General features: G+C 34.3%; 2 protein-coding genes and 1 long non-coding RNA gene across 7 annotated transcripts; 2 read left to right on the forward strand and 1 right to left on the reverse strand.

Annotated features, from left to right (window-relative positions):
* Nucleotides 1–9,352: 9,352 nt before the first annotated feature.
* Nucleotides 9,353–101,639, forward strand: LOC150096422 (uncharacterized). 5 transcript variants are annotated; one of them, XM_090409325.1, is made up of 4 exons: nt 9,353–9,594; nt 66,696–66,795; nt 94,872–94,959; nt 98,695–101,639. In XM_090409325.1, the coding sequence occupies exon 4, from the start codon at nt 99,359–99,361 to the stop codon at nt 100,637–100,639; it is 1,281 nt and encodes a 426-aa protein (XP_090265451.1). In that variant the 5' UTR covers nt 9,353–9,594; nt 66,696–66,795; nt 94,872–94,959; nt 98,695–99,358; the 3' UTR covers nt 100,640–101,639. The 5 variants fall into 5 exon arrangements, with proteins under 5 accessions (XP_090265451.1, XP_090265448.1, XP_090265449.1 ...); XM_090409323.1 differs by lacking the exon at nt 9,353–9,594 and adding an exon at nt 60,602–60,824; XM_090409322.1 differs by lacking the exon at nt 66,696–66,795.
* LOC150096423 (uncharacterized) lies at nt 22,042–23,682 on the forward strand. The gene has a single exon (XM_090409060.1). The coding sequence runs from the start codon at nt 22,042–22,044 to the stop codon at nt 23,548–23,550; it is 1,509 nt and encodes a 502-aa protein (XP_090265186.1). The 3' UTR covers nt 23,551–23,682.
* On the reverse strand, nt 41,256–61,210 carry LOC150096424 (uncharacterized). Its single transcript, XR_016549948.1, has 3 exons — nt 61,104–61,210; nt 55,958–56,177; nt 41,256–41,578 (listed from the first exon to the last, which is right to left on the reverse strand). It is a non-coding gene; the product is annotated as an uncharacterized LOC150096424 (long non-coding RNA).
* Nucleotides 101,640–129,705: the final 28,066 nt, after the last annotated feature.

The following is a 129,705-nucleotide window of genomic DNA, read 5'->3' on the forward strand; positions in this document are numbered from 1 at the left end:
GGGTGGCCAATTTTAAAACTGGGCCTCCTGAGATAACAGATGCCCCTAGATTAAGAAGACCTTCCACTGGATCACAGCAGAAGACATCCATGCAATGCATCTCATGATTCTTGATAACAGACAAATACCAGCCAAAATACAATGAAAAGGCTACGGGAATATCGAGGGGAGGAGTTGAGGTAATTTTCCACCAAAATCTAGACATACCGAAGTCATGTCTAGTTTTTGATAACATCCAATTGATAACATTCAACATCCGTTCACAGGTGTCGCTTCGCTCCACTATGAACAGTCGTGTGATTTTTTTCTACTTGTTAATTTGCAGTTATCCTACGAATGATCAACCGTTTTATTAAATGTCTTTATCGTATTAACTTCGGATAGTAAATTAAGGTAAACCACGTTCAACCTTTTTACAAAAACACTGAGAAATTAACTGAAAACTTGATTTTATGAATATCCTTTGATACTTGTTGTACAATACTCCTTTGTCTCATTGTTCATATAAGGATTAAGAGATTATTTTAATGTTCCTTTTCTTTTTTTTTTTTTTTTGTTGTTGTTTGTTTTTTTATGAACAATAAATTATATTAAACTGCATTACACGGTTTCCGATATTATATCCAAGGATGCACATTACTATAATATCCAGTGCATAATCACTCTAGATACGTTGAAAATATAATATGCTCGATATCGTTACTGATTGATTCAAAATTTATTCTCATTTCGAAGCTTTTCTACTGCTTCCTCCCCTTCTTATCCTCTCCTGGAACTCAATTACATAACTAGTCATCTAAATATGTATTGGTTTGAAAGCTTTCACAACAGTATTCAAAATCTATTCTATTATACACGTATAGTGAAATCTGTCGAGTATTCATAACTAAACATTCACATGTATACCACAGGAATTAAATTTTAATAATATGTAGATATTTCGTCTTAAGTATCTTAAGACATCATCAGTACAGTTATTACAAACAATCTCGGAATTACATTCCAAGGAACAGTTAGTGCGCATGCTTAAATTGGTATCCCTCTATGCATAAATTAGCGTGTTTTAGGACCTTTTAGAACAATAAATATAATATGAATTTTAAAAAATACGGCTGTAATTAATATTAAATTACAATATATGTGATAAATATATTTTATACAACTGAGGATAATAATTTCCCAGACTTGAACGTTTATATAAGGCTACACCCTTATATAAACGCTCAAGTTTATATAAGGGTGTAGCATTTGGCGTTTTTCCATTGGATCCTATGGTTAGGGTTTTCAACTCTCATGTCGTGCGAGGCCAGATTTGTTTAAAAAATAAATGAATACATTTTTTTTAAGAATTGTTCTCTTTATCCCAGTAGAGGCGAAATAATATTACTTATTTTAGAAATAATGTAACTAATTTTATCTTAGTTGTATAGAAAACAAACAATGCGTGCAAAAAAAAAAAGTCATAATAATAATGCATGTGTTAAATTTAGTTATTATAATAAAATCGAAGTACTTAGCAATAAAATCTTCATATAACGATGGGAAAAGAAGTGTACCTATTCTTGAAGATCAAAAAGACTATTATTCTTATTTGTTATTAAAAAAATTATTATTAAAATTATTACAAAATATGACAAAAGAAATAAGGCAATAATATTGTTGTACCGTGAAGTTTCTCATTCTGTACTATTTCTTTCCAATCTAAAATCAGCTGTTCTACTGTCTGTAATTATTTGAAATTTTAGAAACTCTATTCTATATTTTCACCGTGTAAAACTGTTTATAATGCATACCACACAAAAGAAAATTCAGTAATATTATTTTTGTTTCGTTTTCTTAAAAAATCTAAATATTACTACTTTGCTACTGCTGGTTGGTATTTCTGAAATAATCTACTTCTTAGGAATACTTGATAATAATCCTCTTAGCTGGAGGAAAAGCTAAAAGCTCAGATTACTCTCACTGCTATTGAGAAAGAAAAGAGGGAACACTTCTCTATTAGTCACACTAAAGTGCCTCAAGCTGTAGTGCAGAATATATCAAAAATGTCTTGTTGATCCTAACACAGAAACAGTGACATTTCTTTTACATCATGCCAAAATAATTTCTTAATTCATAACGATCACTTTCACTTTTATTATCGAAAATTATAAATCATTTGATACAATTATCTTGAAAAAGAGGATTTAAATTATTTTAAAAGAAAATTAGCATATGCGTTGCAAAATCTTCTTTTTTTTTGGGGGGGGGGGATATAGACCTATTCATTCAACAGATATTTCAGAGAATTTATTTTATAAATCGTTCGCAAGACAACTGTTACAAACGTAAATTACTTGGGTAACATGCCCGTTCATTTTAGTGTAAAATTGTAAGAAACGTGTAGCTACTTCAACGATGCAACGTATCTAAATAGAAGAAAATGTCGTTATATCTGTGATGTCAAAACTCTTACATAAATAATTTTTTCTGACGTGATTTCTCTATTCGTTATAATGTAATCAATTTCCAAATTTTTGCCCTCTTGCATACCCCATGTTATATGCAGCGATTTCTTCTTTGTACTACAAGAAAAAAAAAAAAAATCAAATAACAGAAGAAAAATATATAGTATTTTCTTTTTCATTGTCTGAATTTACAATATTCTTTCTTTGTGTTTTGAAAAGAAAGTGAAATGATTTTTTTCTATTATTTTTGCCATTATAACATCTGATATAATTATAAGAGTGACATTTTACCGTTTTTCTGCCACACCAGAAAGGAGAAATAAGACAATAATATTGCTGGTTCTGTCGAACTTCATTGTAGCAGAAAATTTTATTATAAAATTTGTAATATATACATCTCCCAAACAAGAAATTTGGAACCCATATCACATCAATATTGAGTGTTGGCAAGGTGAAAATGTTCACGTTATTATTTATATATTTTTATTTATTAATTTTATTTTATTATTTTGTGGTGAAATAGTTTATCTGAAATACTCTTACCAATTCAAGAGGGACTGGAAAGAGTATTCCAGTTCCTCTTATATTTTATTCCTTCGAAAATATCATTCTGTGTTATAAAGAGAACTTAAAAATTCGCCTTCAAGATGAACTGGAAACAGTACAATCAGGCATCTCAAATTACATGAATAATTTTTTCTGACATGATTTCTCTATTAGTTATAATATAACCAATTGACAGATTTTTGCCCTCTTGCATTCTCCCATGTTATATGCAGTGATTTCTTCTTTGTACTACAAGAAAGAAAAAATCATATATATATATATATATATATATATATATATATATATATATATATATATATATATATATATATATATATATATATATATATATATATATATATATATATATATATATATATATATATATTTAAAATATATTTTAAAAAAATCATTTTATTTTATTTTATTTATTTATTTATTTATTTATTTTGGTGAACTAGTTTACTTTTCAATTGTAGCATGTGTTTCCGATTTGATAAAAATTGATATTTCATGGAAAACAGAATTTGAATATTATGAGATAACATGAACATATTCTGTTGACGTTTACTCTGCAGGTATTCGGAAAATTGTATGTTCTAATAGTAACCGTTTTTCTTTCTTTCCTATCAGAAATAAAAATTTGGTAATAACAGTAATTAATCTCATTTTATTTGTTCTTCCTAAGTGAATGAGAATAATATGACATCATATTATTGTTGCATAACTATTCTTATTATCATTATTATAGACTTGAGTTTACATTTTGCTAACACAATACGCTTTCTGATATAAATTGATACGTACATTCAAGTTTCTTTATCCCACATTTTGTAAAATATTACTACTACTAATAATAATAGTAATGCCAATTTATTTGTTCTATATTCGGAAAGTAGCCATATTTCTTGTTTTTGAGACTTTCATAGATCATACCGAAAAACTTTGCTCTGTGAAAACTGTCATCGTTAGATTTGTGAAACAATAGAAAAATTATCTCAGTTTCATTCTGTTTTAGAAATTAAGGTTCTTTCCCCATTCAAAACAAACAAATCAGCCACCGAACATGGATTCCCAGGTATTAGATATGTTGTCCATATTATATGCCTCTAAAGCAGTGCTTCCCAAACTTATTGATGTAAAGGCCTCTTTGGAAAAATTAAAAGATCTTACGGCCCCCATCGAAAAAAAAAAAATCGTAATACCGACATATATTATTATAATATTTATTTATGTATTTATATTCAATACAAAACATACATAGCGAATATTACATTTTTAGCATCTAACATACACATTTGACATGGACATTGTCTTATATTTTTATATACATAGATATATTGTTAATTAGATATAATATCTACTTAGTTTTAACCTTTCAAACGGCTAGGACGTCTATAGACGTCCAGCTAAATCTGGATCCAATTCAGACCACCTGTTGAAAGAACACGGATAAGAAGTGCAATTTGACCCTCATTTCCTTAAGAAGGTGTGATAATCCCTCACGGTGAAAAGAATACTTAATCTGATTATCTTATGTGCATATCTGTGTCTCAGTTTCCTACATATAACAAGAAACGTATTTCCTTGTTCTATGCTGAGTAACTGGATCTTAGTTATATTGGATAGACCAAAAATATAGAAATTATTTTTATTTTTGTTTTCTCTTCTTATTATACAAAACAATTTAATTCCTTGACGAAATAAAGATCCTTGCATAGTTTCTTCACTTAAATATTGCCTTACCTTGGAGGACCAATTTAATTTTTAACTTTTTTGCGCTAATTTTACTCGACAAAACATTTTCTTTCTTCTCGAAGACATTAATTCACGATAATTATTTTAAATTTTATTTTTAAAACAAACCGGCTACCGACTTTCCAGATTGTTATTTTTATTTTTGTTCAAAATCATATTTCGAAGAATACATCACAAGTTTCCTGAAGAACGCGTTTAGGCGACTTTGCTTTATAGAGAATAACATGAAATTCTTTAATCATATCACTAAATTTTTTTCTTTACATCGTAATCTACTTTACTTTGCGCTTTCAACTTCTTGGTTTCCCTGTGTAATTGATGATTGCAAAATGAAATTAACGGTTATGGTATAAATTGATATGCATATATTTTCTGCTAGTTCAGATATTATGCTCCAATTTTAAAGTAAATTTAAATGTGAAATTTAATTTCCATATATTTACAATAGAACTGAACTTCATTTCGACTTTGATAGTTTCTCCCCCCCCCTTCAACTCCTGCTGCATCACTATCACACAGGCAAAAACTGTTATAAAACATAGGTGCAGTTTTTATTTAATTCTTTATTTTTCTCTAGCAATTGTTCCACATAACTTTAATTTTTCGATACAGAAACTAGGTGGTGATTATTATAAATTAGCAAATTATAAATCAGAAAAATATATATTATTTCCTGATTATTATAAATCAGGCCAATATTGAACAATCTAATCCACCGCCACTTAGTAAAAAAAAAAGCAGTGACCCTTTGCAGTTGGCTACCCAAGCTCAGTTGTCTCAATTAAGTAAATGATTGAGTAGACTAAGGCCGTGTTTTGTTTTTGATTGGAATTACAGCAGAAGCAACTATGAGGCAAGTATATTGTGTGTTTAATTTCCATTGCTTTTCCAGTTTGTTGAAAAACGCGACTTCCTGTCAGAGAAAAAACATCATCTCAGTATGCGACTGTATAACTTTCAGCTGAAAAGACCTGATGAAGGTTATCATAGAACTACATTAATTTGAAATCCAGGTTTTCTAACCGAAGAAAATTGTTGCAGTGTTTGGATATATGCTTTAGAGCAGCGCTTCCCAAACTAAGGGCCGCGGCCCCCTTGGGGTCCGTTAGTTTTGTTGAGGGGGGGCTTGAAATAATGAAAACAAATTTAAAATGTTTTAATATTACAGTTTATAATAACAATAATAATAATGATAATAATAATAATAATAATAATAAGAGCAATAAAACTTAAGAAGTTCACAGCAAGAATATCATCATGCCGGTTGGATATATTTTCATTCTTTTTCGAGAATGTTGATGTCCGTTCAGCACGTGATGTTTATAACTCCGTGAATTCTAGTTGTTCACTTACATTTAGGCATACACCATTAATTTGCAAAACGATAATAATTCAGTCGACTACTTACCACAGTTCTCGATCAACGCTAGAACAGACTGCACGCAAATTGTACTGCGGGCACTCAAATTATTTTATTAATGAAATTTCTTCGAATGCTGGGATTCATCCTTCTCCCATCACTAAACCTGGTTCCCTTCGCTAGGATATTAAGCTCATCCATGGACTTTGCTCTCCTCTCCCTCAGGCGGTCAAGGATAGAAGTATTCAATAAAGACGAAATTGGTTCATATCGGCACTGTAAATTGCTCAAGATATAAATAACATAACAGGTATCGTTCAAGTACAATGCATCTACAGATGTGAAATATATAATAATACGAATAACTATAATATACGAAAAAAAGGTGGAGTTCAAAACAATGAAGAAAAGAAACGTATAATTCAAAAATAATGTTACTGTACTTAACAATCGTGTTCGCGGATTCCCGTCAGGGTGAAACATTGTCGATGGCAAATCATATTGCTTGACGTTGCACCGTGAAGTTGCAACTGCGCATCTTTTACAACAGATTATCCGCGCAGGCTGAACAAATTCTCCAACGCATCTCATCAAACCATTCCTGCACAGGCATCACATTTTGGGCGGATGCATTGTCGTGTTGATACAGGAAATGTCCTTCACGAATGTTTGCAGAAAGTTACAACACAAAATTGTCTACAATATCCTTATTGACCGCAACGTTGACATTCCCTAATCGCTTGAACTCCACCCTACGCTTCTCGTTGCCCTTGATGTTAAGCTTATGAGCGGCTGCGAGGTAATGAAAATCCATGTTCTTAACCCGACGAACAGTGGTGTTGATAGTTTGCTTGCAGAGGTATTTTGGAACGCAGTAGCTAGTATTTCAACGGCGGATGCATTTACAGACTAGGGAATAACGTGTATCTCTGTGATACAAGAAAAAGCTAAGTTATTCCATAGCTTTTTCGTTATGGAAATTCTTCGCGAGATAAGACATCGCGGAGAAAATTCTTAAATCTATAGAAGCAAACATATGTGTACAGCACATTGCTTTTTACATCACTTAACTCAATATTTTCAACACCAATTAAATCCCTCTTCATATCAGGACCACGTTGCAATTAATAGGTTCTCTTTCACCTTGGCAGTAGTAATTCCTTGGGTGATATCTCTAAATGTCAAAGATTACACCGTCTGTAAATGCATGGGACAAATGTCTTTTATGGTTCACTGATATAATAATCTCGCTAATTTTAATTTAAATTAAATCTCTTCCATCACATAGACCGTGAAATTAGGGTTGACCCATTTGATGCGTCAACACTTTTGACGCATTAATATGGTTTTTGATTAGTACGGAATCATTTATTACACAAGATACACTCGAAGGATCTCCCGTTAGTGTTAATTCTTAAGTCTTTTAAGACTTCCTTAAGAGAACTTGCTGTTGAAAATTTCTGATCACAGATAGTTGTAGCTATATATACTGAATGCTCAAGTATGATTTAAGATTTCGTGGTATTTAAAATTTGATATTATAGTTGGTACACTGGAATGGTTTCTCTTTAGTGTGAATTCTTAAGTGTCTTTTAAAGAGATGTGATAGATAGAAATATTTCTTACAGATTTTGCATGTGCAAGGTCTCTGTTTAGTACGTATTAAAGAGAGACCTTTGGATATTTCACTTATGCCAAACATGCAACACGACATCAATCTGATCATCAATTGGCTAACTGGAAACGACATATCGTTTCCAGTTAGCCAATTTTCGTATATCATTAACTTTGAAAAAAACAAAGTTAATGATATACGAAAACCCAGACCCCCACTCATGGAAACTACACATATGATTACCCAACATTGATCTTCCTATCCACAAAATAGCCGACTATTCTTCTTGCGTTTTTGTTTTGTCCAATATACAGTAAAAAAAAAAAGTATTCTTAGATAGATATACATACTACAGTAATTTTATCAATACTAATAGCATTTTTTTATTATTATGAACAAAAATTAACAAGTTACGATAATTTTAGGTGATAATAAAAATTTGTTAATGATAATATTGTTATAAAGAAGGAATACTTAATATAGTTTCTGGGAAAATTCCCATGCTATTCCTCTTAAACACTATTATTATAATTACGGCTATTATAGCCTGTTTTTATTTAGGAGTGTCCCTTATTTTAAATATATTGGCTATTAGTACTCAAAAATGGAGTATATATATTTTAGAGCATTATGGGTGAGTATAGAAGACAGTTATAGCAGAATTTATTCTGCTAGAATTCCTTTTAGAGGTGGAAAAAGTTTGTATATATTGTTTTGATGCTAGGATGTCTTCCAATTTCATGATCCTGCTGAAGGTTGTTTATAACGAGGGGGGGAACGTAGGGGGGGTTGTTTTGACGCGGGAAAAATAAATTTGGAAACCCGGGTTTTGTATTAATAATATATATATATTATTGTGTTTAGGGGCGCATTTTTTTTTGGGGGGGGGGAAGAAGGGGAAGAGTTTACTTATGGGGAAACTGGGGAGAGTAGAGCGTTGTTACAAAGATTAATAAAAGAAATTAAATAACATAGTAAATAAAACATGAATTTTTGTTTGTTTTTTTGTCATCACGTAATATATCTTAGCAAACACTTATAACGTCGGAAATGAAAATGCTCTGAGAGGTTATAGAGAAGGACTCGCTATTTCAAATGTAGTTTATTTATTTATTGATATTTTTAAATATTATAAGTTATTTCGTCCACCCTTTATGAGAGCACTGTAGTCGTGTGTATCTGTGACCATTCGACAATAAATTCTTATTTGAGTGAAAACTGTCATTCCTGATTCTATTCAATATTCGTCAGACAATCTTTTTGCTTTCTTTTTTCTTACTACAAGTATGACCACTTTTTATAATATATATATATATATATATAGTAATTTTTTAATATATATAGTAATTTTTTAATATATATAGTAATTTTTTAATAAACGTGATTCGATTCTTGTTTAGAGATTATTTCATTATTGAATAAACAATAATCTTAATCTAGAAAAACTGCTTCGAAAAGTATTCATTTGCGACTATGCATTTTTAACAAAACAACACGCTACTTCGTCTGCTGTCTCCCTGAGCAATTTCACTGCACCAATTGAAAGCCACTTTATGCTCATGCGCAATTGAATAGTGAGTTTCCAATTTGCACTCAGGGTCTTGACTTGCTAACGGCGATGTCGCGTTTACACAAAGGTTCTTTATTCCGTGCGTTCCCATTAATCTTTAAATTGTTTGATAACTTGATTTTATTTTTTTCTCATGTGTGTGTTTCTAAACAGTAAGTTTCCCATTCAACTTTGTCATTGGAGTATCAAAGCAACTAACCACAACATATCTTCACAATATTGTGCCATTCCTCAGCGAGGTAACCTGTTGTGTTCTTTGTCATTGAATGTTTCTCCCAACTCTACTTAAAGCGGAAAAGTAAGGAATTTTATTTCTTTGGTATTATTTATGAGCGCAAGAAATCTTATTGCTTCAAAAATGCTTAGTTTTATGATTTCAAACAACGGGGAAAGTAAAATACTGTATACGTTGCACAGTTGACCCTTGAAGGATGCAGGTTTGAACTGCGCGGGAACTCCCACTTATACGCGTTTTTTTTATTTTTTTTTATTTATAATAATAATAAATATATTGGAAATTTGCGTATGGTTACTTGGAATCATTCCCCGTTAAAAGTTAGCATATCAGGCAATTGCTTACCTTTTAATGATAACAGCTCATAAAACTTCCGGCTCGTTACTGGTTTGTGAATTGATCCATTTCCAAAATCGGACTTGTTTCCTTCCAACGGGCGGTTTGTTAACATGCTAGTCTAATGAAGACCGCAGCGGACGCATTAATGCTTGAGCAGGCACCTCGTCTCCGTACCCAACCGGATGCGATGTCACCGGAAGGGCAATGAAACGGAATTTACGCAAAGGTGACGTCGCCCACGCCAGCAGAGAGCCGTTCCCGTATCTCGCACGGTCGCTTGCGAGAATCTGCAGCAGACCACACCGAATCCGCTGCATGCAGACAACGTCCGTGTGACCATAGATGGATGTTATGGATTGTACAGAAATATACGGCCTACGATCTCTGTGATGCTCAGCTCAGTAGGCTGGCGAGGAGGTTATGTAGACTATGGATTGTACAGAAATATACCGCCTACTGTCGCTGCCGAAAACCTATATCCTTCACGTACTGTATATACAGTTCGTATTCAGTGTTATCATGATTGGAGTAAGATAAGAAACAACATTTCACTTACTGCAACAACAACATGGTGTAACAAAGGGACTAGTTTAACAAAATTTGAGCAAAAAAAAAAAAAAGGCTAGAGTCCTAATTAGTGCCCACTATCTAATAAAAAAAATAATAAATGATTATTTACTTATTTAAATTAAGGGATATTACATTCCATATTGTTTCTTAGCCGAATAAGAAACTCAAAGAGTTTTCATGCCGAATATAGAAACTATATAAAGTTCGGCGATCCCAAGCGTAAGCAAAAAACCTGGATAGTGCAGCAACTGACCCTTTAGGTAGTGCAAGCTGAGGCAACTCATAGCAAGAATGGAGCAAGCTCCGATCACTATTCTTGATATTTGCCCATTATGTGAACTTAGCTCCTCGGAGCTGTATTACTGTTCTACATTATGAAAGAAGGTCACTACCCAGACCGGTTTCAACCTTTTTTTTGAGGTCTCATCAGTGAGTAGCTAGACTTACAAACTTGGTTAATACCAAGTTTGTAGGGAACAGAACTTACATCCCATCTATGAGAATTGCCAAGAAGGTGTCCTAATAAATTACTAATGTATGAGGAGCCAAAGGCTCCTCATACATTTACTAATAATTCTGTGTTCTGATATATATACTGTCAAAATTAAACAACATGTATGACGAACACATAAGGCTTTCTACACGTTTGAGAATTCTTTGTGGAGACGAAATCGTACGTAAGACACGACAATAGGATTAGTAGGTAAGTAGAGGTTGCAATTGGTGCTGCAACTGAAAAGGTTATCATTCTTAAAGAGGTGTTGAGACTCTAATTTAATACCTAACTGTGTGAAAATTTAAAACATGTTGCGCTCGGCCAAAGCGCTCCATATTATAGACGAGCGAGTGTAACGTTATTACGAGAATAGATTAACGCCACTCGCCTTGAGTTATTAAAATTAAATTCAACGATCAACGCGCTACGTGAACTACTATTTAATATTTTAAACACGGGACTGTGGGAAGTCCTAGACAACGTCACCGACACTACGGCTAGAAAACAATTCATCAAAGGCAGAAAAAGTTTGAAAATCTCCAACAACGACTGCAATTACAAGATCGCATCATTTTGAATTTATCATCGCTTACCTTAACCGAAGAAGCCATTAGTGCTTTAAGTCGAGGGCCCACATTTTGCCGTTGCTCCCAAACAAGTTCCAAAAGCCGAAATAATTACTTCCTTCGAACGGGGAATAAACGACCTGCCTTCAGCAATAACCATTCATACGTTTAGATGTGGCCAACATCCTAATCCAGCCTAAGCCTCCCAAAAATGATATCCCTCATATGGAAATCATTGCTCTAAAAGAGTTACTTAATAATAACCAATTTATCATAACAAAAGCAGACAAAGGGAACGCAACCATGGTGATGGACACCAGTAGCGCACTCAGGATTTAACCTTGTGGGGATCCCGAGTTGATTAGGCGATTTGAGAATACACACTACGCATCGCATACACCCTATTACAGAGCATCTGCAATGACCTAATTCATAGGTAGAATAGAAATAGAAGACACGACATCACAACATAAATAAAAAAAAATGAATTTTATTTAAAAAAAGATTTTTTTGGAAAATTTTCTAGTATTTTTTTTTTCTTTTTCTTTGGGGATCCGGGCCCCATGGTCCACCTCTAGCTGCGCCACGGATGGACACAACAGAATATGAAAACAAAATGCACACACTTTTAAAAGACCAGCCAACATACAAAAGAATAAGGTTCATAAATTACTGAAAAATTTATTCCTAGCCTAAAGAAACACTAAACAAACTGAAGCCCTTCCATGTTAAAACACCCAGGATATATGGAGCACTAAAAATTCACAAACAAGGTACACCTTACGCTAGTGTTTCTCAACCTGTTATAGATCATGCCCCACTTTAAGTCTCGAAGATTTTGATGCCCCCACCCTACCTTCTAGAGGGGGTCATCAAAGATTTTGATGCCCCTTCTAGCATAATAGTCAGCGAAATTCTGAAAAAGTATAATATAAATATGTACATTTTCTATTTCTCCCCCAGAATATTCAAATTGTCCCCCTGTGGGGATTACGCCCCACATTGAGAATCACTGCCTTATACCCTATTGTAGAGAGTATGAATATTCCCACATACAAACTGGCTAAACATTTAACTAAGCTACTAGCCACTGTCACAAACAATTCTCGCTCCATTGTCAAAAATTTTGCCAACTAGAAAGTATTTTAAAAACCATACTTTAAAAAGTTCAGACTTAATGGTGAGCTTTCATATCACCTCACTCTTCGTAAATGTACCACTAATTGAAACCCTTAATCTGCTAAAGTCACACTTTCCCCCTGATATATTTGAACTATTTAAATTCTCAATATGTGCAGAATGATATAATCACGCAATCACTAGAAAGATATTGTCTTATGTCGCAAGTATCCTTGAAACAACAATATGTGTAGGTTATTTTACATGGAAAGAGAAAATATTTAAACCATTAAATGGGAGAACTATGGGCTTCCCCATTAGCCAACTTCTACATAGAACACCTGAAAAAACTAGTTATCAATACACCCACCTCAAACTAGCACTTTGGCTACGCTATGTTGACGATGTGCTTGATAATTGGCCACATGACCAAGGCACATGGATACATTCTTAGCCCATTTAAATAGTCAACATCAAAAAATCCACTTTACAATGGAATTGAGAGCTAATAACTGTCTGCCATTTCTGGATACACTAATCCCATGTCTTCCAGATTGTTCCTTATCATTCTCAGCTTTTAGAAAAACCACACATACAGGGAGATATTTACACAAACATTCACACCATCACCCTTCTCAACAGTATGGTACCTTAAAAACGCTAACCCACAGAGCGAGAGCAATCTGTTCCAATGACAATACTCATGCTGCTGAACTCGCTGACTTATGCCACACCTTCTTGGCCAATGGCTGTAATCCCCATAAGGTAACAGAATAATAAATGTTCCTAAGAAATACCTCCCACTATCCACCACGGAACACTACAAAAAAACAGTCACCATCCCAAACATTAAAGGCACATCGGAAAAGATATCTAGAATTCTCAATAAGCATCAACTACACACTGTATTCAGACCATGTGCCAAATTAGCAACTCTCATCTGTTTTCCCAAGGACAACATCCCTCCTTTATCACATCCAGGAGTCTACAAAGTTCAAGCTTACTACAGTCAAACAGGAAGAACTGTTTGACTGTAGTAAGCTGACTGTTAGACTGAATACACTTGGCACTCTCACTATGGAAAGTCAGGCCTAACAGACCATGCTCTGGATACTCCTGCACACAGGATCAACTGAAAAAAAACAAAAGTACTGCACAGAAGCTTTTATAAGTCAGAGAGAGAGATTGTTCTTAGAAACAACAGAAGCCCTGAAACATACACCGAATCTCAACAAATATGGCTGTATAAATTTGCTAAAATTTGGGAGACAATCATCTTAAGACATAACTAGTACCAGCTTTCTCTCTCGTTTATTATTATTATTTTTTTTTTTTTAGGTAGAGGGCACCTAATTAGGACTTTAGCCTTTGTGTTGTTGCTACAATTTTGCTAAACTAGTCCCTTTGTTACACCATGTTGCTGTAGTCTCGCATACTGTTACAAACTGTGTTTTTTTGCTCTGAAGATGCTGGTTATAACACCAGCGAAATATCACCAATAAGTCAATAAATAATTATTTACTAATAATTCTCTGTTCTGAAATACAGGATGATTCAAAATTCCACGTACAAACTTTGAGAGCAAATAAATGGGGATAATAGATAAAATATAAAAGCAGCTGTGGGTATATGAATGGGGATTAAAGATGAACGTCGTTGTGGGAAAACGAATGGTGATATCAGAGCCGTCCCACTGATAACCCCATTCGTATACACACAGCGACGTTTATCTTTAAAACTTGTTCCTCCCCCACGCAATGAAACTTAAAGTGCAGTCCGGCTATGGCGCCAACAGCACGAAAAGTTTTTGTGGGGTGAGCTTAATGAGTGTGGGCAGAATGAATGGGGATTAGAGATAAACTTGGTTATGGATAGATGAATTAATATATACAGGGTGTTCGGGATAAATTTGACATATTTATAATTAATTATATTTTTCCGTAAGTTACATGTATTAACACACACTTCTCTTCATTTAAAAGTTTGGACCCTTCTTCATTCATATACAAGATGTCAGAAAGGATGGATAGCTGGAACCCACCTGAATCATGGAAGAGAATAACTTGTATCATGATGATTCGTGTCCGCCATCAAAATAAGGATATTACGACTGCTGCCCAATGCTCCCTGAATACAGTAAAAACAATCAGGCATGAACTAGAGACTTGCAATGGTGACTACGAGGATGTAGCAAGAAGAAAGATCCCTAGCAGACGATCTGATTGCGTTCGTACAGCAGAATTCCTCGCAAATCTGCAGGAACAGGTGTTGAAGAACCCTGGCATTGGAATTCGGGCTTTGTTCGTGGAGTTGCTAACTGTAGTCAAGCCCTGGATAACAAGGGTAGCCAATGGTAGGCCGTATGTATGGCAGCAGGATTCGGCCCCTTGCCACACCTCTGGGAAAAGTCAAAAATGGTTGTCTGAAAATTTCTACGACTTCATCAATCCAAATGTTTGGCCTCCAAACTCCCCAGACCTTAACCCCATGGATTATTTTGTATGGGGCGCAGTTGAAAAAGACACCAATCGCACTTCCAGTAATACAAAAGCCCAGTTAATGGATAAAATTAAAACAGTTTTTGCGGCCCTTCCCAGGGAGACTGTAGCATCAGCTTGTTCGAGGTTCCGAAGCAGAATTGAAGCTGTGATCGATGCTAATGGTGGTTATTTTGAGTAAATCTTGTTGATAGTATTGTAATTAACTCTGCCTGTAATGTTTTTTTGTCAATTCATTAAATTTAATAGATACAAAGAAGATTTTCTTTTTCCTTACGAAACTGTCAAATTTATCCCGAACACCCTGTATATGTATGTATGTATGTATGTATATATGTATATATATATATTTTTTTTTCAAGATACCAAGTAATTTTATATAAACTTGGTTTTAATCCTATTACTATATATATATAAAGTTTGAAGAGAAAATTTACAAACAGAACAAAGAAGGGCCAGCTATGAGTAGCCCCCTCTCTCCAATACTGGCCAACATTTTCTTCGAGGAAAAAGCCATCTCTAAAGAAACGTTAAAACCAAGAACATGGCTCCATTATGTAGATGATATATTCCTTATTTGGAGCATGGTGTAAAGAATCCTCACATCTTCCTAAATCATTTAAACGACTTCCACCAAGACAAAACTTACTGTTGACATCGAAGAAAATGGTTCCCTTTCATTTTTAGACATGAAGCTTATAAGATGTGTGATTCTTTAAAAATCTCAAACTTCAGGAAATCTACACACACGAGTAGATGCATCCGCACATCACTAACCTACAAAAAAGTTAGGTATCATTTCCTCATGGGCTCACCGTGCTTACTCAGAATTGTCTGATGAAGAACTAAAAAATGAATTAACATATCGAGAAAGAACTTTTTAAATAATGGATACTCTTCCAAAAACATTAAGAGGGAACTATACCATCTCCCTCGAAACAACACAGAGTTCCCTAACAGACACAAGGGTTATATTTCTTTACTTTACATCAACTCGCTCTCCCCGAAACTAGGAAGAATTTTGAAGAAATTTAATATTAAAACGTGTTTTTCAACTCTTCCAAAACTAAGATCAGTTCTAAGCCAACCAAAAACAGGCTCATAAACATCTTCAGTTCCCTGGTTTATGTAAGGTAATATGTGATTGTGGGAGGCCATGCTATGGCCACACTGAGAATTCAATCCTCCTACGGCTAGAGGAACATCAGAGAGACATTTCATATGACAGAGTCAGAGCAAGCGCACTCTCAAATCACGTCTTATTTTCAGTGAACACAAACGATGAAGGCCGCCAACACGGAATACATTGAGTCACGATGAAGTGGAAGTGCACAGTTGAATCCAAAGAAATTACCCGGGAGTCTAGACTAGTGTTTCTGAACCTGTGGTCCGTGACGATTGGACAAGAGGTCCTCAGCAGACATTAAATAAATATATATATATTTTAATTATCCAAACAAAACAAATTAAAATTAAATAACTAAGTAAAAATTATTGAAATAAAATGGAAACTTAAAAAAATCAACAAATAGCGGCAGAATGTTTTCATCCCATTTCTGCTGCTATTTGGCATAGAACTTACTAAGTGGCTTAAAACTAGGACCTGTAAAAAAAAGCTAATGAAACAGGTGATGCTAATACTAATTTTGATATACGTGTTGTAACAGGAAGTAAATCTGATCCTATAAAAGTAGAATAAACAAGCAGCTCAAAGAAAAAATACAGTAGGAAATAAAAGTTCATATTTGGAATTCGGGTTTTCTTGGTGTGGAGATGAAAGTGAACAGAAACCGCAATGTGTTTTGTGTTATGAAGTGTTGCCGATAGAGTGAATGAAACCTGCGAAACTTCCAACGACATTTAGAAACTAAACATTGTGGCGTTAAAAATAAGCAAATTGAAGTTTTTCAGCGATACTTAGGGACATTAAATCATGGGAAAGATATAGTTTCGGCCATCGGTTCAATTAATACCAAGGCACTGGAAGCATCTTCTCTCTTAAGTTTGTGCATAGAGAAAACAGGGAAACCTGTTTTTCATAATTGGATTAATTCATAATTCATCCATAACACCAAAACTGATGTTATGGATTAATTATGTAAAAGACAGACAAAAGATGTGGTAAAAACTATGTTTGGCAACAAGTTCCTTAATGATGTTGATTTGATTCCTCTTTCAAGCAGAATTAATGATATGGCAGGTGACGTAGAATCTCAGTTAATCGAAAGAGTTAAGAAGAGCCCTTATTATGCGTTACAAATAGACGAGACTACTGATGTTACAAATGATGTGCAGTTAATATGATATGCAAGATATGCGCAGGATCAGTGGCAACCAGTGAAAATTTTAAGTGGGGGTGCTGCATATACAAAAAAAAAAAAAAAAAAAAAACTTTTTTCCGTAATCAGTAACGAATTTATTAATAAATAAATTTACATATTAAAAATTGCTTTATTAAAAATATTTCATCCTCACCACAAACACCAATAATAAAAGTTTCGTATCAATAGCAATGACAAGTGCAAACGAATATCGGCGTTAGATCGCAGTGCATTTGTTTCGTGTAACGATAATTGAAAAAATATAATTCTTTTTATATTTTCAACAGTTACACTCGTCATAATTCAGCCTTGTATCTATAATGAATAAATAACTATATGTTATTTTACTAAATAAAATAAGATTTACAAAAAAAATTCACCACGAACACACGCCAATAATAAATGTTTCATATCTCACAGAAATAACGAGTAGAGGCATAAGATACACTGCCCAAGCGGCAGTGTATCTAATGACGTAATGTGCAACTACAGCAAACGAATATCGGCATTAGATCGAAGTGCATTTGTTTCGGGTAACGATAATTGAAAAAATATTATTCTTTTCATATTTTCACCAGTGACACTCGTCGTAATACATCCCTGTATTTATAATAAATAAATAATTATATGTTATTTTAACAAAATAGAATAAGATTTACAAAAAATAGTTCACCACGCACACGCACACCAATAATAAACGTTTCATATCTCACAGATATATGGCACAAAAGCATACTAAAAATACACTGCCGCTTGAGCAGTTCCAGTTGGGAATCGTAACGTGCAATGACAAGAGCAAACGAATACTGGCGTTAGATCGCAGTGCATTTGTCTCGTAATCTAAAGCGTTGATCGAACAATTCCAATTATTAACTATTCAATCAATGTCAAAACATAAGCTGTAACCTTTAACACGTTGTACTGCATTTATATAATGTTGTAAGCATTGTTATTATTTATAAACACAAACAAAATTTGATTTTTTATATTTTTTCCTTGGGGGTGTTGCAGTATCACAGTGCATATGTACGCCGCCACTGCTCAGGATAACAACATTAATGACGATATTCTGTTTTCTAGAACTTTTTCATCCCGAACAACTAGTGAAGAAATATTTCACACTCTCAATAATTTCATAATACGCAAAGGGATCCAGTGGGGAAAATGCATGGAAGGAGCTCGCGGCCTTACATGCAGGCATAGTGGGGTTGTTTCTAAGGGCCTCCGAATATGAATTGGGTACATTGTTTCATACATACATAGGAAGCGTTAGCCCCAAAGGAATGCCCCTAGGATTTAAAACTATGCTATACAACGCTGTAATGAAGGAATTTTATTAAGGCTCGACCGTTAAATATCAGGTTATTTTCAGTAGTCTGCGATGAAATGGGCAGTCAATATATACAACTTTTCTTTCAATTAGAAATTCGCTGGCTTTCCATGGGCAAAGTACTCACAAGGTTATTTCAATTAAGGCACGAAATTTTATTATTTGTAAATGAGCGTAATTCTAATTTTGCATCGCTCCTTGTTGATGAAGCATGGTTATCAACACTATCCTCTCTTTCAGATTTTTTTTTGAAATTAAATGAACCAAATCTCTCCCTTCTTTAACTCTTCTTGATGCCTACGAGAAAATAAAGGCATTCGAGAAAAAATTGGCGTTATGGATTAATTATGTAAAAGCCAGACAATTTGTACCTTTTCCAACATTGGAATGCTTTTTAGTGGAAAGTTATATTTTTGTTGATTCTGAGAAAAGGGTTTGTAACCTCCTCAAAATTCTGAAACAGAGTTTAGAAACATTTTCCGAATAACTTTTATAAGAAATTTCTGTGAGTTCGCTGTCCATTTCAGGCTTACAGTCACGAGAACAACTTTTCGTTATCGAAAAAAGAACACTTAATTGAGCTTTCAATTGGGGTTAAATGCAATTCCGTGATGTTGGTTTTGGCTCGATTCTGGAAATCGCCTTCAGTGAGAAGTGAATTTCCCGAATTATCTGAAGCATTGAAAATCGTCATGGAGTTTTCTACAACCTATCTTTGTGAGCAAGGATTTTCATCGCTCCTTCAAATAAAAACAAAATACAGAAATCGTCTTAGGGTGTGTGCCGGTCTTCGACTGAAGTTGGCCAATATTGAGCCAGATGTCCAACAACTCTGCAAGGGCCGAGAAGCTCAAGCATCTCATTAAAAGTAAGTAGTAACATAACTATATCATATTAAACAAAGAAACAAATTGTTTATTTGTTTAATAAAAGTTAAAACTTTTGTTCTATGATGAAATACTTTTAATCGCTTACTTCCAATTTAATTCTGTTGCCATATGTGTCCAAACATGCTTTTAGATTTATTATGTTCTAAATGACAAACTTTTTCCCAAATGTTGATAATCTCCACATAGGTTTTTTTTTAAAAAAAAAATACATAACATCGTGGTCCGTAGACTTTTTAGGCATTTTAGTAGTCCTTGCGCTTAGAAAGATTGAGAAACGCTGTCCTAACATGTATCAAAGTGGCAGGGAACTTTCATCGAAACAAAATATATATGTGGGTTGGATTTATTTAAGGATAAATCAGAGACGAGTAATTAATGGGAATTCTCTACTTGTTTGCCTATGCTTAAACTAGATAATGATAAAATAAAATGCGACTCTACTCTACTCTAAGAATTCTCAGCCTTTAACAGGAAAGAAATACTCAAAATATATTGGAAAATTAGTACACTCATCTATAGACAACCAAACCAAACACACCACGTGATGTCCCTGACAGACGAGGGTCCTAGCGAAATTCCAAACATTCCAAAATCTATAATAACAAATATCCACGTCACGATTCCTTATCTTATCTTGATCTTGATCTGGTGAAAAGTGTCCCACCAATCACAACACGAATCCTTATCTCTGCCATCACCCACAATTCCACGCGCGAACCAAAACACAAGAACTCACGTCACTGACACACATGCCCTCAGGGAATTTCCAAACTTTCCATTCGCATGACGTCACGCCCACAATGACATCATCAAATAAACAACCAATCACGTCACGTTTCCTTATCTTATCTTGATCTTGATCTGTTGAGAAGTAACCCATATACTATATACTACTCTGTTATTAATAGAGGCCTGGACGGCACATTTTCTGAAATTCATAATTCTTGAAATCTTGGTTTAAATAATAAGATGATTTGTAATTTATAACAAGACTGATGGCCAGACAATTTTTCATTTCATTTTTAAATTGGGAGCTGGGATTTTGCTGTGTGCTGTTAGAAATCCTTACAATAAACCCACAAACTGCATCATCTGCTTAATCCATGAAGAAATTAAGAACTTCGGCGAGTAAATAGGGCATGAAAAAAAAATACAGTGGTAAAGTCCCATTTAAGTCAATCAAACTAAAACTACTGATGAAGGATAATAAATGATAATGCAAATCGATACTCTGAAATCAGTCAAATTGAAACTGGTAGGTTAAGAAAACTTTGAGTACCATATAAGTAGACAAAAATTCATTTAAATTCAGATTTTGTTATCAGATTAACTTGGAGATTTTATGCAAGTTAATGAAACATGAGTTTCAAAGTAGAAATTCTTTTTTACGGTTACTGCTGTTTAATAGGTAGCATTCACATGATCTGCATTTCTTTTCCTTTTTTCTTCTTTTTTTATCGCGAAATTAGTATTACAAACTTACTAGGAAATTAATAAATACCACTTCTTTAGTTATTTAAGAAAGCATATAAATGTATTCAAAATCAGAGTATTAGACCACAATTTCTCTCACAATTTCTTTTTTTTCCAAAAATTGCTCTTTTTAATTGCTATACATCAATTTTTTTTTTTTTCTTTTGTAGACAACCAAATTTCGTGAAAAAAGAAAGGAGAAATAAAGAAAATTTCCCAAAACTAACTAAAATTATTCTGGGAAACGGAAATGTATTTGAAGAAGAGAACAAATTATTGGAACTAAACGAAGCATTGCACTTGTTTATGCGGAAAATGTGCATCCATTATTTCTTCTAGAAACCTAGCAAAGAATGAGTTGAAATTAGCAGATTCTCAAGACTAAATGGCAGCAAACAATTGATTTTAGGGATTGAAAACAGAGAACATTCAGAAGCACAATATGAATGACCTGATATGCTAAATTAAGAGAAATATTTTTAAAAAAGAAAATGAATGAAGACTACTTCACTTATTGTCAAAATATTAACAAATGATCATATGTGGAACTTGTTGAAGAAATTATCAGAATTTATTTTCTGATGAAAAAATGTTTACCAATAGAAGAAAGTAAAGCACACTTGACAATTCATCCAAATAAATGGCTCTTCTTCTATATGATCAGTATCATAAGAAACTTTCGTAATCAGAAAATTTTGTTAATCATTTGTGAATTCAGGATTAACCATCCAAGCCTTCTCCTCTTCATAAGAAAAATTATAATCTCAATAGCTAAAACTACCATTAAGAATACACACCAAAGAAAATTCCGTCGGCGTAAAATCTGTAGAAAGAATTATTCTTATAAAACACATTTACCTCGGCACTACAAATGAAAGAAGAACTTTTCTTATTTAGTAAGGCTTCAGATGGATAAAACAATTCATGCTAACGAAGACTGCTTTATTGGCACTGTCTATGACAAAATATATTCACAATCTGGAGAGATTAGAATTCATAATAATGAAAACACATTCGAGTGTAGTATCTGTGGTAACAAATTTAAGATAGCATCACTTCTTAAGGAACACTTGAGATTTCATTCTACTGAAAAACCATATAATTGTACAATTTGTCAAAAGAAATTTTTGCGCCTAGGACAACTTAAAGTGCATTCAAGGAGTCACACTAATGAGAAACCCTTCGCCTGTTCAATTTGTGAAAAGAAATTTTCTTATTCATCAAATCTTAAAACGCACATAAGAATTCACACTAATGAGAAACCATTCCAATGTACTATCTGTGAAATGAAATTTTCCCATTCAGGATCTCTTAAAACACACTTAAGATTTCATACTAATGAAAAACCATTCGAGTGTGGTATCTGTGGTAAGAAATTTAAAGTCAAATCAAGTCTCAAGGTACACTTCAGAATTCATTCTAATGAGAAACCATATCATTGTACAATTTGCGAAAAGAAATTTTCTCTGTCAGGAAATCTTAAAATGCACCTAAGAATTCACACTAATGAGAAACCATTCCAATGTACTATCTGTGAAATGAAATTTTCCCATTCAGGATCTCTTAAAACACACTTAAGATTTCATACTAATGAAAAACCATTCGAGTGTAGTATCTGTGGTAAGAAATTTAAAGTCAAATCAAGTCTCAAGGTACACTTCAGAATTCATTCTAATGAGAAACCATATCATTGTACAATTTGCGAAAAGAAATTTTCTCTGTCAGGAAATCTTAAAATGCACCTAAGAATTCACACTAATGAGAAACCATTCCAATGTACTATCTGTGAAATGAAATTTACCCATTCAGGATCTCTTAAAACACACTTAAGATTTCATACTAATGAAAAACCATTCGAGTGTAGTATCTGTGGTAAGAAATTTAAAGTCAAATCAAGTCTCAAGGTACACTTCAGAATTCATTCTAATGAGAAACCATATCATTGTACAATTTGCGAAAAGAAATTTTCTCTGTCAGGAAATCTTAAAATGCACCTAAGAATTCACACTAATGAGAAACCATTCCAATGTACTATCTGTGAAATGAAATTTTCCCATTCAGGATCTCTTAAAACACACTTAAGATTTCATACTAATGAAAAACCATTCGAGTGTAGTATCTGTGGTAAGAAATTTAAAGTCAAATCAAGTCTCAAGGTACACTTCAGAATTCATTCTAATGAGAAACCATATCATTGTACAATTTGCGAAAAGAAATTTTCTCAGTCAGGAAATCTTAAAATACACATAAGAACTCACACTAAAGAGAAACCTTTCGAATGTACTAGCTATGAAAAACAATTTTCTTGTCCATCAAGGCTTAAACGTCACAAGAATCACACTAAAGAGAGACCTTTCGAATGTACTATCTGTCATAAGAAATTTTCTTCTTCATCAAATCTTAAAATGCACCTATGAATTCACAATAATGAGCAATCTTTCGAATGTATTTTCTGTGAAAAGAAATTTTCTTATTCATAACGTCTTAAAATTCACATAAGAATTCACACGAATGAGAAACCCTTCGTGTGTTCAATCTCTCAAATGAAATTTTCGCACTTAGGAAATCTTAAAAGTCATTTAAGAATTCACGCTAATGAGAAACCCTTCGCGTGTCCAATCTCTGAAAAGAAATTTTCACAATCAGCACAACTTAAAACACACTTAAGAATTCATAAAAATAATACCCCTTCGAATCTACAGTCTGACATAAGAAAGATCTAAAAAGATCAATGAATAAATCAATGAAGAAAGAACATCGAGTGCACTATATCTCTAAGAAATTTTCTTTTACAAGATATCTAAAAGAACACTTCTGAATTTATACTAATGAGGAAACCCTTTGAATAATTAATCTGCGGAAAGAACTTTTACCATGAAAAGGCCTAAAAATAATACTTCAGAGCACACATTAATGAGAAGCACTTGAATTGTTCATATCCACTGAAAAATTTATTTTTATAAGAAACTGTTCTAATTTACATCTCTGATTTTTTTTTACCTTTTGTTAAGTTAATAATGATGTAATGCTTAGTAATCTATGAATACTTTGGAGTAAGAATTTACGAACACGCTCTTTAATATCAACTCTAGAATATACTCTTCGCGTATACTGTTATATTATCGCTGCTGAACATGAAGAATACCCATATTAATAATTTGCAACATAATTTAGCTTCGGCAAAGTTTTCTTAGGCTTGCGTAATTTCTTAAGAACCATGCATTGTGATTTGGTATGTTGAAATTATTTTATAATCTATTCTAAGGATCAACTTTACGATAAATACAAGTATTATCATATAATATTACTCTTGTCTTCACTTCTGTTTCAAATCGTATGTCTCTTTAATTAAGAAACCTTTCAAAAAACATAATTTAATAAATTATTTTAAAGCAGCCATAGAAGAAATCAAGATGGCCGAAAATCTACATCATAGTAATCCAAATAAAGAATTAAATTTAAACCTTTTTTAACATTAACTAATATTTTTTAATTCTCATCTGATCTGCTGTGTACACTCTGATTGTTAGAAATCCGACAACTGTTGATGAAATGCCCTCATTGTTCCTTTACTTTGCACAGTAACGATAAAGCAAAGTCAGAGTAAAGGACAGTCAATGCTAAAAATTTTACATCATTGCTATTGTAGATCGTCAACAATTGCAGACCATCATTTGTAGATAATTGATATTTGTCCAATATTAAAACTGTTTGTGTTTGACTACACATTATTATTGCATCTTGTCAATTAAATGAACAAAATTGTATTTTCTTCTCTGTTAACATAAAAAAATTAAAAAAGAAATAAATATTAAGTTACATTGATTGTGTTGACAATTACTGTTTCCTAAAAATACGTACTAAGACCGTTTCAAGGTCTGTGATAAGCTATTCTCCTTGTGCTTCAAACCATCAATTATAGTGAGAGTTCGCATACTAGCGATGGTAAAAAGCTTAAATGAGGTCTTAGAAATGGTGCATATGAGTTACAGTTAAACCTTGAATGACACCAGAGTGAGTGGAGCCGATCCTCCGCGCATTGGAACATCCGCCTATAAATTTTGACTCCCAAGAAACTTCACTAACAGTCTATTTTTGTCGGAAGCCTTACAGATAACATAAACAGTCGATTACCACATATTTTATATGATATATGTATTATACAATATACTCTTGAATTAAATTAAGCTGGACAAAAAATGTTATTAAGAAAATCATAAGGAAGAAAAATCCATTTATCGATACCTTAAGTTTGCATTGTCTCTTTACAATATGAATGGTCTCTCTGTCAGTACCTACATCAATATTGTGTTATATGATACAAAACAGAGTATATGTTATTCGTAATACTATCAGTAGACATCAAAAATGAAACGATAATGTGAAAAAGAAATTCATATTTATTTACATGTATAACGATTCATGCATTGATAAAGAAGCAGCAATATGATTGCTTTATGGTAGCCTAATGCCATCGACATGATTGATTCGCGGTATCCTCGCCTATACACTAATTAATCAATCGTTGTAAATTTTATTTTACGCTAATTAATTATTTTAACTATTTAATTAATATTAGTTTATTATATGCAGGTATGATTTCATACTGTATTTATCATCTGTCAGTTTTGAAAAATTTTAACTTTTTATAATCGATTTTTGTAACATATATTTTATGCATTCTTGACACATGTAACTTTTTCTAATTTTTTTTCGATATTTTTTTAGGCTACGCGGTTTTCTGCGATTTTTTTTTTTTTTTTAATTTTTGCAAATCTCCAAAATATTTCCAGTATAGTTGTTTCTCCCCTTATCCAAGAGCGTCAAGTTCGAAGATATCCCTCGGTGAGCTGAACCCGGACTCTATATACAGTATATTTTTTTGCTATACATCCATACCTATGATAAAGTTTTATTTAAAAATTTGTCCCGGCAAGAGATTAACAACAAGAACTAATAATAAAATAAAACAATTATAACGACATACTGTAATAAAGTTATCTGAATGTGAATGGAATCTTAGCAACCTCAGCACACGTTTCTGAATTGCCGGCATTACTATTCTTGCACTTTGGGGTTATTCTTCAGGAAAATAAGGACTATTCAAACACGAGCACTGTGATACTGCGAAAGTCGATCTCATAATTGAGAACTACTCGGAACCGCGCGCAATTCCAGGTTCCTGATTTCTGAAAGGCTGCATGGTGCATGTAGCTTTTCCTAACTTTGTAACGAGTTGCCGTGGTGGTGGACTACCTCTGAGATCAACCGAATGGTCTACTAATAAAAGAAAGAGCCATACGGTTTGATTTCGGAGACAAAATTAAACCGGCGAAGTGGATATTATATTCAACATTATTGTTTCTTTCTGAAATTCTCTATCTAATATCTTCGGACAGGGGTGACTATAAATTAGAGGTGTGGGGGTGGAACACTGCATAGTTATTGAAAAAATCCGCCGATTAGTTGTTGCGTGAATTTCAAACCCATGTTGTTTAAGGGTGAACTGCATAAAATACAATGGCGAAGCAAGCTTTTAAATTGTTATATTTCTAATAGACTTTCTAAGACGTTTTGAAACAAGTATGCACAACTCAACTAAATTATACCCTATAAAATTCTTATCCTTTGAGTGATTCATATGCTTTCTTGCATCTGATATTGCTTACAATGAAAGCAGTTCAACTTTTTTTAACCTCTGGTTTCAGGATTTCTTGCAGCATGAAACATCATTAGTATGCTTTCTTTCTGACTGATGGATTTGTTATCATTGAATGCGATTTCATGCTTCCCAATAATCAATTGACGATTTAATGTTCATAACTCATTCCAATCTCAGACACTAGGCTGGAAGAAAACCAGATGTATTTGCTATAAGCAACGTCTTTTAGGACATTGTTCATATACCAGCCATAAAATACATGATGTTCCACAGACCCAATGTTCTACATTGCTTTGTAACCAAATCTCCATCCAGGTATACACTGTTGATATTACCTTCTCCTCATAGCAACAGAGATCATGTTCTCATCGAGAAGATTCTCTTGCATACCTTGTCTACAATTGGACATAGAAGTATATACCCTAATTTCTTTTCCTGTATAACCACTTCCTCATACAAGATTCATTTATATTATTACATTTTTTCCTCAGCGATTCTCAGTGATATTATTCCTCAGCATTATTGGTACAATGTCTGCTGTAATATAATGATATAACCTTCGGCATTGCTATAATGCCTACTAAGATTCTCATAGCTCAGTGAAAGTAACGTTTGCATCCAAAGCGCTAGTCTGCCAAAAGAAAGACTTTACTTCAATTCCAGAAATTGATAAACGAAGTTTTATAAGCCTTTCTTCGACTAGTCCGTGGTAAGTCGATAGTTCGCTGATCATTTCCATAAACAAAAGGTATTTTCTCCTGGAAACCAAAGAAATCGATCTTAGAGCCCACATTATTTCAGAAAATAGCATACTCTTATGGTGAAGGACATTGAAATGGCAGCACACACGTGCCATCTTTTCACTGGGTGCCAATTAATAAATGAGTCATAGTCTTGCAGCTATCTCTGGGTACCAGTGGAGATTGAAACTTCCCTCAGTCTACTCAGTCTAGAAAGTGATCACACTAAAGCACACTTGCTTACTCATATAATGCAATAAAAGTAATTATCTGTTTTGTAGATATTTTTTTATAATTCCTCTTCTTATATAATTATCTTTCACGGTATTGTAATGTTATTATGCCTCTTGCAATGATGTTTGTTATAACACTTGCCCTAACAATAAACAAATTTTGCTCTCCAAGTCTAAATAATTTTTGTAATCGTATTACAGAAATTACCTATACTTTGTCTGCGTACTTAGCGGAGTGACTGCTTCGCAAACATATGCCTGGGAAAGGAGTGTCCTGGGTTCGATTGCAGTCGCCGACGTGAGGAGCTTAAGAATCTTTCTCAGACATAGACAAGTTAGCCGGGCTTGTGCATGTCAGCAGGGTTTTTCTCCCCAGTTTATATGGGATTTTTTCCTCCTGCAAGCTGGCTAACCGGCCCCGCGTACCCTCATGGAATTTAGTCAGGAATAATTAAGACCCAGCTGTAGACTTGATTCGTCAGCTATGCCGGTCCCGAGCCCAGATAAAATTAGGGAGATTTGAGATGGTGCTAATAGTTTATACAGCAAGGAGTGTAACTTGAATCTTCACTGCATTCAAAATACTTATCCTGTACTATAATCATGCCTTTAAAGAGAGAGCATAGGCATTCCAAAAATAAATAAAATAAGAAAACAACATATTTCAAGTGGCATGAGACAAATCCTCCACATTTTTCCTCATACCATACTCCGTTCGACATTCACTGCAAAACAATTATTGTTAATAAGGCATATTCCAGTAACTGGACCACATTTTTTTATTAAGCTAAAAGCACAAAGAAATAAAACCCGACAAGTTTCGTAAGTCGTTTGACATACATCTTCAGCGGTAAAAGTTAACTTAAAGTTTAAAACAACAAAAGAGAGAAATTAATAGTTCATACTACAGTTGTAGCCGTCTGACTGTTCATAAAATTAAAAAATCAGAATGCAGATTCAAAGCAGTGCTAAGTTTAAACAATGCTGAATGATGCCACGTTCTGTTGTTCACGTTCATAATGTCCGAGGTCTGACTGAGGTATATTTTTTATCAAAGCTGACCAAACTTGGTGTAGAATTAAGCCTTGGTTTTTATTGCATTGTGTTGCAATTCTAATCATGTTTGCAGCTTCTTTAAATTTCCTTATGTAACGTTATTTTCTATATAAGACAAGTTGGTTTTCGGCCAGAGTACATTGTGGCCGGTAGAAGTGGTACGGAAAGCTAGACCTGATTTGTGTTCTATTCTGTTTTATACATCCTTTTGGTGTTCGTTCATGCGTATTTCCCCAGATTTTCCTGTCTGTACTACGTAGCAGATGCCCCAAGAACAATAAATTTTATAAACATCCGTTTTTTTTTTTAAAGGATTATGTGTTGGTTTCGGGAGATATAGAAATCTTGAAATTTTTTCCAGCGGCAGAAAGGCTACTTTGATGTTATGTTTGTGTAGTAATTTAGCCATCTTGTCTGTAACATTCTTGATATATGGAAGCGTGGTAGAGTTTTTGAACTCTTGTTTCGGTGAGATGCTTGTAGGAAGTGTGTGGAGGAGGATTTTTTGATAGTCTTGGGTTCATAACCATTTACTTTGATTATCTGTATTAAATATTCCAATTCTTCATTTCTCTATTTTTCTGTGCTGGAAATATTATAAGCTCTGTCCCACAGGGTTTAATTAGACCAATTTTTTGCGAAGGGCGGTGGTGTGAGGCCGCATTAAGAAATCTTCCTGTGTTGGTGGGGTTTTTTTTATATTGAGAAAGAAATCTAATTATATTTTTCATTGACTTGTAGTAGGATGTCAAGAAAAGTAAGTTTTCTAAGTTCTTGTTCTAAACTAAATTTTATATTCTTATGTAAATTATTCAGGTAATCTTTGAAAGCAACGAATTCATGTGTTGTTCCTGGCCATAATATCGTCTACATAGCGTGGCAAAATTTTTGTTTTTTTATGATAATTGATTAAAGCATTATTTACAAATTCCGATGCAAAGATAACGAAATCGTACCTAAGTTCATCCAAATCAAGAGCGTGCATTCCATACAAATAAAGATAAAAGAATTTACCGAAGAATGGAACTAGCGATTCTGAGAGAAAGGGTTTCACCCACTAGATCAGAATTAGCACAAATTAGCCGAGATACATTTTCTCTACATAATGAGTTAGCCACATCTCTTCCGTCTGACCTGTGGAACAACATAGAACACACATATAACAAAGCTGCAATTTCTGATCGGAAGAAGTATACTTTAATCAAAAAATTTAACTTACTTCTTCATGAAAATCAAAGAAAGCACCTAGATTATTCCAAAGTAGTTATTAACCTTTCTTCAATGGTCCTATCAAGAACCGAAAAAAATCTACTTGTGAAAGGTTTCAACTTTGCCTTAACGCCACGTTTCCTACCAAAAATTGACATAATCGCAAAATAATAAAAGGAATAAGAATTTTACCTCGTGATACATCAGATCTCATCCGCATACAGAGCACAGCATTACTATTACAAAGCCAATTACCTCAAAGGAACCTTCCTTACACGGAATACACCAGTAGGTTTGAAGGGAATGCAACAGTAGGTTTGAACTCTGAAGATTATAACAATAAAATGAAAACTCTTCTTGAAGATTCTAATACCTATAGATCTTTAGACAGAGATCCCACCTGGCGTGCTCACAATAAAACCAATGATCTAATTAAAAAGATGCCTAATTGGACTGAAGAACTTAAAAGAACTCTACAATCAAAACACCCATTAGTTCCAAGAATTCATGGTGTACCAAAAATACATAAGATAGGTATTCCCTTAAGACCGATAGTGGATGGAAGAGACTCTCCGACCTCTAATTTAGCAAAATATCTCACGAACATGATTTTACCTCACACAGAAAAAACATATTCTTTCATCAAGAAGAGTGCACAATTTATTGAGAAGGTAAAAGATAATTACATTGGACCTTCAGACATCTTAATAAGTTTGGATGTTATCAGCCTATTTACAAATGTTCCAAGAAACGAAACTGTGAATCTCCTTTGAAGACCTCTTTCCTCCGGACATCGTAGATCCGGAGGAAACTTTATAAACATTGTATAAATATTACTTTTTTCATGTATCAAGACAAATTTTGGGAACAAAAAGAAGGATTGGCTATGGGCTCCTCCCTCTCTCCGGCTTTAGCTAACCTATTTATGGAAAATTTTGAAAATAATGCTTTAATCAATTATCATAAAAAACCAAAACTTCGGCTACGCTATATACACGATATTTTCATCATATGGCCCGGAACAACACATGAACTCATTGCTTTCAAAGTTTGCCTGAATAATTTACATAAGAATATAAAATTTGCTTTACAACAAGAAGAACTTAGAAAACTTCCTTTTCTTGACATCCTATTAGAAGTCAATGAAAAAGATAATAAACTTTCTTTCTCAACATATAGAAAACCCACCAACACAGAAAGATTTCTTAATGCGGCCTCACACCACCACCATTCGCAAAAAATAGGTATGATAAAAATCCTGAGGGACAGAGATTATAATATTTCCAGCACAGAAAAACAGAGAAATAAAGAATTGGAATATTTAACAGAGATCCTCAAAACCAAAATGGTTATGAACCCAAGATTATCAAAAAAATCCTCCACACACCTCCTATAAGCATCTCACAGAAACAAGATTTCAAAAACGCTATCACGCTTCCATATATCAAGAATGTTACAGACAAGATGGCTAAATTACTAAACAAACATAACATCAAAGTAGCCTTTCTGCCGCTGAAAAATAAAATAAATTAAAAAACAAATCAGGTCTAGCTTTCCATACCACTTCTACCGGCCACATTGTACTCTGGCAGAAAACAAACATGTCTTATATAGAAAAATACCGTTACATAAGGAAATTTAAAGAAGCCGCAAACATGCTTAGAATTCCAACACAATGCAATAAAAACCAAGGCTTAATTCTACACCAAGTTTGGTCAGCTTTGAAAAAAAATATACCTCAGTCAGACCTCGGACGTTATGAACGTGAACAACAGAACTTGGCATCATCCAGCATTGTTTAAACTTAGCACTGCTTTGAATCTGCATTCTGATTTTTTAATTTTATGAACAGTCAGACGGCTACAACTGTATAGTATGAACTATTAATTTCTCTTTTTTGTTGTTTTAAACTTTAAGTTACCTTTTACCCCTGAAGATGTAAGTCAAACAACTTACGAAACTTTTCGGGTTTTATTTCATTATTGTGCTTTTAGCTAAATAAAAATATGTAGTCCAATTACCGGAATATGCGTTATGAACTTCTAAACCACGAAAACAACCTCTTAAAATTATTATTAAATCTGAGTCTAATCATTGTTGAGTAATTGCAGAAACCTCCTCACCTTGCACAAATACTAATCTAGCATTCTGGTGACTTCCAGATGGATTAAACACAAATTCTGTCTATCCCACATGTTTACACTGCATGTACTTATCGAAAGAACATTTAAAGACAAAACTGAGCAATGTGGTTATGCTTCTCTTACGTCTACTGCGTAAATTACCAAGACAAATCAATTCCTTGTTTATATCTTCAGCTCTCTAAAGAAAAAGAGGTGGAGTCAACCCTATTTAATCATTCATGACAGTTAATCAATGCTATGAGTAATGATTTGCAACTGAAGACCCACACCAGGTTTTCCTGTCTACATGATCGACCTCTGGACATGTTTGTTCACCTTCGAAAGATTTATAGAATATAAACTGTTATATTTGAAAGGCAATTGGTAGGTATAATACGGTTTGTTTTTCTGCAAATAGACATCTAATGATCTTCCATCAATCCTTTGTAAATTTGCTGCTAATATTCTCTCTAATTGCGTTACCTATACTGGATATTGGTATTCTCCATTTAGATTTCTCTACCGGTTGGAGGTCTTCATTAAAGATCTCTTGAACATATCTTTTCTTCACAGGCTACGCAGAAATCTGGAGCAAACATCCTTCGAATATCAAGAATCCTATCTTAGAAATTAAATGCATCAAATATGAATTTATTTACTAAATTACGAAAATATATAGCAAGGAATGGTTTAAGTTTACTTTTTAACATAGAATTGCTGCAGTATTGAGAGGTGTCTCTGTCTCGCTCTCGCTCTCTCGCTTTACATTTTTGTCCGCGAGACTAGTGAAACCTAACTGAAGGACGAGCTCATACGTAGCGCTTCTGTCATGTTTTCCTATCCTACTCATCCATCCATAGTAGAACAGGTAGAGTCCCCCCCCCCCCCCAATGAGAGGGGTGGTTCTTTCGACTAATTAATGCAGCCGAGTCTCTCCTTGCTCAGTTAGTGTAAATTAAGGCAAATCATGAAGCTATCTCGTAGCACTTCATTATAATCATGTCATTATAGTATTGTATTATATATAAGGAAGCATTAATAGACGTTAAAATAACGTCTTTTTTAGTCGTGCAATAAAAGGTATTTATTGCAGTCGATGAACAGTTTCATTAATTCGCAATAAAATTTCAATTCTGGTTCTTAATCTGTATGATGCAGTACTCATTTTACAATAATTAAAAATGATAATAAATAAGATATTTACTGGTGTAAATTTGTAAATTTAAATTTATGAGACGACCCGAATCTCGAGTTGTTTTTCCCGGACTCGAAACGAAAATGATTACAAAATTAATAGGAAATTTCTTTCCTGCAATTCCAAGAACCGCAACCCTATTTATTATCCAACTGCTGTCAGACAGGTCAGCAGTTGGATAATAATATTTGTTAATAATAATAGTTGGATAATAAAGATGGATAATGTTTGGAGAGAAACTTATTCACATTTCACTCAACAAGTGGGTATGAATCCTGCGTTGCTTAGAGATGTATCGAATTGCCTTTAATTAAGAAATGAATTAGGTCTCGCTCTGTAAGATAACGCCTCAGTTATTGGATTACCGTTCTGGTTTGAAAGATGCCATGACCGCTATGTAGAGCAGTGTTTCCGGCTGACAGGAAAATATATTTGAACTTCAAAAAACAGAAATTAATGAAATCAGAAAAAAATTTTCAGTATACAGCGACAGTTCCAATGTACTACAAGTTTCATACTTTTCGCGGGTGCATAATCTCAGAGTTAAGGGTTTGTTTTGTGTCTGAGCAGAGTTAATATTTGGCACCCGATGAAAGCAATATATTTCGCGAAAAATTTAAATACAGGACATATTGTTTAGTCTTCAGTATATAATAAAAATTCAAAACTCATCGTTTTAATTTAAAAACATTGTATAGAAATATATTTAGAAATGGAATATAATTTTAAATCATTTTTTCATTTCCTGCGGTGATGGGCTCAATGGCTGAGGGCCATTTTTATTTATAAGTTCTTCATGCCAGTGAGGATAATTTCTGTAACTGGCTTAGTGGAGGGTTCTTGGTCAGTTAGAGCATAATCAATAGTCAGACCAGGAAAAAGAATGGTACTTCCGGAAGTCATCGTATTTGGTAAATGTATAATGCGAAAGAACAAAAACTGAGTTTGATCAGAGGAGGGCGATATTTTGTGGGACTGGAAACTTGCAGAAATTTGTGATCTGAGCCGCCAAGAGGAGAAATGAACTTTGCAGTGTATCGGGAAGGCAAACTGATTAAAACAAATAAAAAAAAAGGTATTGAAAAGCGGCGTGGGCTTTCAGGAAATCGGGAAGAGATGCGATTTGTGTTAGATGGTCATCAGTTATTTATACATTCATATTATATGTCTTAGAGAAGTGTGTGGTCTCTGTTTTGTGTGTATTCTGAAAGTACATTACAGTAAAAGTACAGTATTAGCTATTTCACAATGATGAAAAAAAAAATAAAAACTATATATATATATATACTGCCTTGGTGTATATATTGTATATACGAGTATCTATCATAAAGTGTAAAAGTGGCCTGCCAAAGGGACACGTTATTGGGTGAAGCGAGTTCCCACTTTATACAAGTTGGGCAAAACAGAATTTGGCTGAGAGTGTGAACTTCATGAACACTATGAGTTCCCTAGTACTAGAAAGATAAATGAATCATGCATTATTTGAGGTAATAATACAAGCTGTTGACTGCAAACACAAGCCTAGTTACACAGCGTTGAGATTCATAAATGTGCGTGAAATGTAATTCAAACAAGCAATTGTATTTTATAACATCAGTCAACATTAAAATTATTACAACATGCATTAAAATGTTTCTCATTTGTGACATACTGTAATAAATTACCGAATAACCGGTAATTTTACGTACATTATATCGGTTTACCGGTATTGCAACACTCACTTAGGACAAAGAGGACCTTATATTTAGAAGAGGCTGCAAGATCGTCACTGTTATATTCGCTTTAAAAAAAAAAAAAGAAAAGAATGCTTGCCAGAGAGAATAACATTGCAAAGAAAAGAATGTTTTTTTTTTTTGAGAGAGAATAACGTTGGTGGAGGATCTAGAAATTTTTCACTCAAAGATTGCTGCGAAAAATTATAGTCAAGTTTATTTCGTTTATTAGAACAAGAAAAACACAATTTGGCTGTGTTCATAATTCCAGTAATCCACACGTCATAAAGAAATTTAAAAAAAAAAAAGAGAGAGAGAAAATCGTTCTCTCTTTGAACTTTCATCCGATTTTTGCATAGTTCGTGATTTATTTTGACTTCTGATTGTTTCTATCGTCTTTCTATTTTTCATTTTTTCCTTCACGCTATGTTCAGTTCTAACATGGTAATATTTTCTCTAAGGTTATTTCCAGTTTTATCACCTCAAACTTTATTATTATCAGTTCCGAGGTTTTGAAAGAGGTTAGCCATTTTTCTAAAATTGTTGTTTCTAATTTTAGATTTGGTTTCCTTGATTTAGTTGTTGATCAAATTCATCTCCTATATGTGCAATACTTCCCGCTTTCCCTGATGCATTTCAGTTTCCTTGACGTATTCTTGAATCATTCACAACCTGTGCTGTTTTTTGGCGAAGACTAAAGGTAACTCATCTTTCCTCAGGAAAGTTTTTAATCCATTCCTGGTAAATCCATTGGTACATTTGCTACTTATAGCCTCTGGATAGGCATTTTCCTCAATTCAAAATATTAAGGTTATAATGACCTTCTTTCTCCGGTATCTTCAGTGTACTTTGAGAACAAAGTGGACGACGATAAGGTGACGTTGGCATTTCAGTGGGAGAGTTTTTATTGAAATCAGTATATTATTAGCATTTACTCTACATGATTTGCATCTCTAATAACATTTTTAAAAATTTATTTCAAATTTTTAAAAATGTTAAAATATTTTTCAATGTATTTAAAAATTAATGATGATAACGGTTGAAAGACATTCGATATATTCGACACTAAAGTAGGCGATTTAAAAAAGCGGTAAGAGTGCTATGAATAGTCATCACATAAGCCAGTGGTGGCGAACCTTTTTATGTGCGCGTGCCAAAAGTTTACAAATTGTATTGATGTCGTGCCGGCTTGTGCCAAATATTTGCAAATCAAGTTGCTGACGTGCCAATCAGTTTTTAGTAGGGGAAAATTAATAGAAAATTAATTAATTTATAATATTATATAGTATTTTATAAATAATTATAATTTTATAAATATTTTATTTTATTTATAATATTTAGTATAAAATTGATTATTTTATTATTAAATGGATTTTAATGATGTTGGTTTAAAAAAAAAAAAGAAAGAAAGAAGACGGTAGTGAGAAATATATTTATGCATTGTAACTCACCATAGAAGTCAGCTGAGCAGGGGAAGCAGCAGAAGGATGTCAACTTATCGGAGAAATGCTTACCGTATTTACTTGAATATAACCTGCCCTCGCGTATAGCTCGCATCCCTGATTTTACTTTACGAAAAGAGACATCAAAAAGGTTTTGAATATTACTTCGCGCACAAAAAATGTTTAAACATATTCACTTCGAGGAGATAGTAACTCGCTCCCCCGGTAACAACATGCCCTCCTCAACAGCCATTATACTGTAAACGCAAGAAAAACAAGTGCAGTTTTATTGTATCCCTAATAAGGTACAGAGGATTTTGCAGTCTGTGTAATATATTTCTCCACAAATAGTGTGATTCATTAGTTAGAGCAGTTTTTATTCCAGCTATTTCTAATTGCACTATTATTGTCCCCTCCCACAGAAACTATGCTGTATAGACTCAAGCAAAACCATATGTTGCACTTTAAACACAGAATATAACTAAAATCTATTGACCAATTTTTCGATTACATGAAATAAGTGTTTGTTTCATTGCATTTAAAATTCTCGATATCATTATGACTGATCACAAAGGCCAACTTCAAATAAAATTCTTCCACGGATTGAAACATGCCATATAATTACGGCGACCATACATCCTTTATTTAAGAGGACAGTCCTTTATTTCACTGCTCTTTCCTTCAGATTTATTTATTTTTTTAAATGTCCATTTTGTCCTTTATTTTGTGAATTGAAATAGTAAATTGAATATTGATGCCAACATATTTAAAGTGCAATTCATAAATTTTACCAAACCTGTATTGATTATTTAAAAAACTGGGACAGCTGTTTCGTGGAAATGGAAGTATTTGAATGGGTCCTACTATGAGAAATCCCTCTGCAGACGAAGATCGAGGAAAGTGTTTTGTTCACTTCCAGTCACTGGAACTTAAACATAAATGACGGCGAACTATTTGGTATAGTTTAGTGGATTAAAACTTGTCACCAGTGAAAAGATCGAAGAATGGCGGCAAAATGATAAGTCCTGCCGACGTAAATGGATTGAAAATTTTAAATATTTCGCAGATAAACAAGTATCTTTTAAAAACATTTTAAAAATCGTTGAATTTTGCTTCTGTCTCCCTGGATCTAATGCCTACCCTGAACGAGTATTTTCATTAGTGAACAACAGAACCAGTGAAAACACCCAATTAAAAATCGAAAGATTGAAAGCATTCGTTTATACCAAATGAAACTTGACATGAATTGTATACTGTTTTATGAATTTTTAAAGTAATAATATGATTGTTTTAAAATGATGTGTACATGCTTATATTTTACAATAAACGTTATAAAGCTTTTAGTTTTAGTGAAACAAATAAACGCAATCTTTTTTTATTTATTTATTATGAAACAATTTGTGATTTGTCCTTTATTTTCTCCAAAAAAATATGGTCACTGTATATATAATTATGTGTGAGTTCGCCTGCCAGCTCAAAACCAAACAAGCAAGAATAAAATTCAACGAAGGGTTAAAAGTTTGGGTGAGTTGATCCCGCCGGTGATGAGAAGTTCAGTCTGTACGATAAACGACACTCCGTCGTCAATGTGTTAAAACTAAGAAATATATCTTCTTCTTCATGTAGCTTCCTCAGTACGAGGGTGCAGCACTATGTCCCTCCAGTTCTCTCTCTGTTGGTGGCAATGATATGTTGTTAAAAATTACGTTACCCGACGCTATCTCTAAATCCAGTATATTTTGTCCATGAGTTCTTTCCATCATCAACTGTGAGAGAGCAATCCCTTAAAAATTCAACGAAATATTTTTTCCTTTCTCCCATAAGCTATTTCTTCTTCTTCCCAATTTATGTTACACTTTTTTTTACTAGCTTAACTAATTTGCCTGTACATTCCTTTCTCATCTCGTTCATTATTCCCACTTCTGTAACACGTCCCAACTAAATCTCTCTCTCTCTCTCTCTCTTTAGTAACACTTATTAACAGCACACTTTCAAAACCACCATTATATTAGTCTCTAATTCCAGAGACCTACATGGACACAATTCATTTGCTATCATCAGTAATACACCCCAACTATTTTTTTTTAATATATTTCTGTCTTCTCTAAAAATACTATATTCATCAACTGCAATGCCAGTCAAGATATCTTTTCCGGTCAACCAAGTTTTCAATATTCCTATTATCTCACACTGTACTGTATTAACCAATGATTTTCGTAAAAACATTTTATTTTTTCCAGCTTACTTTATTTTAAGAACACAACTCTAAGTATCATTGCTATTTTGAAGCACAGGGCATATCTAATCACAAACATTTAAACCGTATTACTGACTATTTTTAAGAAGCAGTAATTATCAACTTAATAACTATAAAGTAATATTTATTTATTTTTAATTTTTTTACGATAATATGTTTTTTAGTTTTCAATTACCTGAAAAAACAGAAAATATGTTTTTTCAGGTAATTGACAAAATACAATAATAATGTGTTTATTCAAGCACACATCATTTGAATACTGGTAAAATTTAAAGAAATATTAATAATCTAGAAATGATTATCTGCAATTGTTAACGATCTACAATAGTAATCATGTAAAATAATTCGTAATGATTGTTCTTACTCTGAGACTGCTACATCGTTATTGGTGCACCGTAAACGAATAATGAGGGCATTTGATCAACAGTTGGAGGATTTCTAACAGTAGAGAGTGCTCAGTGCAGCTGATGAGAATTAGTAACATTTATGTGAATAAAGGTTAAAAAAAATTTTTTTTATTTGGATTACTACGATGTAGATTTACACGCAGTCTTGAATTCTTTTATGGTTGCTTAATTTAATAGTCATATCATTTGAAACTGAAGTGAAGAGTCATATTATATGATATTACATGTGCTTATCGTAAAGGGGATCTCAATAGATTGCATTCGTAAATATTTTTAAAATTCCATATTGTAAAAATTTCCCGTTACAAGGAACATATAAGAACTTTCCGCTAATTACGTAAGAGATTACGTTAGCCTAGGAAAACTTTGCCGAAACAAAAATTATGTTTCAAATTCTTAACTGGTGCACACTTTATCCAGCAGAGACAATACATGTCACAGTAAACTCGAAGATCAAATTCCGAGTGAGTGTTAAAGTTTGTGTGTTCGTTCTCTATAATTTCTTAGCACAAAGTAAAAAATTCTTTCAATATTAAGCATTATGTCATTATTAACTTAATAAAAGCTACAAAATTCAGAGTTGTACAATAGAAAATTCCCTCATCAAAATTAATTTTTTGGTATTTTCTTACTATAGAGACTATAGTTCAAGTGGCCTTCATTAATGTGTGCTGGGAAGTTTTTTTTTATGATCTTTTGATGGTAAGAATTTCTTTCTAAAGTTGGTGCACTTGAAGAGTTTCTTCTTTAATATAAATTCGAGTGTTCTTTTAGATCTCCTGGAAAAGAAAATTTCTTACGACAGATAGAACACTCGAAGTATGTTCATTAGTATGAATTCAAAAATATCTTTCTAGATCTCTTGAATTAAAAAAAAATAATTTAAGTCAGAGAGTGGTTACTCATTGGTATGAATTCTGAAATGCTTTTTAAGGTTTTCTGATTGAGAAAATTTCTTTTCACAGATTGGACAAATGAAATGTTTCTCATTAGTGTGAATTCTTTTGTGACGTTTAAGACTGGATAAACAAGAAAATTTCTTATCTCAGAGAGTACATTCGAAAGGTTTCTCTTTAGTGTGAATTCTTAAGCGCATTTTAAGATGATTTGACTAAGAAAATTTCTTTTTACAAATTGTACAATCATATGGTTCCTCATATGAAGGAATTCTGAAGTGTTCGTTGAGAATTGATTCGCTTTTAAATTTCGTACTACAGATACTACACTCGAATGGTTTTTGATTAGTATGAAAGCTTAAGTGGCTTTTTAGAGATCCGGATTTTGAAAATTTTTTTATCACAGATAGTACATTGCAATGGTTTTTCATTAGTGTGAATTTTATGTGCATTTTAAGAGTTGATGAATAAGAAAATTTCTTTTCACAAATTGAACACTCGAAGGGTTTCTCATTAGTGTGAATTCTTGAATGAATTTTAAGTTGTCCTAGGCGCAAAAATTTCTTTTGGCAGATTGTACAATTATATGGTTTTTCAGTAGAATGAATTCTCAAGTGTTCCTTAAGATATGATGCTCACTTAAATTTCTTACCACAGATAATGCACTCAAATGTGTTTTCATTATTATGAATTCTAATCTCTCCAGATTGTGAAAATATTTTGTCATAGACAGTGCCAATAAAGCAATCTTCATTAGCATCAATTGTTTTATCCATCTGAAGAATTGTTAAATAAGAAAAGTTCTTCGTTCATTAGTAGTGCCGATGTAATTGTGTTTTATGATATTAAAGTGTAATTCTTTCTACAGATGTACGGAATTTTCATTGTTATGTTTCCTTAAGTAAAATAAAATAAAATGTTTTCTTATGAAATGAGTACACTCGGATCCTGAATTCCTAAATGGTTAACAAAATTTTCTGATTACGAATGTTTCTTATCACATTATTCATATAGAAGAAAAGCCAAGTATTTGGATGAATTGTTAAGTGTGGTTTACGTTCTTTTGTTGGTAAAAATTCTTTCATCACAAGATGAACTCTGATAAATTTTTCCACAAGTTCCACATTATGATCAAATAATCATTTGCGAATATTTTGGCAATAAGTTAAATAGTCTTCATTTTGTTTCTTTTTAAAAATATTTCTCTTTATTTAGCATATCAGGTCATTTATTTTCGTGTTTCTGAATCTGAATGTTCTCTGTTTTCAATCCTTATAATCAATTGTTTGCTGCCATTTTACTCTTGAGAAACTGACAATTTCAACTCATTCTTTGCTAGGTTTCTGGAAGAAATAATGGTCGCACATTATCAGCATAGACCAGTGCAATGTTTCGTTTAGTTTAAATAATTTCTTCTGCTCTTCAAATTTTATTTCCGATTCCCTGAATAATTTTAGTTAGTTTGGGTAAATTTTGTTTATTTCTCCATTCTTTTTTCATGAAATATGGTTCACTACAAAAGAAAAAAATAGCATTTCTTATTCAATGTACAACAATAAAAAGAGAAATTATTTGAAACAGAAAAGAATTATGAAATTAATTGTGGTCTAATATTCTGATTTTTGAATACATTTATATGCTTTCTTAAATAATTAAACAAGTGATATTTATTAATTTTCTATTATATTTGTAGTAGTTATGTAAAAAAAAGGAGAAGACGAAGAAAGAAATGCAGATGATGTGAATACCACCTATTGCAGATTAAACAACAGTAAAAAAGAATTCTACTTTAATACTCATATGTCATTAACATGCATAAAATCTGCAAGTTAATCTGATAACAAAATCTGAATTCAAATGAATTTTTGTCTACGTGTATAGTACTCAAGTTTTTCTCAACCTAGCAGTTTCAATTTGACTGATTTTAGAGTATCGATGTGCATTATCATTTATTATCCTTTATCAATAGTTATAGTTTACTTCACTTAAATGGACTTTATCACTGTATTTTTTTTCCATGCCCTATTTACTCACCGAAGTTCTTAATTTCTTCTTGGATGAATCAGAAGATCATGCAGTTTGTGGAATTATTTGTAAGGATTTCTAATAGCACGTACACATCGTAACTATACAACGTAAAAAAGAAATAATGCATTGTCTGGCCATCTGTCTGGTTTTAAATTACAAATCATCTTATTATTTAAACCAAGATTTAGAGAATTAACTAATTCAGAAAATGTGCCATCCAGGTCGCTGTTAATAACAGAGAATTGTTTATTAAAAATTTACCTATTTTCTATGAAATGGCAGTTCAATGTACTGTAATTGCAGAAATCTCACACACACACACACACACACACACACACACACACACACACACACACACACACACACACACACACACACACACACACACTACTGTATATTTACATTACATTATATACGTGATTTGTTATGTATATATATTATACAGGGTGATTCGAAAAGAATGGACTCAATTTCGTACGACTATATTTCCTCAACTATACATCGTATATGAATGATCTACTTAACAATTGAAAGAGGGCGCCCTAAAATTTGAAATACTACCGCTAGAGCGCTTGCCTAGCGCACAGCAGTGCAGCAGCGTCAGTTGTGTGCAAAATGGCTACCTCAATGAAGATCTGCAGCTTCATTTCAAGCCTCCAAGATCTGATCTCAAACCCTGCGACTTTTTCTTGTGGGGATTCGAAAAAGAAGCAGTTTATGTTCGACCTCTACCAACAACTCTGGTTGACCTGAAAAACCGTATGAACACTGCGGTGAACTCAGTGACGCAAGACATCCTTCTTCGGGTATGGGATGAATTCAGCTACCGTCTTAATGTTATCGGTGCGTGGGGGCACATTGAAAATCTATAAATTTTAATTGAATATATATTAACTTTATTTTAAGTATAATCAAATATATTTTACATCATATTTGTCACTAGTTCTATGTTTGATATATAAACTTACAAAATTGAATCCATCTTTTCGAATCACCCCGTACTACAGTATGAAAGAAATAGTTGCTGTTAAGACATAGTATGATTACATATCGAAATTACTTGTAGTTATGCTGATTCGGTGTTCAGGGTGTTACTGTGCGTGTCACCTTCTTTAATTATAATTGGATTAAAGTTGTTGTTTATGTTTATTAGACAGATTTCTAGTTATTCTAAGAATAATTTAGGAATTTATTTGAAGAGAAAATATTCAAATATTTTCAGTATTTGAGCCATAGGTATTTGTAGTTCTTGTCTTGTTTTTCTTTACTTGAAAGACACACCCTATTTTTGTAATATGGTGTTAGATAATCGTTCAGCAGAGACAGGGCTTTCTTTCTAGGAACAGTTTATAATTTTAACGATAAATTGTTTAATTAACTTTGATTAACCTTTTTTTTTTTAGCCTGTTCGTATCTACAAACCAGTTGCACAAGCTTCCTTACGACACGGTGCATTGTCTTGCTGAAAGAGACAATGTTCACTTCTTGAAACGCCACAAAATAGGAAGCATTGCTTTCTCCAAGGTGTTCAAATACCTCTCAGTGTTGAGGTTTTGTGGTATCATAAACAGAAATCCAAGGCCAAACAAGGATAAACAGGATCGCATCATTCCACCGCCACGCCACCTGCGAATTTCATAGTTGTGGTCACGCACTCTGCTATTCTGCTAAGAGGCGTTCACCGTCAATCTGTAAAACTTACACCAATCCATTAGCTCAGTTGAGCGCGTAGCGGGATTCGTCGATCCATTACAGAGCTTTCCAAGCTGCCAGATTCCACTGTATATGCTCTTTGCACCACTGCAGATGACATTGCATGTTGGTTAGAGTAATGTAGGGATTGCACATGTGATTCTACTATAGTAATCGAATGTTCTGAACCCTGCCTGTGAATAATTGTTTGAGGATTCGTCTTCTAGTCGATTCCTAGGACTCCGCGTTCAACATGTCGCCCGAGAAATGCCAGTTTTTACATATAATTCTTTGTAGTGGCGAATGATCACCTTCGGTAGTGAGATAGGTAGCCCAATGAGGTTGCACTTGTAGTGGACTCCATGCACATCCATTACATGGAACGACTGTTGACCTGGAATAGTTTAATTTTTCAACGATTTGCCGAAGAGATTGGCCTATAAACAGGTGTTACTGTGAATCCTGTCACAATGCCTCTGTAAAATTTCGCAAGTCTTCCTCCCCACACTCATTCGGAGACAGTTACAATCCCTTGGGAGCATCATATTCCTCCAGTTAATACCAGCTACAAAACAGGAGTCGTTACATTGCACGATGGACTTTCCCCATTAGGGAGTCCATTGATTTCTTTCCAAGTAGTGCATTGAAGCCTATTGGTATTCTAAGGATATCGAAGAAGCGTAATTTTCTTTCCGTACTTTTCTATCGACATGGGGTATTTATACAGGGCCATACTTACTCTTCTCCCCAGTTGATAGCGTGTACAAGGCACCTCATTGTTTGTTGTTTGGGGCCCTTAATAAATTGGGATATATATATATATATATATATATAGGAGATTGAAAAAAGATGGCGGCTCGTGTTGTAGTGTTTAGTGTCGTGTATTATTGATAGTGAATTATAATCGAGTTTGATATGTTTTTAGCGATTTATAGTTATGCTTAATCATTAGGGTTAGTAGTTAATTGCTTGCTACCATAATTAGTCACATATTTTCCTCAGTGCTTTATCTAGTAGGTAAGTTAACCTTTTCTTTCTAAAACAACGGCGATACGCTAGGCTTACTGCCATCAGCATCGCCATTGTGTTATAGAAACTGTCTATTACCATAGTGCGGTGGAAATGGACAGCATGTACTGCTCCGCAGAACAACTTGCGGATCCAACCACAGATGTACCGTACGAGGACCTCACCTTTAAACAGCTCCTGGCCATTTTCAAGCACATTGGAAATCTGCTCCACACAAAATGGCCTGGCAAGGTAGTAGTTCATGAAATCCAAGAGGTTGATGCTGACGATACTCAGCTTCTTGAACTGCTTCAGGGCGGCGCTGCTGAGGAATCAGCGGCGGCTGATGATCATTCCCGCACTGACCATGCTGATGCTAATTTTCAGGAGGTTCGCGCAAGAAAAAAGCGAAAAACCGCGACCTCTGAATCACCAATAATGGATGTTGTAGTAGAAGATGGCTCTGCTGCAGACTCTCCTACCTCCGCAAGGGAAAAGATCCCCCCGATTATTCTGCGTGAGAAGAAAAAATGGATGACAATAAAGAACATGATGTACAACCTAAAGATTTCGTACAACAATGCAAAGAATATCACAGATGGTGTCAAAATCCACCCCAACACTGTCTCAGATTACCGTAGGTTGACAGCAGAACTGAATTCTAGAGGGGTCCAGTACCATACTTATTCGCTCGGCTCCGAAAAAAATCTTAAGATTGTAATTAGAGGCGTACCTGAGGATGTCTCCACAGATGAAATCATTGCGGATCTGCACTCGAATGATTTACCACCAATCAAGGTCAGCAGAATGACCAGGAGGGACAAGACTCCAATGCCACTGGTGCTGATCGAAATCAGTCAAGCCCACAAACACATATATGACTTGACAACCATCTGTGGATTGAAAATCTCGGTAGAACCGTTAAGGAAGAGAGCTTCTACTGGGCAATGCCACAGATGTCAAAAATTTGGGCATGCCCAGAAAATGTGCAGGGCAGAGTTCAAGTGTCTGAAGTGTGGGGTTGGTCACCCAACGAACACCTGCTCTAAACCAAAATCTACCCCGGCTAAATGTGCCAATTGCGGCGGCCCTCACACATCCAACTACAAAGGATGTTTATATAATCCACGTAATAGGAGGTCAGAAGAGGGAACATTCTCTCCTTCCATTAGCTCACCTACATCTGCAGCTACTTCACAGTCTCCTAAAGTTCAGAATAAAGATTCAGAAGCCCATCTGCCGAAAACTGAGTTCCCTCAAAAAACAACTCTAAAAAGGCAGTCCAGGTCATATGCGGATGTAACCCGCCCTAAACAGACATCCCTAGAACAGCCAGCTTCACGCCCAAATTTGACAGCTATCATCACCGCGTCCCTGGCAAATATGCTATTAGATTTCAGCAGATCTAATCCTTCACAAAGTTCTACTAACAGATTCCTCAAAGACACCCAAGTCATCATTTCAGCGCTCACTAATGAACAGTAAAAAATTAAAACCAGAATCCTTAGAGATAATAGCCTGGAATGCCAACGGCTTAAGAAATAAGATCCTAGAACTTAAAAATTTTGTCCATAGACATCGGCCAGATGTTCTATTACTAAACGAAACACATCTAAGACCAGCAGACAATCCCAAAATCTACGGATATCAATCATATAGAACTGACAGATCAACCCACAGAGGTGGAGGCACAGCAATTTTCATCAAGAACTTTATCTCACATCACTCCATAAACCTTCCTCCTACCTCCACTCTTGAGGTCACTGGCATTGAGATTCTCACGAGCTCAGTAGGCAAATTAAAAATTTTTGCAGCATACCATCCACCACAAAAATCATTACTATCTTCTGACTTGAATGCCATATTTGATACTGGAGAGCCTACCATTGTGGCAGGGGATCTAAATGCCAAACATCCTACCTGGAATAGCCACTCCACTAACAAAAATGGACAGATACTACAGAACTATGCTGATTTCAACAACCTTCACGTAATAGGCCCTGCTGATCCCACCCATCACAACACTTATGGTAGGGCTGATGTATTGGACATTGCCATACTGCAGCACATTAGACTCCAATACAATTTAATGACAATCAATGATTTATCATCAGATCATAACCCAATACGATTAAAATTAGGAAATCTTGAAAAATTATCTCCACCCCCTCACTCATTTATTCCCTGGGAAAGGCTCTCCAAGATGCTTCCAAAATATATTGGTCCTGTTCCCATCATTAAATCAAAAGAGGAAATTGAGATAGCTGTCAAAAATCTAACAGAACAGATCACAGCAGCCTGTGCAGCAGTTACTACCCCTGTAACTACCCACAAACCCAACCATCTGCCCGAAGATATTATGAATCTGATTAGGGAAAAAAACAGGGCTAGGAAAAGATACCACAACACTAGGGCACCACAAGACAAGCGGATCTTAAATAGGTTAAATTCTGCAGTGAGAGACGCACTCGCAACTCATAGATCTCAACTCTGGGAAGAAAAACTGACCTCCATCTCCACTGATAACCACTCTGTATGGAATCTTATCCGTAAGATCAAGAACAAAAACAAACCTCTTCCCCCTCTACAAACTGATTTAGGCCTCATCCACACTGATGCTGAAAAAGCCGAGGCAATAGCGAATCACCTTGAAAAACAGTGCAAACCTGCCTACGACCACCTTGACATTAGTCATATTTACAAGATACACCGTAATGTCAGATATTCGCTCAATTCTGCTCCCACACAATCCACTCAAATCACACCCACCTCGCCTGCTGAAATATATGCTATTGTTCAGAAATTCAAAAATAAAAAGGCTCCTGGACCCGACGGTATCTCCAACAAAGTTATAAAACTTCTACCTCGCAAAGCTATTGTTCATTTAGCAAACATAATCAACTCCATACTTCACTACAAGTATTTCCCTTCCTACTGGAAACTGGCGTACATAATACCAATTCATAAATCTGGAAAGGATCCCACTCTGCCACAAAATTACAGACCAATCAGTCTCATCTCTAATCTCGGAAAAATTGCTGAGAAGGTAATTCTTACAAGGCTTCAAGATTCAGTACTCCAGTTAAACATCCTGCCTGAGGAGCAGTTTGGCTTCAGACAGTTGCATAGTACCACTCAACAAATACACAGATTGGTGGAACATATCATTACAGGTTTTAACTGGCGTCAATGCACTGGGGCTGTTTTCCTAGACTTAGCCAGTGCATTTGACAAGGTTTGGCATTATGGTTTGCTATACAAGCTTATATCATCCGGTGTTCCAATCGGAATCATTCAACTCATCAAGACATACCTCTGCGATAGGCGCATGCAAGTGAGATTAAGTGGAGTAGTGTCTGCACAGAAACACATCTTGGCTGGAGTTCCACAAGGATCCTTATTAGCACCGATCTTATTCTCCTTATACTTGCATGATATCCCACACAACCCATTATCTTCAATTAAAGCTCTTTACGCTGATGACACGGCGATATTGGCCAGATCATTAAAGCCTCATTTAGCCATCAAGAAACTGCAAGAAAACCTACTACAAATAGAACAATATTTTGCCAAATGGCGACTCCAGGTGAACCCTCAGAAGAGCGTAGCCGTCTTATTCTCTAGAAGATCAGTGCTTCCTAATGAAGATATTCTCCTGTTTAACACAAAAATTCAGTGGAAAACAGAGATCAAATATCTTGGTGTAGTAATGGACAGAAAACTGACTTTCAACTCCCATATCAAGACTCTCTGTGTAAACACGTCAAAAACCATAGCCCAGCTCTATCCGCTAATAAACAGAAACAGTAAGCTGAGCACTAGAATCAAACTTCTCATATATAAACTGATGGTTCGTCCAATACTCACCTATGCCTCACCGGCCTGGAGCCATACTTCAAACTCAAATATCATTAAATTACAACGCATTCAGAACAAGTGTCTCAGAATGATCCTGGGCGCTCCATGGTTCGTCCGAACTGTCCGACTGCACCGGGACACGGAGGTCCCCTATATCTACACCTTCATGCAGACTATAGCAACCAAATTCTTTTCAAAGGCAACTGTGCACCCTAACAGACTGATCCAACTGGCTGCCGACTATGATGCTATGGACTACTCGAAGCACAAAAGACCTAAAGCCATCCTCAAACCCCTCACTGAGGATTAATCTCCTAGCCTGCTGAGGGCGAGCAATTAGCTCATAAACTCTTTCTACTCACAGTCTCTATTAAGATAGCCGGGAATATGAAAAGCTTTTGCTTCACCCGTTAAGCCAGTAATGTTACTATGTTACTATATATATATATATATATATATATATCCTCACGGGCCACTCCAGTGACTACGGGAATACGGGCATGGCAAACAGGAAGAACCTGAAGCTGAACCATGCCTTACTTCATGTAATATACACCTGTTATATTATCTGTAGACTGATCCCTACTCTTCTTTCCTTCTGTACTTCTTTTCATCTTGCTCTTTCCCTCAATGCTATTAGAGTATTCGAGTGCTAGTTGTGATTCTTTCCTGTTTTCCTATTTCATGCCTCAAGCAGTGGCTATCGGCCCATCCCCATTTAAAAATAGTGAAGACAAATCTGAATTCTATACCCCATCGATCTTAGCGCGGGTTTCCTAGGGCCACACTGGATGCTATGTTCATTGGACATCCAGCGAAACGTGAGCCAGCTAAACGAGCAAAATTCGTAGAAATACAAAGAGTTTACTACGAAAAGTGCAGCATGGCTGAAAATCGATGTCATGCAGTGCTTCTATTGTTAAACCCTCTCAGTTAGAGGATTTCAGAAACGAATGTTCTAAGTTTCGCTTGAAATATATCCAAATTCGGAAATTACATTCGAAAGTGTGAATGCAACAGCGCAGTTTCATTATCAAACGCAATATATTTAGTGAACTTGAGCTTGAAGTGCTGAAAGTTCAAGCTGTAAATGTAAGCTGTTCTGGCCCAGAACGGATCGAGAGCATGAGCGTAGCAGAACCAGATTCCAATGTGCTGAAAATTTAGAAAATAAAAAAATAGCTGAAAGGTATATATCAGAGAAGGAACGAGAACTCACCGCAAAAATTACCGAGCAAATGAACAACAACGTGGAACGAATAAGGCTTCCAGTATACCTCAAAAAAAGATGAAGGAACTTTTACAAGATTCCAATAAAGTTGCAATGACTATTTCTACTGGAACTATTAGACAGAGGAATCAACTTATTTACTCGACAGCCTATCTAGTAACATCTCAATTAGGCTATAAGATTGGTGAAGCCGAAAGCAGTTGATTTAAAAACCAAAATGGAAGCATCGACTGGAGAATAAAATTCTTTAGCTTAGAGCAGAGGTGGGCAATTTTAAAAACCTTGAGGAAAACAGCCGAAAACCAGGTAAATCTGAAATAACCTCATAAAGCGGTATAATATTGGAACACGGTCTACTGATGAAATAATAGAGGAACTGGAGTTGAAAATAGTTGCAATTGCAGCTAATATAAGATGATACAGTACAGGCATTGAGGAGTAGAAGCAAAGTCGATGTTTCTTTCAAATCAGCACCAATATTACAAGAAAACTCATAGCTTTCGGAATGATAATTTTAAAGAAAATATAAATATAAATACTAAAGACAAAGAAAATACACTTAAATTTTGGCAAAGCCTATGGGACAACCCTAAAAGGCAAAATAAATTGAATAAATTAAGACCAAATCTCAAGAACGAAAAAACGGTCCAACTGAAAATAACAAGTGAAATGTTTCAAAAATAACGTGAAAGCATAAAATATTGGTCAACACATGGGAAGAATAAATTACATGGCTACTGGTTGAAATATCTAACAGGATTAAACGAAAGATTACTAACCGATTTAACGATGTTTTAGAAGGAGAAAGCCAAAAAGAGTGGCTCACAGCAGGTAAAACGTTTTTGATCATGAAGGATAAGGAAAAATGTCCAAAGCTAGAAACCTCCCAACCAATAACCTGCCTGCCAACAACTTTTAAGTTACACCACAGGTTAACTAGCTGACAAAATATACGTCTAACTTAAAGCAAATTCATTTCAGCAAAAATTCTAGAGGCACAAAAGGCCATTGCTGATGAACGAAATGATTTTGAAAAATTGCAAACATAGAAAACCCATCTTTCATATGACTTGGATAGATTATAAAAAAGCATTTCATTCAGTGCCTCATAGCTGGATTTTAAAATGCACAGAACTCGTCGGTATTAGCGAAAACGCACAGAAATTGTTGCAAACCAGCCTGGAAAATTGGAAAAAAATGTTCGTCTGAATAAATAAGAAATTGCGGAGATAAACTTAAAAATGGATATTTTTCAAGGAGATTCATTATCTCCTTTATTTTTTTACTTGTCATTGATCCCATTAACTAGAATTCAGTCAAGATAGATCAATGGAAAATGTGTATAAGAATATTCACTGCCATTTGTATAAAATGTAGTGGCTTAAAATATCTAAAGACGATTAGAAGCATAAAGTTGAAAAAAGTGATCGAGAATGAAAAGGCTAAAATACTCTGGGATTTAAAAATCGAGACTGACAAAAGCTTGGAATGTGATACAGCTGATGTAACAGTTCTTGAAAAAGGTTAAAAGAAGAGTGTTCGATTTATCGAAATATCGGTACCAGGAGATAGCAGAATTGACGAAAGGAAACTGAAAAAATTTCAAAGTATCGCGAGTTGCAAATCGAAGTTCAGCGAATTTGGCAAAAGAAAACGAAAGTTGTTTTCATAATAATAATAAGTGCTTTAGGTGCAATCCTCAAAACACTGAAAAAAAAAAAATCTAGAAGCACTCGAGTTAGATGGATTAAAAATCGGGCAGTTGCAAAAGGCCGCTTTATTTGGCACAGCATTCGTATTCACCAGAAGGTATTTCCACAAGTCATAAGCCCTGTAGGGCTCAAATTAGTGGAATATAACCAGCCTTTTACTTTAAAGCTGAATCAGGCTTGGGTGAATATTATATATATGTGTGTATGTGTGCATATATATATACAGGGTGTTCGGGATAAATTTGACATATTTATAATTAATTATATTTTTCCGTAAGTTACATGTATTAACACACACTTCTCTTCATTTAAAAGTTTGGACCCTTCTTCATTCATATACAAGATGTCAGAAAGGATGGATAGCTGGAACCCACCTGAATCATGGAAGAGAATAACTTGTATCATGATGATTCGTGCCCGCCATCAAAATAAGGATATTACGACTGCTGCCCAATGCTCCCTGAATACAGTAAAAACAATCAGGCATGAACTAGAGACTTGCAATGGTGACTACGAGGATGTAGCAAGAAGAAAGACCCCTAGCAGACGATCTGATTGCGTTCGTACAGCAGAATTCCTCGCAAATCTGCAGGAACAGGTGTTGAAGAACCCTGGCATTGGAATTCGGGCTTTGTTCGTGGAGTTGCTAACTGTAGTCAAGCCCTGGATAACAAGGGTAGCCAATGGCAGGCCGTATGTATGGCAGCAGGATTCGGCCCCTTGCCACACCTCTGGGAAAAGTCAAAAATGGTTGTCTGAAAATTTCTACGACTTCACCAGTCCAAATGTTTGGCCTCCAAACTCCCCAGACCTTAACCCCATGGATTATTTTGTATGGGGCGCAGTTGAAAAAGACACCAATCGCACTTCCAGTAATACAAAAGCCCAGTTAATGGATAAAATTAAAACAGTTTTTGCGGCCCTTCCCAGGGAGACTGTAGCATCAGTTTGTTCGAGGTTCCGAAGCAGAATTAAAGCTGTGATCGATGCTAATGGTGGTTATTTTGAGTAAATCTTGTTGATAGTATTGTAATTAACTCTGCCTGTAATGTTTTTTTGTCAATTCATTAAATTTAATAGATACAAAGAAGATTTTCTTTTTCCTTACGAAACTGTCAAATTTATCCCGAACACCCTGTATATACACCGTTTCGAAAAAGTCACCATGATGTGATGAGAGCAAGCAGCCCATGTTATTAACATATAGGACTTCTTTTCATTGCAATGACTGCAGCAATCCTAGTCCTGCACGTAGGTCGGACATTCCCTGTCCTCACCAGAAGCTCTAGTTCATCCCAGAGACAATCATTAGGGTTCATCACTCCATAACACAGCTTTCCAAAGAAACTGCAGAAAAACATTCAGAACCGAGGTTCACAACACAGGTTTCAATGTAGGACCGCAATATGCAAGCCTCACATTAAAACAATCCAACATGCAGCTTTGTTCAGTGGTGCAAAGAGAGTATTGGATTGTTTAATGTGGGGCTTGCATATTGCGGTCCTACATTGAAACCCGTGTTGTGAACCTCGGTTCTGAATGTTTTTCTGCAGTTTCTTGTTTCGTTTTATGTACGAAACTCCGCATTCATCGTGTATGAATTATTATGTAAAACGCTATTCATTTCGGCCGATGAATAGCGTTTTACATAATATCCTTCGTAGCACCCTACAATCACGTTCGGCGAGTGTCGTGCATTGCAAATAACATCTTGCAGTTGACTCCCTGTGTCTCTATCTACAGAAAATACGGTGACACTGATTGTTGCCACTGGCCCAATTTGTGAACATTTTGCATATAGGCCTCATACGTGGCATCCTATCACAACGCTCCTTTCAAACTCGATCATTTCCCTTCTCGCAGCAATTTCACCGGACACAAGTGAACTGACTTGGGAGCATCATATTCCTGCAATTGATACCGCCTACAAAATCGTGACTCATTACATGGCATGCATTTTGTCCATGAGGTGTCCGTTGACAACTGATATTGTATAATTATTTCAAATATTTAAACATTTCCTCATTTTTTTAAACTATCAAAATATTGAACACACGCCTCTACAGATATAGGATACCTCCAGGAATAAGGAAAAACCAACCTATTCCATAAGATTTCGGTTCCGACGCCTAGATTTTAAAAAGTAGGTCTACGCTTGAGAGTAAATGAGGATAGGATAGGATATGATCAAAATATGATTTTCTCATAAGAGAACTTCACTGTTCCAAGGATGCTCAGAGAATATTTCCTACATAGCATAATAAAGAGGTTTCACCCCTGGTTTTTTCATTAAACTAATAGAACTCAGATTTCTCGATTTAAACTAGATCACGAATACATGATTTTATTGTAAAGTAATGGATCTCTTAATGTATTGCTTATAACAATAGTGGAATTTGACGCCAATTCAAAAGGTTGTTATTAGGCAGCTCAACAGTTTGGTAAACACACTACTTTGTATTTGCTAATGATGATAATCTTTACCAATCTCTTCATGCATTCGTTTAATACAAAAAAGTGAAGAATATTAATTGCTATTTTAAAGATGTTTTTATCCATGCCTGTGCCCATTAATGACGCACGGTTTTAAAGCAAGTTAATCTAACAGATAACATTGAAATCAGCAGATTATATCTCATCAGTTAAGCGATGTATGAAAAAAAAAACAACAACAAACAAATAGCGTACACGGTAAGCTCAAGGAAGAATCAAAGAGTGTTAATTTCATAAATAAATCCAGCACTTTCGTTGGAAAGATAAAATTCACTTCCGAGTGAAATAAAAATAAATAAAGAAAAAATTTCTTTATTTATTTTTATTTTATAAGATAACTTACATACATAGATTAGAGAGATTGAAATAGAGATTTGACTGCTGTAAGGTATGAGATTCTATGTCATTCTTTATTATTTATTATTATTTATTTATTTTTTTTAATGATGGTAAAGCCTAGTTTTTCTGTTTGAGTAGTTGTGGTACTCAAAAACTATGACCTCACACTGCACAGGATTAGGTGATTTGGAGTACGATATCATCCGGTGCACCATTATGAGAAAACTCCCCAATCTCCCTCAATCATCGAATGTCCCATCGGTTGTAATATATATTTAAATAAATTCCAATTTCATTTTTTTAAATCTTTGAACGCTAATTCCATTCTTTACAGTTTTTCTTCATTATGTAAGACCTTCTGATATCAGAGTTCTCTTTTAATGAAACTCATCTGAATAATCTCTTTCTTATCAGCAGACCCGCAATTCTGTCATTGTCTCATAAAGAACAGTTAACTGGTGAGGTCTCTTTTGACCTACCTGATATCAAAAGAATGCAGTCACGTACAATTATGATCATATTCCTTGTTACATTCGTGACCACACAAGGCAATATTTCGGTTCAGATTTCAGAATCTCTCGTGTGTAGACATAATGGATGTTGCTATGAAATTTGTGATATTGAGGGGAGAATTGAAACATATTTATAGTGATGGCATTTGAACACCTACTGATTACCAATGAGCATGGCCATAGTTATCCACTAAGCTCCTAAGGCAATATCTGGAAGTGGAAAGTTTGGAAGGTTGAAAACACCAGCAGTATTGTATAACACTGTCTTTTTTAAGTGCACATATTTTCTTGATTTATGATGTGTTTGAATAAATTTAAATTGTAAAGACAGAAAAAAAATCAGAATATGACTTCTATTGTTCACTGTGTTTGCTTTATCCTTATCTATGGCTTTTCATTGTTTTCAGGACAATAGTTAGGCCCTTGGCTCTCCACAATTTTTGAGAATCCAGGGAACATGTAGGGTAGTCTTAACTACACTCAGAACAGCAGGATGCTATCTCCTTTCTTTGCAGTCACCCCACTTGGCTTCGGTTTAAATGACCTTGACACTCTCGGCTAAACCTTCCTGCATTAGTCTATAGCGGGAGATTCCCGTTGAAACAACGTTGCAACATTACTCTCCTCGGACTAATTCCTTTATGTGAATTGCTAAAAAGAACTGTTTTTCCTTAGATTTATCGTTAAAGAGAGAGAGAGAGAGATGCACATATATTTTACCATAAATTAATAGTAGCACGGCAAATAACAGATGTCACCAAACATTAATAAAAGAATCATAAACACATGTAGACTTAATGTTACTGTTTATAATAAAAATAATAATAATAACAATAAAACTTAAGAAGGAAGTTATCAGCAAGAATATCATTATGCAGGTTGGATATATTTTCATTCTTTTTCGGAAATGTTGATGTCCGTTCAGCACGTGATGTTTATAACTTAGTTTTAGTTGTTCACTTACATTTAGGCATACACCATTAACTTGCAAGAGTATAATAATTCAGTCGACTGCTTACCAGAGTTCTCGATCAACGCTAGAACAGACTGCAAGCGAATTGTACTGCGGGCACTCAAATTATTTTATAATGAAATTTCTTCAAATGCTGGGATTCTCCCTTCTCCAAACCTGGTTCCATTCGCTAGAGTAATCAGCTCATCCATGGACTTTGCTCTCTTCTCCCTCAGGCGGTCAAGGATAGAAGTATTCAATAAACACGAAATTGGTTCATATCGGCACTGTAAATTGCTCAAGATATAAATAACATAACAGGTATCGTTCAAGTACAGTGCATCTACAGATGTGAAATATATAATAATATGAATAACTATAATATACGATATAACGGTGGAGTTCAAAAGAATGAAGAAAAGAAACATATCATTTAAAAATTATGTTACTTTACTTAACAATTGTGATCGCGGATTCCCATCAGGGTGAAACATTGTCCATGGCAAATCATTTTGCTTCACGTTGCACCGTGAAGTTGCAACTGCGCATCTTTTACAACAGATTATCCGCTCAGGCTGATCAAATTCTCCAACACTCACATCATCAAACCATTTCTGCACATGCATCACTTTGTGGACGGATGCATTGTCGTGTTAGTACAAGAAATGTCCATTATGGAAGTATTGGCAGAAAGTTACAACACAAAATTGGCTACAATGTTCTTATTGACCGCAACGTTGACATTCCCTAATCGCGTGAACTCCACCCTACGCTTATCGCTGCTCTTGATGTTAAGCTTATGAGCGGCTGCGAGGTAATGAAAATCCATGTTCTTAACCCAACGAATAGTGGTGTTGATGGTTTGCTTGCAGAGGTATTTTGGAACTCAGTAGCTGGTATTTCAATGGCGGATAGGCGATTTCTCTGTGATACACGTTATTCCATAGGTTTTTCGTTTATGGAAATTCTTCGCAGATACGACATCGCGGAAAAAATTCTTAAATCTATATAAGCAAACATGCTTACAGCACATTACTTTTTACATCACTTAACTCAATGTTTTCAACACCAATCAAATCCCTCTTCATATCAGGACCACGTTGCAATTAATAGGTTCTCTTTCACCTTGGCAGTAGTAATTCCTTGGGTGATATCTCTAAATGTCAAAGATTACACCGTCTGTAAATGCACTGTAAATTGACCTATTTGATGCGTCAAAAGTGTTGACGCATCAAATGGGTCAACCCTTTATTCCGTACTAATCAAAAACCGTTTCAATGCGTCAAAAGTGTTGACGCATTGAAATCGTTTTTGATTAGTACGGAATCATTTATTACACAAGATACACTCGAAGGATCTCCCGTTAGTGTGAATTCTTAAGTCTTTTAAGACTTCCTTAAGAGAACTTGCTGTTGAGAATTTCTGATCACAGACTTGTAGCTATATATACTGAATGCTAAAGTGTGATTTAAGATTTCCTGGTATTTAAAATTTCATATTATACTTGGCACACCGGAATGGTTTCTCTTTAGTGTGAATGATTAAGTGTCTTTTTAGTGTGAATGTTTAAGGACAGCAAGAGGATGGAAATCAATATTAGATTACTTTATATTAAATGAAAAGACATCAAAATATTCACTAGTTGTTCGAGTTCACAGAGGATACGAAATAAGCAATGACCACTTCCTTGTTAAAATAAAATTAAGATTACCACCTAAATGGCTACAAGTAACAACAACAGAAAGAAAATATGAAATTTGTTTAAAAACAAGACTATTGAGTGACACAAATGTACAATGGCTATATGAACAAAGAATTAACCAATATCTAGATAAAATAAAACAAAATGAAGAAATAGAAATAGAATGGCTTAATATAAAAACGATACTAAATGCAGCAGCAAATGAAAGCTTAAGAAAGACCAAAAAATTCAATAAAAGGAAAAAACTGATGATCTGGGATGGTACAATGAAAGAAATAATCAAAAAGAAAAAAGAAGCCTACCACAAATGGGTAAACAGTAAAAGATTAGAAGATGAAATAGAAAATAAAAGAATAAGAGCCATAGCTAAAATAGAAGTCAGAAAAAGACATAGAGAAGCATGGAACAAATTTGTTTCTAATTTAGAACATGATTTATATAAAATAAGACCCAATGTATATAAGATTTTGAAACACCTAAATGCAGATACCGAAGAAAACATAAAATTAAACACTGAATTGAAATTAGAAGAATTTCTAAATTACTACACAGAATTGTGGACAAAGAAATAATTTAAAAAAGGTAACTGGCAAACAATTAACGAAAATGAAAAGGAAATAACTGAAGAAGAATTAGAAATCAGCCTGAAAGAAACAAGAAACGGAAAATCACCTGGAGAAGGTAAATTAGGTTCAGAACTTTATAAATATGCAGGAACAAGATTCAAAGAAAGAATCTTATTATTTTTAAATAAAATTTATTCAACTAGTATCCCCCCCACCAATAGAATGGAAAAAAGCAATTGTGATTCCTATCTTTAAAAAAGATAATACAGATGACCCTAAAAACTATAGAGGTATCAGTATACTAAATTCCTGTTACAAAATATATAGCAGAATCTTAAATAGCAAACTAATGAAATATTCCGAAAACTTTATTTTAGAATTACAGAATGGATTTAGAAAAGGACGACCATGCATAGACCCGGCCATTTGTCTAAAATTAATAATAGAGAAAGGAAGAGAATACAATTTAGAAACACATATTGCATTTATTGACTTTGAAAAAGCATTTGACAAAGTTAAAAGAAACATATTATTTAACATATTAAAAGAAAGACAAATACCAAATAATATCCTAAAAGCTATCACAAGTATATATGAAAATAATCAAATACAAATAAGATTAAATGACGGGCTATAATATACGAGAGAGATAAACCAAGGGGTCCGACAAGGATGTCCCCTCTCAGAAACTGTTTTTAATATCTACTTAAATGAAATAATAATAACATGGAATAAAAATTTACATCAAGGAATTAAACTTTCTCCTACAGTAAACTTAAACACTCTCCTCTTTGCCAAGGACAAATAATAATTACAAATTCTGAAGATAAACTACAGAAAGCTATTTTAGATCTGAATGAGATATCCAGAGATTATGGTATGATAATATCAACAGAAAAATCAAAAACTATGACCTTTAAAGGACAAGATCCAGCAAGAACTAAAATAGTAATAGATAACAAGATCTTAGAACAGGTGAATTCATTTAACTACCTGGGATGTACGATCACATAATATAAACGATATAAACGTAAAAATTGCAAAATATTTAAAAATAGCAGATGTAATTAACCCTATATTTAAACCAAACCTAGTTCAAAAACAAACCAGACTAAAAGTATACAATACATTAGCCCTACCAGTCTTAATGTATCGAAGCGAAATCTGGACAATAAAACAAAAGGACAAACAAAGATTAACAACAGCAGAAATGAAATTTATGAGAAAAACTGCAAAGTATACCTTATTATGAAAGAAGTAAACAAGATCCAGTAATAGAAAAAAATTACAAAATATAAACATAAATGGATGGAACACGTTCAAAAAATGAAAACAGAAAGATTATCAAAACAAGGTTTAAAGTACAAGCCACCAGGAAAAAGAAAAGCAGGATGTCCTCTTAAACGATTCAACGATGACTTCTTAGGCCTGAACAGGCCATACTAGGCCTAAATCCTTGATAAGCATGATGATGACGATTATGATTCTTAAGTGTCTTTTAAAAGGATGTGATAGATAAAAACATTTCTTACAGAATTTCCTTGTGCACAGTCTGTGTTTAGTACGTATTAAAGAGAGACCGTTGCATATTTCACTTGTGGCAAATATGCAACACGACATCAATCTGATCATCAATCGGCAACTGGTAACAACATATATATTAGTAACCTTGAAAAAAACAAGTTAATGATAAACGAAAACCCAGACCCTCACTCATGGAAACTACACATCTCATTACCCAACATTGTTCTTCCTATCCACAAAATAGCCGACTAGTCCCTGCGTTTTAGTTTTTGCACGATTATACAGTAAAAAAAAAAAAAAAAGTATTCTTAGAGAGATATGCATACTACAGTAATTATATCGATACTAATAGTATTGTTTTTATTATTATGAACAAAAATTATCAAGTTACGATAAGATTAGGTGATAATAACAATTTGTTAATTCAAATATTGTTATAAAGAAGGAATTCTTAAAGATTATAAAGGTTACAAAGATATAGATTAATAAAAAAAAATAAATTAAATAGTAAATAAAACATGGATTTTTGTTTGTTTTTTTGTCAGCACGTAATATATCTTAGCAAACACTTATAACGTCGGAAATGAAAATGCTCTGAGAGGTTATAGAGAAGGACTCGCTATTTCAAATGTAGTTTATTTATTCATTGATATTTTTAAATATTGTAAGTTATTTCGTCCGCCCTTTTTGAGAGCACTGTAGTCGTGTGTATCTGTGACCATTCGGCAATAAATTCTTATTTGAGTGAAAACTATACGCTAAAACAACACGCTATTTCGTCTGCTTTCTCCCTGTGAAATTTCACTGCACCAATTGAAAGCCACTTTATGCTCATGCGCAATTGAATAGTGAGTTTCCAATTTGCACTCAGGGTCTTGACTTGTTAACGGCGATGTCGCGTTTACACAAAGTTTTTTATTCCGTGCGTTCCCATTAATCTTTAAATCGTTTGAAAGCTTGATTTTATTTTTTCCCCATGTGTGTGTTTCTAAGCAGTAAGTTTCCCATTCAACTTTGTCATTGGAGTATCAAAGCAACTAACCACAAGATATCTTCACAGTATTGTGCCAGTCCTCAGCGAGGGTAACCTGTTGTGTTCTTTGTCATTGAATGTTTCTCCCAACTCTACTTAAAGCGGAAAAGTAAGGAATTTAATTTCTTGGCTATTATTTATGAGCGCAAAAAATCTTATTGCTTCAAAAATGCTTAGTTTTATGATTTCAAAGAACGAGGAAAGTAAAATACTGTATACGTTGCGCAGTTGACCCTTGAAGGATGCAGTTCGAACTGCGCGGGACCACTTATTCGCGTTTTTTTTTTTTTATTTTTTTTTATTTATAATAATAAATATATTGGAAATTTGGGTATGGTTACTTGGAACCATTCCCCGTTAAAAGGTAGCATATCAGGCAATTTCTTACCTTTTAATGATAACAGCGCAACTCATAAAAATTCCGGCTCGTTACTGGTTTGTGAATTAATCCATTTCCAAAATCGGACTTGTTCCCTTCCAACGGGCGGTTTTAACATGGTAGTCTAATGAAGACCGAGGGGACGCATTAATGCGTGAGCAGGCGCCTCGTTTCCGTTCGTAACTCGATGTGACGTCACTGGAAGGGAATGAAATGGAATTTACTCAGAGGTGACGTGGCTCTTACGCCAGCAGAGAGCGCTCTCGTATCTCATATGGTCGCTTGCGGGAATCTGCGGCAGAGCACACCAAATCCGCCGCATGCAGATAACGTCCGTGTGACTATGGATGGATGTTATGGATTGTACAGAAATATACGGCCTACGGTCTCTGTGATGCTCAGCTCTGCAGGCTGGCGAGGAGGTTATGCAGACTATGGATTGTACAGAAATATTCGGCCTACTTTCGTTAGGGGAAACCTGTATTCACGTATATGCAGTTCGTATTCAGTGTTATCATTATTGGAGTAAGATAAGAAACAACATTTCACTTACTGCAACAACAACATGGTGTAACAAAGGGACTAGTTTAAAAAAAAATTGGAGCAAAAAATCAAAAACTACAGTCCTAATTAAGCGCCCTCTATCTAATAAAAAATAATAATAAATGATTATTTACTTATACTCCTGTGTTCTGATATATACCGTCAAAATTACACAACCTGTACGACGAACACAAAAGGCTTTCTACACGTTTGAGGATTCTTTGTGGAGACGATATCGTAAACAACACACGACAATACGGTTAGTAGATAAGTAGAAGTTGAAATTGGCGCTGCAACTGAACAGGCTAGCCTTCTTAAAGAGGTGTTGAGACACTAATGTAATACCTAACTGTGTGAAAATTTAAAACAAGTTCCATTCGGCCAAAGCCCATATTTATAGACGAGCGAGTGTAACGTTATTACGAGAGTAGATTAACGCCACTCGCATTGAGTTATCAAAATTAAATTCAACCATCAACGAGCTACGTGAACTACTATTTAATATTTTAAACACGGCCCTGTGGGGAGTCCTAGACAACGTCACCGACGCTACAGCTAGAAAACAATTCATCAAAGTCAAAAACCTGCCAGTAAAAGTTAGAAAATCTCCAACAACGCAGTGCTACACAACCACCGCAATTACAATATCGCGTCTGTGAATTTATCATCTCTTACCTTAACCAAAGAAGCATTAGTGCTTTAAGTGGGGGGGGGGGCGCTCAATTTTGCCGTTACTCCCAAACAACCAAACAAGTTCCAAAAGCCGAAATAATTGCGTCCTTCGAACGGGGAATAAACGACCTGCTTTCAGGTCGTTTATTCCAATAGCATACGTTTAGATGTGGCCAACATCCTAATCCAGTCTAAGCCTCCCAAAAATAATAACCAGTTTATCATAACAAAAGCAGACAAAGGGCACGCAACCGTGGTGATGGACACCAGTAGCGCACTCAGGATTTAATCTTGGGGAGGGGGGGGGGGAGCCCGAGTTGAGTAGGCGATTTGAGAATACACACTACGCATCCCATACAACCTACGACAGAGCATCTGCAATAATTCATAGGTAGTATAGAAATAGAAGACACGACATCGCAACATAAATAAAAAAATGAATTTTATTTAGGAAAAGATTTTTTTGGAAAATTTTCTAGTGTTTTTTTTTTTTTCGTTTTCCTTTTGGGGGCCCGGGCCCTCTGGTCCCCCTCTGGCTGCGCCACTGATAGACACAACAGAATAGGAAAACAAAAGGTACACACTTTTACAAGACCAGTCAACATACAAAATTATAGATCGCAATCCCACAACATACAAAAGAATAAGGTTCATAAATTACTGAAAAATTTATTCCTAGCCTAAAGAAACACTAAAAAAATTGAAGCCCTTCCATGTTAAATCACCCAGGATATATTAGGTACACCTTACGCCAGTGTTTCTCATCCTTTTTTGGATCATGCTCCACTTCAATGTTTCAAAGATTTTGATGCCCGCCCCCCTCTCTAGCATAATAGTCAGCCAAATTCTGAAAAAGTATAATATAAATATGTATATGTACATTTTCTATTCCCCCCCCCCGAATATTCAAATTGCCCCACGTTGAGAAACATTGCCTTACGCCCGATTGTAGATAGTATGAATAGTCCCACAGTCAATTCTCACTCCATTGTCAAAAATTCTGCCCACCTAGAAAGTATTTTAGAAAACCATACTTTAATGATATATTTGATATATTTGAACTATTTAAATTCACAATATGCGCAGTTTAATTCACATGGAAAGGGAAAATATACAATTAGATGGGACACCTATGGACCCCCCTATTAGCCAACTTCAAATATAACATCTGGAAAAACTAGTTATCAATACACCCTCTCTCAAACCAGCACTTTGGCTATGTTGACGGTGTGCTTGATATTTGGTCACATGACCAAAGACACATTGGATACATTCTTAGTGCATTAAACAGCCAACACCCAAAAATTCACTTTACAATGGAACTGGGAGCTAATAACTGTCTGCCCTTCCTGGATACACTAATCCCATGTCTTCCAGATGGTTCCTTATCATTCTCAGTTTTTAGAAAACCTACACATACAGGGAGATATTTACACAAACATTCACACCATCACCGTTCTCAACAGTATGGTATCTTAAAAACGCTAACCCACAGAGCGAGAGCAATCTGTTCCAATGACAATACTCATGCTGCTGAACTGGCTGACTTATGCCACACCTTCTTCGCCAATAGCTATAATCCCCGTAAGGTAAACAGAATAATAAATGCTCCCAAGAAACACCTCCCACTGTCCACCATGGAACACTGCAACAAAACTGTCACCATCCCATACATAAAGGCACATCGGAAAGATATCTAGAATTTTCAATAAGCATCAACTATGCACTGTATTCAGACCATGTGCCATATTGGCAACTCTCATCCGTTTACCCAAGAACAGCATCCCTTCTTTATCACATCCAGGAGTCTACGAAGATCAAGCTTACTACAGTCAAACAGGAAGAACTGAACATCCACATCAGTGAACATAAAAGTTACACTTTATGTTCTTTATACTTTACAATTTATACATTCTAATCCCATACACTTTATGGGATTAGAGATAAACTTGGTTATGGATAGATGAATGATAGATGAATTAATATATATATATATATATATATATATATATATATATATATTCAAGATACCAAGTAATTTATATAAACATAATTTTAATCCTATTTCTATATATATACAGTATATTAAGTTCGAAGAGAAAATTTACAAACAAAACGAAGAAGGACCAGCTATGTGTAGCCCCCCTGTCTCCAATACTGGCCAACATTTTCTTCGAGGAAAAAACCATCTCTAAAGAAACATTAAAACCAAGAACATGGCTCCGCTAAGTAGATGATATATTCCTTATTTGGAGCAAGGTGTAGAGAATCTTCATATCTACCTAAATCATTTAAACAACTTCCACTAAGACAAAATTTACCGTTAAGATTGAAGAAAATGGTTCCCTTTCATTTTTAGACATGAAACTTATTAAGATGTCTGATTCTTTAAAAATCTCAATCTTCAAGATATCAACACACACGAGTAGATGCATCCTCACATCAATAACCCGCACAAAAGATAGGTATCATTTCCTCATCGGCTCATCGTGCTTGCTCAGTATCGTCCGATGAACTAAAAAATGAATTAACATATCGAGAAAAAACTTTCTAAAATAATGGATACTCTTCCAAAAACATTAAGAGGGAACTATACCAGCTCCCTCGAAACAACGCAGCGTTCCATAACAACCCCAGGGTTATATTTCTTTACTTTACATCAACTCGCTCTCCTCGAAACTAGGAAGAATTTTGAAGAAATTTAATATTAAAACGTGTTTTTCAACTCTTCCAAAACTAAGATCAGTTCTAAGCTAACCAAAAACAGGCTCATAACCATCTTCAGTTCCCTGGTGTATATAAGGTAATATGTGATTGTGGGAGGCCAGACTGAGAAGTCATTCCTCCTACGGATAGAGGAACATAAGAGAGAGATTTCATATAACAGAGTCAGAGCAAGCGCACTCTCAAATCACGTCTTATTTTCAGTGAACACAAACGATGAAGGCCGCCAACACGGAATACATTGAGATGAAACATCAAACGTTAATATTTGTCACGATGAAGTGGAACGGCACATAGTTGAATCTAAAGAAATTGCCCTGGAATCTAGACCAGTGTGTTTCAACCTGTGGTCCGCGACAATTGGACAAGTGGCCCTCAGGCAGACTTTAAATAAATAAATAAATATACCTTTTTTAATTATCCAAACAAAACAAATTAAAATTAAATAAGTAAGTAAAAATCATCGAAATAAACTTGATACTTAAAAAAATCAACAAAAAGCAGCAGAATGTTTTCATCCCATAAAAATTCTGCTGCTATTTGGCTTAGAACTTACTGCTAATTGGCTTAAAATTAGGACCTGTAAAAAAAAAGCTAATGAAACAGGTGTTGCTAATCCTAATTTTGATACACGTGTTGTAACGGCGAGTAAATCTCATATCACTAAAGTAGAATAAACAAGCAGTTCAAAGAAAAAATACAGTTGGAAATATATGTTCATATTTGGAATTCGGGTTTTCTTGGTGTGGAATTAAAGTGAACAGAAATCTCAATGTGTTTTGTGTTATGAAGTGTTGTCGATCGAGTGAATAAAACCTGCGAAACTCTAACGACATTTAGAAAGTAAACATTGTGGTGTGAAAAATAAGCAAATTGAAGTTTTTCAGCGACGCGTAGGGATAGGGACATTAAATCATGGGAAAGATATAGTTTCGGCCATCGGTTCAATTAATACCAAGGCACTGGAAGCATCCTCTCTGTTAATTTTGTGCATAGAGAAAACAGGGAAACCTGTTTTCCCTGTTTTTCATAATTGGATTAATTCATAAAAGATGTGGTAAAAAATATGTTTGTCAAAAAGGTACTAAAAGATGTTGATTTGATTCATCTTTCAAATGACACTGTCGGTCGGAGAATTAATGATATGGCAGGTAACTTAGAATCTCATTTAATCGAAAGAGTTAAAAAGAGCCCTTATGATGCGTTACAAATAGAGAAGACTACTGATGTTACAAATGATGTGCAGTTAATATGCAACGTAAGATATGCGCAGGATCAGTGGCGATCACTGATAATTTGAAGTGGGGGTGCTGCATATACAAAAAAAAAAAAAAAAAAAAAAAAAACTTTTTTTTCCTAATCAGTAACGAATTTATTAATAAATAAATTTACATATTAAAAATTGCTTTATTAAAAATATTTCATCCTCACCGCGAACAAACACCAATAATAAAAGTTTCGTATCAATAGCAATGACAAGTGCAAACGAATATCGGCGTTACATCGCAGTGCATTTGTTTCGTGTAACGATAATTTAAAAAATATAATTCTTTTCATATTTTCAAAAGTGACACTCATAATTCATCCTTGTATCTATAATAAATAAATATATGTTATTTATAACAAGTCTGATGGCCAGACAATTTATTATTTCATTTTTAGATTGGGAGCTGGGATTTTGCTGTGTGCTGTTAGAAATGCTTACAATAAACCCACAAACTGCATCACTTCTGCTTCATCCAAGAAGAAATTAAGAACATCGGTGAGTAAATAGGGCACGAAACAAAATACAGTGATAAAGGCCCATTTACGTGAATCACGCTATAACTACTGATGAAGGATAATAAATGATAATGTAAATCGATACTCTGAAATCAGTCAAATTGAAACTGGTAGGTTAAGAAAACTTCGAGTACCATATAAGTAGACAAAAATTAATTTAAATTCAGAGTTTGTTATCAGATTAACTTGCAGATTTTATGCAAGTTAATGAAACATGAGTATTAAAGTAGCAATTCTTTTTTTACAGTTACTGTTGTCTAATAGTAGCATTCACATCATCTGCATTTCTTTTTTTTTTCTTTTTCTTCTTTTTTTTTCTCGAAATTAGTACTCCAAACTTAGTAGAAAATTAATAAATACCACTTCTTTAGTTATTTAAGAAAGCATATAATTGTATTCAAAATCAGAGTATTAGACCAAAATTTCTCTCATAATTTCTCTTTTTTTCAAAATATATATCTTTTTTAATTGCCGTACATCAATTGTTTTTTTTCTTTTGTAGACAACCAAATTTCATGAAAAAAAGAATGGAGAAAAAAAAGAAATTTCCCCAAACTAACTAAAATTATTCAGGAATCGGAAATGTATTTGAAGAACAGAACAAATTATTCGAACTAAACGAAGCATTGCACTTCTTTATGCGAAAAATGTGCATCCATTATTTCTTCTAGAAACCTAGCAAAGAATGAGTTAAAATTAGTAGTTTTTCCAAAGTAAAATGGCAGCAAACAATTGATTTGAGGGATTGAAAACAGAGAACATTCAGAAGCACAAAATAAATGACCTGATATGCTAAATAAAAAGAAATATTTATAAAAAGAAAAAGAATTAAGACTACTTCACTTATTGTCAAAATATTAACAAATGATCATAATGTGGAACTTGTCGAAGAAATTATACGACTTTATCTTCTGATGAAAAAAATTTTTACTGACAGAAGAACGTAAAGCATACTTGAAAATTCATCCAAATAAACGTCTCTTCTTCTGTATGATTACTGTCATAAGAAACTTTCGTAATCAGAAAATTTTGTTAATCATTTGTGAATTCAGGATTAACCATCCAAGCGTTCTACTTTTCATAAGAAAAATTATAAACTCAATAGCTAAAAACTACCCTTAAGGATACATACGAATGAAAATTCCGTCGGCGATACATCTGTAGAAAGAATTAATCTTTAATATCATAAAAGACATCTACCTCGGCACTACTAATGAAAGGAGAACTTTTCTTATTTAGTAAGGCTTCAGATGGATAAAACAATTCATGCTAATGAAGATGTCTTTATTGGCACTGTCTATAAAAAATATTTTCAAAATCTGGAGAGATTAGAATTCATAATAATGAAAACCCCATTCGAGTGTAGTATCTGTGGTAACAAATTTAAGAGAGCATCATATCTTAAGCAACACTTCAGATATCATTCTACTGAAAACCAATATAATTGTACAATCTGTCAAAAGAAATTTTTGCGCCTAAGGCAACTTAAAATGCATTCAAGGATTCACACTAATAAGAAACCCTTCACCTGTTCAATTTGTGAAAAGAAATTTTCTTATTCATCAAATCTTAAAACGCACATAAGAATTCACAATAATGAGAAACCATTCCAATGTACTCTCTGTGAAATGAAATTTTCCCAATCCGGATCTCTAAAAACACACTTAAGATTTCATACTAATGAAAAACCATTCCAATGTCGTATCTGTGGTAAGAAATTTACATTCAAATCAAATCTCGATGTACACTTCAGAATTCATTCTAATGAGAAACCATATAATTGTACAATTTGCGAAAAGAAATTTTCTCAGTCAGGAAATCTTAAAATGCACCTGAGAATTCACACTAATGAGAAACCTTTTGAATGTACTATCTGTCATAAGAAATTTTCTACTTCAGGAAATCGTAAAATGCACCTAAGAATTCACACTCATTCTAATGAGAAACTTTTCGAATGTACTATCTGTGAAAAGAAATTTTCTTATTCATCAACTCTTAAAATTCATACAAGAATTCACACTAATGAGAAACCTTTTGAATGTACTATCTGTCATAAGAAATTTTCTACTTCAGGAAATCGTAAAATGCACCTAAGAATTCACACTCATTCTAATGAGAAACTTTTCGAATGTACTATCTGTGAAAAGAAATTTTCTTATTCATCAACTCTTAAAATTCATACAAGAATTCACACGAATGAGAAACTCTTAGCGGTCCAATCTGTGAAAAGAAATTTTCACAATCAGCACAACTTAAAACACACTTAAGAATTCATAAAAATAATAACCCTTCGAAAATACAGTCTGACATAAGAAATTTTTTAATTCTCAAGATCTAAAAAGAGATTTTAGAATTCTTATCAATGAAGAAAGAACATCGAGTGCACTATCTCTCTAAGAAATTTTCTTTTACAAGATATCTAAAAGAACACTTCTGAATTTATACTAATGAGGAAACCCTTTCAATAATTAATCTGCAGAAAGAACTTTTACCATGAAAAGGTCTAAAAATAACACTTCAGAGCACACATTAATAAGAAGCACTTGAATTGTTCATATCCACTGAAAAATTTATTTTAATAAGAAACTGTTCTAATTTACATCTCTGATTTTTTTTTACCTTTTGTTAAGTTAATAATGATGTAATGCTTAGTAATCTATGAATACTTTGGAGTAAGAATTTACGAACACGCTCTTTAATATCAAATCTAGATTTTAAGCTTCGCCTATACTGTTATATGTATTATCGCTGCTGAACATGAAGAATACCCATATTAATAATTTGCAACATAATTTAGCTTCGACAAAGTTTTCTTAGGCTTACGTAATTTCTTAAGAACCATGCATTGTGATTTGGTATGTTGAAATTATTTTATATTCTATTTTAAGGATCAATTTTACAATAAATACAAGTATTATCATATAATATTACTCTTGTCTTCACTTCTGTTTCAAATCTTATGTCGCTTTAATTAAGAAACCTTTCAAAAAACACAATTTAATAAATTATTTTAATGCAACCTTAGATGAAATCAAGATGGCCGAAATATACATCGTAGTAATTCAAATAAAGAATTAAATTTAAACCTTTTTTAACATTAACTAATATTTTTTTAATTCTCATCTGCTCTGCTGTGCACACTCTGATTATTAGAAATCCGACAACTGTTGATGAAATGGCCACATTGTTCCATTACTTTGGCCCAGTAACGATACAGCAAAGTCAGAGTAAAGGACAGTCAATGCTAAATAGTTTACATCATTACTATTGTAGATCGTCAACAATTGCAGACCATTATTTGTAGATAATTGATATTTGTACAATATTAAAACTGTCTGTGTTTGACTGCACATTATTATTGTATTTTTTCAATTAAATGAACAAAATTGTATTTTCTCTGTTAACTTAAAATTTAAAAAAGAAATAAATATTAAGTTACATTGATTGTGTTGATAATTACTGTTTCCTAAAAATACGTACTAAGACCGTTTCAAGGTCTGTGATAAGCTATGCTCCTTGTGCTTCAAACCATCAATTATAGTGAGAGTTCGCATACTAGTGATGGTAAAAAGCTTAAATGAGATCTTAGAAATGGTGCACATGAGTTACAGTTAAACCTTGAATAACACAGAGTGAGTGGAGCCGATCCTCCGCGCATTCGAACATCCGCCTATAAATTTTGACTCCCCAGAAACTTCACTAACAGTCTACTTTTGTCGGAAGCTTATAGATAACATAAACAGTCGATTAACACATATTTTATATGATATATGTATTATACACTATACTCTTGAATTAAATTAAGCTGGACAAAAAATGTTATTAAGAAAATCATAAGGAAGAAAAATCCATTTATCGATACCTTAAGTTTACATTGTCTGTTTACAAGATGAATGGTCTGTCTGTCAGTACCTACATCAATATTGTGTTATATGATACAAAACAGAGTATATGTTATTCGTAATACTATCAGTAGTCATCAAAAATGAAACGATAATGTGAAAAAGAAATTCATATTTATTTACAAGTATAACGATTCATGCATTGATAAAGAAGCAGCAATTTGATTGCTTTATGGTAGCCTAATGCAATCGACATGATTGATTCGCGGTATCCTCGCCTATACACTAATTAATCAATCGTTGTAAAATTTTATTTCACGCTAATTAATTATATTTAACTATTTAATTAATATTAGTTTATTATATGCAGTTATGATTTCATACTGTATTTATCATTTGTCAGTTTTGATAAATTTTAACTTTTTATAATCGATTTTTGTACATGCATGGCAGTAAATGATAAAATAGACTGATATCTACATATATTTTATGCATTCTTGACACATGTAACTTTTTCTAATTTTTTTCGATATTTTTAGGCTACGCGGTTTTCTGCGATTTTTTTTTTTTTAATTTTTGCAAATCTCCAAAAAATTTCCAGTATATTAGTTTCCCCCCTTATCCACGAGGGTTACGTTCGAAGACATCCCACAGAGAGCTGAAACCGGACTCTATATACAGTATATTTTTTTCCTATACATACATACATACCAATGATAAAGTTTAATTTACAAATCTGCCACAGTAAGAGATTAACAACAAGAACTAATAATAAAATAAAACAATTATGACGACATACTGTAATAAAGTTATCTGAATGTGAATGGAATCTTAGCAACCTCAGCACACGTTTCCCAATTGCCAGCGTCACTATTCTTGCACTTTGTGGTTATTCTTCAGGAAAATAAGGACTATTCAAACACGAGCACTGTGATACCGCGAAAGTCGATCTCATAATTGAGAACTACTCGGATCCGCGCGCAATTCCAGGTTTTCTGATTTCCGAAAGGCTGCATGGTGCATGTAGCTTTTCCCAACTTTGTAACGAGTTGCCGTGGTGGTGGACTACCTCTGAGATCAACGGAATGGTCTACTAATAAAAGAAAGAGCCATACGGTGTAATTTCGGAGACAAAATTAAATCGGCGAAGTGGATATTATATTCAACATCATCGTTTATTTCTGAAATTTTCTATCTAATATCTTCGGACAGGGGCGACTATTATAAATAGTGGTGTGTGGGGGTGGAACACTGCATAGTTATTGAAAAAATGCGCTGATTAGTGGTTGCGTGAATTTTAAACCCATATTGTTTAAGGATGAACTGTATAAAACACAATGGCTAAGCAGCTATTAAATTGTCATTTCTATTAGACTTTCTAAGACGTTTTGAAACAAGTATGCGCAACTCAACTAAATTATACCCTATAAAACCCTTATCCTTCGAGTGACTCATATGCTTTCTTGCATCTGATATTGTTTACAATGAAATGAGTTCAACTTTTTTTAATCTCTGGTTACAGGATTTCTTGCGGCATGAAACATCATTAGTATGCTTTCTTTCCTCTTGCTGACTTAATGGATTTGTTATCCTTGAATGCGATTTCATGCTTTCCAATAATTAATTGACGATTTAATTCTATTGGCGATTTAATGTTCATAACTCATTCCAATCTCAGACACAAGGCTGTTATATGAACAAGACGTTGTTCATACACTAGCCATAAAATACATGATGTCATCATTTACATGGTCTTTTTCGAAGTAACTACTGTGAGACGCGATGCATTTGTCCCAACGTTGCGTCCACTTCTTAAACACATGTGAGAGTCCATTTTTTGAGAGCTTTCAAAACCGCCTCCGCAGCTTTTACACATGCTTTGTTGCTTTCGAAATGGCATCCTCTTAGTGGTTTCTTGAGCTGAGGAAACAGCCAGAAATCGCACGGTGCGAGATCAGGACTGTATGGAGGGCGTGGTAGGATATCTGTGTTGTTCTTCTGCAAAACGTCCACCACACAACCGGCAATATATGGCCTTGCATTATTGTGGTGCAATAAGAAGCCATTCTTCAGCAATGGACGCTTCCTTTTGACGTGCTTGATGATAATCGCTGCTGTGTTGATCATTGTCTCTGTGATGGACGTTGAAGGTCTTCCCTCACCTCGTAGCACTTACGAGGTAAGGGAAGACCTTCAACAAATCAGCACCAATATTACAAGAAAACTGATAGCTTTCGGAATGATAATTTTAAAGAAAATATAAATACTACAGACAAAGAAAATACACTTAAATTTTGGCAAAGCCTATGGGACAACCCTAAAAGGCAGAATAATATGGCAAAGTGAATAGAACAAATTATGACCGAATCTCAAAAACGAAAAAATGGACCAACTTAAAATAACAAGTGAAATGGTTCAAAAACAACTTGAAAGCATAAAAAATTGGTCAACAGATGGGAAGAATAAATCACATGGATACCGGTTGAAATATCTAACAGGATTACACGAAAGATTACTAACCGATTTAACGATGTTTTAGGAGAAAGCCAAAAAGAGTGGCTCACAGCAGGTAAAATGTTTTTGATCATGAAGGATAAGGAAAAAAAGTCCAAAGCTAGAAACCTCCCGACCAATAACCTGCCTGTCAACAACTTTTAAGTTAAACCACAAGCTGACAAAATATACGGCTATCTTAAAGCAAATTCATTTCAGTAAAAATTCTAGAGGCACAAAGGACCAATTGCTGATTGACGAAATGATTTTGAAAAATTGCAAACATAGAAAACCCATCCTTCATATGACTTGGATAGATTATAAAAAAGCGTTTGATTCATTGCCTCATAGCTGTATTTTAAAATGCACAGAACTTGTCGGTATTAGCGAAAACGTACAGAAATTCATGCAAACCAGCATGGAAAATTGGAAAAAAACGTTCGTCTGAATAAATAAGAAATTGCGGAGATAAACTTAAAAATAGATATTTTTCAAGGAGATTCATTATCTCCTTTATTTTTTAACTTGTCATTGATCCCATTAACTAGAATTCAGTCAAGATAGATCAATGGATAATGTGTATAAGATAATTCACTGGCATTTGTATAAAATGTACTGGCTTAAAATATCAAAAGACGATTAGAAGCATAAAATTGAAAAAACTGATCGAGAATGAAAAGGCTAAAATACTCTGGGATTTAAAAATCAAGACTGACAAAAGCTTGGAATGTGATACAGCTGATGTAACAGTTCTTGAAAAAGGTTAAAAGAAGAGTGTTCGATTTATCGAAATATCGGTACATGGAGATAGCAGAATTGACGAAAAGGAAACTGAAAAAATTTCAAAGTATCGCGAGTTGCAAATCGAAGTTGAACGAATTTGGCAAAAGAAAACGAAAGTTGTTTTCATAATAATAAGTGTTTTAGGTGCAATCCTCAAAACAAAATACTGAAAAAAAAAAAAAAAACATCTAGAAGCACTCGAGTTAGATGGATTAAAAATCGGGCAGTTGCAAAAGGCCGCTTTGTTTGGCACAGCATTCGTATTCATCAGAAGGTATTTCCACAAGTTATAAGCCCTTCGTAGACTCGATTAGTGGAATATAACCAGCCTTTTCCTTTAAAGCTGAGGAAGCAAATCAAGCTTGGGTGAATATTATATACGTGTATGTGTGTGTGTATATATAAATACACTGTTTCGAAAAAGTCACCATGGTGTGATGAGAGCAAACAGTTCACCTTATATGAAATAGCGTACAGTAAACTCAAGGAAGAATCAAAGAGTGTTATATTTCATAAATAAACCCAGCACTTTCGTAGGAAAAATAAAATTCACATCGGAGTGAAATAAAAATAAAGAAAAAATTTCTTTATTTATTTTTATTTTATAAGATAACATTACATACTTAAATTAGAGTGATTGAATAGAGTTTTGACTGCTGTAAGGTATGAGATTCTATGTTATTCTTTATTCTTTATTATTATTATTTTTTTAAATGACGGTAAATCATAGTTTTTCTGTTTGAGTAGTTGTGCTACTCAAAAACTATGACCTCGCACTGCACAGGATTAGGTGATTAGGATTAAGTGATTTGGGGTACGATATCATCCGGTGCACCATTATGAGAAATCTCCCAATCTCCCTCAATCATCGAATAGTCCCATCCATCGTAATACATGTATTTATTTAAATAACTACTTTATAAAACTAGACTATTGAATGACACAAATGTACAATGGCTATATGAACAAAGAATTAACCAATATCTAGATAAAATAAAACAAAATGAAGAAATAGAAATAGAATGGCTTAATATAAAAACGATACTAAATGCAGAAGCAAATGAAAGCTTAGGAAAGACCAAAAAATTCAATAAAATAAAAAAAACTGAAGAACTGGGATGATACAATTAAAGAAATAATCAAAAAGAAAAAAGAAGCCTATCACAAATGGTTAAGCAGTAAAAGATTAGAAGATGAAATAGAATATAAAAGAATAAGAACCATAGCTAAAAGAGAAGTCAGAAAAAGACATAGAGAATCATGGAATAAATTTGTTTCTAATTTATAACATGACTTATATAAAATAAGACACAATGTATATAACATTTTGAAACACTTAAATGCAGATACCAAAGAAAACATAAAATTAAACACTGAATTGAAATTAGAAGAATTTCTAAATTACTACACAGAATTATGGACAGATAAATATTTAAAAAAAAACAATTAGCATACAATTAACGTAAATTTAAAGGAAATAACTAAATTAGAATTAGAAATCAGCCTGAAAGAAATAAGAAACGGAAAATGACCTGGAAAAGATAAGTTAGGTTCAGAACTATTACGCAGGAACAAGATTCAAAGGAAGACTTATTATTTTTAAATAAAATTTACTCAACTGGTATCCCCCCAATAGAATGGAAAAAAGCAATTGTGATTCCTATCTTTAAGAAAGGTAATAGAGATGACCCTAAAAACTATATAGGTATCAGTATACTAAATTCCTGTTACAAAATATATAGCAGAATCTTAAATAAGAAACTAATGAAATATTGCGAAAACTTTATTCTAGAAGTACAGAATTGGTTTAGAAAAGGATGATCATGTATAGACCCGGCCTTTTGCCTAAAATTAATAATAGAGAAAAGAAGAGAATATAATTTAGAAACACATATTGCATTTATTGACATTGAAAAAGCATTTGACAAAGTTAAAAGAAACATATTATTTAACATATTAAAAGAAATACAAATACCAAATAATATCCTAAAAGCTATCACAAGTATATATGAAAATAATCAAATACAAATAAGATTAAATCAAGAGCTATCATATACGAGAGAGATAAACCAAGGGGTCCGACAGCGATGTCCCCTCTCAGCAACTCTTTTTAATATCTACTTAAATGACATAATAATAAAATGGAATAAAAATTTACATCAAGGAATTAAACTTTCTCCTACAGTAAACTTAAAAACTCTCCTCTTTGCAGACGACCAAATAATAATTACAAATTCTGAAGATAACTTACAGAAAGCTATTTTAAATCTAAATGAGATATCCAAAGATTATGGTATGATAATATCAACGGAAAAATCAAAAACTATGGCCTTTAAAGGACAAGATCCAGCAAGAACTAAAATAGTAAAAGATAACAAGATCTTAGAACAGGTGAATTCATGTAACTACCTAGGATGTATGATCACATATGAAATTGAAAAAGATATCAATGTAAAAATTGCAAAATATTTAAAAATAACAGGAGTAATTAACTCTATATTTAAACCAAACCTAGTTGAAAAACAAACCAGGCTAAAAGTATACAATACATTAGCCCTACCAGTCTTAATGTATGGAAGCGAAATCTGGACAATAAAACAAAAAGACAAACGAAGATTAATGACAGCGGAAATGAAGTTTATGAGAAAAACTGCAAAGTATACCCTATTTGATCACAAAAGAAACAGATTTGAAAGAATTAAACCAAGAACCAGTAATAGAAAAAATTAAAAAATATAAACATAAATGGATGGAACACGTTCAAAGAATGAAAACAGAATTACCAAAACAAGCGTTAAAGTACAAGCCATTAGGAAAAAGAAAACCAGGACGTCCTCTTAAACGATTCAACGATGACTTCTAAGGCCGGAACAGGCCATGCTAAGCCTAAATCCTTGATACGCATGAGGATGATGGTGACTTCCAATTTCGTTTTTTAAATCTCTCTCTTCTTCTTCTTCCTAACATGGAATATAGGCTATGTGGCCTGTTCCGGTCTCATGCCATCTCTTTCTTGGTCTTCCGATTCTTCTTTTTCCACTTATTTTGTATCTGTGTAATATTTTTGGTAGTCTGCTGTTGTCCATTCGATTTAAATGTTCTAGCCATTTTTGTTTATACTGTCTTATGTAGTAATTAATTGGTTTGATTTTTAGGGATTGTAATATTTCTTCATTTGTTTTGTGGTCCCACTTGGTATATCCAGCTGTTTTTCTGAGGAACTTCATTTCTGCTGTTTGAATTCGTTTTTCATCTTTCCTTTTCATGGTCCATGTTTCGCTTCCGTATAGTAGAGTTGGTTTTGACAAGACATTATATAGTCTGATTCTAGTGTGTTTTTGTACCAGGGATGGCTTAAATATACTATTTATTATGCCATTTACTTTGACAAAGTTTGATATTTTAGTGTCTATGTCTTTTTCTTCTTCGTATGATAGATCACATCCCAAGTATCTGAAAGTGTTTACTTGTTCTAGTATTTTATCATCTATCACTATTTTACTTCTTATTGGGTTTTCTCCTTTGAATGCCATTATTTTTGTTTTTTCTTTGGATATTGTCATATTATATTGCTTTGAGATATCATTTAATGATTTTAATGATCTTTGTAAGTCATCTTCTGATGTAGCTAATACTATTTGATCATCTGCAAATAGTAGTGTATCTATCTTCATTTGCGGGGTCAATTGTATACCAAATGGGTTATGCTGTTTCCAGATTGTTAATATTTCATTTATATATATATTGAAAAGCAGAGGTGAGAGGGTACATCCTTGTCGTACTCCTCTTGGTATATCTTTCCATTCTGAGGTGTGTTCTAATTTAACTGCTATTTTATTTCCTGTATATATTTCTTGAATAGATTGTAAAAGTTGGTTTGGTATGTTTAAATTGGTTAATATTTTAAACAATTTTTGTCGACTAATTTTGTCAAAAGCTTTTTCATCATCAATAAACGCCACGTGTTTCTTTTTGAAATTCTCTTCTCTTTTCTATTAATAATTTTAAAGTAAAAATTGGATCTATGCAGGATCGGCCTTTTCGGAAGCCATTTTGTGGTTCTAGTAATTTGTTTTCTACAATGCTGCTTAGTTTCTCTTTTAATATTCCTGCATTTATTTTATATCCTGTATTCAGCAGGCTAATTCCCCTATAATTATTGCAATTGTCTTTATTTCCTTTTTTATAGATTGGGATGACCAGTGCTTTTTTCCAAGAGTTAGGGGTTTTTCCGGACATCCAAACCATATTAAAAAATTTCAAAAGTCTTTCATTAAATTTTTCACCTGCATTTTTGTAGAGTTCTATATTTATATTGTCTTCTCCTGGCGTTTTCCTATTTTTCATCTTCTTTTTTATATTTTTCAGTTCTAACATTGTGATATTTTCTATTAGGTCATTCTTTGTCTTATAAAAATTTAATTCATTGTTCTCATCTGTCCAGAGATTTTGGAAATAGGTCACCCATTTTTCTAAATCTATTGTTTGGATTTTTATCTTTTTTTTATTTCTTTATTCATGTATTTTATTACTTTATAGGTTTTGGGTTGTGGCTTAAATAAATCCTTTTCTAGTTCTGTTACGAAATTGTTCCATCTTTCTCTATGTTTTTTCCTTACTTCTCGTTTTGCAATTGCACTATTTCTTTTATACTCTATTTCTGCTTCTATTGTTTTGGAATTTAGCCATTTCTGGTAACTGTCCTTTTTGGTTTTTATTATATTTTCTATTTCTTTGTTCCAGTCTCGTAGTCCTCTTTTTCTAATCCATTTGTGCTTTATTCCTAAGGTTTCTGTTGATGCTTTTGTGAGAATTTGTTTCATATTTTCCCATTCATCTTCTATGTCCCTTGATTCATGTGTGGTTTCTGTTTTTAAGTTTGTGCATTTTTGATATTGTAGTCTAACTTGAGGATCCTGTAATGAAGAAATTTTGTAGCTTGGCTGGTAAAAATTTTCAATTCTTTGTATTTTTAGCCACTTTGGTTTAAAACGAATTTTTACTGATACCATATAATGATCAGAGTTTAATTCAAAGCCTCGATATGCTCTTACGTCTAAAATTAACTCCGCTAATTTAAAATTTGTGATAACGTAGTCGATTACTGATTTGTATCTTCTGGCTGACCAAGTATATTTATGTATTTCCTTGTGTTTAAACATTGAATTCATTATTCTCATATTATTATAAATGACAAAATCGCGCAATCTGCGACCATTTTGATTACATGTATCTTCGCCAAATTTACATATGTTTGTTTTGTATTTTTTGTTTCCTATTCTGGCATTTAAATCTCCTGCTAGCAGTAAATAGTCAGTTTTGTTTGTTTTATCTATGGCATTCTGTAATTCTTTATAAAATATATTACTGTCTTCTTCTTTTCCCTCTTCTGGTGCATATGCACCAATTATTGTTATGTGGCCTCTTAATGTCTTGAGTCTAATTTCTATTAGTCTTTCATTCAAATAGTTGTAATATACAATATTGTTCTTTAGGGATTTATGTACCATAATCATTATACCTGCTTTTGCTCTTTCTTCTTTTTTTACCCCACTGTAGATTTGTATATAGTTGTTTGTTTCTTTTGTACCTTTTTGTTTTTTCTTTGTTTCTGTTACTATACATATCTTTGTGTTAGCTTGGTTTAGTTGTTTATCAAGTTCTTCTTTGTGTGCAATGCTTCTCACATTCCATGTTGCAATCTTCATTATGTGTTCCTTTTTCCAATTTCGTGTACCGTTTCCTGAGTTGTGGTCTTTTCCCTGACAGTCCGTCCGGCTTTTCTTTGCATGAAACTTGAAAGTATTTTGAATTTCCCCAGGGCAGGTTACTAACCTGTCGCTGGGTAAGTCCAGTGGTAGGGCTGCTGCCTACCGCCTCTGGACAGGCAGATCTAACAGCATTTACTCTGTTAGGGTGTTAAGGTTATACCGCCCATACTCGGTCGCCAGTGCCTCGTTTGTACTTTTAGAACAGGATATACCACGGGAAGGTGAGGTTGACATTTGAGTGAGAGAGGCTATGTATTGCGCTTCACCACCCCTTCCACCCCGTTTTTTTTTTTTTTTTTTTTAAATCCATGAACGCTAATTCCATTCTTTACAGTTTTTTCTTCGTTATGTAAGACCTTTTGATATCAGAGTTCTGTTTTAATGAAACTCAGCTGAATAATCTCTTTCCTATCAACAGACCCTGAATTCTGTCATCGTCTCATAAAGAACAGTTAACTTCCAAGGTCTCTTTTGACCTACCTGGTATCAAAAGAATGTAATCACGTACAATTATGATCATATTCCTTGTTACATTCGTGACCACACAAGGCAATATTTCGATTCAGATTTCAGAATCTCTCGTGTGTAGACTTAAGTACAAATAAATAATTGAAATCAAATAAAATAAATAATGCAAGTTGCAATGAAATTTGTGATATTGAGGGGAGAACTGAAACGTCTTTAAAATGATAGCATATGAATATCTACATCTAGGAGTGGAAAGTTTGGAAGGTTGAAAAAACTAGCAATATTGTATGATAGTGTCTTTTTAAGTGCACATATTTTCTTGATTTATGATGTACTTGAATGAATTTAAATTGTAAAGACAGGAAAAAAAAAACCAGAATATGACTTCTCTTGTCCACTGTGTTTGCTTTATCCTTATCTATTGCTGTCATTGTTTTCAGGAAAACGGTTAACCCTTTGGCTCCCCACAATTTTTAAGATTCCAGTAAACATGTAGGGTAGTCTTTACTACACTCAGAACAGCAGGAGGCTATCTCCTTTCTTTACAGTAAGTCAGTGTTTCCCAAACTGTGGTCCACGAATCCCCTGCGGTCCGCGAGTAATTCAAAGGGGGTACCCAGGATAGTTTATTTTCATTAAACTTTATCTTACATGTTGCTCACACCTGGCCTAATTGATATGTTCATATTCTTCCGAATATCTCCATTTATAACAGCATTGCATTTTCATAAATGACACATTTAGCGTTGTAAGATTGTAATTTATTACTTCAACTTTATGATATGTAAAATATAAAAAGTTTCCATTTTGGATTTTATGAGGACCGCAATGAATTAACATTCGCCAACATTCGACATCGAAAAGGTTGGGAAACACTACAGTAAGGGGTCACTTCACTTTACTTCGGTTTAAATGACCTTGACACTCCCGGCTAAACCTTCCTGCAGTAGTCTATAGAGGGAGAGTTCCATTAAAACAACGTTGCAACATTGTCCTCCCTGGACTAATTTCCTTATGTGAATTGCTAAAAAGAACTGTTTTTCCTTAGATTTATTGTTTAAAAGAGAGAGAGAGAGAGGCACATATATTTTTCCATAAATTAATAATAGCATGGCAAATAACAGATGTCACTAAACATTAATAAAAGAATCATAAACACATGTAGACTTAATGTTACTGTTTATAATAATAATAATAATAATAATAATAATAATAATAATAATAAAATTTACCAAGTTCAAAGCAAGAATATCTTCATGCCGGTTGGATATATTTTCATTCTTTTTCAGGAAAGTGGAAGTCCGTTATGCACGTGATGTTTATAACTCCGTGAATTCTAGTTGTTTACTTACATTTAGGCATACACCATTAACTTGCAAAAGGATAATAATTCAGTCGACTGCTTACCAGATTTCTCGATCAACGCTAGAACAGACTGCACACGAATTGTACTGTTAACTGTTAACCTCTATGGTAGATGGAGTGAGCCCTTGGCTCTTTATCCCTTTATCTCTATTTTACTTGTGGAAGCTGGGTGGGTACTATGCCCGCTCTTGGTGAGCTTTTCTAGAGGTTTTCATTTTAAGATGTCTTTTGGTCTTCTATGTTTGAAGTGGTCTGTTGGGCTGTAGTTTGATGCCTGTCTTAGTAAGTGGTTTTTGTGGTTTTTTGTTATTGTGAAGAATTTTTCTGCGACGCTTTTCATGAGTGTCTTGATGCTTGGTAGATTAGTATCGCGATGAAGTTGAGTGTTTCTGACAAACTAGGGTGCGTTTAGTGCCATCCTGAGACACTTGTTCTGAATTATTTGCATTTTTTTAATGTTTCTTTCTGTTGTGTCCCCAGGCTGGTGAGGCGTAGATTAATTGGGGTCTTATTACTGTCTTGTATATGAGGATTTTGTTATTTTGGTTTAGGTAGCTTTTCCTGTTTAGGAGTGGGTACAGCTGTGCCATGGTCTGGTTGACCTTTGTGATGATGTAGTCGGTGTGCATCTTTAAGTTTAATTTCCTATCCAGGTGTACTCCTAGGTATTTTGCTGATTTCTGCCAGGGGATTATTTTTCCAAACATTTGAATGTTGTCTTCAGGTTCTGTTTTTCTTCTGCTGAATAATACTGCAGTACTTTTTGTTGGATTAATGGCTATTCGCCATTTGCTGTACCAGCCTTCTAGGGTGTTGGCTGCGATTTGAAGTTTCTTGGTTGCAAGTTTTGGTCTAAGGGATCTGGCTATGATGACTGTGTCATCGGCATAGAGTGCAGTGATGGTTGGTGATAAGTTGGGGATGTCTGCCATGTATATGGAGAAGAGTAGAGGAGACAGTAGGGATCCTTGTGGAACACCGGCAGTTATTTTTCTTTCGGTGGATCTGATTCCTTCTATTTTAATTCTAAACTTTCTGTTACTTAAGAAAGATTTGATGAGTTGGACTAGCGGTGTTGGGATTCCGGCCTTGTGTAGCTTGTACAGTAGCCCGTAATGCCAGATCTTGTCAAACGCTTGGGCTATGTCTAAGAAGATTGCTCCTGAGTGTTGGTGCCATTCATATCCTTGAGTGATATGTTCTATGACTCTGTAGACTTGATGGGTTGGCGAGTGTTCTTTTCTGAAGCCGAATTGTTCGTCAGGTATTATGTTGTTGTTTTCTGCTGCTTCTTGGATCCTTACAAGGATTATGTGTTCTGCTATTTTGCCTATGCAAGATAGTAAGCTGATGGGCCTGTAGTTTTGTGGGAATTATTTGTCCTTTCCTGGTTTAGGGATGAGAAAGACGTCTGCTAGTTTCCAGCGTTCTGGGTAATGTTTTAGTCGTAACATGGCGTTGGTGATGGCTACTAGGTGCATGATGCCCTTGCGGGGGAGTAGTTTAAGTGCTATATTCGGGATCCCATCGGGACCTGGGGCTTTCTTGGTTTTTAGTTTTTTGATGACCTGATATATTTCTTTTGGTGACGTGGGTTCTAGGTTCTGGATAGGTTTGGTGTTCCTGGTTATGTTGCGTACTTGTTTATGGATTTTCTGGATGAAGTTTAGGTCTGCATTGTCATAGTTGGGGCTGCATTGTCTTTCCAAGCTGTCTGCAAAGGCTTCTGCTTTTTCTTCTTCTGTGTATGCTATCTTGTTCTCCCCTTTGATTGGGGGGCATGTGCTGTGCTTGGATCGAAGTGACTTCATGATTTTCCATATGTGTTGGCTGTCTGTGTTTACTTGTTCTATTTTGTTGTTCCATTGTTGGTTGCGATGGTCTTTAAGCGCGTATCTGACTTCGTTTGTTGCTTTGTTCATTGCTTGTTTGTCTGTGGAGTCCATGGTCTTTTGGTATCGTCTTCTCAGTCTGTTCTTTTCTTTGATGAGTTGTTTGATTTCATCTGGTTTATTTGGGGATGTCCTTATGGTTGTGATTGTTACAGAGGATATTGCTGTCGCTATTTCTTTTTCAAATGTTGTCACTGCACTTTCCATCTCTTCTGTGTTTGTTATGTGGGGTACTGGGGCAAGATTTTCTTGAAGGGCTGTTGGCAGTTGGTTCCAGTTTACTGTAGTTGTGCTGTCTTTTGTTGGGTCTTGTATGGTGCCCAGCTGTAGAATGATGGGGTTATGGTCTGAGCACAGCTCGTTTACTGACTATATTTGGTAGTTGTATGGTATATTTTGCAGTATAGCTATGTCGAGGACATCTGGACGGCCGGTAACTCCAAAGTGCTTGGGTTCTGTTGGACCTATTATTGCCATATTTCTTGTGGTGGCATATGTGTCGAGTATTTTTCCATTGTTATTGGTGTTTCTACTGTTCCAGGTCGGATGTTTGGCATTGAGGTCTCCGGCTATGATTACCGCCTTTCCTGTGTTCAGTGTTTCTTCTAGGTCTCTTTCTAGGAGTTTTTTATTTGGAGGGTTGTAGGCTGCAAATATCATGATACTGCTTGTGTTCTCCATGTGTATTTCAATTCCTGTTATTTCCATATGTTCTGTTTGAGGTCTGGCTATTGCGTTGTGTTTTATGCTCTTCTTAATGAGGATGGCTGTACCTCCTCCTCTTGCATAGGTTCTGTCTGTGCGGTACGTGGTGTAGTTGTTGATTCTTGTCTTGTCACTTGGGCGCAGGTGCGTCTCATTTACTAGGATGATGTCTGCTTGGGTTTCTGTTGCGAATTCTTGTAGTTCTGCTGCTTTGTTGGGTAGTCCATTAGCATTCCAGCTGATGATCTGTAGAGAGATGGGTTTTCTTTTCCTTTTATCCATTAAGGATTGTAGAGAATAAAATATGTGTGTGTTTTAATATGATATCCTTGGCCTCTTGTGTTGGGTTAGTTTGTCGGAGTTCTGTAAGCATCTGTCCTATGCAGTTTGTTATGTTGAGGAGATTGGTTTTGCTGGTTTGCTGTGGGTGATTTGTTTTAGGTTTGGAGTCTTCTTGTTGGGTTGGTCTTACAACTTCTGCATATGTTCTTCCGTTTGTTGTGGAGGCTATGATTTGTTGGGTGGGTCTATATTCTTGTATCGGCTTGCTACTTTTGGGTTGGATCTTCATGTTTTGGGGGTGTGTTGTACACCCTCTGTAGTTGGCGGGGTGCGGGGCCCCCACAGTTAGCATATTTCGCTGGCTGAGTGCGTGGTTTCTTGCATTCGTGGGTGGCGTGTTTTCCTCCGCATTTCACGCATCGGAATTCAGCTTTGCAGCATCGCTGTGCATGACCGAACTTCTGACATCTGTAACATTGTGTTGTTGTTGATTTGCGTCTCAGAGCCTCTACTTTTATAATTAGGTCGCAGATAGATTGGAGGTCGTATATGTCTTTCTGTTCTTTGGAGATTTCGACTAGGATCAGGGGATAGGGCGTCTTGTCTGCTCTATGCATTCTGCTTACTTTGATTGGTTTAAATCCCTTGTTATGTAGGTCTGTGATGACTTCTTCTGTTGATATTGTTTCTGTGATTCCCCGTAGTACAACTTTCAGATGTTTGTCGCTGTTGAGTTGGAAAGTGTGGTATGGTAGGTTACTGCTATCCAGGAATTTTGTTATGTTTCTGTAATCTGTCGATGTCTTAGGTTGGATGCGTATACCTTCATCTGTGTTTGTTGCTTTGGTAAATGTTATTCCTGTTGTCTTTAGAGAGGTAGCGATCGACATCCAGTGTTCCTTGGCCCTTAGGATGACTGGGGTATTCTTTCTTTTGTTCCTTTGTCTGTCTCTGTTGTTTTTGGCGTTTCTCTCGTGTTCGATATTTTCATTTTCTTTTGTACCTTCTGGAAGTCGGTGTGTGGTTCTGCTGTCTGGTAGGCGTTGTTTTGTATTATATGTTCTTCTGGTTCAGGCAAATGTGCTAAATCTTGTTGAGTTTCTTCTTCGTTATCATCCATGATGTCGTCTGTAACTGTTGTGGGTGGGAATGTGTCGTTCAGTTTCACCTTCCCTGGCCAGTTGTCGTTCAATAGTTTTCCTAGTCTTAGGAACTCTCTATAGACTTCCTCAAATGTTAGGGGCTTATCCATGTTTTGGTAATGCTAGGTTAAATAGAAAATATTCTTCTACTTACCTTAGTAGCTTTTCTCATCACTTATGATATTCTGTTGTATAATCCTGTCGTCCTTTTGTAATATGGTTCCAATATTTTGAGATTAGTCCGTATTCCGAGAATCGAATGTGCACTATTCTCATCAGTCTTTTGCCACTTCACTATCTCACCACTGATTTTCAATCAACGAATTGTACTGCGGGCACTCAAATTAGTTTATAATGAAATTTCTTCGAATGCCGAGATTCTCCCTTCTCCAATCACCAAACGTGGTTTGCTTCGCTAGAGTAATCAGTTCATCCATGGACTTTGCTCTCTTCTCCCTCTGGTGGTCAAGGATAGAAGTATTCAATAAAGATGAAATTGGTTCATATCGGCACTGTAAATTGCTCAAGATATAAATAACATAACAGGTATCGTTCAAATGCAATGCATCTACAGATGTGAAATATATAATATATGAAATATGAAATATATAATAATACGAATAACTATAATATACGAAAAAAAGGTGGAGTTCAAAAGAAGAAGAAAAGAAACGTATTATTTAAAAATAATGTTACTGTACTTAACAATCGTGTTCGCGGATTCCCGTCAGGGTGAAACATTGTCCATGGCAAATCATTTTGCTTCACGTTGCACCGTGAAGTTGCAACTGCGCATCTTTTACAACAGATTATCCGCGCAGGCTGATCAAATTCTCCAACACGCATCTCATCAAACCATTCCTGCACATGCATCACTTTGTGGACGGATGCATTGTCGTGTTGGTACAGGAAATGTCCATTACGGAAGTGTTGGCAGAAAGTTACAACACAAAATTGTCTTCAATGTTCTTATTGACCGCAACGTTGAGATTCATTCCCTGATCACTTGAACTCCACCCTACGCTTGTCATTGCCCTTGATGTTAAGATTATGAGCGGCTGCGAGGTAATGAAAACCCATGTTCTTAACCTGACAAACAGTGGTATTGATGGTTTTCTTGCAGAGGTATTTTGGAACTCAGTAACTAGTATTTCAATGGCGAATGCATTTACAGACTAAGGAATGACGTGTATCTCTGTGATACACGAAAAAGCTACGTTATTCCATAGCTTTTTCGTTATGAAAATTCTTCGCCAGATAAAACATCGTGGAGAAAATTCTTAAATCTATAGAAGTAAACATATGTGTACAGCACATTACTTTTTACATCACTTAACTAAATATTTTCAACACCAATCAAATCCTTCTTCATATCATGGCCACGTTGCAATTAATGGGTTCTCTTTCACCTTGGCATTAGTAATTCCTTGGGTGATATCTCTAAATGTCAAAGATTACACCGTCTGTAAATGCATGGGAAAAATGTCTTTTATGTTTCACCGATATAATAATCTCGCTAATTTTAATTTTAATTAAATCTCTTCCATCACATACACCGTGAAATTAGGGTTGACCCATTTGATGCGTCAAAAGTGTTGACGCATTGAAACGGTTTTTGATTAGTACGGAATCATTTATTATACTGGATACACTCGAAGGATCTCCCGTTAGTGTTAATTCTTAAGCCTTTTAAGACTTCCTTAAGAGAAATTGCTGTTGAGAATTTCTGATCACAGATAGTATTCTTGTAGCTATATATACTGAATGCTCAAGTGTGATTTAATATTTCCTGGTATTTAAAATTTAATATTATATTTGGTTTCTCTTCAGAGAAACCATTCCGGTGAATTCTTAAGTGTCTTTTAAAAGGATGTGATAGAGAAAAATATTTCTTACAGATTTTTCATGTGCAAGGTCTCACTTTAGTACGTATTAAAGAGAGACCTTTGCATTATTTTAAAGAGAGACCTTTACTATATTCGAGATAAGGCCTCGAAAGACATAACATCAGTCAAGCAGATAAAGGATGCCTCAGGAGTAGTATTACAAGACGAGGACAAAATCAGAGGAAGATGGAAAGAATATTTCCGAAAACTACTAAATGAGGAGAATCCAAGAGAGAGGTGCGAGGATGGAGAGGTAAATGAGAGACAGGTGCAAGTCATAAGTAGAGAGGAAGTGGTTTGGGTTCTGAGAAAAATGAAGAATGGAAAGGCTGTGGGAGCAGACCAGATACCTGGGGAAGTGTGGAAAAGTTTGGGCTGTGAGGGCGTGGATATGTTATGGGATCTGATGTGTAAAATAGCCCAACAGGAAAAGATACCAGAGGAATGGAGGAAAAGTATTCTCGTCCCAATGTACAAAGGAAGAGGAGATGTTCAGGACTGTGGCAACTATAGAGGAATCAAGCTGATGTCACACACATTAAAAATATGGGAAAGAGTAATTGAAGCAAGGTTATGGCAGGAAACAAAAATTGGTGAGGAGCAGTTTGGATTTATGCCAGGAAGAGGGACAACGGATGCAATATTTACGCTAAGGCGATTGATGGAGAAATATACAGAGATGCAAGTGGATCTGCACATGGTGTTTATAGACCTGGAAAAGGCATACGACAGAGTGGCCAGGCAGGAGGTATGGAGGTGTATGAGGAAGAAGGGGGTGTTGGAGAAGTACATGAGGTTGGTGAAGGAGATGTATGAGGGAACAGAAACTCAGGTCAGGTCTAGTGTCGGCATGACAGAAGGGTTCCCTATTATCGTAGGGCTACACCAAGGGTCAGCTCTGAGCCCCTACCTCTTTGACCTGGTCATGGATGTACTAATGGAGGATGTCAAGAAGGAGGCACCATGGAGCATGCTGTTTGTAGATGACATTGTTCTATGCGAATCATCCCGAGAGAAGCTTGAAAATACCCTGGAAGAGTGGAGAAAGGCATTGGAGGAGAGCGGCATGAGAATTAACCGGATGAAGACTGAATATATGTCAACGGGGAGTGACGAGGATATCGTCATACGACTCCAGGGTGAAAGGCTAATTTCAGGGAAGAAATTTAAGTACCTTGGGTCGGTTGTCGAGACGAATGGTGACCGGGATGAGGAAATACAGCACCGAATAACATGCGGTTGGATGAATTGGAGGAAGATGAGCGGGGTCCTGTGCGACAAGAGAGTGAGTTGTAAGAGGAAAGGGAAGCTCTATAAGTTGGTGGTGAGGCCGGCGATGCTCCATGGTGCGGAGACATGGCCTATAACCAAGGCACAGTAGAGGAAGATAGAGGTAGCGGAGATGCGGATGTTGAGATGGATGAGTGGTGTGACAAAGAAGGATAGGATAAGGAATGACTACATCAGAGGGACGGTTAAGGTGGGACCAATTGGCAAGAAGATACAAGAAAGTAGGCTGAGATGGTTTGGACATGTTAAGAGGAAGGGTGAGGAGTAGTTGGTAAACGAGTGGAGTATATGGAGTTGGAGGGAAGGAGGAAAAGAGGCAGGCCCAAGCTCAGGTGAAGGGATAAGATGACAGAGGATCTTAGGGAGAAAGGATGAAGTCCAAAGGATGCTCTGGACCGGAGAACTTGGAAGAGGAAGGTTAAAGATTGGTGCGCCGCCCCCGTTTAACATGGGATAAGGCAGAGTGAATGAAGAAGAAGAAGAAAGAGAGACCTTTGCATATTTCCCAAATATACAACACGACATCAATCTGATCATCAATTGGCTAACTGAAAACGATATACATAGTGACCTTGAAAAATCAAAGTTAATAATATACGAAAACCCAGACCCCCCCACTCATGGAAACTACACATCTCATAACCCAACATTGATCTGCCTATCCACAAAATAGCCGACTAGTCTTCTTGCGTTTTGATCTTTTACCACTATACAGTAAAAAAAAAGTATTCTTAGATAGGTATACATACTACAGTAATTATATCAATACTAATAGCATTTTTTTATTATTATGAACAAAATTTAACAAGTTACGATAAGGTTAGGTGATAATAAAAATATGTTAATACAAATTTCGTTATAAAGAAGGAATACTTAAACATTATAAAGGTTACAAATATGTGTACTCCCTATTTCAAATGAAGTTTATTTATTGATATTTTTAAATAAATATTGTAATTTATTTCGTCCGCCCTTTATGAGAGCAGTGTAGTCTTGTGTACCTGTGACCATTCGACAATAAATTCTTATTTGAGTGAAAACTATCATTCCTCATTCTACTCAAAATTCGTCAGACAATCTTTTTATTTATTTTTTCTTACTACAAGTATGAAAAGCAGTTAAACACTTCTTATAATATATATATATATATATATATATATATATATATATATATATATATATATATATATATATATATATATATATATATATATATAGTAATTTTTTAATAAACGTAATTCGATTCTTGTTTAAAGATTATTTCATTATTGAGTAAACAATCATCTTAATCCAGAAAAACCGATTTCATAAGTATTCATTTGCGACTCTTTCCAAAATTATGCATCTTTAACAAAACAACATCCTACTTCGTCTGCTGTCTCCCTGAGAAATTACACAGCACCAACTGAAAGCCACTGTGTGCTCATGCGCAATTGAATAGTGAGTTTCCAAATTGCACTCAGCGTCTTGACTTGTTAGCGACGATGTAGCGTTTACACAAAGCATCTTTATTCCGTGATATCATCCGTTAATCTTTAAAGTGTTTGAAAACTTGATTTTATCTTTTCAGTGTGTTTCTAAGCAGTAACTTTCTCATTCAACTTTTTCATTGAAATATCAAAGGAACTAGCCACAAGAAATCTTTATAGTATTGTGCCATTCCTCAGCGAGGTTTGTGTTCTTTGTGATGAAATGTTTCTCCCATCTCTACTTAAAGAGGAAATGTAAGGAATTTTATTTCTTGGGTATTATTTATGAGAGCGAAAAAAATCTTATTGCTAAGAAAAATGCTTAGTTTAATGATTTCAAAGAACGGGAAAACTAAAATACTGTATACGTTGCACAGTTGATCCTTGTAGGACGCAGGTTTGAACTGCGCGGGACCACTTATACGTCTCTCTCTTTTTTTTTTTTTTAATAATAATAATAAATATATTGGAAATTTTGGTACAGTTACTTGGAATCATTCCACGTTAAATGACAAAGGTAGCATATCATGCAATTTCTTACCTTTTAATGATAACAGCACAAATCATAAAAATTCGGGGTCGTTACTGGTTTGTGAATTAATCCATTTCCAAAATCGGACTCGTTCCCTTCCAATGGGCGGTTCGTTAACATGGTAGTCTATGGAATTCCGCAGCGGACGTATTAATGCGTGAGCAGGCACCTAATCTCCCTTCGCAACCGGATGTAACTCACCGGTAGGGGGATGAACCGGAAGGTACGCAAAGTGATGTCGCTGTCACTCTAGCAGAGCTGAACGTCACAGCTACCCGCGTCCCTTTTAGCAGTTCACGTATCTGGGAGGACACCAGTAGCGCACTCAGGATTTAATCTTGGTGGGGGGGGGGGGAGAGTTGGTAGGCGATTTGAGAATACAGACTACTCATCGCATACAACCTGTGACCGATCATCGGCAATGATAGCTAATTCATAGGTAGTATAGAAAGAGAAAGATGAATTTTATTTAGGAAAATATTTTTTGGAAAATTTTCTAGTGTTTTTTTTTTGTTTTGTTTTCTTTGGGGGGGGGGGGACCAGAGCCCCTTGTCCCCCTCTGGCTGCACCACTTATGGATACAACAGAAAATGAAAACAAAATGCACACTTTTACAAGACCAGTCAACATTCAAAATTATAGATCGCAATCCCACAACACACAAAAGAATAAGGCGCGTAAATTACTGAAAAAAATACTTTCTAGCATAAAGAAACACTAAACAAACTGAAGTCCTTCCATGTTAAAACACCCAGGATATATGGAGCACCAAAAATTCACAAACAAAGTACACCTTTCGCCCTGTTATAGATGGTATGAACAGTCCCACATACAAACTGGCTAGACATTTAGCTAAGCTACTAGCCACTGCCATAAACAATTCTCCCTCCTTTGTCAAAAAGTCTGCCCACCTATAGTTCACCCACAGATTAGAGACCCTTCGACACTTCTGCGCATGTGCCAAAAAGAGGAATCCATTCCGATAATATGGTAATCAATCTGTCTTCTGAGATGAGTTTGTTTTTTATTACAGGTCGGAAAAACTTAACTTTTCTTTTATGAACATTGTAGTTTTTAAAGTAACTATTTTGCTTGTATAACAGTTGGAAAAATGTACGTAGAATATTAACAAAATTAAAAAAAGTATAGCATAAAACAAAAATTTAACGAAGTTTATTTTTAAGAACGTTTTCTATAAAATAAAAATAATTATACAGAAAAACAAATTTTTTTCAAATGAACTTAGATATTCTAAACTTACAGTTGAGAGAACTGAGACACTTTAATGTCCTAAACCGATTAATTATTTATGACTTGTTGTGAAAACAATACCATTATCAAATCCTTTTAATTTTCATAGTCATCTGAATCGGTGTCCAAATCGCCATCACTTTCACTTAAACTGATCACCAAAGGTTCCCATAATTCTTCGATAATTCCGTCTCTGTCCTAATACATATTTTCCAATGAGAAGACATGAGAACAATATTTTCCCCAGTTTTGAACTGTAATACTTTCAATCGCCTGTTCTGAAAGCTTGAAAAGTTTCGACATGTCAATATCCCCAGTTACGTTGCGATGGCAAATGAAACTTTTCACTTCCGCCCAAACATACTCAATAGCATTAACGTTCCTACCGGGCGAGATGGATGAAATAGCCAGACAACCCCAGCATTTTTCACGGATCAAAACTTCATCCTCATTCTGTCTTTTATCAAGTATTTACCCTCCGCCGCCGTTAATACCTTAATGGCGATTTTAGAGCCATTAACCGTTGTGGAGGGACTTTTGTGTCACTTGCCTTTGCATGTACTTTGTGGTACAAGGAATTTGATCGTTTTTTTTTTTTTTTTTTTTTTTTTTTGTGCACAATTTATTGTGTCTCTTTCCAAAAATAGAAGTTTCACATCTGCCAAAATAAATAATCAATCCTGAAATGACCACATATCAGCCTTTGCGTTGAATATATTTTAGTAACAGTAAATTTCCTTCGCTTTACTGAAAATATAGATTATTTTCGCGAATTTTCAAATGTTTGCTTGCATTTAAATATTTTGTCAAATATTTATATTTTTAAATAACATTTTGTGAAATAAATATGACATTTTGCTTTCTTTCTTTACAAAATACCTTTATATGAATCGTCACATTTCAATTTTAGGAACGATTTTTTATTTTTTATTTTTATGAACAACAAATGATTATAAACTGCATTACTCGGTTTCCGATATTGTGTCTTTTTTAGTATCAAAAATTTATATCCAATGGGTATTTTACCAGAGACTCTTCGCCTTCTTCTTTTGCTGCAGCAGATTTTTTTTTTTTTTTTTTTTTTTTGTAGGATGCACATTACTATAATATCCAGTGCTTAACCACTGTAGATACGTTGAAAATATAATAGGAAGAATATCCTGTATGGAATGATTCAAAATTTATGCTCAAATTTAGGATTTTTTATTGCAATCCTGCTCCTTCTGTCATGGAACACAATTACATAACTACTTTAACATCTTTTTAATTGCATAATGTGGAATTCATATAACAGAATAATGACAATCACAATAATCATTTACAAATATTGTTCACAGTTACACAAGGTAGTTAATAAGATTACATGCTGTATTTTACATTTTATTAAGTATCCATATTTATTTCTTTTCATTTATTTGACAATGTGTTATCTTTATCATTTAGCTATTTACATTTAGACTATTCACATACTATATTTTCGGTTTAGTACAAAATGTTGCATAATAACAATAACAATAACAACAACAATAATAATAAATATCATTGTAAAAATAAATAAAAATAAATTATTATCATTATACATTTTATTTTATTTAATTTTATTATTTTTTTATTGATCTCTCAAATAGTTACATATACTGTATACAATAATTATCTTAAGTAACATTCAGTATATTATATTACAAGGTTCAGCACTAAGTGCTACATATAATGAAATTTCAATAATAATGATGATAACATAGTTTTTTGCTATCTTTTAAAATAACAATCGCAGTAATAATTTGCAATTACATAGTTCAGAGTTACACAAGTTATATAATATTACATGTAGTTTACTATTTTTTTTTTTTCAAAGTTTGAAAAAAAAAAACAACAGTATTTACACATATGCAACTAAAATATTATATTTCCTATTTTTCACAAACATACAATGTAAACTCATTATTTTCATATTTTTTTAATAATAAGTATAATTTATTACATTATTTTTTTATGTTACATAATAATATTATATTAATGATATTATTACATAATAATCAGTATCATCAGAATCTTGTTTATTTTTTATATACTTACTGACTGTTTAATAATAATAATAATAATAATAATCAGGAATTACTTGAACAATACCCATCGTAACAACAGAGACACAATATCGCTATTTACATTTAGACTATTTAAATATTATATTTTCGGTTTAGTACAAAATGTTGCATAATAACAAACACAACAACAATAATAATAAATATCATTGTAAAAATGTATTATAATAATAATAATAATTATTATTATTATTATTATAATGATGATGAGGAGGAGGAGGAATTACTTAAACAACACCCATCGTAACAACAGAGACACAATATCGTAATAAGAGAAGTGTATCTATTCTCGAAGATCAATAAGATTATTATTCTTATTGCTATTAAAAAAACTTAGTATGAAAGATGATTACTGATGTTATAAATGTATTGTGAAAAAGATAAATGAAAGCATTCAACATTCCGTAATGCTAACAAGTTCAAGAGAATTTGCAAATGTAAATTTTGATTTAAATAAACTACAAATTGAAAGATAATTGTAAATTGTAATATGCAGAAATTACTATATAACCGTTGTAATGCAAAACTCATAAATTGTTCTGTTATGATTACTATTAATTTTAACGTTAATTAGAATATTATATTTTCGCATTTATAATCATTCTAATAGCATGTAACAAATGTTAACTATAGTCTTTGATTTCTTTGAAAGATAATAAACTTTTGATATAATAAAATTATTATTATTTTAATATTATTATTAATATTTGTTAATATTTCACAGGTGTCGCTTCACTCTACTGCAAACAGAAATGTGAATTTTGTGCTCCTTGATATTTTCAGGTGACCTTCGAAGTGAACGGACGTGACCTTCGACCTGTCGGACAGAGGCTTCTCAAGGATATAAGGACTTGGAGACAACTAATTTCAGGTATGACTTACTGGTTTCCATTCTATTTACAATTCGTTGTTTTAGAATTCTTTCAATATAAGGCTGTCACTATCAAAGTACAAATATTGCTGTCAAAATGTAGGAAATACTTATGCAGATGCAGTGATAAGAAGCGGGCTATTAATGGCAACTACTTTCAATGTGTTGACTGTAACGACAACTTGCAGTCGGATTGGTCCCAGTTGTCTGAGTGCCATGAATACATGGAAAGCGAAATCCCTAAAAGTGACGAATCAGTGGGGCTTTGTAGCTCATGCAGAAAACGAACAAAACTAGCAAAGCAGATTAAGACCCAAATCAGTGCCAATAAATCATTGAATAAAGTCGACCCATCCAAAATACCTGATCTAACAGATTTAATCTCCTAAAGAATTAAACATAATGCGGTCCCTTCTTGGAGAACTCAGGTAATCAATAGAAAAAGAAATTGAAACACTAAAATATATGCAGCATGCATAAGCAAAAATAAAAGATCAGTTTGACTTAATTTTTTTTTAAAATTTAATATTGTTGGCATGCAAGAAGGCCTAAATTCTGAAAGAAGCGAAACAAAATATAAAATCACTTACGGAAACAAATCCAGCCGAATCAAAGATCACAACGCAAATATCCTAGTCTATCTCTCGTCGCAACAGGCTAAAGAAAGATTAATTAAAAGTAGCAAAAAAATATGGCTAACAACATTGAATATATGTTGTGCCTCGAAGGAATGTCATGGATAACTTGAACGATTATCTAACACCATACTACAGAAATCTGTTGTATCTTTACAAGAAAGAAAAACCAGCCAAGAAGTACAAATACTCAAAAATATACAAGAAGAAAACTGATCAATCACGAAAAGTGACCATCACTAATGAAAGTGAACTGAAAAAATTGTAAAAAAATTCCTTGCTTTTCAATACAAAATTCTTGACACCTGTCAATGAAAGAAAAATTGGTGATATCATAGAAGACCAGGTAAAACCCATTGTTTTATGTGTTTCGTAACTGTAAAAAGAAACTCAAGTATTCAAATGGTAAACCATGTTATATATTAATATACATACAATTAAAATATATTGCTTATTCTTTCAACCTTAAAACCTTTTAACAACTTTAAGCAACCCATAATTTAAGGAGATACAAACATTAACATCCTAACCACCAAATCAGCATTACTACGGCTCATTTAGATATATTATTCAAGTTTGGCTTAACAACAACCCTTTTATCTCATGCTAGATGGGAAATGATAAACGAAAACACAAGAATCCTGTGTAGATCATATTGAAGTTCACCTCAGAGAAAACAGACTTTTATCCACAACTATTAAAGCAAAACTAGCAGATCATACATCATTACACATCCCAGTTCTGGAGAAACAAACTCCAACTTCTTTCTCAGATGAAACTTTAAATAGATGATGTAGGAGTAAATAGGTAACCCATGGCAACCAATGATGCAGTGCGATGATACGGTAGTTAAAGATTACCCGGAAATTAAAGTTTAGATTGGCACCAAAAGAAAATCCAATCAGAAACACGCCGAATTAAATAACATTATTACACCTATACAATTAAATTAAATTAAATTAAAACTAAAGAAAAATGGATAACAATAAAGGAATCACGGAATAAAATATGAACTCCTCAACGACTGCTATCCAGGACTTTGCCAAACAGAGTTTTAGAAAGAAGCAATTAGCGTAAAAAATTTAATAATACAATCACGGAACAAATTACAAATTTAAGATCAACTATATCAAGTCATATATAAACAAACACCGACACAATTCAGACACAACAAATAAGACTCTCAGATTCCCCTAAGACAATATAAAAAGATTTGGCTACGGTGATCTCGAAAATCATTTTTAAAACATTCCATGGATATTATCAAATACGATCTCGAGATATCAACCCCTACTACGGAGTATCTTCAATCATTACGAAAATGTTATACTTAATATTTCAGAAATGTAAAATACCACCAGATCTAAAAACAGCAGTGATAATTCAACTACATAAAAAAGGAAAGTTCGATGAAATTAACAATTATAGGCCTATATCCACGTTGTTAGTAACAGAAGAGTCCATGTAAAGAATAGCGGATGAAAAAATTTCAAATAATATTTAATACTCAATACCGATATCGCGTTCCATTTCAAGTTCCATATTACTGAACGAGAGGGTTTGCTCTCTGTTAAGGTTTCTACCTGATCTCTGAGGAGAACCAACCAGTTCGAAACAGCTGTCAGGTCAGTGAAACCTTATCAAAATGGATCAATAAAAGGCAATTATATAGACGGCACCTATGTCTTTTATATGGTCCATACTAAAGCAAGTCGTGAATGCCGGGGTATGTATTCCCGTAAGCTCTCTGGTTAATTTACCTTACGAAAATTTCACAGTTTCTACATTCGGTTTGAAATAATAATGGTTCTATTATTCACTTGATTTATATAATTTTACATCGCCGAACTAAAGCCTTAGCCTTTTGGCTCTTTATTTTAGTAAATAATAATCATAAGTGTAAATTTAGGTGCTAATAAATTTTTAACGCTGGAATGAATTCAGTGGAATGGTTATTGGATGCTGAAATAATTTGAAAAGGAGACCATATCTTTTTTCCTCCAGAGCATGTGCTGGATTATCTAATCCAATGAGTCACACGCTGTGCTCGGTGCTGTGACTTTGTGACATATCATAGATGTTACTTTAAAAAAAATCAACAATAATGAAACAGTAGCTGAATGCATACACAGATGCGATTTATGCCATTTTAGTCTGATGAGTTGCTGTTTGGTCTAAATTACTTGAATCTTTTATAAGCACTTTTCGGTTATTAACAGCGTGCTGGATACTACATGTTACGATTTAGTTAATTTTTTAAATCTTGGTGTAAATAATAAGCCAACTTGTAATTTATCCACAAAACTTCTGGCCGGACCATTTATGATTCCATTTGAAGATTGGCAGTTTGGAGGTCGTTGTGTGCTGTTAGAAAATCTTACAAAGAAATCCACAAAGTGCATAATTTCTGCTTCATCCAAGAAGAAATAAACAATTTCGGTATGTAACGAGGCATGAAAAAAGAAAATAATAATAACGAAACCTACAGTGGGAAAGTCCATTTACCGTAGTTAAGGCAAGTCATAACTACTAAATATGGTAAATGATAAAACACATCGATATTTTTAAATTCATCAATTTTAAATTGCTAAGTTAATAAAACGCTGAAAACTATGTAAGAAGAACAAAACGAAAGGTTCAATACACTGTTTTCGTGTCACTTAATGTTTCAAATAGAATAAAGAGAGGTCTTTCTCCTCTCCCCAGTAGTTTATTTGAGTTATACGCATGGCAACAGTTCAAATGCACGTTCATTGTCTATCAGTAGGTGAATTATTTATTCTGCAGTTGAATTTTTACAAATTAACGATACATGAGCATTAAAATAGCAACTCTTTTTTTATGGATATTGTGGTTTAATCTGCAATATGTTGTATTAAATCATTTGAATACCATTGTTTTTGTTTGTTTTTCCCGAAACCAATACTACAAACATAATAGAAAAGTAGTGAACATCACTTCTTTATATAAAAATGAATATAAATGTATTAAAATCAGAGTATTAGAAAACAATTTTTCTCATAATTTCTGTTTATTACGAATACATTTTGAATTTGTATAGATTGAATATCAAATGCAGTTATTTTTTCCTTTTGTACAGATCCATATTCCATGAGAAGTGAATTCTGAAATAAAGAAAATTTTTCCCACAACAATAAAAATATTCAGGAAATCTAAAATAAGGTTTGACTAACAGAAGCAATTATATCAAGTAAAGGAAGTACTGTACTGTCAAATTAGCGACCATAATTTCCTATAAAAATCCTGTAAAGAAGTGAGTTGAAATTAGCAATTTTCCCAAAGAAAAAGGCATTAAAGAATTGATTTGAGAGATTAAAAACAGAGAATATTCAGAAGGAAGATAACAAATTACTGGTACTCTAATAAGAGAAAAGTTTTTAAAATGAAACTGAATGAAGAATACTTGGTGCATTGTAAAAATTTCAACAGATGTTGAATGTGTGCAACTTTTTTGAGAAACTAACAGAATTCTTCTTCAGTTGAAAGAAATTTTAGCAAGCAGGAGATCATAAAACACAATAAAACAAATCATCCAAATAAGTAATCGGTGATAAGTAATATTCGTAAACAAAATATTTTATCGAACATTTATGTACTCTTAATCAGCAGAATCCTTTCGAGTGTAATACTTATAGCATTCATTCCAGGGTCTATCTGAGAAACAAATTGTTTGACATCAAAAAACATTTTTAAGTTTTAAAAACAACTGAGCAAAGTACTTTTCGCACTCAGGAATTCGTCAAATGGATACAAGAATAGAAGCTAAGAAAGACCACTTTATGTGCACTGTCTGTGACAAAATATTTTTTCAATCGGAAGAACTTAACACACATATAAGATTTCATACTAATGAAAAATCATTCGAGTGTAGTATGTGTTGGAAGATATTTAAGAAAGCATCATATCTTAAGGAACACTTGAGAATTCATTCTAATGAAAGAGAATATAATTGTACATTCTGTCAAAAGAAATTTTCTCAGTCAGGAAATCTTAAAAGACACATAAGAATTCACACTAATGAGAAACCTTTGGAATGTACTATCTGTCATAAGCAATTTTCTGAGTCAGATTCTTTAAAAAGACACTTAAGTTTGCACATTAACGAAAAACCATTCGATTGTAGCATGTGCGGGAAGGAATTTAACACTGCATCACAACTTAGGGTACACTTCAGAATTCATTCTAATGAAAGACCATATACTTGTACATTCTGTCAAAAGAAATTTTCTCAGTCAGGAAATCTTAAAACTCACATAAGAATTCACACTAATGAGAAACCTTTCGATTGTACTCTCTGTCATAAGGAATTTTCTACTTCAGGTTCTCTAAAAGCACACTTAAGAATTCACACTAACGAGAAACCTTTCGAATGTACTATCTGTCATAAGAAATTTTCTGAATCAGGTTCTCTAAAAACACACTTAAGATTGCACACTAATGAAAAACTATTCGACTGTAGTATGTGCGGGAAGAAATTTAACACAGCATCACATCTTAGGCAACACTTCAGAATTCATTCAAATGAACGACCATTTACTTGTACATTCTGTCAAAAGAAATTTTCTCAGTCAGGAACTCTTAAAAGACACATAAGAATTCACACTAATGAGAAACCTTTCCAATGTCCAATGTGTGAAAAGAAATTTTCTGTGTTAGGAACTCTTAAAATTCACATAAGAATTCACACTAATGAGAAACCTTTCGAATGTACTATCTGTCATAAGAAATTTTATGATTCAGGTTCTCTAAAAATACACTTAAGAATTCACACTGATGAGAAACCTTTCGAATGTAGTATCTGTCATAAGAAATTTTCTAATTCATGTTCTCTAAAAATACACTTGAGATTGCACACTAATGAAAAACCATTCGACTGTAGTATATGCGGGAAGAAATTTATCACAGCATCGCATCTTAAGGGACACTTGAGAATTCATTCTAATGAAAGACCATTTACGTGTACATTCTCTCAAAAGAAATCTTCTCAGTCAGGACCTCATAAAAGATACAAGAATTCACACTAATGAGAAACCTTTCCAGTGTCGAATCTGTGAAAAGAAATTTTCTCAATCATCTCAGCTTAAACCACGCATGAGTTTCACCATAGATAGACCATATAATTGAATAATCTTTAAAAAGAAATTTTCTCAATCATCTCAGCTCAAAAGACATTTAAAATTCATAACAATAATTAACCATTCGAATGTTACTACCTGAAAAAATAAAATTTCTAATTTAGGATATTTAATTATTAAAACAGATTTAATAAACCAAACTAATGAAAGAACTTTGAAGTACAATCTGTCATAAGAAATTTTCTTTTACAGAATATTTAAAAGAACACTTCTGAATTCATAATAATAGGACACAATTCCACTGCATCAACTTCTCACCACGAAAAGGTCATAAAACACACTTAAGAACACACATTAATGAGAAGCGCTTGAAATGTATCATCTGTAGTAAGAAACAGCCAAAAATGCATTTTGATGAGAAACTGCTCTGATGTACATCTCTGATTTTTTAGCTTAAGTTAACTTAAAAATTATTTAATTCTTAGTAATCCAAATTTTTTTTTTTACTTTGGAATAAGAAAATATAAACAATGAACACACTCTCTTCATACACGTTCTAGGATTTGCTCTTCGCATACGTTGTCATTTTTACCATTTCTTGTGAATATGATGAACAAGACAGTTAATAGCAAGAAAAAAATCAGTTTCTGCGAGGTTTTCTTAGGCTTATATAATCTTTTTCAGGTCATCAATTGCGATATTACGAAAAATTTATGTGTGTCTTGTAACCGGAAATTTTGCAATATGGAATTTCGAAAATATTTTAATCTTTAAATATAACTTAAATATTAATTAATTTCATCTTTATTCTCATGGAATGAGAGGTCCTAATCCTCATACGTTATATAATGAAAACTGTATCTCTAAGAAATTCTGCTAACCTTGTCCAAATGATCTCTCTCTCTTTTTTCTCTATCTATCTATCTTTCTATCTATGTTTGTTTCACGCCGAAAGAGTTATAGCAAAGCAAAAATAAAGAATAGTCATTGTTAAGTATTGTACATGATTAATATTTGTAGATCGCCAAAAATTGCAGATGATCATTTGTACATAATTGATATCTGTACTAATTTTAATAATATGTGTGATTGACTGAACAGAGCATTATTGAATTTTTTTCATTTAAATGTAAAAAAAAATATTGCTAAAAAGAAATAAAAAATTACATTTCAATGTTGTGTTCTTAATTGTTTCTTAATCAAAAATAATAACAATATTTAAGTCTCAGTGGTAAAGTATAAAACCTTGAAAATAGCAATGATAAATAGCAAACTTAAGTATTCTGAAGCTAATGATGTGAAAAAAAAACGTCAAATTAGGTTTCAGGATTGGATGTGAAAAGTACAAAGGTTAACCAAGCTATTAATTTGTCTGATTTCCCACTTTTCATATTTATAGTAGACTTTCTTAGATATTTTCAAACAAGCACAGCCACCTTAACCAAATTATTATTTATATACTGTAATTCCTATGCTATGAGTGACACCGGTCACTCATATGATAGTCTGATATTGTAGTCTGATATTGCTTGCAATATATAATCTCTGTTCACTTTTTAATCTCTGGTTTCAACTTTTCTTGCACCCTCTTTCTCGCTGTCTTCTTTCTGATCTCTTGGATTTGTTATCCTTGTATGGTGGTTTATGTAAAGATATAATCCAATCTCTGAAGTCATTTCCACTGGTGAATTAAGTTTCATATCTTATTAATTACATTCCATTTCGCCAATCTGGAAGAAAATGTGAAGTATTTGCTGAGAGAAATGCCTTGAAGAATATTGTTCGTCTAGAAGCCATAAATCACTTGAAGTACTACAACGTTCTTCAACTCCACAAATCCAACGTTTTCTAGATCTCATTACAACCAAATTCCTTTCAGATACACCGCTGTTGTTACCCCTCCTCATAGCATCACAGATCATAGTATCTTGAAGGTGATTAAGATGGTTACCATGTGTACGCTTACATAATACTAGTAAAATACACCATACAAGCTTCATTCGCTCCACACGGAGTATTCCTTGGCATTAATTGTCATAATGCAATGTTGTCACGATGTCTACTTTTATATAATGATACAACATTAAGCATTGTTATAATACCTAATTGCCTGCATAGCTCAGTGGAAAGTAGCGATTGCATCCATTGTGCAAGCCTGCTGTAGAAAGGCTTAAGTTGAATTCCGGTCATTGAATAGAGGAACTTTTATAAGTCTTCCACTAATTCCTGAGTTAGTCGATATATGGCATGGGCAAACGGAGTTTTCTCCCGAAAAACTAAGAAAATCAACCTTAGAAGCCACACTATTTCAGAGAGTAGCATATTGTTTTAGGCTGAAGAAGTACCACAATATGGCACCAATTGTTTGCAAACTCTTCACTGTTTGCGCTTAAAATTCAGTGATGATCTTTGGCCCGTTCTCTTCTCTATCAACTCAGATGAAGGCTGCCAACACCTCGTACACTGGCCGTAAACTTCTAATATCCATGTGTGTTATCATGAACTCGAAAGAAAGATCGAATCTAGAGAAATATCGCTCGATTCATTCCATATTAACAACAGCCTTAGCTATAATCTTTCTCACGAACACATTGACACTGTCTAGTATTGTCGCACTCGTGACAGCTCACGCACGTAGTCAACTTCAATTGGAACTGCAGCATGCATTCCTGTTTTAAAATGTACTATTGCGTTTTATACTAGATCTGTTTATGTAATTTTATCATGTCTCTGTTATTTTATATAATTCTTTGCCTGTGATACTTGATGAAGTTGACTTATTCAAAGAAACTAGTGGTATCTTAACATTAACCTTTTCTTTTTCATTCTCGGTATAGTCATTCAAACTAATTATATGTACGAGGGCTGTTCAATAAGTAATAAGACTAATTTTACTGTCGCGAAACCACTCATCACAATATTAATTTCTGTGGAATAAAGAAATTAACAAAAGAGGTTGATAGATGATGTATACAGGCTGATGTGCCAGAGTGTCACGTGACTAAATGCAAGCTTGTTTCAGCGCTCCTACGAGCCGCGACCAGTCGTCGAAATGGAAGTGTCCTTTGGAACAGCGTTATGCGATTAAATTTTGTGTGCGTTTGCAAAAATCGGCATCGGACACCTTTAACATGATACGCGAAGCTTTCCATGATGAAGCAATGTCGTGGGCTAGTGTTTTTCGCTTGCATAAAACTTTTAAGGAAGGAAGGCAAAATGTGAAAGATCTTGAACGTGAGGGAAGACCTTTAACGTCGATCACAGAGACAATGATCAACACAGCAGCAATTATCACCAAGGAGGATCGCAGAATTAGAGTACGCCAGCTGCATGTTGTCCTGAATATTTCTGTGGTAAGTGTTCACTCAATCATGGCTGAACATTTGGGACTGAAACGTGTTTGCGCCCGATGGATTCCCAAACTCTTGACACCGGATCAAATGCAGCATCGAGTGGATGTGTGCACAGAATAGAAACAAAGACTGGAACAAGAAGGCGACAACTTCTTAAAACGCATCATTACAGCAGATGAAGCTTGGTTGTATCACTATGACCCTACAATGAAACAACAAAGCAGTGAATGGAAGTATCCGTCTTCGCCTACCCCCAAGAAAGCAAAATCGGCTGGTAAAGTTATGACCATAATGTTTTTTGACTACGAAGGCATTGTTTACCAACACGCTGTAGAACTCAGGAATACTGTAAACGGCTCATACTATGCGGATGTTTTACGGACAATGGTACAGCACGTCAAAAGGAAGCGTCCATTGCTGAAGAATGGCTTCTTATTGCACCACGATAATTCAAGGCCACATTGCTGGTTGTGTAGTGGACGTTTTGCAGAAGAACAACATAGATATCCTACCACACCCTCAATACAGTCCTGATCTCGCACCGTGCGATTTCTGGCTCTTTCCTCAGCTCAAGAAAACACTAAGAGGCCGCCATTTCGAAAGCAACAAAGCATGTGTAAAAGCTGCGGAGGCGGTTTTGAAAGAATTCTCAAAAAACGGACTTTCACATGTGTTTAAAAAGTGGACGCAAAGTTGGGACAAATGCATCGCGTCTCACGGTAGTTACTTCGACAAAGACCATGTAAATGATGACGATTAAAGGTAATCTGTTTACTTATTGAACAGCCTACGTATTTATATACATAGATGCTATGCAGGCGATGTGTCGCATCGGGGCGCTGAAGTAAGTAGAAAAAAATAAAATAAACACGTTTTATTATTAGTGTTTATTAAATGTCGATGTTCACTAAATATATTGTAATAAATGCTGTGATTTTTAATAACATTAAGGAAAAACTTCAAGTTGTTTTGCAGAAGCACTGAACAAACCGGGATCTCTTTCAGGGGGTGTCATGTTTTAGGTTCGCCTTATAACTAAAGATTTTCTTTTTTACATGCAGCATGCATCCGTCAGTTAGGACGTGAGGCGCACACATATATCCGGCTTAACCTCTATTATGAAATAATATTTGGGCATCTTTTGTGGAAGAGAGACCTCACTTGTTGATTGTAAATAAATCATCGAACTGTTGATTGCTAAACACAGTGAATGTGTAATTATTTCACACTGAGGTAAGTAGATTCACAATTTAATGTAAACTATTGCAAATCATCTAAAAATGTAAGCATTTCATTAAAGTATTTATTTCAATTTTTTTTTAATTTACATTTATTTTTTATGTCTTTCTACATTTTGTGTTCAATGGAATTTTTACTTCAGAATTAACTTGTCATAATTGAGATGAAAAGAATTATCTGGAGCTGCAAATAAAAAAAGAAAAGCGGAATATAACTTGAAAAAGAGAAACAGAACAGGAGCTAACTATATTTCTCAAAAAGTCTGAAGGTTTATCCATGTACCTCTTAGATAAATTAAAAGATTTAAATTTAAATTTAAATATTAAAAATTTTCGGAGACAAGGATACGATAATAGGTTGGATATGAGAGGAAAATCTAGCGGCGTTCAGAGACACTTATTGAATATTAAACCCTCGAGCATTTTTTGTCCCGTGAGCAACAAACGCATTAAATTTGGTGATCACTAATGCTGCTCAAGTTTGTACCGAAACAGTGATTTTTTTTAGCACCATACAAGAAATTAATAATTTCTTTAGTTCTTTGACTAACCGATGGGATGTGCTGGAAAAGTACAAAAAATTGCACTTAAAACTTTATCTGATACTAGATGGGAAACAAGGATTGATGCTGTTCGTTCGCTTAGATATCATATTGGAGAAGTTTTAGATTCTTTTGTGTAAATTTATGATGATATTCAAATTGACGACAATAATACAAAATATGAAGCAAAATTAGCTCTGAAAATTAAAGATTATGGATTGTTATGTTCACTTATAATATCGTATGAAGGCTGTGGGTTAGATTCCACAGCCTTTATCCGACGCCAGTAGTTGGGGCACTCTAAACAAGATCAAGATAAGATAAGGAATCGTGATGTGATTGATTAGTAGTATGGGTCCCACTAGTGACCAAATGCTTCCGGTGGGCGTGGCTTCCTGACGTCATTGTGAGTGACGTCATGAGTTTGGAATTTTCCTGAGAGTATATGTGTCACTGGCTTCATTTGTTGTGTTTTGGTTCGCGTATGGGATTATGGGTGATGATAGAGATAAGGATTCATGTTGTGATTGGTGGGACGCTTTAAACCAAATGCTTCCGGTGTGCATGGCTTCATTGGTGTGGAATGTTTGGAATTTCCCTGTGGGCATATGTGTCACTGGCTTCAGTTCTTGTGTTTTGGTTCGCGTATGGAATTATGGGTGATGGTAGAGATAAGGAATAGTGTCGTGGGTGTGTGTTGTTTTCAGATGTAGATAAGTGACATCATTTGTTATTTGTAAATAAGTGACGTTGTTGATTTGAATGGAAAGGATGATATTAGAGGATAAGAAATCGTGTCGTGATTGGTGGGACACTTTAAACAAGATCAAGATAAAATAAGGAATCGTGACGTGAATGTTTGTTGTTGTCAGATGAATATCAGTGACATCATTTGTTAGTTGTAAATAAGTGACGTTGTTTTGAATGGAAAGGATGATATTGGGGTAAATTGGATGATAAAGGATGATATTAGTGTATAAGAAATCGTGTCGTGATTGGTGGGACACTTTAAACAAGATCAAGATAAGATAAGGAATCGTGATGCGAATGTTTGTTGTTGTTATTGATTTTGGAATTTCGCTGGGGCCGTTGTCTGTCAGAAATATCACGTGATGTTTTTGGTTTGTTTATTGCCTTGTGGGTGGTATTTAGAAATAAGAATCATGACGTTATGTATTTGGAAATTCACAATTTCGAGGTTTTCTGAATAATTTAATTATATGCTATGTCACTCAAACATACAGTTTTATTTTTTCTTCTATACATGGTTGTACTAATTTTCCAATACATTTTGAGGTATTTCTTTCCTGTTAAACGGTGGGATTCTTAGAGTAATTAGTTCCCCATCTTGGCATATCAGAATATAATCCATTTCGTAGTCAACTCTTCTTTGCAAGTAGCCGAGGATATCAGACCACTTCCTGCATAATTTTTCCCAAGTGGTCCTGGATAAATACATCACAATGTACGTGTCTTCTAAAATAATAATCGGTTTCCATCCTTTTAGAGCTAGGTGAAGAGTTTTGTCTCGTGCTATTTTCCTGAAGAAAGAAAATAGCACGAGAAAAAAAACTCGTTTTTTAAATTTTTTTTTTACCCCCCAAAAAAAAAATAGTTATCAGTATCAATTGGAGGTGACATCACTAAAAGATATCTGGAAATGATGAGCTCACTCATCTCCACTAGGCTGAGCAGACATCTTCTGGAGGAGAGGGGATAGTGAGAGACTAGGGTGATGGGGTTAGGTGGGGGGAGCATTGCAGGGAAGACATCTGTCACCCTCTGTGATATCACAGAATGAGAGACATATGTTCCCCAGAAATATCCAAACACATAACAACATTGTTGTCATGTTTTGTTTGGTATGGAATTGTGGGTGATGTTTTTGAGATAAGATATCTTGGAATTTTCCCAGGGTGACACACATCCGTCATTGTCGTCATGGTTTATCCAACACCATGTAGAAACATGTCCGTGAATCATCTGCGCAAAAGTTTCATTTTGGAAGGAACGGTCAGGGTTAAGGGTCAGGTAAACAGTACTATAAGGAAAAATAAACGAGTCAAGTGTCTTTGCAGTTACGACAATTCTTTCATCCTGTGAAGTTATCGTAGTGTTGTGGTGATTGGTATCCAGGAAAGTAAAGTAAAGTAAAATAATGGGTGAGCCACAAAAGTCATTGAAATTTTCTTTCTTCAGGAAAATAGCACAAGACAAAACTCTTCACCTAGCTCTAAAAGGATGGAAACCAATTATTATTTTAGAAGACACGTACATTGTGATGTATTTATCGAGGACCACTTGGGAAAAATTATGCAGGAAGTGGTCTGATATCCTCGGCTATTTGCAAAGAAGAGTTGACTATGAAATGGACCTTGGTGAGTGTTATATTCTGAAATGCCAAGATGGGGAACTAATACTTGATGATACAGGAGCAGATGGAAGTAAGGTTTTTTCTATTAGTTGTGAAGAAGCTGAGAGATTTTCACCAAAAATGTACGACATTGATAATCATTTACTATTTTTGGAAACTGAATTACCATCTGTTCGTATAATGGGAAAAATTATCGCCCAACATTTAAATTCATCAATGGTAAAATTAGACTTTCAAGATTTTATCCAATTCGATAAAGATTCTTTATTTGGGGACATTTACGAACATTTTACAAAAACAGTTTGTGTATATTTGCTGACAAAAGAATACACAGAATGTTTAGTGAGGCATGGTGTCATTTCCAGACTTACACAAAATCAAATGTATGGAAGTGTGGTTACCATGGTATCTGATTTAAAAATTCTTATGCATGACCAGCTATGTTGATGTAGTGTAACCAAGAAACAGTGAGTAACAAAAATTTTATTCATTGAACTCTTTGGAAAATGTTAAGAGAGTCTAAACTAAATATTGTGAAATATTTTTAGATAATTACATGTTTTCGAATTTTTCTCAGTGAATATACTTGTAAATAGTATTTCAGCAAAATAAAATGTGCATTTGTAAACTTAAATGAACAAAGATGTGTGTTTTTGTTGTTGTGTATTTCCACAGTGAATTTTTACTCAGTTATTCTGATTAGATCTTGATATTTAAATCCACAACGTTATATCTTAATGCAATTCTGTTTAATTATTTTAAAAAAATCAAAACTGTGAAATTAATGCCAGGACAGGAAAAAAAAAAGTGTTGAAAACGAATATCCATGTATTGATTATTTTAGAAATTGTCTAATGCTACCTATTAATATTATTTGAGTTATCTGAAAACAAATCGTTCACATAATCGAAAATCCGAACTGTTAGAATTTGGTTATTTTACAGTGAGAGAGAGAAAGAAAGAGAGAAGCACCTAATTAAACCAACAAATCGTGACTTTAACACTTCTCTAAAGTTTGGCATAGAGAAAATATTTGTACTCTACAGATAACACATATACAAATTTTACCTTTCCCTACACAAAGTAAGATAAAAACACACCAACATATATCCAACAGCATGTGAAAACATGTCGTTGAGTCATCTGCGCAAAAGATTCATTTTTGAAGGAACGGTCAGGGTAGGGGATGGTAAGTGTAAACAGTACTATAGGAAAATACCATAGAGTCGAGTGACTTTGGACTTAAGGTAATCGTTCATCGGCTGCAGCTGCTGTTTTGTGATTTGTGTTTGGTAATGCAAAAATATTGGGTGAGCCACAAATTCTTTGAAAGTTTCTTTGTTAAAAGTTCTAATTGTTTAGAATTTGGTAAACGAAAGTTACCATAAAGTATACGATCAGAGCTAATAATCAGTGAAATAATAATAAATAACTATTTATTTGTGGTGCCATATGAAGTAATCGAAGAAGAAGAATGAAGGAAAACGATTATGAAAAATCGACAGTGGGTGAAAAATACGAATTTTCAGTTATCATTGGGATAATTGATGTACAATTTTTGTTGAATAAGAGTTAAAATTTATTTCCTAAAGAAATTTGTATTTCTGATGGAATTAGTGTAAGATATGCAGTGACAAAATCATATCACGTTGTAGTTGGAAAGAATTACCTGAAAGAGTTAAAAAACAGAATTCTTGGTTAATAAAATATACCCATCAGCTGAAGTGGTAAATTGGTTCACTAGCTTTGGACAAACTAAGAGATTGGATGATAGAATCAACATGCAAATATCATATATTACTTGCCAAAGGAAGAGAAAAATCAAAAACATTAACGAAGTTAATAGGGAGGCCTGTTCTTGATTTAAATGAAATTGGATGCCCAAAACGTGAAAACATAACATGTACTTTTAAATGCCTTCGGAAACATAACGAAAGATTCTGTGCTTTTAATAATTCTCTGAAGTATACGTATTGGATTCAAAGAAATAAATACACAACCCTTAATTTTACTACAGTAATAAATTCCCAACGAACGCCAAACGAAAAATTAACTTTCAGTTGAGAGTCACATTGTCAAAACCATACGATGGCAATTCCACAAGCATGGAAGAACCTTTGATGTATTTTTCAATTTATTTATTTTCTGTATTGTTAGATTCAGTAAATACAATTTGTAAATAATATTTTCGTTTAATAAAATGTGTAAATTTAAATGAACAAATTGGGTGTCGTATATGTGTTATAGAAATGTAAGAAGGAAGATAATTTTTTTTGTTTCCTTGTGAAATTTCATGCCACAAAGTAACCAGAGAATTTTTTTTTTTTGGATTCATCATTGAATTAAAAGTCTTATTTGTTCGTTAACTACAAACAAGGTTAATGAAAATTAACAGTGTGGGAAAATAATTCACAAATAAATTCTACTTACAGAAATAGGTTAAGAGCACAAGGAATCGAAGGTAAAATTAATAGTTATATTGGTAATTTCCCAACGGAAACCAAGAGTTCGAAACAAAACACACGATTTCTCACCTAGGTATAACAAAAGGCGACCGGATAAGATAGATACCTTAAAGATAAGACTTACTGAGAAATATACAGTGTTGGAAAATAAATTCACATATACTTTATGTATTTATTAATTCTGCTCAGTTATTCTATTAGAATATGACCTGTAAAAGTAAAATACAGAAAATAACGAATCAATTTGAAAAAAAATAATAATAATTTCACTTGTCAGAATTCCATACTCTAACAGCAATCGGAATTCGAAACCGGAAATAACACTTACCCTAAACAAAACGGCGCATAGACTTTCCCACCAAGCTTGGGCAACTTAAAGATAAGACGTAATGAGAAATATTCAGTGTTGGAAAATAAATTCACATATACTTTATATATTTATCAATTCTGCTCAGTTATTCTGTTAGAAAATGACCTTTAAAAGTAAAATACAGAAAATAACCATTCAATTTGAAAAAAAAAAAAAAAATAATATTAATAATTTCACTTGTCAGAATTCCATACTCTAACAACAATCGGAATTCGAAAAACCGGAAATTACACTTAACCTAAACAAAGCGGTGCATAGACTTTCCCACCAAGCTTGGTCAACAGTGGGAAATAATTAATACAGACTACCAATCGGATAGTACTCTAAATTAAAATTAAATGTAAGCATTAATTAACAACACCAATGAATTCCGACGGTAATGAAGAATGAATAATTTTAGGATATGTGTTATTCAAACATCTTGATACTAAGTCCTTAGTCATATGTAATTATTTGAGAAATATCCAAACTTGAGGAAATGCTACCTTTTGAACAATACCCCAATTTACGGATGTGACTCATGTCATCCCCTTTGAAGAAACCGCTCGCTGGGGGATATTGCAAATGACGAAACCACAGCATCTACGGTCTGTAATCTAAAGGAAGAAGTAACTAGTTCAGGTTACAGTATTTACAGAAATTTCATTCTTTGTGGTTTTTGTGTTTGTGTTGTGTTGTGGATATAAAATTCAACTATTTTGGAATATTCGTATTTAGAAGAGTCATCTGGAAAGCTGTAAGTACTTTTTTTAACTTAAACATAACAACTGCTCGTATGTTTTTTGGTAAGCGTAATTCTAATACTGAATAGTTTTTTTTTTTTTTTTTTTTTTTCCCATAAGAATAATCATAGGATATATATTAGAGTATCAACATGGATACATTAGCGATTTTTTTATGTCTAATGTGTATGTCTTTGTGTGTGTTTAAGGACAGGTATTTTAAGTATATAATTAATGATTCAGAAAAGCTCGAAAGACTGCCGCCATCAAGACTTACTCTAAGAATCCCACCGTTTAACAGGAAAGAAATACCTCAAAATGTATTGGAAAATTAGTACAACCATCTATAGAAGAAAAAAAAAAAACTGTATGTTTGAGTGACATAGCATATAATTAAATTATTCAGAAAACCCTCGAAACTGTGAATTTCCAAACATATAACTTCATTATTCTTATCTCTAAATACCACCCACAAGGCATTAAACGAACCAAAAACATCACGTGATATTTCTGACAGACAACGGCCCCAGCGAAATTCCAAAATCAATAACAACAACAAACATTAGCGTCACAATTCCTTATCTTATCTTGATCTTGATCTTGTTTAAAGTGTCCCACCAATCACGACACGATTTCTTATACACTAATATCATCCTTTCCATTCAAAACAACAACGTCACTTATTTACAACTAACAAATGACGTCACTGATATTCATCTGACAACAACAAACATTCACGTCACGATTCCTTATCTTATCTTGATCTTGATCTTGTTTAAAGTGTCCCACCAATCATGACACGATTTCTTATCCACTAATATCATCCTTTCCATTCAAAACAACAACGTCACTTATTTACAAATAACAAATGACGACATTTATTTACAAATAACAAATGACGTCACTTATCTACATCTGAAAACAACACACACCCACGACACGATTCCTTATCTCTACCATCACCCATAATTTCATACGCGAACCAAAACATAAGAACTGAAGCCAGTGACACATATGCCCACAGGGAAATTCCAAACATTCCACACCCATGAAGCCACGCACACCGGAAGCATTTGGTTTAAAGTGTCCCACCAATCACAACACGAATCCTTATCTCTATCATCACCCATAATCCCATACGCGAACCAAAACACAACAACTGAAGCCAGTGACACATATACCCTCAGGGAAATTCCAAACATTCCAAATTCATGACGTCTCTCACAATGACGTCAGGAAGCCACGCCAACCGGAAGCATTTGGTTCAAACCGCCTCCCATACTAGGAACTGAAGCCATTGACACATGTACACTCAGGGAAAAGCCACGCCCACCGGAAGCATTTGGTCACTAGTTGGACCCATATTACTTTGGTTGATAAGGTGATGGCGTCATTGTGTGTGATGATGTCCGTGACGTCATGAGATTGGAATGTTTGGGATTGTTATTGAGTACATATGTGTGTGTGACGTCACGTTGTTTGTTTTGTTCGCGTATGGCATTGTCGGTGATGCTAAGAGATAAGGAATCATGTTGTGATTGGTAAGACACTCTGAACCAAATAGGGATAGTAAGAATGGGGGAAGCAATGTTAGTTTCCTGTATGTGTGTTGTTATCAGATATAGATAAGTGACATTATTGTTTTGAATGGAAAAGGAAGATATATTAGTTGATAAGGATTCGTGCTGTGATTGGTGGGACACTATGAACCAAATAGGAATAGTGTGAATCACGCCGGAGTGAACGTAAATCGTTCACTCCGGCGTGATTAGATATCAAGTGTCCTATTATTTTGGTGCGATTATGCTAGAAGAAACTGATAAAGCTATGGATCTTGGAATGTTAGTAGATGCGTAGATGAAGTTCAAGGACGTGGCAAAGATTGCAAATACATCTCAAAATATAATTACACTGCTGAAACGAACGTTCACATATAAAGAAGGATGTTATTTTGCCTCTTTACGAAGACTTGATAAGACCTCACTTGGAGACTATTGTGCGCAGGTCTTGTCTCCTGTTTCCGTTGCGATTCTGATATATTGGAGAGAGTACCAAGGAGAGTGGTGAAAATGATATCAGGATTGTGGAATACTGATTTTGAAGACATATTGAGAATTTATAGACACTAGCAAACGAAAGATGGGTGAATATGATCGAGACTTACAGACTTCTGAAAGGATCAGACAAGATTTCAATTGATGGAATTTCTAAATTTATGGAGGGTGCAGAAAGGGCAAGAAGGCATCCTCGGAAGCTGAGAATGAAGTCCGCTAATGGGTTGAGGATTAGATTTTAATCTCAGAGGGTGGTACGTGTATGGAAGCGATTACAATTGGATGTTGTGAGTGCAAGAATTGTAAATAAATTCAAGAATAAGTATGACAAGGCTGGTGTGTATAATATGTAGCCTCCCTCGATGATTCTCTGACTGCCTGGAGGTCTCTCTTAATAATAGGAATAACACTGAATTGAAATTTTTTCACTTCTTGTATGATACTCAAAGTTTTTTAACCTATCATTTCCAATTTGACTGATTTCAGAGTATCGATATGCATTATCATTTATTTACCTTTTACAGTATTATAACTTCCTTCAGTTTAATGGGACTTTACAAGATTTTTTTTTTTCAAGCCCGATTGACCTTACCCAAGACTCAATTTTTTCTTGGATGATGCATAATCCAAGATTTGTGGGTTTATTTGTAAAGATTTCTAACAGCACACAAGAACATCCCAACTCCTAATCTTAAAATGAAATCATGAATTGTATGGCCCTAGGTCTTGTACATATTACAAATCCTCATATTATTTAAACCAAGATTTGAAGAAGGTAATTCATAAAATGTCCCATCCGGTTCGCTATTAATAACAGAGAAGTGTTTATTAAAATTCGCGTATTTTCTATCAAATCGCAAATCAATGTACTGCAATTCTATAAATCTTATATATATATATACAGGGTGGTTCAAAATTCCATACAAACTTTGAGGGTGGTTAGAGAACATCAAAATCAACCATATTCACATAGGAAAGCAAGACCAGAAACGCCAGCGAAAGTGATAGGTGGCGCTGTTCGCCAGCGCTCCAGATAAGCATTCGGGGGGTTCTTCATTCAAGCTTTTGATGTCGTACAAAGAACATGCGTCGTTTCACGAAGTCTGAGATGGCAGCATGCACCTCGTTTACCATATTATGTGTTCAACTACTATTGGATACATATTATGTATCGTAACTCGTAACTGAACAGATAACTATTCAGTTACGACTAATAAAGATTTTTACTCTACTTACAGCCTTGTGTTATGTTTCTATCTTTGTGTCCCTGTTAGTATAATACCTTCCGGTGGCGTTTCCGGTCATGCTTTCCTATGTGAATATGATTAATTTTGATGTTCTCTACCTCCCCTGAAAGTTTGTACGTGGAATTTCGAACTACCCTGTGTGTGTGTGTGTGTGTGTGTGTGTGTGTGTGTGTGTGTGTGTGTGTGTGTGTGTGTGTGTGTGTGTGTGTGTGTGTGTGTGTGTGTGTGTGTGTGTGTGTGTGTGTGTGTGTGTGTGTGTGTGTACTGTATACATATACTGTATATTAATATTATAGAATTACTTAGGCATTACGTCTATAACCATTTACAGTTACATTATATATACATGTGTAGACTTGGAGTAGGCACCATATCATAGTAGTTCATTTTTCATTATGTTCATATTTTCCGAAGCCTATGTTTGACTTGTAGGAAGATGTTTTAGTGGTATTTTTAGTATATAAAATAGGGGTGGGCAAGTACTTCGGCAATAAGAGCCACATATTTTACTTGTCATACATTTTTCAATGTTCAAGAGCTGCAGAGGATATTATTTTAAAACTGTATTTATAAATAATAAAAAATACAACTATATAATAGTCCTACTCACCAAAGAAGAATATGTTTCATCTCATCGAATTTTCGAATTATTGTCATTTATTATTTTAAATTATCACTTAGTTCTTTTTATATAATGTATTTATATAACGTTTTAAATAAAATATATTGTTCAGGGTGCTTTTCAACATGCTACGAAGTAAAAACTAAAAAAAACAACAGATGAGAATCGTGACTTTAAAACTGAATGGACGGAATCTTCCTCGTTTATCTCGAACTCACATGGCCTTCCAACCTGTGTTATTTGCCAAGAAAAACTGGCGCGCAACAAAAAGTCAAATTTGGAGAGACACTTCAAGACAAGACAAGCCACATTTGCCAGAAAATATCCTCTCGGTGACACAAGAAAGAGAGCAGTTGAAGAACTTCAGAAAAATGTTGAAAAATCCAGTTGTGTATTTAATTATTGGAGAGAGTCTGCCAATGATGTTAATATTACAAGCTTGGGTCAGGGGATCGCTAAGAGAGGAAATCCATTCACAGATGGTTAATAAATAAAATATTATTTTGTTAATGCATCTGAAGAACTTTTTCGGAATTTCAAAAACAAAGCAGATTTTAAATAAAATTAAACACATACCGTTATCTGCCAAAACAGTAGCAGATAGGATAGTAATAATGTCCACAAATGTGACCAACCAACAAGTCGAAGATGTTAAATTAGCTTCAGCTTTATCAACTGCAGTAGATGAGTCTTGCAACATCAAGGATACAGCCCAAGTTTCCCTTTTTGAGCGGTATGTATCATCTGAGGATCCGAGAGAAGCACTTCTGGGATTATTGCCACTCAAGGGGCAAACGCGTGTGGAGAGGACAGCAAATGCCGTCCTTGAATGCATGGAAAAAAATCATATCCCACTCAATAAAAAATTGTGCCAATTGCAACTAATGGTGCAGAAAGTATGACGGGAGCCAAAAAGGGTTTTGTTTCAATTTTAAAAGGAAAAATTAATCATGAAGTGATTACTTTCTATTGCATACACCTCAGGAAGCCCTTTGTGCACAAAAATTTACAGAAGAAATTGGTAAAATTATGGAATTGGTAGTTAAGATTACCAACACCATTATAGCAAGGGGACTTAACCATCGACAATTTAAAGAGTTGCTAAGTGAAATGGACAGCGAGTATTCAAATCTTCTCCAGTAGTACAACAGGATTCGATGGCTTTCCAGAGGCGACATGTTCAAGCGTTTCGCATCTTGCATAAATGAGATCAAACTATTCCTCGACAACAAGGATGTTCGATATCCAGAATTAAAAGAAGATCAGTGTTGCAAAAAGTGTAGTTTATGGTGCACGTTACATCACAACCGAATCAGCTCAATCGTAAATTACAAGGCAAGGGAAAAACTGCTTTTTCAATGCTAGAGAAAGTTATTTTGTTTGAAAAGAAATTGATTCTGTTCGCTAAAGATTTAGAGAGGGGAACTTTTCATTTCCCAAACTTGTCTCAATATCGCCGAGAAAACAATGACCTCATTAACAAAGATTATTTCAAGACAGCAGTTTTAAACATGAGAGAATCTTTTCTTCAAAGGTTTCAGGAATTCAGAAATAATAAAGCGACTCTAACGTTTATTACAAATCCTCTTAATGCCAATGTGAATAAATTAAATTTTTCTCCGTTTGATATTGACACGGCTAGTTTTGAAATACAATTGCTGGACTTGACAAGCAAAGACTTATGGAGCTCCAAATCTGTACGTCTTGGTACTGAAATAGCAGAATGGAAAAAAGAAAAATGCAGTCTGATTTCACAGCGCAAGCAAACGGTTTTAAAAGAACTACAGAAAGCAGACACAATGATTTTCAATACTTGGAATAGTCTTCGGGACTCATATCATGAGTTGAAAAAATTTGCATTTGGCATTCTCAGTATCTTCTGGTCTACATATTTATGTGAGCAATCGTTTTCTAACATGAATTTCATTAAATATAAATTGAGGAGCCAAATTACTGATTCCAACTTTGAATCGTGCCTTAAATTAAAAACGGCTAGTTACAAACCGGACATACAGAAACTTTCTAAGGAAATGCAAGCTCATTGCTCTCACTAATTAAAACCCATGAGAGCAATTTTTGTGTGATTTTTTTTCTTAATTTAATAAAGATATAATTAATATAATACCTTGTTATATATTTCTATACATTTACTATAATAATTCTTTAAATTTTCCTTATTTTTAAAAATATACTTATGGCTCTCGAATAATTTTTAAATTATTGTGAGGACAGGTTTGGCTCTTCTGTCTCAAGTTTGCCGACCCCTGCTTAAGGGAAGGGCAAATACCAAGACCAGTTTCGACATTAATTGAGGTCTCGTGAGTGGGGGCCTGATCCAGAAGTGGTCATACCAAGGTGGAAGCAATGGACAAGTCATATTTACCTATACGAGTTGCCAAAAGGTATCTCGCCTTATTAATAAATAACTCCGGATTTAGACAAAGATGTTGGAAGTATTTTTTCCCACTTGGTTAGAATATAATAAATTTAGTTTAATCCTTTATCCAAATGTAAGCAAACAAAGTTTGGCCTGAAGTATCTTCTGGGCTCAGGCAACTCCTGCTAATGTGGACTAAGCTCTCAGCATTCCTTGTCTTAGTATCTCCCATAACACAAAGTACATTTCCTTGCGGACATGTAAAATGCTATGCATTAAGGGAAGGGCCACTACCCAGGCCGGTTTCAACTTTTATTGAAACCTTTATTTTCGACCTTTAAAAAAAAATAAATAAATAAAAATATTCCAACACCTTTCTCTAAATCCAAAGTAATTTAATAATAAGGTGAGACATCTTTTGGCAACTCGTATAGGTAAATGTGACTTCTCCATTGCTTCCACCTTGGTATCACCACTGCTGGGTCTGACTCCCACTGACGAGAACTCAATAAAGTTCGAAAACGGTCTGGGTAGTGGGCCTTCCCTTAATGCATAGCATTATACATTATACACAAGGAGATGTTCTTTGCATTATGTGAGATACTAAGACAAGCAGTGATGAGAGCTTGTACCACCTTTACTACGAGTTCCCTCAGTCCTGAAGATACTTCAAGCGCAAAATTTGTTTGCTTACGCTTAGATAAAGGATTAAACTAAATTTATTATAATCTAACCAAGTTGGAAAAAAAAAAAAACTTCCAACACTCTCTTTTCTTGGTCGCATTTCTGTTGCTCAGTCATTTTAAACAAGGGCTTTATAACTTTCACTAAAAGCAATTTTAAGTGTTTATTAATCAGAGAAATACTTATTTAAATAACACGATACTAATTATGTTTCCCTGCCACTACAAGGGCATAACTTGTGTGTACTGCATGAAAAGCGATGATGCAGAGTTCAGGCAACGGAGGCGTTGGATCACTTATAGAACTAAGTTTGGCGGGAGCGACACATGCCATTAAATGTCGAAACACTTTTTTAACAAACAAATACGATAATAAATTCCACGTAACAACCGTTTTTGACCAGTACCACTTAAAAGCTAAACATTTGAAGTTTCAAAATAATTGTTTCTTACTTATCTTTATAACATTTATGAAATAAAATATTCTAATATTGGTACATACTATACTACTAGAGATTATTAATATAAAAGTTTAGGGAAAATGGCAATGAAAATCAATATTTTCTCAAGAACCGCAGTTTGCCTACCTTTGATATATAATTAGACTACTAATAGTTTTATATTACGAGTAGATACCAGTGGGCTTATCTGTTTAATACTCTTATTAGAAATATTGTAATCAAACTGCAGGCCTGAGTATTTTAGGTTTGCAACTTCCTTGAGTTTTGTGGAAAGACAGGTTTTTTTATTATTATTATTTTTATTATTATTATTATTATTATTATTACTTTGGGCGATGGAGTATGGCATTTCAAAGATATGTGTGAGATATCAATAACTATCTGAGCATTTCTCACTATTATCAATTGAAATTTGTTTGTCTACTACGATAGGATTGCGCATGAGCCACTCAGTGAAACTGTTGTAGTATGTTTGTAAATGTTGCAAGTCTACTGATCGGTCTTTTTGTATTAATATGAGTAGATTATCATCTGCATACTGGTAGAAGCAATATAAAACTCGACAGTATAGCGGTAGGTTGGACAGATCGTTTAAAAAATATTGAAAAGATAAAGTGATTGTATTGCCCAATGCGGAATACGACAAGAACTCTCGGTTCTGTTGCTGTAGGCAGGATTTATTTTAGTAATATCGGTTCTGTTTTTCAGAAAGTCTTCAAAGCAGTTATGCAGTTTTCTGCTAATGTCTTCCGTTTCGAGTTTTATTAAAAGGATTGCGTGTTATGTAGTGATAAAAGCTTTAGAAAACTCAAGAGCAAGTGCCAATACGAAGTGGTTTCTGTCAAGGAATGAGTTTATAAAATGACGAAGATCTTTCAATAAGATCCTTTATTTTTACGAAATTTGCATTGTGTGATGAGTATTATATCGAATTTCTCTAGATATATGAATATTTTTTCACACAGAGTTCTTTCCACGATTTTTAGCTTCCTGATAGCGAAGATATTGGTCTGTTGTTAATTTCTTCGGAATTTCCTGTTTTGTGTAGTGAGATGTGCTGAGATGTTTAACATTGGCATTTTTTCAGAAAAAATTCCCATTTTTATCTTCGGATGTTATTATTAAATGGTATAATGGTATTACTGATGTTTTAAAGACAGATATATGAAGAATATATATAGGGAGAATAATTCTTCCTGTATATCTTTAAAACATCAGTAATTCCCTAAAATTTGAGTAAATCGACAATGACATTATATAAAAAAAAAGGTAGTTTACTGATTCGGTATTTAGAATGTTAATATTTGTATCTCCTGCCTACCGGCCGAGTTGCATGAAATAGTGAGACCAAATTGAAGTTCTTATCCATGTTATTTAGCGGGTGTTACAGAATTGTATCCAGATTTAGCTGGACATCTAGAGATGTCATGGCGCAGGTTGGGGGGGGGGGGGGTTAAAGTTCTTGTTTATGTTTATTAGACAGATTTCTAGTTCCTCTAAGAATAATTTAGGATTTTTATTTGACGGCCTATAAATGGAATCCTGTATTAATCTGGGTCCGTTCAAAAGATTCAGTTCTCTAAATTTAGGTAAATCATTTCGGCTGTCTAAAATTTTCCTTTTAGCTAAAGAACTGTGTCTTTTTGTTTAATGCAAACATCAATTGCACCAGCTTTTCTTCATTCAGGACCAAAACTGAACGTTGAGTTATTGTTTATGTTGTCCGGTGGAAGCTCCTTGTCAGTTAGGGTAATTACTGTTAACGTTATAGTGTGTATATAACTGACGTGTTCGTTGCGATATACCTGAAATAATTGCAATTATTTTTTTAACGCTACATACATTAATAGCATGGTATATCCATTTGAATACATGAATTCCTTTTCACAATTATCAAATACATCAAATATAATGTGGTTTACTGAGTGTTCTTTGATATGATCAATTTCGTCGTTTGAAGAATTTTGAAGAATTTTCGTATTGAAAAGCAAGGAATATTTTTACAGTTTTCCATGATCATTTTCGTTAGTTATTGGCATTATTCCTGGTGTATCAATTTTCCTTTATGTATATTTTTGAGTATTCGAGCCATAGGTATTTGTAGCTTGTCTTGTTTTTCTTTCCTGGAAAAATACTCCCCATTTCTGTAGTGTGGTGTTAGATAATCATTCAACATATACAGGACTTTCTAGAACTAATTTATAATTTTAATGATAAATTGCTTAATTAACTTTGATTAATATTTTATAGCCTGATGCGGAGAGAGATAGATTACGATGTGTGCACGGTTAACTTTTCTTCTGCTGTGTTTGTATTTCCGTAATTAATTTTTCTTTTGTTTCATTTCTTTCACTAAGCTTAGGACTTCTTACAAGCTTTCATTATAAAATTTTCAAAATTCTTTGAAAGTGACTAATTCATCTTTTATTTCTTGTTTGTGTGTATGTCGAGTATTTCTTTTAGTGTTTTATTTGTTTTCTGTCGTTTGCCTAATTTCTCCAAGAAGGGATTTTATTCTGTAGGAGATATTTCTGTTATATCAGATGATCAGAAAGATAGTTTTAATTTATTATTATTTTGTGACGCCTCCAAGCAGTCCCAAAACTCATCTAGGGAGGACACCTACTCTCCACTCTCCTTGTCTACCAATTAATCCACCAACTACACGGAAAGGTCACTATCATCATTATAACCAACGCCATCTATTGCCCATCACCATGACTAGTATTTCCTGTATATCTCGAAGTAGCCCGAATTTTCCCATGTTAAAAGCTTCTGAAGACAAGCATTAATGCACTTTCCAAACAACGACGCATTACATAACCTTCCAAAAGTAATCAACACGGAAATAAATGGAATCACCTACACTTTCTACTTATCCTTCTCATCACAGTGCTTCTTCTGTCATGAAGGTCGCATTAGGAAACAATGTCCCTATATTACCAACAGTTCATCAACAAACATCCCAGCGTAGAATAGCAAACCGGTTGAACAGAACAGCATCGTACATGAAAAAATCAAGGCATAGGAAAAAGTAAACCAAAAATTCTCTCCCCATCACGAATTTCAGAGCAACGAAAACCCCGAACAGGAAAACACAATGTTCATGTCGCTCTTGAACGCCTGCCGAGTAATGAGAGCGAGGGCTCTGATAACGAAGTCTCACAGCACGAAAACACGGACCCTCCCAACAGAGATGACCAGGACGAACTAATTAAAAGCAATCCCCGGACACAACAACCAGAATCACCAACCCAGCTTCCCACTAATTCAAAACCTCATCCGATAGCAGAAACTCCTCAAAATGGCCTTTCATCACTTGCAGCCAGTCAAGGAGAAACAGAGTTTCCAGACGATGAGGAAACTGTACTTCTACATGACGACTTAGAAGAAGAGGAAGCTGAGGGGGAACAACTGTCCCACACCGAGAGTCCCTTAACTATGAAGCAGCTATCATTCTTCATACAGAAAGTGAGATGCTCTCCTCACAAATTAACTGTAGCCCTTAAATACACCACAAAAATCCCAGAACTAATATCTCAACTTCAGAATCCACGCTCGAATTTGAAATGTAAAAAGAGCAGAGAGGAGGTAAACGGGAGCAAGCGAATCTACTACCTAATTAATGGGCTACAAGCATAATACCAGGACCAATATTAAATTCAACTTACAATCAAACTTTCATAAACATAATGTCGTTGAGCCTTTTTTCTCTCAATGCAAGAGAATGTACCTCTGCTTTATGCAATAGATTAGTCCTTGACCGGGTACAGAAATACCATATAGATCTAATATTTCTTCAAGAAACAAATATCAACTCCTCATCCAATTTATCTAGAAAATAGGCAGAGTGGCCTTATGACCTACATCACTCTGCAATCCAACAACACCATGGAGCAGGGGTTAGCGTAGGTGGTACATCATCAATCCCCCTACAAACTTAAAGTGATTGCAGAAGTATCAGGATATGCCACCATGTATGGTCACATAAACACACCCAATCATAATGCCCTGCATGTTTTCAATATCTACATACCACAGCAGGATGTTCTGTCATCACAAATCTTGGATTTCGTTCAAAACCATCTTTCTAGTATTGACCAAGAACATATAATAATAGCTGGAGAATTTAACTGCACTCTTGACCCAGAAAAAGACAGACTTCAATGTACTGAACATCGTAGCTCATTAATAAACCAAATTCAAACACCGATAAACAATAATGAATTCATTGACATCTTTCGGCATCAACATACAGATAAGAAGTCCTACACATGGAGGTCAGCAATCACAGCAACTAGTTAAACACATCTCACACATTCCTTCTTACATCTCATATCATTGCTTCATTAAGCTGCAACTTTCATTATCTTTGGAAGCATCCAAGCCAGGAAGTGCCTATTGGATCTTCAACAATACCCTCCTGAAAGATCCAGAATACATAACAAACACTCAGTCTTTAATAACTAACCTCACTCACTTGAAGGGGAATACAGAACCAATGAAAACATGGTGGCCCCACCAGATCTACAGTCACCAGAAGAGTCAACAGAGAAACATTAACATCCAACAACTCGAAGAACAGCTGCAGTATCTACCAGAAGAAAGCCCTGAATATAATCCAACCCTCCAAGCCATGCAAACACACTTACAAGTATCCGCAAAGGGTGCCCTATTTAGAACGCGACATACACAATTACATTTCTCAGATGCACCCACAAAATATTTTTTCTCTTTTGGAAAAAAAAATACCAGGTAGCAAACTGCATCTCCGCTATTAGATTTCAAGATGACAGCAACAGAGAAGATCCAAGTAAAATCACTTTTGAAATCGTACTACAAGAATGATACAGCTCTACAGGAACATCGCTTCACGCCATTCGCGAAATACTGAAAGAAACAAAAAGAATCTCTGCAACAGATCGGAATCACTTAGAGAACCCAATCACTCTATAGGAAAAAAAAATTGCATGCACATCCTTGCCAAAGAATAAATCTCCCGGCCTTGATGGTCTCACAACAGAGTTTTTCCAAGTCTTCTGGAATCAACTCGGACCACTTCTACTTAAAACACTGCTACCTAAATGGGCTCCAAGAATCTGTCACAACTCAGTAGCACGATTGATATCAAAGAAAGGAGACTACACAGATATACGAAACTGGCGTCCATTCTCACTAATCAATACAGATTGCAAAATAATTTCTAAAGTTGTTGCAAACCGACTAAAGTCAGCACTGCCTGAAGTTGTTTTCCTACAGCAAACTTATTCTGTTCCTGGGAGAACAATACATGATAACCTCCACTTAATAAGAGATCTCATCCACATCGCAAACAGCCAAAATGAAGCCCTAGCACTCGACAGCCTTGATCAGAAGAAAGCTTTCAACACGGCAGAGCACGAGTACCTTCGTGAAGTCCTAAAGGCATTCGGCAATGGCCGTCTCATCATTCAAACAGTGCAATTGAACAACATCAAATGAACAACCAATCACGTCACGATTTCTTATCTTATCTTGATCTGGTCACTAATGGCCGGTATACTACTCAATATCTTCGCTATCATTAAGCGAAAAATCATTGAAAGAACTCTATATGAAAAAATATTCATATATCTAGAGAAATTCGATATAATATTCATCACTCAATACAAATTTCGTAAAAATAAAGGATCTTAATGAAAGATCTTCGTCATATTATAAACTCATTCCTTGACAGAAACCACTTCGTATTGGCACTTGCTCTTGAGTTTTCTAAAGCTTTTGTCACTACATAACACGCAATCCTTTTAATAAAACTCGAAACGGAAGACATTAGCGGAAAACTGCATAACTGCTTTGAAGACTTTCTGAAAAACAGAACCGATATTACTAAAATAAATCCAGCCTACAGCAACAGAACCAAGAGTTCTTGTCGAATTCCGCATTGGGCAATACAATCACTTTGTCTTTTCAATATTTTTGTAAACGATCTCTCCAACCTACCGCTATACAGTCGAGTTTTGTATTGCTTCCACCAGTATGCAGATGATAATCTACTCATATTAATACAAAAAGACCGATCATTAGACTTGCAACATTTACAAACATACTACAATAGTTTCACTGAGTGGCCATGCGCAATCCTATCGTAATAGACAAACAAATTTCAATTGATAATAGTGAGAAATGCTCAGATTGTTATTGATATCTCACACATATCTTTGAAATGCCATACTCCATCGCCCAAAGTAAAAAAAAAAAAAACTGTCTTTGCACAAAACTCAAGGAAGTTGCAAACCTAAAATACTCAGGCCTGCAGTTTGATTACAATATTTCTAATAAGAGTATTAAACAGATAAGCCCACTGGTATCTACTCGTAATATAAAACTATTAGTTTAATTATATACCAAACGTAGGCAAACTGCGGTTCCTGAGAAATTATTGATTTTCATTGCCATTTTCCCTAAACTTTTATATTAATAATCTCTAGTAGTATAATATGTATCAATATTAGAATATTTTATTTCATAAATGCTAAAAATAAGTGAGAAACAATTATTTTGAAACTTCAAATGTTTATCTTTTAAGTGGTGCTGGTCAAAAACGGTTGTTAATGTGGAATTTATTATTGTATTTGTTTGTTAAAAAAGTGTTTTGGCATTTGATGGCATGTGTCGCTTCCGCCAAACTTAGTTCTATAAGTGATCTAACGCCTCCGTTGCTTGAACTCTGCATCATCGCTTTTCATGCAGTACACACAAGTTATGCCCTTGTGGTGGCAGAGAACCATAACTAGCATAGTGTTATTTAAATAAGTATTCTTCTGATTAATAAATATTTAAGATTGATTTTAGTGAAAGTTATAAAACCCTTGTTTAAATGAGCTACAGAAATACGAAAAAGAAAACAGAGTGTTGGAGGGTTTTTTTTTCCCACTTGTTAGATTGTAATAAATTTAGTTTAATCCTTTATGCAAGTGTAAGCAAACAAATTTTGCGCTTGAAATATCTTCAGGACTGAGGCAACTCGTGGTAAAGGTGGTACAAGCTCTCATCACTGCTTGTCTTAGTATCTCACATAATGCAAAGCACATCTCTTTGTGTATAATGTATAATGCTAGGCATTAAGGGAAGGCCCACTACCCAGACCGTTTTCGAACTTTATTGAGTTCTCGTCAGTGGGAGTCAGACCCAGCAGTGGTGATACCAAGATGGAAGCAATGGAGAAGTCACATTTACCTATACGAGTTGCCAAAAGATGTCTCACCTTCTTATTGAGTTACTTTGGATTTAGAGAAAGATGTTGGAATGTTTGTTTGTTTGTTTGTTTGTTTTAAAGGTTGAAAATAAAGGTTTCAATAAAAGTTGAAACTGGCCTGGGTAGTGGCCCTTCCCTTAATGCATAGCATTTTACATGGTGGAAATATACTTTGTGTTATGGGAGATACTAAGACAAGGAATGCTGAGAGCTTAGTCCACCATTAGCACGAGTTGCCTGAGCCCAGAAGATACTTCAGGTGCAAACTTTGTTTGCTTACATTTGGATAAAGGATTAAACTAAATTTTTATATTCTAACCAAGTGGGAAAAAAAATACTTCCAACATCTTTGTCTAAATCCAGAGTTATTTATTAATAAGGCGAGACACCTTTTGGCAACTCGTATTGGCAAATATGACTTGTCCATTGCTTCCACCTTGGTATGACCACTTCTGGATCAGGCCCCCACTGACGAGACTTCGATTAAAGTCGAAATTTGTCTTGGTAGTGGCCCTTCCCTTAAGCAAGGGTCGGCAAACTTTTTAGACAGAAGAGCCAAACCTATCTCTCGAGAGCCATGAGTATAGTTTTATAAATAAGGAAAATTTAAATAAAAATTATAGTAAATTTATAGTAATATACAACAAATTATAATATTAATTATATCTTTATTAAATGAAGAAAAAATCACAGAAAAATTTGCTCTCATTGGTTTTAATCAGTAAGAGCAATGAGCTTGAATTTCCTTAAAAAGTTTCTGTATGTGCGGTTTGTAACTATTCGTTTTTAATTTAACACGATTCCAAGTTGGAATCATTAATTTGGCTCCTCAATTTATATTTAATGAAATTCATGTTAGAAAACGATTGCTCACATAAATATGTAGACCCAAAGATATTGAGAACACCAAATGCAAATTTTTTCAACTCATGATGAGTCCAAAGACTATTCTAAGTATTGAAAATCATTGAGTCTGCCTTCTGTAGTAGTTATTTTAAAACAGTCTGCTTGTGCTGTGAAATCAGACTGCATTTTTCTTTTTCCCGTTCTACTATTTCAGTACCAACACGTACAGATTTGGAGCTCCATAAGTTCTTTGCTTGTCAAATCCAGCAATTGTATTTCAAAACCAGCCGTGTCAATATCAAACGGAGAAAAATTTAATTTCTTCACATTGGCATTAAGAGGATTTGTAATAAAAGTTAGAGTCGCTTTATTATTTCTGAATTTCTGAAACCTTTGAAGAAAATATTCTCTCATGTTTAAAACTGCCGTCTTGAAATAATCTTTGTTAATGAGGTCATTGTTTTCTCGGCGATATTGAGACAAGTTTGGGGAAATGAAAAGTTCCCCTCTCTAAATCTTCAGCGAACCGAATCCATTTCTTTTCCTAACGAAATAATTTTCTCTAGCATTGAAAAAGCAGTTTTTCCCTTGCCTTGTAATTTACGATTGAGCTGATACGGTTGTGATGTAACGTCCACCATAAACTACACTTTTTGCAACACTGATCTTCTTTTAATTCTTGATATCGAACATCCTTGTTGTTGTCGAAGAATAGTTTGATCTCATTTATGCAAGATGCGAAACGCTTTAACATGTCGCCTCTGAAAAGCCATCGAACCCTGTTGTACTGGAGAAGATCTCAATATTCGCACTCCATTTCACTTAGCAACTCGTTCTAAATTGTCGATGGTTAAGTCCCCTTGCTATAATTGTGTTGGTAATCTTAACTACCAATTCCATAATTTTACCAATTTCTTCTGTAAATGTTTGTGCACAAAGGGCTTCCTATGGAATATACAATAGAAAGTAATCACTTCATGATTAATTTTTCCTTTTAAAATTGAAACAAAACCCTTTTTTGCTCCCGTCATACTTTTGCACCATTTGTTGCAATTGACACAATTTTATTGAGTGGGATATGATTTTTTACATCCATTGAAGAATGGCATTTGCAATGTCCTCTCCATGCGTTTGGGCCTTGAGTGGCAATAATCGCAGTTCTTCTCTTTGACACTCACATGATACATACAGCTCAAAAAGGGAAAATTGGGCTGTGTCCTTGATGTTGCAAGACTCATCTACCGCAATTGATAAAGCTGAAGCTACTTTAACGTCTTCGACTTGTTGGTTGGTCACATTTGTGGACATTATAACTATCCTATCTGTTACTGTTTTGGCAGATAACCATATGTTTTTAATTTTATTTAAAATCTCTGCTTTGTTTTTGAAATCCCGAAAACGTTCTTCAGATGCATTAACAAAATAACATTTTATGTATTAACTATCTGTGAATGGTTTTCCTCTCTTAGCGATCCCCTGACCCAAGCATTCAATATTAACATCACTGGCAGACACTCTCCAATAATTAAATATACAACTGGATTTTTCAACATTTTTCTGAAGTTCTTCTACTGCTCCCTTTCTTGTGTCACCGACAGGATATTTTCTGGCAAATGTGGCATGTCTTGTCTTGAAGTGTCTCTCAAATTTGACTTTTTGTTGTGCGCCAGTTTTTCTTGGCAAATAAGACAGGTTGGAAGGCCATGTGAGTTCGAGATAAACGAGGAAGATTCCGTCCATTTAGTTTTAAAGTCACGATTCTCACTGTTGTTTTTCTTAGTTTTTTCTTCGTAGCCATGTTGAAAACACCCTATATATATATATATGTAGAAAGTATTTTACCTTGGTTATAATAAACGTTAAAATACCTTGGTATCTTTAACACACACACACACACATATATAAAATAATTCCCTTTATAAGAATAATAATAATAATAATTACCAGGTTGCCTATATCACCTTAGTGCAGTTTCTGAATGCACCCAGCCAAAAGAGAATACTAGTTCGCAGAAACATCAAAGCAACACGGTCACCGCTTTCATATTTCACCATTGCCAGCGTTCACTTGCCCAGTAGAGGGCGCCCGTGCTCTCACTTATTAGTCACTTTGTTGCTCTGCAAATGACCTCAGATGTGGAGGCACCCTAAAACCTAATCCTAATTAGTCACTTTGTTTGGCTGCCCTGCCTACCACGTGCTCAACCGTCCCCTGCACTCCCTTTGTATATCCCCCCCTTTGTATATCTCCAATAATTAAATATACAACTGGATTTTTCAACATTTTTCTGAAGTTCTTCTACTGCTCCCTTTCTTGTGTCACCGACAGGATATTTTCTGGCAAATGTGGCATGTCTTGTCTTGAAGTGTCTCTCAAATTTGACTTTTTGTTGTGCGCCAGTTTTTCTTGGCAAATAAGACAGGT

The sequence above is a fragment of the Typopeltis vanoorti genome, chromosome 19 (genome assembly GCF_054136105.1).
Source record: "Typopeltis vanoorti isolate ZY-2024b chromosome 19, IOZ_Tvanoo_1.0, whole genome shotgun sequence".
Taxonomy (NCBI): Eukaryota; Metazoa; Arthropoda; class Arachnida; order Uropygi; family Thelyphonidae; genus Typopeltis; species Typopeltis vanoorti.

What these genes read in the sequence shown, in the direction of transcription:
- LOC150096423 (XM_090409060.1), top strand. Translation starts at nt 22,042, where the DNA reads ATGGATAAAACAATTCATGCTAACGAAGACTGCTTTATTGGCACTGTC.
- LOC150096422 (XM_090409325.1), top strand. Translation starts at nt 99,359, where the DNA reads ATGGATACAAGAATAGAAGCTAAGAAAGACCACTTTATGTGCACTGTC.